Consider the following 144179-nt stretch of genomic DNA (forward strand, 5'->3'; position numbering starts at 1 on the left):
TTTTTCGCACCTTTTCTGGCTCCATTATGTTTGTTAATGTGTGTGGGTACTACACAGGAACCGCATACTCTATTACGGGCCGACTTAAGTTTTGTGTACCATCAGTTTAATTTCTTTGGTATACCTCCAAAATTCCCTCACACTTATTTATACGCAATAAATATAAGCAGGGATTTTTCTCGTTTTTTTTTTTTTTTGCGAGGCTGCTTAGCAATTCCAATTAGCGTACATATATAAAATTTAGTAAACATTTGAATTAAATATATATAGGCCACCAGATTAGCAGCATGCTTAACACCTTTGTAGGTGTGCAAGACTCAATAGGAGCATGGCATTGTTTTTTGTGTGTGTGCTCTGTATGTGTTCATTACACTTTAAATCAGGGGCAATTAAAGCAGCCAAATACTTGTAACAATTCGCGAAATGTAGTTAATTGTTTTTATACAATAAGTGATTCATAGGGATGATATTTTTGCGCGTAACTGAATTTTTTTTTTTTTTTTAAGATTGACGTTCATCAGTTATGTGCATCACCATGGTGCAGATTATTGTTAGGGCCGTTAACGATGCGGCACATGATGCAGTCATCTGAGAAAAAAGTTTTATCTTGAAGGATATGCCACCCACTATGACATTAAATGGATACAAAATAATGAAGAGTACCAATGACTGAACCTTGAGGTATACCGGATTAAACGAGTAAACAGAAAAAAAAAAAAGGGGGGGGGGGGGGGGGGGGGGGGGAAGTAGAGCTTGAACATTCTACTGGTATGCTTTGGTACCTGTCCGAAAGATAAGCCACGCGATTAAAAAATTGTTTTTCTTTGGGATCGCCTTTAATTTTAACTCGGGATGGGAGACACGATCGAATGGTTATTTCTTTTTTTTACGAGATCCAGAAATATACACCATTTTCACTGTAATCACTAAGAGCGCCGACTAGATCATGAACTGTCTTAAGTAGTTGTGGGATGGTTTAAAGTCTTTTCCGTAAACCGTGTTACCGTGGACCAATTAATTTGTTAGTTTCTAGGAACGTTGAGGTAAGTTCAATATTGGGTGCTCAAGTACATTTGCGCGCGTACACATCAACGGAATAGGCTTGTATGACTGTAACTCATTTCCAATTTTGGCTACATGAATTTTTTTTCCCCCGTATTTTCATTAGTTTGGTATTTCACCGCATGGTGCAGTGATGTAATGAATTTCGCTTGTATTTCGAGCACCGTTCCGCATGACGAAAAAGAAATGTGTTGGGAAAAATCTTCTTCAGAAATATGCGTTTCCTAGAGCCCCCCATCGCTTGTGAATATCGAGGTATAGTACAGGTTTAATGCTTGTGTTAATTCTTCACTGTCGCTTACATTTGTATTTTTTACTCAAAGGCTAAATGAAAGTCTGTCTTTTGGCGTGAAGTGACACAAAAACTTTCCAAGGGATGAATTAAGAAAATCTACAATGGCACACTTTGATAATGGTCTTCTCTTTCAGGGATTTTTATTTTTTTTTTAGCTGCACGCGCAGTATGTGCGTCTTGGTAGCATGTGTCACATGATATGTTTTTCGGTGCAAAGAGGGCCAGCAGAGCCCGATACCGGGGTGAAACCTCCGCAAACGTTAATGAAGGAGTGGAGGGATTTTTTGTTTTGGATGGCGCGAACTGTATCTTCCTCAGCAACATAGCTTGTCGATGTGGATTGTTGCGGTGAAAATGGAAGCCCAAACGACCTCAGTATCTATATATATATATATATATATATATATATATATATATATATATATATATATATCTTGAAAACTGACGAAGCCACAAACCGCGCTCTTAAGTGCATTGAAAGCTGATGGTGCTTTATCCTAGAATTGAAAGTGAAGGTAACGGCAATTGCCCCGTGCACTTTCAATTGCACTTGCACTTTCCACCCGCCTATTACTTATAAATATACACAAGTAATAAACGCGCCCGCTGATCACACCACTTAAAATGATCGCATGTTAATAATAACCCAGAAGAGACGGAATATATTTGCCGTTGGAAATGCTCATGAAAGGATGAAAAAGAAAAACAAAGCGATGCAAGCGATTACATACCCGTCAAATCGTAGCTCAAGAAAATGACTTTTTTTTTTTTGATAAAAGGCTAGAAATACCAAATATATATTTTATTTCCAGATTATGTCAAGGTGATGCGAAACAAATAGAAAATATCACACATATTTTTGCTCAGCACGGTACTTCGACTCTAACGTCAGGAGTGACGGTGAAAATAACGCATTAATCTTCGGCAACTATACACTCAGATGGTATCCGATATCTGGGCACCTCATGCCTGCTCAGCAATGTGTCGTAATTTGTTCCAGTTCCAGAACTGCTGTAGGAATTCACTCAAACACGTTTTGAATGACACCGCTCAGTTGTGTTTTCTTCAGTATCTTGTAAGCAGAAGCGGATAAAACTCCCTGCATTTTCAGTATTGTGTCTGCTTATCTGTTTTTACGTGTCTTATCTGCGCCGCTTGATATGCCCATCCTTTATCTTCACGTCTGGTAGCTATAATGCCGTTTTCTATACAACCAGATGGTATCGGCCAATTGATAAATTCTTAATCTACTTTGCGCGGGTGATTTTCCTTAGCGTCTTCCCTTTTTTCTCACGCGAAGCTGCTGTGGTCTTGCTTTGTTCTCCGAAGTCGATAAGCAGTGAGTTCAATGCCCGATCTGATTAAATCAGGCCGGACGAGGCGGGTACATTTGTTTGTCTGCAGATGAAAGAGGCAATCACAGGGAAAACAAAGTTCCAATTCAAACAAGAGATCTATACGGTCTTCGGGCGGATAGCACAATGACCACACTCCTAATCGTGTATACGATGATGAGGACAAAAACGTTTTAAATCGCAGATGCATTACAGCCGAATGCATAACAGATTGTGACTGATCTGTGAATAAGCTATCTAAATGAACTTTCTTTTATTATCCACACGTGCGTGTCTATCACTTCGCACGAATTTCGAGGCTGTTGTATAGGTTACGAAGCTGAAGGCCGGTCAATTTGTGCATCTCGAGGCCTTGGCAGTGTACTGACTTGCCGCAGCGCTAGATATAGGTCTTGCTACAGCGCCGAAGTTCTAATTATTTATTTTTCCTTTTTACTTCTTCGTTACCGCGCGAACAGGAGTCAGCTTTGCGGCACCCCTTCTTGTTTCTTTCTTTTTTTGTTTCGTCCTTCAGACAAAGGCTGTGACATAAATGGCGTTCTCGTTTCAAGTCAGCCTTGACGGACTCACTTGCGAATCAACTAGTTGGCGTTCCCATGGAGACAAGAGAGGTCGTCGATGACAAACGCGGTCGCCCTTCGCGGCCCGAGTGCAGGACAGGCTTCTTGGCGGCCGGACCGTCAAAGCCGTTCGAATCAAGCGAGACGCATATTGCGGCAGCAAGAGAACGACAACGATTGTCCTTCCTGCGTTTCACTCGTCCATCGAATCTTTCCACCTCACCATCCCAGGTCGCGGCCCCAAGGTTCCTGGGCCTCAGCATTCTTCCACTCTGTCGACCCGGTACATATGCGCACTCGTTTTCGAAGGATATAAGAAAAAGTAGGCTAAGTACAATGACGTCAGCCCAGGGACATCACCGCGGTCGCAATACGTGCATGCTTTCGGGCGAGAATTTCGAAAAGTAAGAGCAAGAATTCACAAACCTATCAATGTTAGATAGACCGATAAAACGCAGAAAGGACGGTGGGTCGAGGTGAAAAAGGAAGAGGAACGTGGAAAAGAAGAAGGAAGGAAAATGAACCAAATACGTTCACTTACCTCGGAAGGTGATCAGAGAGATTGTTATCGCGCAAACGGGAGTAATTCGTTACGAGAGCGCTCCCTGCGCGAAAATATAGCAACAGGGGTGCCCTTGGGGCATAACGTCGAGCAACAGGAGGCAGCCGTGGGAGATCAGAGCAGCGCAGAACGCAGAATGCGGAAGACAGACATTAATAGCTACCTGAGAAAAATTCAGAATAAGCGCCATCATTTGCTTGCCTTCTCAAAGTAGAACAGTCCAAACGAAGAAATTCGGAAGAAATAACGATCAAGAAATCGCGTTCTTGCCCGGAGCTGGTATTCTTATGAGTACATTAGCAAACCCCTGATTATATCTGCTCTATATGTCAGCTCTTTGGCGTCAACCGTTAGCACTGCACTGTATATACATATAGTATACCCGCCTGCCTCCTAACAGCCTTTCTCGCCTTCTTCGCACTTTTTTTTTTGCTTTGTATCTTCTTATTTTTGTTAGTAATTTCATCGAGAGAGATTGAATGTCGGTGACCTTTTCAGTGGTGACGTCGAAGGTCGCTGCCTCGAAGGACGAGACAGCTTTTCTTGAAGACGGATTGCCGGCATTGCTTTTCTTTTGAATTTGTAGAGGCTGACTGAAGTTACATATTGTGCGCTTTTGCCCTGGCATGTACAGGCAACACCTGTGGTTACTACGCTGTTCCGTAATTTCATTGACTTGAAAAACTCACACTGGTCGTCGCGCGTTAGTTTGACATTGATCGGCCCTCTAGCGTTGGAATGCTGGTGTACAGGTGTGGATACACCAACAGTCCAACGGAACTTAAGAGCCATGGTTTCAAAAATCAGAATCACTTGAAACGTGAATAGAACCGGGTGCGCAACGTTGGCGCAAGCCTAGAGTTACGGAGAATATTATTTTCTTTCCACCTTAACTCATTCATTATGTTTAATTACTCAACCATTTAAGTATTAGTCGCAAAACTCAAGTGTCATACGTCAAGTTGTACAGTGCCTTCAAAAACCTCTCAATGAATTGTATTCTGCACAATATATCTCGCGCTGTCATTTTTTCCGCGTTCCAAAGCGCGAAATATGAAAAAAAAAAAAAAAAAAAAGCCACGTGGCAATGCGCTTGGGCATCGTTATTTAGCAGGTGTCATATCGCTGTTGAAAGAATTGAAGAAATATTCGTCCTGGTCCTGCAGAACAAACTTTTCTTCGACTGATGTGGTTCCTTGAAACGTGTATATGTTTATCTGGACCTCAATTTGCGCTGAGGCGGATGCGAATCCGTAACATCTGGAAACATCTGGTTAGTGCAGGCGATGTTTTGTTATTATCACTGTTTACACTACCGCGACACAAATATGAGTCGAAGTGGATTCGGCACATAAAGCTTAATCGGCCGAAAAGTATTTCACATTTGACTCGTAGAGGGCACGACTGTACTAGGAACGCTATGGGCAACATAGCAGTGGAAGTTTAAAAAACAAACACTGTAACCGAAAGTAGACATGTCCACTTTTCTTGGACATCATTTTTAGTTGCAAGGCTATTGTGGAATACTGTATCGGATAACATATTAATGTGACTGGTTTAAACTTCCAATTCTTAGCAAAAGCTGGCTTTTGAAGTTTATCCAGTGCCGTACCGAGAAAATACTAACATTGAACACGAATAGGGTGCGCTTCTGAGAAGAACTGTGAGGCATATCTACGTAAGAGACTGCTACGAACACGTTGATGGGAACGTATAATGATCTAATTCTCTCTAGAGCTTCTTCATAAGCAGATGGGAGAGGGGGGGGGGGGGGTGCTAATGACAAACTTTAGCCCAGACAATCATATTACATCCTCGAGATGCCCACGATTGGGACTTCAAAACCGTCATAGCACAGAGTGATGTCTTCTAATGTCCTCGATTTAACCCCTTAATGTCTGCATGACGCCCTTTCCTCACAGAGGAGAGTAATTACGGTCCTTGAGGCAAATCTTAGTAAAGCAAACAACACCACACCTATACATACCTTTCAGGAACCGCCGAATGTCAGGAGCGCACCCGCGTCTACACAGCAGGAAACGGCCAATTGCACTCCGCTTATACTCCGCGAAGGCGGCATCAAAAAACAGCTGCGCCTTCGCCAAAAAGTACAGCTGTACAAGTTCAAGACATTTTCCAGATATTTCAATACAATGTCATACGTCAGATGCGGCAGGTGGAAACGCAGCTACGCGAGGCAAGCGATGGGCACATGTCGCCCATATGAAACACTGTACAGATCCTTAAGACGAGCTTAGAGTACGGAGATTCAAAGCCTAGACTAAACAATTTCAGGCGGGCGGTCCTCTTAGCACAATCATAGACCGTGAAAGAAACTCTCACCGGCAAGATTGCGCTCTCTCATCGGAGAAGTAGAATACAAGACAGCGTAGAGATCTGGCAATAGAATTGCCGCACGTACAGGTGCAGACATAAGTAAACGGAGCTTGTTTTCCCGTTCAAATTAAAATTACGCCTTCAGCACTACAGATAAGAAAACAATATTTGTCCATACAAAAGGGCACTGACGTCTACTATCGGTTCGTACATACCACGACTGCCAGTTTCAATTAATCAACGCCTGAAGACATTTAGAAACAAATAGCGTGCTCTGTTTACTTTTAATTGTCTGCAGGTGTACAGAAATATAAATGTTATCGCAAGTATTAGCCCGGACATTCCTAAACTCGGCCCTGACCCTCCTCAATTCAGGGATATTACCAACTGAGACACCCGGAGTATTCAAAGTTAGCTACGTTAATGACGCAAAAAGGCCCCGGTCAGGCATAACTTAAATGTACAAAAGGTGCACCATAATTTCATTGAGGTTCTGCCAGTCAAGAAAAAGAAACTCAGCTTGTTTACACTCAACGTACTATACTCCGTTTCATACATCAGGTGCAACGCAGCGAAAGCTACGCAAATAGTCCGCAAAAAAAAAAAAAAACAGGAGGCGTATCACTGCGCGCTCGTTCTGTAGGCGAGTGGTTCCTGCTGAAACGGGCTCTATTCCGAGCATACACGTTTGCAATAACATGCATCGCATGCTTAGACATCTTCACAGAGCGCATCTTATAGAAAAAATGCGCACCAAATAACCATTTTCTCAAAAAGAGATGCGCAGCGCGGAGGGCACAGCCAGCGCCATCTGGTGGCATAGCTGGCAAGGTTGCGGGGCAGCAAAACGCGGCACGAACAAAAACGACATAAGAAAACATACAAATTGTCCGAATCCGACCTTTTCTCCCTAGAAAAGGTGCTTTTTATGAAGTTGATGGTAAATGTAAAATGTATTAAGCTTGCAGACAAAGCAACTATTATTTTCTCTCGTCAAGAGCAGGAATTTTTTTTTTATCGCGGATGCGGAGAGAGCAAATAAGAGCTGTTGCACTTGAGGTATGGAACGGAGTATATGCACCTTTCCAATAGTTGGTCGCTGGGCGCAGACACATATGGGCTTGGCGCAAAACCGGTTTTTCAGCCGTTCATAGGGGAGGTGCTTCGGCGTCTCCCTCGCCCGATGTATAGACAGAACACGGAGTGTAAATTGAACGCCGCCATTTTGAGAGCGTTACTGCGATATGGAGGCGCGACGAAACGGCTATGGACTGCCAAAAGAAGAGGCCACGCTAGCGCTTGCACTTTTTAATTTCTTTTAGGTTTTTCCCACTGGCTACGCGTGAAATTGTGGAAAGGGAATTTAAATCTCACAATAAAGATGTTCAGCTCATTTCGCGATGACAAGTACAGCATTTACAAGGGGAGCGAATGGTTTGGTTTCGTTTGGTTTGGTTTGGGGGGTTACTCAAGATATATATGAGAGACGCCGTAGTGGAGGACTCCGGAAATTTCAACCACCTGTAGTTCTTTAACGTGCACTGACATCGCACAACGTACGAGCACCTTGCTTTTCGTCCCCATCGAAAAGCGGCCGCCACGGGATTCGATCGCGCATCCTTGGGCACAGAAATCGAGCGCCCTAACCACTGCAACACCGCGGCGGGTGGTGCGAATGGGTATACGTGCATGATAGTTTAGTATGCAAAAATACTGCGGATTCCACTTTCCGGATTTTATTTGCACTCCAAATAATACGGCACGCATTAGCAAAGCTCTTGCAGTCATCATCATCATCAGCCTGACTATACCCACTGCAGGGCGAAGGCCTCTCCCATATTTCTCCACTTAACCCGGTTCTGTGCTAGCTGCATCCACTTGACCCCTGCGAACTTCTTAACCTCATCCGCGCAACTAACTTTCTGCCGCCCCCTGCTACGCTTTCCTTCCCTCGGAATCCAGTTTGTTACCCTAAGCGACCATCGGTTATCCTCTCTTCGCACTACATGTCCTGCCCATGCCCATTTCTTCTTCTTAATTTCCACTAGTATGTCGGTAACCTGAGTTATTTCTCTGACCCACTCTGCACGCTTTCTATCTCTTAATGTTACCCCTTGTTACATTTGGGTCAGCGCCCCTCGGTAGCGTTGGCCTGGCGGCTCCGTGGACGGCGGACGGCATCAAATGTGCCAGCAAAGACGAGGCGTCTTTTAACGAAACAACCTTTACTGTAACATCAGGAAGAAACGGGCAGTGAAGCTGACCCGGAGAGATTACAGACACTCTCACACAGCTGGTGTCTAGCGTCGTGCCAACGGCGCGTCAAAGTAGTCTCTCTCTCAGCGGAGTCGGCCGCTGCTTTTTATAGTTTTTCCAGTTCACAGGGAAAGGGTAAACCCTCACAGGAAAGGGAGAGCCAAACATGTTGGTTCACGACGAATGACTCAATCGCAGGTGTTCCGACCTCATCTCCTCCACCTCCTGGAGACTGGAGAGGGCGACGCACTTTCCCTCGATCTCCAGGCTTGGCCAGCTTTTGCACACACACGCACGCACACACATTTGGCGCGTGGCAGGAACACGCTGAGACTTGTCGGCGGGAGGATGCGTTGCGCGGCCGATGAACGGCGTCGAAATGGCCGATCCGCTCGCGGTTCTGCCTGTTGCTGTGCGGTGGCCGCGTCAGCTGTCCCACTTCTCGGTGGAGAAACGTAACACCCTACCATTTTTCGTTCCATAGCCCTCTGGGTTGTCCTCAACTTAAGTAAAACTTTCTTGGTTAGCCTCCACGTTTCAGCTCCATAGGTGAGTACAGGTAAAATGCAACTGTTATATACTTTCCTCTTTAGCGATACCGGCAAGCTGCTAGCCATAACCTGTGAGTGCTTGCCAAATGCGCTCCATCCCAATCTTATTCTTCTTGTTATTTCCTTTTCATGGTCCGGATCTGTGGTCACTACATGTCCTAAGTAGACATATTCGCCTACTACTTCCAGTACTTCGCTACCTAATGTAAACTGCTGTTCCTTTCCGAGGCTGTTGAACATTACCTTAGTCTTCTGCAGATTGATTTTCAAGCCTACCTTTCTACTTTTCCTATCAAGGTCACCAATCATTATTTGCAGTTCATCCCCCGAGTTGCTTAGCAAGGCAATGTCATCAGCAAATCGCAGATTACTGATGTATTCTCCATCTACCCTTATCCCTAACTGCTCCCATTCCAAGTCTCTGAATACTTCCTCTAAGCAAGCTGTGAATAGTACTGGGGAGATCGTGTCTCCTTGTCTAACACCTTTCTTTATGGGAATTCTGTTACTTTCTTTATGCAGAACTATGGTTGCTGTGCAACCACTATATATATCTTCCAGCACTTTCACGTACGGCTCCTCTACCCCCTGATTTCGCAATGCCTGCATCACCGCCGAGGTTTCAACTGAGTCAAATGCTTTTTCGTAATCAATGAATGCTATGTAAGGGCTGGTTATATTCCGAGCATTTTTCTATCACCTGATTGATGGTATGGATATGATCGATAGTAAAGTACCGTTTTCGAAAACCTGCTTGATCCTTTGCTTGATTGCCGTCTAAGGTTGTCCTGATCCTATTAGCGATTACCTTAGTAAATACCTTATACGTAACAGACAGTAAGCTGATTGGTCTGTAATTTTTAATGTCCTTAGAGTCCCCTTTCTTATGAATGAGGATAATGTTTGCATTCTTCCATGGTTCCGGTACCGTCGATGACACCAGGCACTGCGTATACAGGGTGGCCAGCTTTTCTAACACGATATCCCCTCCGTACTTCAGCAAATCTGTAGTTATCTGATCCTCTTCAGCTGATTTCCCCCTTTTCATAGTTTCTTATGCTTTCTTGACCTCGTCCTTCGTAACTGGTGGAACTTGGATTGGAAGCTTTCATACTCTGACGTTTCTTAAAATCTCTCGTCTCCTTAGACAGCTTACCGGTATCCTCTCTAACTATCCTACCGCCTACTTCTAGCGCACATTCAGTGATGATATCTCTGAAATTATTGTTAATTGCTTCTAGGGTAATGTCGCCATTCTCGTATAGAGCTGAAAATCTATTCTGTAGCGAGATCCTGAACTCTTCTGCCCTCCCCCTGACCGCTAATTCGTTGATGGGCTTCTTTCTTACTAATTTGTTGCGTTCCTTCTTCAGATTTAGGCTAATTATGGACCTCACCATCCTGTGGTCACTGCATCGCACTTTCCCGATTACCTCTACATCTTGCATAATGGCGGGGGTTGAACACATTATGAAGTCAATTTCATTTTTAGTCTCCCCGTTAGGACTTTTCCATGTCCATTTCCGGTTCTTCGTTTGCTGAAGATGGTATTCATGATTATTAAGTTACTGCGCTCTGCAAACTCAACTAGTAACTCCCCCCTGCTATTCCTAGAACCAATGCCATAGTCACCTACTGCCTGGTCTCCTGCCTGCTTTTTCCCTACCTTAGCATTGAAGTCGCCCATTAGTACAGTACACTGCGTCTTTACTTTTCGCATTGCCGATTCTACATATTCGTAGAAGCTTTCAACTGCCTGGTCATCATAACTACATGTAGGTGCGTAGGCCTGTACAACCTTCAGTTTATGCCGCTTATTAAGCCTAATAACGATGCCTGCCACCCTCTCATTAATACTATAGAAATTATCTATATTACCCGCTATATACTTATTGACAAGGAAACCTACTCCTAGTTGTCGCCTCTCTGGTAAACCTCGATAACACAGTACATGCCCATCCTTCAGTACAGTATATGCCTCATTCGGCCTCCTTACCTCACTAAGCCCTATGATATCCCATTTCATACCCTCGAGTTCCTCTAACAGCCCTGCTAAACTAGCTTCACTAGCTAGGGTTCTAGCGTATGCAATACATTTTACCTTTGTCTGCAGAAATCTTTCGCAGTCCCCACCTCACGAACAGGCGCAAGGCCGCAAGTGCGAATAAACACGTCGCGTTTCAGCAGGGCAAAAGAAGGAAATAGTGTTAGATCAGCCGAACTGGAGCTACGAGGAAGCGTCGTCTCTTTAATAATCGTTGCCAGCGTGGCATTCTGGTTCTGTTATGATGAATAATACAAACCAGTAACGAAATTCCACGTGACAGGCAGCATGCAGCAAGCGGGGAGTAATGATGGAGTTGGCTGCTCCTGGTCTTACGGAGCTGAGATAGGTAGGTCACCGCCGCTTGCGGCGGGGGCTAGCCTTTCACCGGATTTGTATCTGTTGTAGGCTGTCATTGCACCCGCCACCGCTTCGGTGGTGGACGACGGCTGTTACGACGCGCGTCTTTCTCTCCCTCTTTTTCTTTCTTCTCTACTCTATCTGTTCTGTACGCACGATGTAGCGGAGGTGGCTCAGCTACAGAGCCAGTAGCAGGCCCGTGCATTTTCTTTCCATTCTTCCTACAGTCGCAACGACAACAATAACGTCGCAGTTGTGCTGATCCCCTAATGTCTTCGTTTTTGTTTCATCAGGACAGGAGCAATTAGCATTAGCTCAACCGAACTGGAACTACGAGGAAGGTTTCTTTTTTGACAGCCATCTCCGGCGTGGCATTCCATGCAGTTATCTGATGTTAAGCTACACCAATCAATCACGAATTTCCACGTAATTCTTGCAGGCACCGCGTGAAATTAAAATACATTGCTTACTGCAAGGGTTTTTCTAGGGTAAATCATATTATTGGACGTGTAATTCAAACTGGAAAAGTCACAGCAGTAGTGTTTTTGCATACAAAGGCATTATGCATTTAACCCAACCTTTCGCTCCTCTTGTGGATGCCGTACGTGCTTGCCCCGCCATCACGAGATGTGCACAACAGTCTTGCCGTGCGGCTGAAATTCACTTTCGACGATTGTACCATCAGCCGGTCGCTAAAACTTAAAAAGCGCAAGCGCTACGTTTATCCGTGGTCACTTATTTTGTCAATCCAGAGACGTCGTTTCGCCGCAGCGCCTATGGGCGCTACAGCGCTCTTAAAATGGCGACGCTCAATTTACTCTTCGTGTTCTGGTTTACAGAAAACCTCAAGCCATATAGCAATGGCGGAAACTTACCTGATAACAGTCCTGTAGAACTTTAACACAACGCAGTTGGAATGGGCTACGCAGCAAAAGCCGCAAAGAAAGACTCAATCACGAATTTTTCGACTCGCATGGGAAACCATGTTACAGGAGGCACGTGTCTTGAAGTTACATTCGTTAAAAATGTCTCGCATGTGACCTGTATACTATCCTGGAAGAGTATTTAGAAAGTGATCAAACATTATTACCGTCTTAATCTCCAAAGGGAATTGTCGCCGCTACCTTGGAACATCCCAGCTCACCAAATTAGGCAACTTCCGGAAGACTTTACCACCGCAGGGAGACATAATATGAATAGACCACGCCGCGGTGGCGCAGGGCGCTCGAGTGCTGTATCCAAGGAGGCGGGATCGCGTTCCGGCCGTAGCGGCTGCCTTTCGGTGGAGGCGAAAAGCAAGGCGCCCATGTGCTGTGCGATGCCAGCGTACGTTAAAGAACCCCGGGTGGTGGAAATTTCCGGAGCCCTCCACTACGGCGTCCCACACAGCCCGAGTTGCTTTGATTGGTTGGTTGGTTGGTTCATAGGAAGGGAAAGGCGCAGTATCTGTCACACTTGCTCTGTGGACACCTGAACCGCGCCGTAAGGGAAGGGATGAGGGTGGGAGTGAAAGTGGATAGAGAGAAAGGGGGGCCGTAGTGGAGGGCTACGGAGTAATTTCGACCACCTGGGGATCTTTCGTTACCCAGAAATCAAACTTAATACAGATAACTGACGGACCAAACAAGAAATGGAGGCCTACTCACAGAACAGCCAAACCAACCATCCAATAAACGGCAGAAACGCCGGCGGTAAATCGCCGTCTCCTCCTCATATGGGAGGCTCGAAGAAGCCTTACAAAAGGGTGGTAGCATCAGAAGCTCAATAGGCAATTAAAACTCAGCATCACAGCACGGACAAAGACAGGAATACGCCACACGGCTGTTATTCGCGGAAGAACTGGGAAGGTTTCTGTGACTTCATGAAGGGTGCACTCAGTACATCCAATACATGGAGAATAATAACCAGTATGCGTAATACTAAAGAAAATTAAGCCATCAATCAGAAACTGTTGAGAATCGTCCACAAGTTTGCCAGCGCAAACGAGGACTTAAAAGGTGCCCTCAAGAAGCAGTACATCAAAATATACGTGCCTCTCCACACCACACTTACAAATCAAGGGCGTCCAAACCTGGAGCTGGATGCAAGATTAAGCACGCAGAGCTCTATGCAGCGGCACACTCAGCCACGAGAAACACTGCACTATAAGCGGATCGTATCACCAAAGCAATCATTCGAAGAATGAACAACAAACTACTTTAAACCTTCACCTACATCAGTGACGAGCTATATTGGTCGAAGGCCAAGTCCCATCAGCAATCGACACTCTGACATAATAATTATACATTGGTTTCACGTGACGTCAGTTCCGTCTTGCAAATCGGGCGTCCTCGCCGCCCACCGACATTACGGCGCTTGATGTAATTCGTTTTATTTCTGTGGCATGGCGAAATAAAATTTGCGGGCACTTTTTCCAACATACTTTAAACAGCTCGTAGGACTGACTAAAGCACGTTATATAGCGCATGTAGAAATGTGTGATGGCATCGACCCTTACGAACTGTACATCTGCAAGGACGCTACGCCGAACGTCGAGCTGCTGCCCACCGTGACGCATGCTGACATCGTAAATTACTTAATCCCTTCAACAAATCAGATCACTTTTCAACAGATGAAGGCACAGAAATCCTTGGAACGCCATAATTATCTTACTAGTGCATAGGGTAAGAGCATAGCAGCAAATCAGCTTGCTTCGCAGCGCGTCATAGTTTTGAGCTAGGTCAGTTGACGACGCGTTTTGACATGTTACGGTCGATAGTTCAGCTTCACCTCTTACATTTTCTTTCCCTTAGTAGTGTTTTTCTGTTCCTGCGGACAATCTTTGATTTGTTCCTTTGTTGTTTACAACTGACGCACGCGTTCAACGGTAACTTGCGAAAAATGAGCGAGTGCTTATAGAAACGGCGCATGAATTATAAAAGCGTCGATTCTGTTACAATCGTTGAAAAAAACATCAAACCCAAGTGCTTCTTCTAGTGCGAAATTTTCCGTCTTGTAAATCGAAAGTGCAACAATCCATCATTTTGTAAACAAAGTACCATAAAACCACACAACAAACTATAGACTGCTGACGCTCAGCGGAGTAAGTGAACATTTGAAGGTCAGTGTGCGGTGAAATCACATGACTTTATTTGACAAACAGCTTTCCGCCGAAATAATTTTATTCGACATTTCGGGTCAACCATTCTCAGCGCCTACGGGCAACACCCCTTAAAATGTGGAATTTAGCCAGATCAGATGGCACTATCGAGATAGCACACTGCGCGTTCATTGCAGGTGTAGGAGAAGCATGCTCAGACGTTGCTGCTACACTTTTTCCATAGAAAGCGCTGCGCGGCTTGGGAATCAATTCCAGCTGCAACAAGTGCAAAGATTGAAGAACGCTTTTAGATTAAGGAGTGAGGCCAGCATTGTTTACACTACACGAAATATATATATATATATATATATATATATATATATATATATATATATATATATATATATATATATATATATATATATATATAGGAAAGAAGCCAACAGTCGGCGAGGCCAAGGAAGGCGTTGGGGATGGTACTTTATGTCTTTTTTTTTTGTTTTTTTAATGTTTACTTGGATAATCACAGAAATTAGTAATGTAATCTGTTTAGGGGAAAGATAATTAGACACAAAGTAGAAGAAAAAACAACGTGCCGATGGTGGGATCCGAACCCACGACCTCCGAATAACGCGTCCGGTGCTCTTCCAACTGAGCTACATCGGCCGCTGTCCCCCCTGCTACTTTCTTGGGTATTTATGTTGTCTGTATACGAACCTTGAGAGTGTTCACCAGCGCCACCCTCAGCCATAGCGGCGGACGTGGGACGTCCTTTGTTACCGCCTGCGTCACGTAGAACGTGATCAAGAGCGAGGGCGAAAGCTGTGCTAGAACCCTCTTACGCTACCTATGGCTTCAAGACTGCCAGAACCGAGACCCCCGTAAGCTACAAGCAGATCAATCAAGGGGAAATGGGGGTGCTCGTTATAATACATGAAGGAAAGAAGCCAACAGTCGGCGAGGCCAAGGAAAGCGTTGGGGATGGTACTTTATGTCTTTTTTTTAATGTTTACTTGGATAATCACAGAAATGAGTAATATAATCTGTTAAGGGGAAAGATAATTAGACACAAAGTAGAAAAAAAAAAGTTGGAAGAGCACCGGACGCGTTATTCGGAGGTCGTGGGTTCGGATCCCACCATCGGCACGTTGTTTTTTCTTCTACTTTGTGTCTAATTATCTTTCCCCTTAACAGATTACATTACTAATTTCTGTGATTATCCAAGTAAACATTAAAAAAAAGACATAAAGTACCATCCCCAACGCTTTCCTTGGCCTCGCCGACTGTTGGCTTCTTTCCTTCATGTATTATAACGAGCACCCCCATTTCCCCTTGATTGATCTGCTTGTAGCTTACGGGGGTCTCGGTTCTGGCAGTCTTGAAGCCATAGGTAGCGTAAGAGGGTTCTAGCACAGCTTTCGCCCTCGCTCTTGATCACGTTCTACGTGACGCAGGCGGTAACAAAGGACGTCCCACGTCCGCCGCTATGGCTGAGGGTGGCGCTGGTGAACACTCTCAAGGTTCGTATACAGACAACATAAATACCCAAGAAAGTAGCAGGGGGGACAGCGGCCGATGTAGCTCAGTTGGAAGAGCACCGGACGCGTTATTCGGAGGTCGTGGGTTCGGATCCCACCATCGGCACGTTGTTTTTTCTTCTACTTTGTGTCTAATTATCTTTCCCCTTAACAGATTACATTACTAATTTCTGTGATTATCCAAGTAAACATTAAAAAAAAGACATAAAGTACCATCCCCAACGCTTTCCTTGGCCTCGCCGACTGTTGGCTTCTTTCCTTCATGTATTATAACGAGCACCCTCCTTTCCCCTTGATTGATCTGCTTGTAGCTTACGGGGGTCTCGGTTCTGGCAGTCTTGAAGCCATAGGTAGCGTAAGAGGGTTCTAGCACAGCTTTCGTCCTCGCTCTTGATCACGTTCTACGTGACGCAGGCGGTAACAAAGGACGTCCCACGTCCGCCGCTATGGCTGAGGGTGGCGCTGGTTAACACTCTCAAGGTTCGTATACAGACAACATAAATACCCAAGAAAGTAGCAGGGGGGACAGCGGCCGATGTAGCTCAGTTGGAAGAGCACCGGACGCGTTATTCGGAGGTCGTGGGTTCGGATCCCACCATCGGCACGTTTTTTCTTCTACTTTGTGTCTAATTAGCTTTCCCCTAAACAGATTACATTACTAATTTCTGTGATTATCCAAGTAAACATTAAAAAAAAGACATAAAGTACCATCCCCAACGCTTTCCTTGGCCTCGCCGACTGTTGGCTTCTTTCCTTCATATATATATATATATATATATATATATATATATCAGTCTTTCATTCACCACGGACCAAAGAGCTTATGCTTCTTCAAAACCTCTTAAGTGGAGATTCAGCCTCTGAAGATCTGCCTGTTCAAGTGACCCGAGCGAAACAGTACTTGAAGCAAGTGGCAGTTGTAGAAGACATATGGCACGGGATATAAAAACTGTGAAAATAGAGCTGTCAATAACGCGTAAAATGGTTTGCATACAGGCCTGGCCAAGTAGCCGCCTCAGTTATGAAGATTGTGTGTGTAAGAAGGGCGTGGGCCACCCATCAATAATTTTGTTGAGAAGAACCTGCTATGCAGAGAAAAAAAAAAAACAAGTTTTCAACTGAAGCCCCAGCATTGGGACTTGCACATGAAAGTGCCGCCCTCTTCGCCTACCTAGAAAATGTAGCGCAATAAATACACTAATGCGACACTGAGAAGAGCGGTATCCCCACCTTGCATCATCCCCAGATGCTATCGCCAGTGGTCTGTGCTGCGGTAAAGGCATTATTAAATAAAATGCCTTATTCACTTGCAGTACATGGCTTGGAAGTGGAATATCGAACCTCGGTTAGCCAGTACCACATCACCTTGAGATAAGTGGTCAAGAATACCACATATTCTCGGTGATATGTTTGCCAGGGTCCTTCCCCCCCCCCCCCCCCCCAGCCACCGAAAATGAAAGTAATCACCCCCAGAATATATTCCTATAAGGCACTTGGTCATATTACAGGACTTGTATGTAGACAAAGTCTCGCATCTTGGTGAAAGGATGACGGCCGTTCAAGCTTACTCTCAAATCAGTCGAGAATGACAGCTACCTTTTCGCCAAATGAGTCGAAAAGACTTGAGGTATGGTCCTCCTCATTGCCTGCCTTGATGGCCATGATATCAGGGGCCCGAGCCTTCAAAATGCAAGATGTAACCTTTTGTCGAATATTAGACATATGAAAGCAGTATGCGAGGTCATACAACGGCATATTCAATTCAACTTCAGCTTCATCAGGAACATTAAGTATTCCTGGAGCTTCTCCAGCCAGTTTTGTAGTGTGGGCTTAACAATTGATTGTAGAAGGTTGAACACAACCAAAATAACTTTATCATTTGGTAGTCCAGTATAAAACGACTTGTCTAGGTCTTAGGTCTTCCTGAAATAAAACTTCCGAGAGCCCTATACCTCTTTTTTTTTTTTTTTTTTTTTCAAAGTGAGCAGCTCACTTTGAAATTGAAATAGTTCAAATTTTGCCATGTGAGGCCGGTTTGGACTTCAGCATCTAGGAAACTTACAGACCAACAGAATTGCCTGCAAATGTGACACTCGGGATATAATACAGGTTTGTTTTGACATACAATATTTACAAAAGGGGAACACATTTGAACCTTAACAAGCATGAAAACGTGATGCACGCGACCTGACCTTTTTTTCAGACCCCAGAACGGAGCCCACTAGAGTGAGGTCATTAGGCTCAGGCTTCGAGTCTGTGGCCCGCTAGGGTGATGTGTCAGGCACCGTGGATGGCTTGCTCACTGCGGCAGCATGCATCTTACTCTTCTGTCTCCGCTTACACTGCAGGAAACGCGCGAATGTGACAGCAGTGTAACAGTCGTGGCCCAGCCACAGACTCGCTGCCCCGTCGGGATTTTTTTTATCGTCCATAAAATTTGCTGGTTTTCCTTTGAGAACGCACATATGCATGTGCAATAATTTTGCTGTAAATCGCGCAGTTATCAATTACAAAGGTTTGGCTCGTCGAACGTCGGCTGAACGTGAAAAGCTCGGCTAAACGTCACCGCGTGTAAACAATCTCGCTAGCGTGAGAGGAGAGGCCAGGAGAAACCGAACGTTTTAAAGCTAAACTAAGATCCGAAAGTGCTATTAGCTGTGAGGAAGTGAAGTCCGCCAACACGGACGTACTTTTCATTCTTCAGGCCTTTCTGGTGATTCCTCCCAGCCAAGTGCTCCAGCGCTTCTCAGGCAACAACAGCTTTGTTCGCTCACACTGGTTCTTATAACTGTGGGAAAGCTAAACAGTTCGATCTTTGTGTTTATTATCTTTAACAGCAAAAAAATCGGTTCTTTTTCTGTAGCCCAAAATAGGGCAAATTGTCACCATGAAGCCGGAGACTACTGCTCTCCTACGACACACGACCATCTAGGACAACCTACGGTCACCGGCTGCGTTCCTCGGAGCAAACAGAGCAGATGTTTTTAAACATGCCGATTTCTGGATTCATTGCTTGCGGATGCTACGTCGGCGTAACCTATGTGCGCCAAAACCAGGCATACAAATCACCCGCAATCGACGGCTTGCGTCCAGTCTCGTTAACATCGTATCTGGGCGAGCTGTACGAGGGAGTCGTCCACACCCGATTGCAAATGTATGAAGAGGGCAACCACAACTTCCCCTGCTCAGTATTGGGATTTCGCAGTTAGTTGCCGGCACAAGATGAGTTTATTTCCATCCAGAAGGAACTCCTGCTAAAAGAGGAGGAAGAAGATAAGGAGGAAAGGCAGGGAGGTTAACCGGTAAAGGAACTGGTTTGCTACCCTGCACTGGGGGAGAGGGGTAGGTGGGTGGGTAAGTTGTGGGTGAGAGAGGGATGGGTGAAGATAGTACAGTCACATCACAGACATATCACATCACATCACGTCACAGCCATATCACGTAACATAAAAAACCATAGCCTTTTCCTGTGCTTTTTATAAAGCGGAGCAGTGCCTGGGAGGCCTTCACCGCAGACGTCCTGCTAAACATTCCCAAGTATTACAGCAACCTTTTGCTAGTGTTGGTCTTAGAAGCGGTGTTGAACAAAGCGTCGCATGAAACAGTCCTAGAAGAGCTGCAGGAACGGCTCTTCAACTAAGCGAATGCCTTTCTAACAAGCAGGACAGGTACAGTATAGGTGTTGCGGATATGCGCAACGATCCCATACAAACGCCCAACCCAAAAAAGGGCACGTCACAAGGAGCTATGATTTTCTCTTTTTTTCTTCTTTCACACCTTAATTAATTCTGCTCGCCAGCTGACTTTCAGAGTATCTAAGTTGCGTGGTGCTGTTGGACATCTACACGAATCTCGAAGTGTTTCGCGCAACGCAGCTACGCTCTCTGGATCGTGCATTAGAGTGGTGTCCACTCTCCGTTGTTCCCGGGACGGGATAGGCTGTTGAAAAAACAACTTCACTGACACCGGATCAGTGATCAGTGAGACGTGGTAAGTCAGGTGGCAACCTCAATACGTCCCAACTAACAACGCGAGTAGCCAGAACCCCGGGAAAACAAAACCGGTCGAGTCGGCTCATGTTCGAGCCGCGTTGCTACGTGGCAACGAACTCGTAACCATGCATTTCGATCGATGAACTTCTGAGCTTGAAGTTGCGTATAAGCTATTTCAGTGGTCTACCCAGTCTTCGCCCCCGACGTCTCCGTGCAGGTCCTCCACACAATTGATATCCCCAACCAAAAAGTGGGATAATTGTCGAACATAAAATAATAAAGAGAATAAAATAACCCACTGGTTAATATGAACGCTGAGACGGAGTGTAGATTAGATTACAAGTGCTCTTACACGTCGATTATGTACGTTGAACTGAACGGCTAGCGTACGCCATCGAAATCCAAGTGACGGTGGGCACCTCCACAAAACAACGGTTACACAAAATAATTTTGTTAATGTAAACAAACATCAACACAAAAACGTGAACAAAGACTGAAGAACATTAAGAGAGGTCAGCGCCTGCACATGACGTATCAGTAATATTGCCGAAAGGATCGACTCTTCGCACCATGGTGCCTGCATCTGAGGAACGAAAACGCACTTAGATGTAAAAGTCGTTACGCAAATACGATTAGTGGTAATAATTTCTTTAATGCTAAGACAACTCTAATGCAACATTCGCATTGTGCTTCTGCGTTTACGCGTGGTTGTTATCGCAATGGCTTATATATAAAGCGAAAAAGGATGTTGATCATTTGCGCTGGAAAGAGGTCTTGCTTTGGAGGTTGCACCGATGGGTCCCCAGTCCAGCGCTTTATCAACAGCGCCACGCCCCGGATTTTTTTTCCAAAACAGAACACATTTATTTACAAAATAAATACAATGCAGTGGGTGAATAGGCCGAATGTCATCTAGACAGTAATGCCCTAGACAGTAATGGTCAAGTTGATCTAATATTCCTAGATTTCAGCAAAGCATTTGACAAAGTCCTTCATGACAAATTAATTTTAAAACTTAAAGCAACTGGCCTTCCTGACATGTTGGTTACTTGGATTTCAGACTATTTAACAAATCGCAAACAGTATGTGTCGATTAACGGAGAGCAATCGGACGGTCTTGCAGTCACTTCTGGAGTGCCACAAGGGGGTGTACTCGGGCCTCTCTCATTTCTTATTTATATTAATGATATTGACTCTGTGCTGTACCGGGATATTAGATGTTCTAATCACCAAATTGATCTTGATATTTCTCTAACCATAACGTCCTTGCATGGTGCCAGAAATGGGGCATGGTTATATATAAAGAAACCAATTTCCTTCCCGTGACGCGTAAAAATGATATATTTCTTCAGAGGTATCAACTTGGGAAATCACCATTACTTGAAGTATCCAGTTTTAAATGCCTAGGTGTAACATTAACTAACAACCTGTCCTGGAATTCACATGTTACGAATATCTGCTCGTCCGCATTTCGCAAGCTGTGTTTTCTGCGAAACAAACTTTCGAAAGCTCCCGCTGAAGTTAAATTACTCGCCTATAATTCATTAATCAGGCCTAAGCTCGAGTATGCATGCGTGGTGTGGGATCCTTATACTAAAACCGATGTTAAAAAACTTGAAAGAATTCAAAGAAAAGCCGTAAGATTTATTTATTCCACGTTTTCGCCATTTTATTCCCCATCTGCGCTAATGCATATTAACAATATCTAACCCCTTGAGACAAGAAGAAAAAAAAATATCCGTAGAGAATCCCTTATCCGTAGGAAGGTAAAGGCGAAATCGGTGGAAATGTAGTGCAGGACTCAAAATATGCAGGAAGATCCGTTGGTGAGGATAAGCGAAGGGAAGGGTATAAATGGACTGAACTTAGTGTGGGAAATTACAAGAAATAAAAATAATGTCGCCCATACCGCACCGCGTAAAGCACAACAGGTTGGCATGAGTGGACTGTTGCCAAGCCAGGGCGGGCTCCTCTGTTAGTGGATCTTGAAGCGATGGGCTTGGCGCGTCTTCAACTCGATTCTTGCCTTTCGGCCGCGATCCAGTTCATCTTTGAGTACCGAGTCTGAGTCCGGAGCCTCGAGCGCGCTCACTGCCCATTCAACTTTGTCGACGAAATGCCGCCGCCAGGCCGGCTTAGGACTGTGCACGCATTCCTTCACATCCGTCCGCGCGCTCCAGAGAGAGTGCAGCCCAAGCACCAGGACGCAGTCCCTTTGTTCGGCGGACACCGAATGCACATCCAAGCGCCGGAGCCCAGCCCATGTGACGTCCCAGCTCTCACCGAAGAAGCAACGCAGTTAATCTCAGAATATTCTCGCTGTTTTGCATTCTAGATAAGCATCTTCCACTGTATCTCGCTGTTTCACGATCGGGGCGCATTTACCTCTCGTCTACCGTGAGAATGATAGCGAGATTCGGCAAGTGACAGATACTGCGCTTTTTTTTTTTTTTTTCCTGTACACAAATTGTAGAACACCGGTGAACTTTGGTGCGTTCAATGAAATACTGGTTGTGTTCGGCAATATGTATGTATGAAAACTTTATTGTTCCACCGAGAAGGAGCCTCCTATTGCTCCTATTCCCCGGCCGCGTATTGCTAAACCATATCCCGTAGGCACACTGGTGCAGACGGCGCTCTTAGCGAGCTAAACGGCGATTGTTGCTGAAAGGTCTCTTCGAACGCAACCTAAAGGTAACATGCACTCACTGAAGGCAGGAAATAATTACGGTGAATGTAATTGCTTAGTGTAACCATTGTCATACCGATTGTTACTGAAATGTGTCAGTGAATGCAACCTAAAGGTAACATACACTCACTGAAGGCAGGAAATAATTACGGTGAAGGCAACTGAAAAAAAAAAAAAGAGAAAAAATAACAACACAGGAGTCGAACATATGTTTCAGTTGCGTCAGTGCAGAGATGGGTGGTGTTAAACCATTGCGCAACCAAAACATCGGGAATAGCGGCCGTTAAATGCGTTAATATTCGTTTAGACAATATATCTACAATTTGTCGCCAGGTGGCGTTGCTCAGAGAAATTACGCGCCAGAGCGTCGTCTGCTCGAGTGCTCCTACGGGATATGGTTTGGTAATAAGCTCCCCCGGCCCCAACAAGCAGCCCGGAAGCGCGGGTCAGGAAATACCCCGTGGACTAAGGACTAGTGAAGTTACATTGTTTCTTCACGGCCTCAGCAAACCAGGGGCGCGAGATGTACGTCACGACAGGTCATGACGTCACCAGGCGATTCATGCATATACGACATGGTTGATTTCCAGGGACGCCAAAGTAATCTTGGGACTAGACTTAACGAAAGCCTTCGACAACGTCAGGCATGAGGAGATTATCAGCGGTCTCCAGGTGATCGGAGTGGGGTCCAGAACATATACTTCGTAAAGGGCCACTGCCCAGGGTATGACTTTTTAAGCAAAGGAGCCCAATGCTTCGATCAGGTACCGGAGATAGTCTGTGCAAAATGCTACAGCGATACGCGCACCGCAAAGCAGCAAAAATACAAATCAAAGCTCTCTCATTCTCCCCTTCAGGAGACCAGCTTCCCCGTTCTCTACGAGCCGCAAGGCTGACGTCGGAGTAGCGACGAGATCCATTGGTCCGTCTCACTGACTAACGGGTGAAGGATGGGCGTACACGACTAATTGTGTGCGCCGCTCTCTGCGCTCTTTTCCCTCGCCACGGCCATACTGAATGCAATAAATGCTGCGGCGCGCTGTCTCTCACCCGTTTCGTTTTCGCGCGTGCAGAGTGCCACGCCCCACCTCCCACCAAATGCGGAGGAGGAAGGGAACTTGTCTTGCGGAGGCTAGACGACCGGGCAGGAGAGCGAAAAACCTTTGCGAGGGAACGGGAGGAGAGAAACACGACTGAATAGGGTGATTGCGGTGGCTGTAACTGCGTTATTGGTTACTCTATTCAAAAACATTTTTCCGGCCTTGCGTTCTGGGGGCGAAGCTTCACATTCGTGGGGGAAGAAAATATTTTCGACCGGAGGGTGGACAGTCACCCTTTAACAGGCAGAAACGCCTGCATTAACTTCCAAGACATTGAGTCTCCCACATTAGTGCTAGGAAGCAGGAGCACACCGCAGGGACCGGTTCTTTCCTCCCCTCTTCAATGTGGAGATGAGGGGTCTCCCAAAAGCGCTAAGCAACATCGAGGCCGGGGCTCAAATTCAGCATGTACGCGGACGACATCAATCTCTGGATAAATCAGAGGAGTGATGCGAGCATATAGAGACGACTGTAGGCAGTGGCAGACACAGTAGTGGACTATACGGCTAGGCAGCGGCAGACACAGTAGTGGACTATACGGCTAGTAGGGGGCTCTCGTGCTCACCGCAGAAATAAGAACTACTCGTATACAACCCAAAATCGTTGAGGTGCAAGCAAATCCGAGAATTTGATATCAAAGTGGAAGGAATGTAAATATCAAAGGTTGACCAAATACGAATCCTAGGGCTATAGATTCAAGAGAACGGATACAGGTATGTGCATAGCAGAGTGGCCTCCCACTGCTCCTCCGGATGCTGTGTGCGCATGTCTGCGGGTTTGGAGCCCGTACACCTCCATGTGATGTGGTAGACAGTGGGCCGGTCGTTGCACCAGGGGCACTTATATTCGCAGTGTTCTCGGAAGATAATACTGCATTGACTGGGGAAAGTGTTGGCCTGAACCTGTCTCCATTCCCGCGCTTCCTGCGCATTTATTTTATTTCCACAATACTGCAGACCCTCATTTGGGTCCAGGCAGGGAGGGCAGAAAAATACATTCACTCGATACAAGAGCAGCTGCATTGTAAAACAAAGAGAACAAGAAAATTGTCTAAAGTAGCACATATACAATCTAAAATAGCTCACAAAATGCATTGCCAAAATCAACAGCCGATATCACTCGTACAGGCACGGCATTCTATACGTCAATCGTCCACTGAAAAGAAAAAAAAATTAATAGCGTTAGTATGCGCGAAGTATGGTGCTAAAGCATGATTATGATGACGAGGAGTTTACGCATTCCTGAAAACTTCACATAGGGGTGGAGGGATGCCTGGTTTTCCACGATTTACTTGAAGGAAAGATAGGCTGGCTATCTTGCGTCTGACGTGGAGAGGTTTAATGTTGTTTGCTGCCATCAGCGAGGATGGGGAATCAGTACTATTGTACCTATTAAATATATTGTGAGGCAGAAGAACGCACCAGCAAATTCACCTTTTTACTTCAGGTAGGCCGAAGCAGCAGCTACCGACTAGCCACAGCTTAGCAACACTTCGTCTTCTTCGCACGACCCGAAGACCGATGATGATTACGCTGAGATGAAGATGAAGGTCACTCACAGTGCTTACAACATTCCCCCTCCCGAACGAAAGCGACCATCCTGGTCGCAAATTAAATCTTAAAGGAGTATAGACACCATTTTTTGAAGCGTCGGAAGGAATACGATTGCTTTCCTGGTTATACAGAGATGCTCCCCAAGCAATCCCAACCTCGCACGTTTCCGCGAAGATATTTTAATTTGATTTTAAAAACAAGCCAGGCAAGTACTCCGTTTTTCAAAACCCATTGGCATCGACATCTCTGTGACGAAAACGTGTACATAGGTAAACAACATGACGTCATCAAACAACTGTGACGTGGAGTCGGCAAAGCAAAGAGCAGTGACGACACATGGCCAGACTCGAACAGCGCCGCCGCCGCTTCCGTGCCCCGAGAAAGAACTCCGCTTCTGCTCGCTTTACTCGATGGATTCTTCGTTGGTGCATGTTACTACCTCACCGGTGTACGTATGGAGACTGCCTGCTAAACTCAGGCCCCAACAGCATGCCTGCACAAGTGCAGGGCTTACGGCAACGGTGCCTGTCGATGGCGCGCCGGGAACATACTGCGCCGCTCTCCGCCTACCCTAGACGTCGCTAGCCCTAGCTGGTTTCACATCGAAGCGCCAGCGAAAGGCGCTTCGGAACGAGCTAACGCTGTAAAAAACGTCGGAGTTTAGCGCCGCTTTACTGGCAAGCCCATCTCGTAAAATAATTTCTTGCTTTGCGCGACGCCTTCAGCAGCGGAGCTAGCTGACATCAGGTGCGTCGCACCGGGCAGCAGCTGTCGGAAAAAAAAAAGTTCGCTTGTATCACTGTAAATATTTCTACCAGGACCTCCGTATTGGCCGAATAATCCTCGCAATTTAATCGTGACTGATAGTCCTTTGTACAAATAGCTATGTAAGCGAATGAACAGCGATCTGCGATAGCTAGATTACCGGTAGCGGATGCTCAGGCAGCTATGACTTGGGAGCCGATCGCGGCGGCCACGGCTTTACGCACCCAGATTGCCTTGACTGCGCCAGATGGCGCCACATGCTTGGACGGCGGCACGCAGGCCTGCCGCATCGGGACCAATCAGCGCGTGAACAGGCGTGAGCACGGGAGCCATCGGGAGAGCTTACGGGTTACGGTGGCTGATCGCATCATTACTAAAACATTTTTTTAGAACAGCTTGGCTCACAGCGTTGGCCAACCGGACTGATAAAGCAGCATTTTCACGGTTCCTTTGTTCAACATTCCTACCAGCTGACATTTCCTGCGCGTCAACCCACCAAGCTTTCGTGGCTGCTGCTGATTCCTGCTTCGTCGCATGAGTCGCAGGCGAGCGGGTCGGGATTTAAGTGCTCGGCAATGTTAGTAACATCCACGCTACTGGGGAAAACAACGTCGCAGTACTAATTATGCTACGCTGAAGCGCTGCTCGACGACGATATTATCGTGCACGTGCGACAGCAAGCAGACGAAAAACGCGACCCGAACGCGTCATCAGATTTTGTGTTTACGCGATCACCAACCTTGCCAGTAGGGAGCGCTCGTGTGGCGTTCTCGTATCTTTGACGTCATCGCGCGCTCGTGTCCTGAGAGATCGAAACCGAAACTGGCCCTGATAAATGCACTGATAACAAATTAATTGATCTGTGCTGGGGCTTTTTGGGTCGCAGTCCCTCTGTTTTGGACCACTGTGGATCGATTAAAGCAAAAATACCGGAACAGAAAATGTACGTGTCTATACTCCTTTAAGGTCGGCGGTTAAAGGGTTTCAAGCGCGACACGTGCACAATCTCGGTGCCGCGACACCGACGATCGCGAACAGGCGATGCAGGTGTGATGAGATAGTTTACAGGGGAAGTTTGTTCCAGAACCGTGTACGGGCCAATAAAACGGCTCAGAAACTTTTCACACAGGCCGGGGATGCGAGTAGGTGTCCAGAGTAGCACTTCGTCTCCAGGGCGGAAAGACACTGAGCGATGAGTCGCATCATACGTGCTTTTCCTGGAAGCTTGAGTGGCTTCAGTTTGAAGGCGGGCACGATCACGGCAGTGGGCGATACGAGACACGAACTGTTCGTGGGAAGGCGCGGCAGAAGGAGTAGAAGCTGTGAAGAAAGATGCTTCGAGGGAGAAGGTAGGATGGCGGGCATAAACAAGAAAAAACGGAGAGTAGGTGGTGGTTCGTTGAACGGCAGTGTTGTAGGCGAAGGTTACAAAGGGGAGTAAAGAGTCCCAGTTGTTGTGCTGAGGGTGAATGTAGGTGGATAGCATATCAGAAAGGGTGCGATGAAAGCGTTCCGTGAGGCCATTGGTCTGAGGGTGGTAAGGAGATGTAGTTTTATGCACCGTGCCTGAAGCATGAAGCACTGCGGCGAGGACGGTGGAGAGGAACGACTTGCCACGATCGCTAAGGAGGAGGCGAGGGGCGCCGTGGCGAAGAAGTATGGTGTGGAGGAAGAAGTTGGCGATTTCGGAAGCGGAGCCGGAAGGAAGTGCTGCGGTTTCAGCGTATCGGGTGAGGTGGTCAACGGCAGTAACGACCCAGCGGTTGCCAGCTGGAGTCAAGGGCAGGGGTCCATACAAGTCGATTCCGACGACTTCGAAAGGTGTGGAAGGACATGGGAGAGGTTGCAAGAGACCGGCAGGAGGCGACGTAGACCGCTTGCGTCGTTGACAAGGGATGCAAGACGCTACGTATTTTAATACTGAGGTTGAAAGGCCAGGCCAGAAGAAACGACGTTTGATGCGGTCGTAGGTTTTGTGGTACCCAAGGTGACCTGCGGTGGGGTCGTCGTGAAAGGCTTGTAGAACTTGAGGACGCAGGGAAGAAGGAATTACGGGAACCCATGTGTGGCCCAGTGGGCTGTAGTTGTGCCAAAATAATGTGCCATCCTGTAACTTGAAATTTTTGAGCCGACGACGGAGACGGGCATTTGGAGGTCTAATAACACCGCTGAGACTATCAATCAGCTTTTGACAGTAAGGGTCAGCACTCTGGTGGTGAGCAAGATTGCAGTGTATATCTGGCATGGGAGCAATAGAGGCGGCGCTCAAAGACTGCATAACTGTAGGGTTTAAATGGCTTGACTCCGTTGGGACAGGAGAGGAATGCGAGGACATGGGTTGCGACGGCAAAGCAATAGGGCAACGAGAGAGAGCGTCGGCGTCCTTGTGCTTCTTGCCCGATTTGTAAGTGACAGTAAAGTCGTACTCTTGAAGGCGGAGGATCCACCGCCCGAGACGACCGGACAGATTTTTCAAAGTGGATAACCAGCATAGGGCGTGGTGGTCAGTGACGACTGTGAAGTGACGGCCGTACAGGTAAGGACGAAACTTCTGAACAGCCCAGACGACGGCGAGACATTCTTGTTCGGTAATAGTGTAGTTTTGTTCCGCAGAAGTCAGAGTTCGGCTCGCATAGGCAACAACATTTTCTGTAGAGGTGTTTTGGCGTTGCAGAAGGACAGCGCCAATGCCGTGGCTACTGGCGTCGGTGTGCAAAATTGTCGGTGCTTTATCATCAAAATGGCAGAGGACGGGACCCGAAGTCAGAGCACGCTTCAGAGTTTCAAATGCTTCTTCGCAAGCAGGAGACCAGATGAAAGGCGTGTCGTTGTGAAGAAGCGCATGTAAAGGTGAGGCAATAGAGGCGAAATTGCGGATGAATCTGCGGAAGTATGATGCCAAGCCGAGGAAACTGCGGAGATCTTTGACCCGAGTTGGACGGGGAAAGTGCAGCGCAGCAGCGATTTTTTCAGGGTCAGGCTTAATTCCTTCGCTGCTTACGAGATGGCCAAGAACTTTAATGGATTTTGATGCAAAACGGCATTTCTTCGTGTTTAGCTGTAGGCCAGCGCTGGAAAGTGCTGTCAAAACTTCATCGAGACGAGTAAGGTGATCAGGAAATGACGAAGAAAAAATGACGATGTCATCTAAGTAACAGAGACATGTTTTCCATTTGAGGCCGCGGAGAACTGTGTCAATCATACGCTCGAATGTAGCAGGAGCGTTGCAGAGTCCAAAAGGCATTACATTGAATTCGTATAAACCGTCCGGTGTTGCAAAGGCGGTCTTCTCTTTATCATCTTCATTCATGGGGATCTGCCAGTAGCCTGATCTTAAGTCAAGGCTGGAGAAAAATTGGGCACCTTGCAAACAATCGAGGGCGTCGTCAATTCGAGGGAGGGGATACACATCCTTACGAGTTATTCTGTTTAGAGCACGGTAATCTACACAAAAACGAACCGAACCGTCTTTTTTTTGCACTAGCACAACAGGCGATGACCAGGAACTAGACGATGGGCGTATGATGTTGCGTGCAAGCATGTCAGCAACATTTTCCTGAATAACTTTGCGCTCGGTTGGAGAAACACGATAAGGCCGGCGTCTAACTATGCTTGATCCGTCGGTGAGTATGCGATGCGTTGCTGCAGCGGTTTGACCCAGTGTGCCGGAATTGACGTCGAACGAGTCTGCGTGCTTGTTCAATACAGCGAGCAATGCGTCTGTCTGGTCTGTTGTCAGGTCGGTGCTGATCGTGTGGCGAAGTGCTGCACTGAGCGAGGCAGGGGATGAATCAGAGCGATCGGAGGTGGAAATGGGAAGAAGTGTGACAGGCTGGGCGGAAGCAATTGATGCAACAGTAGAGTCGCGTCGCAGAAGAATGGGCTCTGATGTGGTGTTGAATGCGGCGAGAAGAGAAGAACCGCTGGAGAAGCGAAGAAGGGACACGATGATGATAATACCTCTTGACAGGAGACGAGGGCTGGGTGTAATCAGGACGTCGCCATCGGTGACGGCGTCAGAAGTCACAGATAGAATATCTTCGTTGCCCGGATAGAGGACGTGATCGGCAAGCATAACTACACGGGAAGAAAGTGGTTCTCTATCGGCAAGAATGTTGCATTCAGTGACTTCAATAGTGGGAGGGGAACACGTAATGACTGCTGAGGCGTTTTGGAGGAAATCCCAGCCGAAGATGAGTTGATGGACACAGGAGGATAGGACAGCAAACTCAATGAAGTGCAAGATGCCATCAATGGTGACTCGGGCTGTACACGCTCCACAAGGGTTAATATTCTGTCCATTTGCAGCACGTAAAGGAGGACCGGTATAAGGTGTGCGCACTTTTCGCAGTTTTAAACACAAGTCAAGTTTCATAATAGAAATAGCGGCGCCGGTATCAATTAAAGCTTCCAGTTCATGTCCCTCAAGGAATACAGTCAACATGTTTGATGGGAGCAGAGGAGGAATTGGAGCGACGACAGGCGGTGCAGTTTTACCTCCGGAAACTGCACAGGTTAGTTTTCCGTTTGGCGGGCAGAAGCTGAAGATGGAGGGCGAAGGGGCGACGAAGTCCGGCGAAAGGGTGACGGGGAGCGACGACGCGATGGCCGTGCTGTCCTAGACCGGTCAGGAGAAGTCGACGGGGAGGAAGAGGGACGGAGGTCATTATCGGTGTAGTACTGGCGAGGAGGAAGCTGGTAGGCGTCGTCACGTCGAACGTACCCATAGCTCGCACGCTCATCTCGCAGTCGTCGGCGACAAACGCGTGTTACATGGCCGCGGATTCCGCAGTAGAAACATACTGGACGAGGTGGGAGAGGCCGCCAATTACCATACACCGGTGGTCGCGGGGACAGGGCGGCGAGGCTGGGTGGGACAGGCGCGTGATGGACAGGAGGACAAGGAGGAGGAGCCGCAGTGACTTCAGCATACGTCGGAACGTTCGGAGCATACGTCGGAGCTGGTGGTTCTGTAGCCATGGGACGATTGAGTGAAGTAAGCTCCTCCTTGATAATGCCACGCAACCCAGTAGATTGAGCAGGTGGGCGTGAGAAGGCAGGAACCGACGAAATATCATTGTGGAGCTCTTCCCGTATTATAGATCGTATGATGGTGCGCAGATCAGTTTCGGGAATTTGGCTCGGATCCCAGGTGTTGTTGAGGCGGCGCGACTGTAGATAGTCAAGTCGCTGGCAAGTGGCACGAATGTCTGCCACCGTGACGGGATTTTGGGCAGCTAGAGCTGCGTAGGCAAAAGAGCCAATTCCTTTTAAAATATGTCCGACACGTTCAGCCTCGACCATGCCATTGTTAACTCGCCGGCAAAGGGCGAGTACGTCCTCAATGTAGGATGTGTATGTCTCTCCTGGAAGCTGCACACGGGTCTCTAGCTTCTTTTGAAAAGAGGCCGGACCAGCACCAACAGTTCCAAATATCTGGCGGATCTGTGTCGTGAATTGAGGCCAGTCAGGAATGGCGTCCTCATGGTTGAGGAACCACGTCTTAGCCACGTCACTCAGGTAGAATGAGACGTTGAGTAGCTTCATAGAAGCGTCCCAACCGTTAAAAGCGCTCACCCGATCGTACTGCTGTAGCCAGTCTTCGACGTCGTCACCGCGGAGACCGGCGAAAACCGGAGGGTCGCGCTGACGTGAGGTAACTGACCAAGTTGGGTGGGTCAAATGGTGCTGAGCAAGTGCACCTTGGGACGTCAGTGGTGCAGAGGTGGCATGGGCAGCCGTGGGATGCCCATCGGTAGCTACAGGCGCCGGAACGGTGAGAGCAGGGGGATGTGACTGCGCCATGGCGGTTGATGTGCCGCCAAGAACACGACCGGAACGGAGCTCCAGGGGGTGCCGCGTTGAGGACGCTGGGATCAGGAGTCACTTCCACCACTTGTGAGGCAGAAGAACGCACCAGCAAATTCACCTTTTTACTTCAGGTAGGCCGAAGCAGCAGCTACCGACTAGCCACAGCTTAGCAACACTTCGTCTTCTTCGCACGACCCGAAGACCGATGATGATTACGCTGAGATGAAGATGAAGGTCACTCACAGTGCTTACAATATTATAATGTAACGTTACACAGAAGGCGCTCTGGCACTCTGGCACCGAAGAACACCAACAGTCAGTCAGGGCAGCACAAAAGCGGAGCACCGTTTCGCTTCGTCGTCTTCTCCGAATCGCCCGTTCAAATCTTCGTCGTCTATGAATGGCATGTGTCATTGCCCCCCTTCTTGGCAGCATCGCCTCGATGCTGCAAATGCTGCTTGATGCGATGAGCTGACAGATACTATGCTAGGTTGGTGTGGGATACCACAACACAAAACGGGGCACCATCAGTCTTAAGAATAGTCAGCGGGGCGATCGTGGTAGGGTTTCATCCGGACGACGTGTACAACATCAGTGAACTTGCGTCGTCTGCGGCTTGAGGGATCTTGGGTCGCGGATTCAACTTCGTAAGTAACGTCGCTGAGGCGGCGGAGGACACGATATGGGCCGAAGTACCGGCGCAGCAATTTTTCAGAGAGCCCACGATGACGAAGGGGCGTCCAAATCCAAACATAGTCTCCAGGCTCGTAGGCAGCGAAGCGCCGTCCCTTGTGTAACGGTCAGCGTCTAGTTGCTGTTGTAGGTATATGCGCTGCCTTGCCAGCTGCCGCGCTTCTTCCGCACGCTGGGTAAAACTAGCGATGTCCAGGTCAAGCTCATATTCATCGTCGGTGTATACGGGCAGCATTATCCAGTGGAGTGGTCACTCGACGGCCGGAGACAAGCTCGAAGGGTGTGAGCCGCGTCGTCTCCTGAAGTGCCGTATTATATGCGAACGTGGCATATGGGAGGATTTGATCCCGGGTGTTATGCTCTATATCCACGTACATAGACAGCATGTCGGCCAGAGTTCTGTTTAGCCGTTCCACCAAGCCATTAGTTTGCGGGTGGTATGCCGTGGCCCGTCTATAGCTAGTGTGTGTAAGGTTCAGTACAGCCTTAGTCAGGCGGGCCGTAAAAGCTGCTCCGCGATCGGTAATGATAACAGCCGGAGCGCCATGACGCAATACGATGTCGTGGACAAAAAACTGCGACTTCGGTGGCAGTTCCATTTGTGAGCGACGCGGTCTCAGCATATCGGGTCAAGTAGTCTGTCGCGACAACAATCCAACGCTTTCCATTATTTGACTTCGGGAAAGGACCAAGAAGATCCATCCCCACTTGTTGGAAAGGAGTTTTCGGTGGAGCGATCGGCTAAGAAATCCAGCTGGTTTCACGGGTGGAGTCTTTCGGCGTTGACAATCACGGCAGGTTTTAACGTAAGATCGCACTGAAGGTAATAATTTCGGCCAATAGTATTTCTCCCGAATTCTTGCAAGCGTACGACTAACTCCCAAGTGGCCGGAGGACGGTTTGTCGTGACAAGCGCTTAAGACGTCAGGCCGTAGGTGAGTAGGCACTACGAGTAGAAATGTCTCTTTTGATCTTTCAAAATTGCGCTTGTAGAGAACTCGACTTCGTAAAGCGTATGACTGCAAGCCACGACGAAAAATAAGCGGTACTCTACCACCGCGTCCTTCCAGAAATCGATGAGCGGCGCCAGCTCCGGGTCCTTGCGTTGAAGGTCAGCCATATGGGATTGGTTAATGGCCCCAATAAAGGGAAAATCGTCGGCGTTTTCCACTGCAGTGGAGTCCAATGGCGCGCGTGACAAGCAATCCGCATCTTGGTGTTTATGTCCCGACTTATAGACAACAGTGACGTCATACTCTTGAAGACGGAGGCTTCAACGATCTAAGCGTCCAGACGGGTCTTTAAGGCTTGCCAGCCAGCACAAGGAATGATGGTCGCTGACAATACGGAAGGGTCGTCCATACAAATATGGTCGAAACTTGCTGATGGCCCAGATTACCGCAAGGCACTCCTTCTCCGTTGTCGAATAGTTCGCCTCCGATCGTGAGAGTGTTCGGCTCGCGTAGGCGATAACCCGTTCTACTCCGCCTTGCCACTGAATGAATACCGCGCCTAGGCCAACGTTGCTGGCATCAGTATGTACAGGGTCATCCACTTCTAGCTATAACAAGGTCACTCCTTTCAAAGCAACATTGCGTCCAATGCAGGCGCATATCGAAGCAAATCTATACAAGCACAGACGGACAAGGAGGTGGTATTTCGCATGGCCAGCCACTTAGCTTTACTGCCTTGACGTGTCGGATGCTATCACGCTTTAAAAGCAGTGACAGTGTTATAGCTAGAAGTGGACGGGGCTGTACGTCGGTTGCGGCGTCTTCATTGAAATGGGCGAGTATTGGGGGTCTGTGTAGGCGGCTTCTAAGCTCCTGGAAAGCTTGTTCTTGGTCGTCTCCCCACAGGAAGGGTATGTCTTCTCTGGTTAGGGCTGTCAGTGGTTCAGCTATCTTAGAAAAATCTTGGACGAAGCGTCGGTAGTATGAACAAAGACCTAGAAATCGTCGAAGTGCCTTTTTGTCGGTGGGGCGTGGAAAATTTGACACTGCGGTAGTCTTCTCGGGATCAGGGAGAACGCCCTGTGCACTGACAACATGGCCGAGAAAGCGTAGTTCCTTGAAAGCAAAGTAGTATTTCTCAGGCTTGATCGTTAGTTTCGCGCCTTTGAGTGCTTGAAGCACGATGCGCAACCGGTCCAAGTGTTGCTCGAAAGTAGGCGAGAAAATAACGACATCATCTAAGTACACCAAGCACGACTGCCACTTCAGACCTGATAAAACCGTGTCCATCATACGTTGGAACGTGGCCGGTGCAGAGCAAAGACCAAACGGAAGCACCTTAAACTCTTATAGGCCGTCGGGCGTCACAAGTGCAGTCTTCTCTCGGTCTCTCTGATCCACCTCGATTTGCTAGTATCCGCTTTTGAGGTCTAATGAGGAGAAGTATCTGGCGTCGCGTAGTCGGTCGAGGGCGTCATCAATCCTGGGCAGCGGATAGACGTCCTTTTTAGTCACGTTATTTAACTTTCGGTAATCGACACAGAATATCAAGGTGCCATCTTTCTTTTTGACAAGGACCACTGGCGACGCCCATGGGCTCGTTGAAGGCTGGATCACGTCGTCCGCAAGCATTTCATCCACTTGCGTTTTAATGGCGTCACGTTCCTTAGGAGAAACCCGGTACGGGCGCTGGCATTACCGGTAACGTGGTCTCATCGGTGATGATGCGGTGCTTGGCGACAGGAGTACGACCGACCTTAGAGCCTGTGGCGAAGCAGTTTGCGAAATCGCTCAGAAGAGCCGAGAGAAGATTCCTCTGATCGGGCCTCAAGTCGGGGTTAATTTTAACGGTTTGCAGAGCATGACAAGGTGCGGCCTCTTCTTTAGGGTTCGCTCCGGCGGTAAATGAGGCAAGGCAGTAACATCGTGAAGGACGGCAACAGCCGTGTCCTTGGCGAGATGCCGCATCTCCTTAGCAAAATTTGTCAGGAGGACAGTAGCACAACTGTTCTGGAGTTGTACGAGTCCTCGAGCAACAGCTAATTCCTTCTCAAGTAGTAGCGGAAGGTGCCCATCCGCGATGCCCTCGTAATCTTGGAATAAGTCATGCTTAACAAGAACCAACACACTAGAACGTGCCGGAACCCTCACGTCATCGTCGACTATACGCAAAACGTTCAGACCAAGATCTTCGTTTTCAATGCGCGCCACGGCTCGTTTCGTCGAAAAAGAAACACGCGCTTCTTTCAGGTCAATGACAGCGCCGTTGGTCTGCAGGAAGTCTAGACCAAGGATCAAGTCTTTCGAACACTCAGGAAGCACGATAAATTCTCCGACATACACAAAACCACGGATGCCGACCCGCGCTGTGCACTTGCCTGCAGGTTCGATCAAGTGACTTCCCGCCGTGCGAATTTTCGGGCCGGACCAATGTGTCAAAACTTTCTTCAATTCTCGGGCGAGACCACGGCTCATTGCTGAATAATCGGCACCAGTGTCGAGTAACGCGGTGACATCCACTCCATCAATCGTTACACATAGATCGGAGGTAGTATGCCGGATGCTGTCGCTACCTGACACAAGCGAAATCTCGTCGGGTCGGCCTGACGATGACGGAGGATCTTCATATTTCCCGACATCAGCGACCCTGCCTCCGAAGGCCTCTGGTATTAGTTTTCCCGGCTAGGGCTGGGAGAGGAGCGGCGTCGGGAAGAGTGGGGACTTGTCGAACGGTAGCTCGTCGGGGACGTAGACCGACGCTCTTGGTAACCGGACGTGACGGGATACTGTCGCGCTGCAAGGTCGCTTGCAATCTCAGTAGGCCGTTCGTCATTCCGAGGGTAGAGTTACTCCGAGGCGAAACCCCGCATGTTGACGCGGCGGTACGGGCACGCCCGGTAAAGGTGACTGGCTTCCCCGCAATGATAGCACAGGGGCCGACGGTCCCGGGGCCGCCATACTTGACTTTTACGGGGTCGCTGGTAGATTGGCGGAGGGGAGTAGTGAGGCTCCATGCGGCTGCATGCGAGTCCCTCCATGCGAGGACCCTGCGGCTCCATTGCTGGAGCTGCGGCGTTGATACTGTGGTCCGGCGGGGGAGCCTTACGTAGGACGGACGCGTAGGTGGGCCTCGCTTCGAACGTCTGGTGGGGAACGCGCTGCTGGGGAACGTCAGCAACTTGCTGAGCTGCCATACGCACCTCGTCCCGTACGACTTCAGCCAGTGAAGGAAATGCTGTTGTGTTGCAAGGCATCCGGAGCGCTTACAGCTCCTCCCGCACGACAGAACGGATGAGATTTCGTAGTGCGTCCATGTCGCTGCCGACATGCACAGGGGGTGCGTCGGACCCAACGATGTTCACGTCACGGTTGTACTGACGGGCTCGGTGTTGCAGCGTTGTCTCCATGGTCGCTGCCTCGCTGAAAAACTCCGCCACAGTGCGCGGTGGACTGCGCACCAGTCCCGCGAAAAGTTCTTGTTTAACGCCCCGCATCAGGTGACGCAGTTTCTTATCTTCAGGCATTTGTGGGTCTTCACGCTTGAAAAGGCGTGTCATGTCCTCAAAGAACATACGCACGCTCTCGTTCTGGCGCTGAATGCGCGAGTGTAGCGCAGCTTCTGCTCGCTCCCGGCGGTCGGCGCTAGGAAAGGTGGCTTTCAAATCACGACAGAAGGCTGCCCAGGATGGAAAGGAAGCTTCATGGTTTTCAAACCATATCCGTGCAGACTCTTCAAGAGCGAAGTACACGTTGTGGAGCTTGCGCTCATCCGTCCACCCGTTGTAACGAGCAACTCGCTCGTAGTTTTCAAGCCAGTCCTCGGCGTCCTCGAACACGTCGCCATGAAAAGAGGGGGGTGTTCGCGGCTGATGACACAGGATGTGGGTGGGAAGCCTGCTCTCAGATGTCATTGCAGCAGGTTCTACGGCCGTCTGTGCGTCGTCCTGGTGGCGGCCGGAAGGGGTCCGAATTCAGGGGGCTCTCCACGTAGGCGGCGGCCGAGGCGTTGATGTACGAGGGTAAGCTCCGTATTGACAGGTTGATTATGCAGGACTGGATCGATGCCTGGCAATTCCTCCACCAGATTTGTAACTTAACGTTACACAGAAGGCGCTCTGGCATTCTGGCACCGAAGAACACCAACAGTCAGTCAGGGCAGCACAAAAGCGGAGCACCGTTTCGCTTCGTCGTCTTCTCCGAATCGCCCGTTCAAATCTTCGTCGTCTATGAATGGCATGTGTCAATATAACGTACTGCGCGTCTCTGTATTTTTTATATTTCCCTTATGCTTTTTTTTTTTTTTTTTTTTTGCATGGGTATCCCAAACAATGGCGGCATATTCGAGTTTTGGTCTTATGAGCGTATTGCAGGCTAATAGCTTGCAGATGTCAGGTGCGCCCCTAAGTTTATGGCGAAGAAAACCAAGTTTACGTAACACTGAGGATTTAACGTGTGGTCATTCCATTTTAGTTGCGAGTTTACGCAATACCAAGATACATATACCGTGCCACTTCTTTACCTGAAACGCCATTAATGCAATAGTTGAAAGAAAACGGATTTTTCTTCCTTGATAGCCGCAAGAGCACAATCTTTCGAGTATTTATTTTCATGCCCCATTTTTCACTTCAGGAAACGACACTAATCAGAGCATTATCAGGTGTTCTTGGCAATAAACTGAAGATGCCAGGGTATAAAGGATGCAGTCATCGGCAAAAAAAAAAAAAGAACAGTCTTGACAGCTGGATTATTATCGGAAACTAAATCATTTACATAAATAAAGCCCCTTGTGTGGAGGGTGGTAAAGCCGACGTTGTGCGTAAGTGCCGAAGCGCACGCCGTAAGCCGCGGGAACGTGAAGGTTGGTCGTGAGATCGGGGATGGTGGTTTGTGTGTCCATGAGCTAGCCTGTCCGTGACCTCATTACCTTCCAGCCCGGAGTGCCCCGGGACCCAAGTAATCTGGTGCCTGAGCAATGAATTTGTAGCCAATGAATGAGTCCTGAATCGAGCTAATTTTCTAGGTATTCTGCCTGCGAGAAGGAGCCGACACGCCGCTTGAGAGGCAGTGATTATGTGAAGCTCACGGTTGGTCACATCTCCGTAGGTAACGGCCAGCACGATCGCCGCAGTTTCCGCTTATGCGACAGTACAATGCGGGATAAAGATGCTGGAGACTTCTGTGGAGGAAGAGTACACCACCACGGCTGCTACTGCGGTTGATGTTGCAGCCGCGGTTGCAGCAAGGAGTCCATCATGCGTTCAAATGTGACTGGGGCGTTACATAAGCCGAAGGGCATAACCTTAAACTGATATAGTCCATCCGTAGTGACAAACGCAGCCTTCTCATGGTCCTGGTCACCCACTGCAATTTACCGATGGGCAGGTCATCCACTGCAATTTGCCAATGGGCGATCGTTGGTTTCGCTCCGTAGAGGCAATCCAGAGCATCATCGATCCGATGAAGCGGATAGACATCTTTTATTGCGAAAGCAATACTACTCTAGGTTTCGAGCCTTCAGCGCAGCGCGGCGGTAGCCACGTCTTACCCACGTGATGCTGTGACGTCACATCCCACGTGACACTATGGTGAGAGCTGTGCTATGAACTCAAGCGGTCGGCATAGCGCGGCGGTAGCCACGTGACGCTGTGACGTCACACCCCATGTGACACGGGCTGGCAGGAGCTGCCAACTTGGGTCTCTCGTTTCACATGGGAAGGTTATGTCAGAATCAGCCTGCTAGGACCCTGGCATTCACGTTACCCCTATAGGTCCCTATGGCACGTTCATACGGCTTGGTTAAAGCGGCCGGGGCTCTATATGAGGGCTGATGAAGAAGAAAAAGAGAAGAAGAAGAACGCTCGGTCACCCGTAGCTAATGCTTTCGCTCAATATTTGGTTCAACAGCATTAAACCGTTGTAATTTTTAGTGATCTTATTCAGGTGACGGTAATCCACACAGAAGCGCCACGTGCAATCTTTCTTCACCAGAACGACGGGCGAAGCCCAGGGACTGTGAGATGGCTCAATAATGTTCGTCTCCAGCATTTTTGCCACTTCTGCCCATATTACCTGTCGTTCTGCATTGGAGACCCGGTATGGTCGGCGGCGGATAGGACGACTGCCGCCGGTGTCGATACGGTGCGTGACAGTTAGAGCTTGGACAAGGTCGCTGTTGTGGAGATTGAAGATGTCGGAATAGGTCTCGAGAAGCGCATGCAGCTGACAAGATTGGGCACGGAGCAAATCGGAGGGCACCATTGTCGTGATCGTGTCAGTCAGAGTAGAATCGTCAACAGAGTCAGCAGAAGATGGGCACGCTCAGTGTCCAATGGGGCAACTTGACAGGAGCCAAGAGCTGAGAACGTCGCAACGCATTTGCCAGGTGAAAGCACTTGGGTCGAATAGCTGAAGTTGATCAACGGCAGTGACACTGTGTTCCCCTTGACTGTAGCGACGGTATGTGCAAGTGCAACATTGCGGTGCAGCAAGAGATCAGAAATAGGCGCATAAGTATAGTCACCATCGGGGACAGATGAGGTAGGACGCAAGGTAACGAATGAGGCGGTTCAGGATCGATTACTGGAAGACCTAGGTGTAGGATGCCTTGCGAGCAGTCGATCAGATCAGAGTGTTCTGATAGGAAGTCAAGGCCGAGGATGAGGTCATGGGCACAAGGGTTCAAAACAGGGAATTGCATCGGGAGGTCATGGCCAGCAACATTAACGCGAGCTGTGCAAAGTCCGTCGACACCAACCGTTCCGCCGTCCGCGACAAGCACCCGAGACCGAGCCGGCGTGAGAACTTTACGTAAACGACGACGAAAGTTTGCACTCATGACAGAGATATGTGCTGCAGTGTCTACAAGAACACGCACGGGAACGCCTCAACACAAATGTCTAGTTGGTCCAAACGGAAGGTCTGTAGAGTATATTTGGGCCTGGTCGTGGATGCAGCATCACCTCCGGGAGCCGCATCATCTAGTTTTCCAATTCAGATCGGCCGTATGATGCAGCAGCCGAGGATTAAGTGAGCTGCGCGGATCGAAAACGAGGGGCTCGTGGAAACTTGGAAGCGGGCATATCGAGTGGTCGGGAGCTGGCGAAATCGGTGGCCAAATCTGACGGGTCAAGCTGTGTTCGGGGCGGAAAACGGCGGGGCATTTCTGGACGATAGTGATAGGAAAACTCGGTGCAAGGAGTCTGAGACCAGATATTGCGGAATGTCGTGGAATGTGGCGACACAGGAACAGTTGAAGCATATTGGGCGATCATCAGGCATAAGCCACTCTGCCGGATTTCGGCAGCGACGAAAAGACGTTGCCCGGGGACGGAAAATATTCGTACGTGACGGCCGGACGCTGGGGTGTGCGATGGAACAGACAGCAAGCGAGAAGTCTAAGTTCGCAAGTTCTTCGCGCACAGCGGCCTGAATAAGAGAGACATCGGACAAGGGGTGTCTGGGGACGGTATGTTGAGGTGGCGCAGGTGCACTGGCCTGCTGCGCAACAACGAAGATGTTGCAGCCGTACGGGGAAGTCGTTGAAACTGATGAAATATGCGTTGGCTCTTCCCTTGCTCGAAGAGACGGCACTTTTTGATGAGAACATCCATGGTATCAGAGCCCTTGCAGAGGAGGAAATGGAAAGCGTCGTCCGCAGTGCCTTTTAAGATGTGGCCCACCTTTGCAGATTCCGCAATGGCGGTGTCCAACCGGTGACATAAGGCTAGCACGTCTTGAGCGTTCTGTAATTCGTTTACAGAAAATTAAATGCGGAAAAAAAGAAAAATTATACTGCCTGATCCGAGGGATCTTCGGATCAGGCAGCATAATTTCTCTTTTTCTCCGCATTTAATTTCCTGTAAACGAATGATAGAACGCAGGTGAACTTTGATGCGTTCAATAGAATACTGGTCACGACTGGTCATGACGTCACCAGGCAATTCATGCATAGACGAGCCTTTGATAGAATGAGGAAGCAAAGGCTCGTCTATGCATGAATCGCCTGGTGACGTCATGACCAGTCGTGAAGGTACATCCAGTCGTGAAGGTACGGAAGCCAAGTTCATAATTAGCGACAGCAAAACTGCCATTAAAAAATTTGGAAAGGGGAGGATATCGCCGGAGGCAGCCAAAATCCTCACCCAAAGAACGCTGAATAGGAAAATTCAGTTAGTTTGGACACCCGCTCACGCTGCCGTCTCTGGTAACGAAGCGGCTCACAAGCTAGCCCGAGCTCTCTACTTCCCCTTGTCGAACACAATCAGTATTCTATTGAACGCATCAAAGTTCACCGGCGTTCTATAATTCGTTTACAGGAAATTAAATGCGCAGTATATCTTTCACTTGCGGAATCCCGCTACCCTCACGGTAGACAAGGGTAATTATGATAAACGCTACGACTGCCGATGGGTACCTCGAGCGAACGACTGCTTGAACTAGGATGCATAACAAGTGGGAAGAATTGGCGGAGGCAGTGCGAGTCTCCCACTTGGAGAGACTAAGCACGACCGAGACGGGCAGGGTGAACCTTGCAAAAATAGGCCTCAACTCAGACAGAGGAGTTCAAAAAAAGTCACAATTAGTAGGGAAAGCAGGAAAGCCATGGTAGTCCTCCCCCCCCCCCCTCCCCTTCCCTAGAAACATGTATCCAGAATTTAATGTCGAAAAAAGGGCCAAACGAGCCGAAGCTCTAGAGTGACGGTTCAAGAACATGGGAGCGAAGGAGGTAGTTCATGGTTGATGCAGCAAGTGGAAGAACAGGTGCAGCGGTAGCCTCGGTAGTCGATGGCCGAGGGGCGCCGGTATGCGCGGCAGCCATCAGTCAGAGGCCGCAGCATAGAGACTGCGGAGGAAGCTGCGATAGCGCTAGCTTGCGTAGGAACGGAAGCCAAGTTCATAATTAGCGACAGCAAAACTGCCATTAAAAAATTTGGAAAGTAGAGGATATCGCCGGAAGCAGCCAAAATCCTCACCCAAAGAACGCTGAATAGGAAAATTCAGTTAATTTGGACACCCGCTCACGCTGCCGTCCCTGGTAACGAAGCGGCTCACAAGCTAGCCCGAGCTCTTTACTTCCGGGTAGCCGTCGAGCCCCCCGAACACTGAGCATACGACGAGCGTCTGCAAAATTACGGGGAAATCATCGGCCATTATAAATTGGGACGTAGACTGGCACCACCGCCGGATGTTAGACTAAATAATAGAGAAGCTGTCGCGTGGAGGCGGCTACAAACTAATTCTTTCATGAACCTGGTCTGGGCGTTTCACGCGCTACCACACCTTAGGAACAATTAATGATCTGTGCAAGCACTGTTGGGCGAGAGGGACCCTCGACCACATAATTTGGGAGTGCCTACAATCCCCAGGGACAGGACTAAATATATCATGTAAAGAACCATGGGATACCCTGCTGCGAAGCGCGGACCCTGCGATCCAGCACCTCACCGTCCATCTGGCGGAAGAGGCCGCAACAAGCCAAAGGCTACCTGCCAGCCTCTAATCCGCGGGCGCATGACTTCCCGTCTTCCCCGGCACGCGTGCCGGGGGCGGGGAAGAGGTAGCCCATTTCCGATAGAAATAAAAGTTGTGCAACCAACTAATGCATAGACGAAGCTGACCCCGCTGGGCGTCCGATCCAGGCGTCCGTGCGGTGCCTTTCGTTTGGCGCTTCCTCGAACGTCCCACCACACAGCTAACAGAAGCAGATCCAGATAGGATGCGTTGGTACAGCTAGCAGGCATCAGCGGCATTTCAAATTGATTTAGAGGATAGAAAAGGCGCAGTATCTATCACAATTCTCCGCGTACACATGTACCACGCCGTAAAGGGAGGAAAGTGGGAGTGAAAGAAGAGATAGAGGTGCCGTAGTGGAGGGCAACGATCCATCGCGCTATAATGGCTTTCGCCTCATCGCACTTTAAGGGTCCAAAGAGACCTCTAGAATTTTTTTTCGTGTAATCCTAGCTCATTTTCAATAAAACTACAAGAAAAAAGCAATATTAAGCGATAGGTTACACAACTCGTAGTAGTAGTACTACTACTACTGTTAGTTGTCGGGACCGCTTGTTTGAAATAATCGGGGTTTGTGTAAAAAAAGAAAACCGTATTCTGGTAATTTGTGGTTCAAGGGATTAATTGGTGATAGGCGATGAGGAATTTTCGAAATCATCGTATTTATTTGTTGAAGTAAATAAATGAAAAAAGGGGGTTCAAGGTGTCAAAATGCTCACAATGAAAAGCCAATGCTTGATGATGCCAAATAAAAAATTTCGCGTGTAATTGATGAATTGAAGAAATGAATAGAAAGAGGGGCTTCAAAGGTGGTCACATTGATGGGAATGAAAAGCCAACGCTTGCTGATGCTAATTAAAAATGTAGAGTGTAACTGATAAATTAGAAATAAAAAAATTTGAAAGGGGGCTCGAATGTATCAAATGCTGGAATGAAAAGCCAATGCTTGATGATGCTAAGAAAATTTACAATGTGTAATTGGTTGGTCCGTTTGTGGGGTTTAACGTCCCAAATCGATTGAGGCTGTAGCGACGCCGTAGTGGAGGACGCCGGAAATTTTGACCACCTGGGGTTCTCATCGCACAGCACACGGGCGCCTTGCTTTTCGCCTCCATCGAAAATCGGCCGACGCAGCCGGGATTCGATACCACATCCTTGGGCGCAGAAGTCGAGCGCTCTAACCACTGTACCACCGCGATTGTGCTTGTGTAATTGATCAATTTAAATATTGAAAAACGAAACATTGAAAAAAGGAAGTAGTCAAAAAGCTCAGAATGAAAAGTAAATGCTTGACTGTGCTAAATAATATAATTCATAGTATGTAATTGATCAATTGAAATAATTTGAAAACGAAAAAAAACTAAGGAGGTTGAATATATCAAACTGCTCAGAATAGAAAGCTAATGTTTGCTGATGCTAAGTATCGGTGTATAAAAATTTTGAAAATTAAAAAAAATTGCAAAATTTTAAAACTGAAAACCATCATCCGTGTGCGTGATATGCTATTGCATCATACCCTTAACGGCATTTTCAACATTTATCTGATGTTTTTGGGGGAAAAGGGCGCATGACTGGTCTTTTCCCTGTTTTTGTTTCGCTATAGTTGCATTCACTAGCTTTTAATTTGACTGGTTTTTGAAAAGGCGCATGACTGGTCTTTTCCCTGTTTTTGTTTCGCTATAGTTGCATTCACTAGCTTTTAATTTGACTGGTTTTTGAAAATAATCCGCCCTTTCACCAAATTTTTTTCTCAATTATTTAAATTATTTGATCATTTGCACTCTAAGCTTTCTTAATAAACATCAAGGATAGGCTCTTCAATACTAGTGTTTTGACACTTGAATCCCCTCTTCAGTTTTTCAATTATTTCTATAAGTTGATCAATTATGCTCTAAGTTTTCTTAATTAGCATCATCTGCATTGCCTTATCCTTCTGAGCATTTTGACACCTGTGAACCCCATTCCCTATTTTGTTTCCATTTCCTTAATTCATCAAATAAGTAAAACAATGACTTCATTAACTATTTATCACTTATCCCACACCTATCAATCACCAATTACTAGAAATGCAAATTACCATGATACAATTTTTTTACACAGCCTCCGATTATTTCCGACATGTGGTGCAGACCTCTGCTACTCACCGAACTACTCCAAGCCAAAGACCAAGTATGCAAATGAGCATGGGCGCACCAAAACGGGCATATGAAATGCCAGAATGGGCCTGCTGCTCCAGACCTCTGTTTGCAATGCCAGCCAACTTTTGCCGATTAATTCAATACGGTGCTAAACTTAGCTCTACTCTTTTCGCTCCACCTCTGCCTCAATGTATAAGTTCATTGTGAAACTGCACAGGCAGGTGCACCCATGTGAACAAAAAGCAATAGAGCCAAGCCAGGCTAGACTGGATGCATATGAGCATTTTTGTCACTTACCGGCACTCTACTGAACAGAGTTCTCTGTTACGGTGCATTACAACTGGGGTGCCTACCAAGGAGCTGCACGTTTTTGCTTTTAAAAGAAGTCACAAAGATCAAACGGTATTATGCACCAGATTACTTTGCGAGATTAGCATTGTAGAGCATGCTTTGACCGAGTGCTTCAGAACACCTGTGCTCTCCAGCTGCACATTAGTGCAATGTTAACTGAGAGCACAATTGACGCAATATTTGAATACTTCAAGAGTAGCAAATTTAGCAAATCCGAGGTGACAGGCTTCCTCACTGCTCTCTTTGCCTGAGTTATATGGAGAGAAAGAAGTAACTTTTATTCATACCCGTCAAGAATTATGGGGGAGAAGGCATTAGCCTCAACCCATATTCATTCCGCTGTCGGCCGGAATTCCTTGGAGACTCGGCACTCGGGGAGAGACTGACGACTTTACATTGCTTTTCTGCTTCGTGTTCGAGTAATAAAGTCTCCCAAGATTCTACGTTTCTATTTGGATGGTTATATGAAGGGCAGGTTCAGACCATGTGGACTAGATCTGCAATGCTATTGCAGTGCGTACATTTAAGATTAAATATATTTGGATGCCATTTATTAACCGCTGAGGGTTTGGAAACACCCGGTTTGCAATTTCTCTTTTCTGCTGAGCTGCCTACCTGAGCTTGTAATGAGAAATGATTTTGTGGAATGTTCCCCAAGGTCGGTGCAATTCATGAAAAACAGAGAATTAAGTTGTTTAGTGCACCTTGCAGATTGGGTATCGCATAACTCTTCGGCTCCCCGAGCACACAAACCCATGCACGTCTCCACCCCACCTTTCCTTCCTGCTTTCTTTTGGGACGGACACTACTGTAATTGCTTAAAACAGATATTTTAGCTTTATATCCATTCATTACCACTTGAATTTTGCTCTTTTTAATAGGCTGTGCATCTGCACGTTTCTGCTTTTTACGTGTGTTGACTACGAAAATGACTGAAGGTAATTTCATGGGGCTCTTCAATGCTTTGAAAGCAGTCAAAATTTATAAAGTTGCAGACCCTGTTACATAGAGACAATACTGTATACAGCTCTTAACATTTCATTATCACCTGAATTCGGTCCTTTTTATTGTAATACGCTGTGCATCTGCATGTTTGTATTTTTCATGTGTTCGGTGATGGAGGCCAATTTTGGGGGGATTTTCAACAGCCTTTGAAAGCAATCACAAGTTATAAGGTTGTGAACCCTAGTCATATAATTATTATTGCCCCTGTCATCCCAGAACATAAAACATCCCAGAGCATGAGCAAGTAATGGTTATGAAATGAAACACTTAGTCATCAATCTACAAGGAAAATATTGCTTTCCATGATCTATTCTCATCCCAACTATGCACATGCTTTATTGCCAAGTTCATTTACAACAATGCTGTTATACTTCATCCACTTAATAAATAAATTTCAAATGAGTAATGGCATGATGGCTGTGTGTGAAAGAAAACAATTATGATGAAAGATGAAGTGCTAAGGAATCCATCAGTTGGCACACACATCAAAAACTCAAAACATCAATTTACTATACAAGTATTCAGTGCAAACATTACCTCAACCAGACTGCACCTATACCGGCTTAAAGTTACACAGACATTACCACTTATATAACATACTATACATACCATATAGCATAACAGGATACAAACCAGGGCTCAATAACAGGGTGATGTAGCTATCTCTAGCACTCCAGTTTCCGTACATGAGGCAGTCACATTCACTACAGATGACGTGTCAATCTTATCTAGGGTTGTGTGACTCTTCAGTGGTTCCAAGGTGTCTGCAAGAGATGCAGTACACAAAAAAAGGTTTTCACTGTCTGTGTTTGAAACCTCATTGCACTGTCTTGTCAACATGCTCGGCTCGGGGACAACTCCACTCACAACATCAGTCCATGAATATTGCAATGTAGAACTGTCGCTGCTCCATGCCCCCGCTGCATTTTTGGCAAAAGAACTGTTACCACCAAGGGGGAGGTTTCCAGCACTCTTGACTGGTGTAAGTACCGAAGGGTACTTCAACATGCTCAAACCAGCCAGGAGGCCACCCTCCATTTCAGGAGGGTCAGATGAGAAGCTAGGAGGGACGCAGTCTTCTTTGCCATTGCCCACATCACTGTAACATATTTGCACTTTGGTGTCTTTCTTGATAACAGCCTGGGTCTCAAAATCTGAAAATGTTGCTGGCCTCTTCCTTAGACCTGCAACACCGCGTGGTAATGCGCAGTTGGGCTGTGTCGCAGCAGGAACAGCTTCTTTGCGCACAACTTTTAGATGCCTGATAGCAGATAGTGTCCCAGAAAACACAGATTTCATCGCTAAGTCAGGACGCTCCTTTTCGACAGATGTGACTCGAGGAGGAGAGTTTGGATGACAGGGTTTGGCTGGAGTGTGTGCACTCTCCTCGTCACTGGAACTCTCGGAAGTAGAGGCACTCGACGTTGACCAGTCCACATTGTTAATTTCTGAAAGAGGATGACCTAGACGACCGGGCAGAGCACGAGGTAGTGATGAAATGAGGTTGGTGACGACAGTGAAGTTGTTGGGGTTACTCGTAAACTTTTGGTGACTGTCAGTTTTCAAGTGCTGCAATGGAAGTACAACATTGTAAGGTTTTACTCTAGAGATAGATAATACTATGAGAAGCTTACCTCGTCCAGGCAAGTGTAGGTATAACCGCAGATTTCACAATTGAATCTTTTCTGCTCTGTGATCTTGACTCGAGGTGTTGCTTTTGCAGTGTCCAATCTATAGGTTGCAAATAGGCCGCACAAGCAGTAATTAGACCATAGCACGATCATACTTCCAAGACAGAATGAAGTTGCAAGCAGCACCGGGAGCTGTTCTGCACCAGTCCAAAAAATATTTTATAAGTCCTGGCAATTGCTTGCAAAATACAACTACCATGTGCTTACTAGCATACAGACACTTTTCAACTGTCACTGGAATTCAGCAACATTATTGAAACACATTTTTGCCACCCTTCCCAGCAGTAGCATGCTGCTATGAGCTAAACCTTTCCAGCCCTGCATGCCTGTGCAATGCCTGAAAGGTAAGGGCAGTTTGTGCACGGTGCTAGCACGCAGTGCTCGTATCAGCCGGTAATAAAGGTAAAGACATACACTGCTGACCAAGCCAGAAAATGAACCATTCACCCCTAAATTCCCAGGGAACCCTTTTCCAAGCAAGCCACCTGCCTGCCTATGCAAGGGTAGTTACTGCTACTGAATAGTGGCTTCCTGCTACACAGTCCATGAAATAACTGTAGCACAGAAGACCAGGAAAGGCAAAGGAACTGACATGAACAGCACGAGCGTAAAATTATGACAGATTATATGACAGACACGTTCCAGAACTATGCAGGTTTATCAGCAAGAAGTATTTTGGAGCTTTTTAACTAGGGGTGCGCAGATACACGAAATTTCAAATAGTTTCTGAACAGTTTTTGCTATTCAATTCAACTTGCACCATACTTTCACTATTCAAGCTATTCACAAATAGCTTGAATAGTGAAATTGGAGCTCACGAATTTCATCTCATTGCAGATCATCATATGCAGGTGCGCGGAAGCAACTTGGCTTCGGACCACGGTGAAAGGATGTGAAGTTACAGCCCGGGTGTGCTGTTGTGGTTGTTTTGTTAAGAAATCTAAAAAGTATGCATCTATTCCATTCCCATCTTTGTTCCGAGCCCTCCTGTTCCAGTTGTCCTGCTCTATACGCTAATCTAGAACACTGCCTCTTCCGTTCTGTCGCCCAGTCCACTCCCTACATCCCCTTTCCTTCACCCCTCCCCCTTAATTCTGGAGTGCCTAGCTGTTGTTGGCACAGTTGGGAGATCAGCTTGCTACAGTCAATCAGGCACAGGATATGTTGAACGCTTGTTAATCGGCGTTGTTAAGCAGAATATATCTCTCTTCTTTGGCCACAGTAGATATGAAGAAAAAAAAAGTAGGACAAAGGCGTCAGGATCAGTCAGCCCGTGCAACCACACAATGTAACAGTCAAGTGTGCGCGCTGGGGCACCTTACAGAATGGTTCCGTTTTCACGGTTCACGACAGCATTTCCGTGGCTGAGCTCCATCACAGGGCTCGCACTTCAGTGAACTGTGAACATGATAGGCGAGGGTTTGTTGCAGGTGCCACTCAACGTTGACTCCCTGTCTTCAGACGTCACGAGGAAGCGGGGAAGGAACGTTCCCGCAAGCATTGCTGCTCAGGTTGCTGTTGTGCAGTCCTTTTCGTGAGCTGTCTTGTTGCATTTTGGCAGTGACAAGCCTCACTCTTAATAGACTGCTGATATCACTTATCCAGCAAGGAGGTATTTACCTAACGTTTCATGGCAGCAGTCAGGAAGCTCCCTTTTTTATATGAGCAATAAGTCAGACTGTGGTATATGGCTTTTTTCACAGACAAAATCATTATCAAATCATTATAAACAAGGTATTACTGCATGACTCCTTTTTTAATTAAGCCTGGTAGGCCTTACACGTATAACAAAATTCTGCTAAGAATGGGTGAAAACATATATTTTGTTTTGCAATACCTGTGTTTATTTTCACAGCTGAGTTTTGTGGAAAAACTATTCACTTAATCTTCCACTATCTGTACAAATTTTCGACATTATTAAAAAAATTTAATCTCTGACAATATTCATTATTTGTAGTAGTCACTTTGCATCTGAAAAATTCCTCGTTACACAGACAGACAATCATCACAAAACAAATTGAACAGTCGATCCCAGATATACAAATTCCTGTCTATATTGGACATATATTATGGTGAGACTGCTAAAAAGTAATAGAAAATAATATGCCTCTGCCCGTCTATATTGGACATATATATTATGCTGAGGCATGTAAAAGGAAAGAAAAATAAAGAGCCTCTGCCCGTGTCTATATTGGACAGTCAATACATTCCCATTAAAATTTCACACAGAAGCAGGGCACCACTTTACATGTATGCGGAACTACCGTGCAGGTGGGATGCCACGCCATCGTCCTATGCTACACTGAAGGTAATAGTTGTCCTTATTGAGTATGTCATGGTGGATCATGATCAACATTTTCTGTAATTACGCCTGCCACACTTCTTAGGTTAGTGGCATTTGCAAAAATGTTTACGCCACTCACTTGCCATTCATCAACAACACACTGACAGAAAAAAATAAAATTAATGAGCACTGCAGAATCTGCATTGGAGTAATGCAAAAGCACGGATGCTGCTGTTGGAAGCTTGTGGTTGCTTCTAGTTGCTTAATTCACTACTTGTTTACCCATTTCAGTCTTTGGTACTTTCAAATTGCGCGCCAATCCCTTCCTATGCCCCTTTTCGGCTCTACTTCCGGTTGCGTGACGTCACATCCTTGATGTCACCCGAATTGACTGACTTAATTAACTATTTTAGTCTTTGGCACTTTCAATTTGGGCACCAATCCCTTCCTATGCCCTTTTTTGGCTCGACTCCAGGTTGCGTGACATTAGCTTAATTGACTGAGTTAATTAACTATTTAGTATTTGATACATCTCGACATCACCCTAATTAACGTATTTGATACATTCAAATGTGGCGCCAAGCCAATGGCTAATGAGACCATTGTCGCCCTTACTTATAAACTTTTTGCCTGTAATTAATTACCTATTTATTTTTTCGAACACAACATTATGTCACCCTTTATCCATTGCCTCATTTTGCATCTTCTCTCAAAAATTTGAACACTCTAAGCAGTATATCATTTGTCCATTGCAAAAGGCACGCTTTTCTTTGCCACGACACTCGCGTTAGCTTGCAAACAAACCGAATCCTTGTAAGTTATCTCAACGCTGATCTCGCGGTGGCCCTTAATTACCCGACACTGAAAATTTTAAGCCACACGAATGAGAACAAGGAATCTAATATTCTCTGGGGATCCTTCAATGGTTTAATGCATGCTGTCTTTTGCCGCAAGCCAAGCTGTTGCTTTTCATCTCGCTGCTCTGTGCTGTACTGCTCTCTACCTGTTTGCTCAACTTTCCTCACCTCCCCATCCCTTTTTTGCTTACAATGCCTTGCAGCTCTTTCACTACCTCCTCTTTCTCCTGTTTGCAGCAACCCTTTATCGTCAGTGCATGCTGCAAGCTTAGTTCAGATTCCAAGGTCGTTGAGAAGTTGGCTTTTCCTCACAGCTCATCCAGTCTGGTGGATGATGTTGCTGTGGTTATCTAAAAAAAATCTCAAAACAAACAAAAGCAAAAAAAGAAAGTGTGCTAAATTTAATTCATTGCAAATCTGATGCCAACACTTTTTGAAGGAGGTGGTTCAAAGAAACAGAAGCTTCGCGCAAAGAGCTTTTAACAAGGGCCAGCGTTATAGGGCTCCAAATCAGGTTCGACTCCTTGGTATTCCTTAATGTGCAGTAGCGTGGCACATGCATGTTCTTACATCTCAACTGGAATGCCACCACTATAGTCAGGAATCTATGTTGTGTTCAGCAGCCAAATGCTACACCAAAGCTGCAGAGTTTCCCAAGCTGGTCTCTCTGGCAACGTCTATGCAAAAGCTCCTTAACTGCATAGAAATTTGAATGTGGAGTATCTTCTCCACAAAAGTTCATTTTACTTGTGAATATGATAATCACACTGGAAACAATGACCCCGCACTGCTTCATTTTTTCTTGCTCAGGTTTCATTTTCACCCTTGTGCATTAAACGTGCGCTAGCAGTCATGAAACAGAAGTTATTTGAACGTTTTTGCAGTTAACGTTTTTGCAGTTAATTTTTTTCTTCTTATTTGCAACAAAAAAACTTGACATCATGTCAGTTTAATTCAGAAAATGACCTGCAGTAGCAACATGAGTATGTCGAGTTTCATTTCTTCCCCTAGTTCATAAGAGTCTTCGTAAAGTGGTGAATTGTTGACCTAGGCCAAATTTAATGAGTCATCTGTGTGCCTTTAAGGTCCTTTCAGCATCAGTACCGAAATAATAAAGGTCAAGAGTTGGAAGCATACAAATAAATGTGCTGCTTCTTCCAAAACGACATACGAAGTCTTAGAATGAAGAGAATTTTTTTTTTATTCATACTGCAATAAAAAGAAATTTACCTTAGTGGGACTCCTTTCAGGTGACTATCAACAGGAGGTTCCTTTGGCACAGGTGGAGCAGGTGGCGGCACTTTTTCTTCACACTCTTCTAGTTTGACCTCTGGCCATTGTTTGAGTGTTCGATACAGTGGTCTGAACATGCTGTAAAGGAGTGAATACAGTTTGCATGCAGATATGAAAACAATGCTCAAATCTTTTAACAGTGTAACTTCTTTCAAAAAAGAAAATACTGGACACACTCTCCACAAAAGGAGACTATGTTAAAAACATATTTTGCACCACAAACATATTAGACAAGTGAGCCATGCAAGTTGATAAGGCCACCAACGGTTTTCACTGGCACCAGGAATGGTGCCAGAGGTGGTAGAGACTGAGTGAAATTTGTGGCCAGCAAGATGCTTTCGTGACATCGCTCTTTGTAAAACTGTACTGGCACAACAAGCCAGCTCAACATGGAGCTCACATATGTTACTTCTGCTTCTTGCCTAAATAGCATTTGTATGATTAATCAGGGTACCTCAATAAAAGGGCCTTATTAAGCATTTATAGGAATCAATCATTGTGAACAATTTGATTAAGTAGCCCTTTCATATCCTATGTACACTGTTGCTATGCAGCAGGTGTAGAAGCAGGCTCGAGCATTCTCTTTTAATGTTTACCAACATCACAGAGTACATGGGCATTTTAACATTCTGCCACCAACATGAGGCCATGGCCAATATTGGTTCCATGACTTCAATATCGACACCCTAACACCACAGCCAGTAAGCCAATAAGGATGAGCCTATGCACGCAATTGTGATTGTAGCTTAAGGAGGTATGTTTAGGGAAAACGTTATTGTTGGTTTTACCTTTATATCTCAAAAGCAATTGCATGTTTCAATAAGAAATTTCTTGTGTTCATAAGTAATGCTTGTGGTCTTAAAACATGCAATTCATTTACAACACTGTTTCCCTTTTGGTGTCTGAGTTCTGCAATTATAGATTGTTACGAAATTTAACGCAACTTTAACAAAAAGTAGTATGGACATCAGCCTTCACATGCAGATTTCACATGTTACTGGACTTCTAATTGAACCTAAAAGATGGATCTCTGTTTGCACCATCAGCTGTCATCAATCGCAAGAGAAAGCTTAAGGCATCAAAGTTTTCTTCACACTTAAAACACATTTACATTCTTAAAGGCTTTGATTCAAGCTATTGGAAACACAAATAAAATGTGGGAAAGTTTCAACACAGAAGAATGAGAATTTTTTATGAAAAGCTGTTGAAAAAAACTTCAGAAATGTCATTTCGAGAAAATTGCAGTTTGTTTGTACATTTTCAGCGATTGTTTAAAGGGTGTCAGGAGACTAAAAAAATTTCTTGCTTTCCTTGCCCCTTCGTTTCTCTTCTTTCTCTATGGTTCCTCACTGTCTGAGGAGCATACAACACTGCCTACTCAGCATGCTCATTAAAGTGGCTGAGAGAAACTTTGCAAGCTACAACTGATCTGACGTACCCAAACAGGTTTGAAAACAGCATTTAATGCTTTATTCTATCACAGTAAGTTGTAGCACAAGAGGCAGTTTACACAGTTCAGGCCTTAAAAAATGCTTTAAGGCAGAGGCAACAGTTCAATGGTTTCATTGGTGCTATGTATCCTGTCAGGAAACGCACAAAATACTGGGTAACCATGCACATTGAAATGCTTGTTTCACTACATTTAGGATGGAAATGTCATGATGGAGCTCCGCTTGGAGCAGTTCGATCCCCAATATGGCTTGCTCGCATAGCTTTACCTTCCTCATCCACTCTATAACCGTTCTTGCCAAGATTAGGCAGAACAACATGGAAGAATAAATTTAAATATCAACACCATGCAGCGAAAATGGTACAGATAACAAAGCAACTACTTTGGTTTCAGTGCTTCACAGAACAGTTCGAAACCGAAAAATTTAGTTTCTACCAGTATCCCCACCATGGTGGTGCAGTGGTTAGGGCGCTCGACTACTGTTCCCAAGGATGCGGCCGCAGCGGCCGCTTTTCGGTGAAGGCGAAAAGCAAGATGTCCTAGTGCTGTGCGATGTCAGTGAACGTTAAAGGACCCCAATTAGTCGCAACTTCATGAGCCCTCCACTACGGCGTCTTTCATAACCTGAGTCGCTTTGGGACTCTAAACCCCACAAACCAAACTAACCAACCAACCAGTTCTACTAGTAAATATGTCAGGAACCAATAAATTTAGCAAGCTGAGGCAATTTTCTAGAGAAAAAAAAAAATGACACGCAAAAATCACAAAGGAAACAGCATGTGAACAAAAATGTGTGCTCGTCATTTTTAAATACCAGGACATACATTTGGTACCAATTTTAAATGGCTTAGAGCCCTGTCTCTGCATGAACTGTTTCCTCATTTAATGCATTGTTTTCTTGGGGGGGAATGAAATAAAGAAAAATTAAAATTTTGGTTGATTTACCCTCTCACACCCCACTATGACTGTAGAATACACTAAACATACAAATAATTTCTTAGCATCAAGAGGATACAACACTTTCCATATCACACCTGAGGTAACTTTTTACATTAGGTAGAGAACAATATTTCTCAAACTATCAGCATGGCAACAAATGTTTTGCAACAGCCAGGCAAAACATGATTCTTTGTTTCATCGAACTTGCAATTTTACACGCAGTTCAAAAAAGAAGTTGCACGATCCTTTAAAGAGTCTGTGTTCCTAACATTGTAATAATATTACAGCTTCAAGATTTGTATGCTATCACAATGGTGTACAAAGCTTCCCACCAAACAGAGACACGACATTTGCACAGAAACATAAAGAATGATCACTGCACATTTCAAATTGCAAAAAATGGTAGGGTTTTAACATTGTCAAACCTAGTAGGATGTACAAAAGCTTTTGCGCATAGATAGAGGAGACAACGTGCAACGCCCAGCGAGAGAGTGTACTGCAGTCTGCACGCAGGGTGAATGGCTGCGGCGATAGCTGTGGCATTCCGTACTCTCTTCCCACAAGGATTTCCTAGGTTCGAATACATTTTCTCATACATTTTCTCTTTCCTTCTGCACTCAGCATATGCAAGCCACAACATTCTAGAGTTGGGTTAGACCATGTGAAGTGATGATCTTGCATTAAAATCAATTACTTGGAGTTTAATCAGGTTGGACCAATTAAATTGCATGAAAGCACTGTTTGAATTGCCTGCGCTACGACACACAAACTGTGATGCCACAACCTGGCCAGCCAATCAATAGTCGGGAACAAGCAAGATCACTGCTTGCTGAGCATATAAATGCTTTTGCATTAAAACAATTCGCATCTTTAGTTTGGGGGTTAGGTAACATAGTTAAGGAAGCATTTAAATGGTTTTCATTAGGTCAACTTTGAGTGCGTAAGCAAAAAAAAAAAAGAATAAAAAGAGGTTCTTTTAATTGCGATAAGAAACTGCATCTGAAAACATCAGACCAGGATGCCAAGGCTATTTTTACAAATCAAAGCAATAACAGTACCAACCACTTTTCATCTTCTATCTTGATAAAAGGTGGCATAAGTTTTTGGGGAAGGTCGGGCTTTTGTTTTGCCTGTAGGTTCTCCTTTCCAGTCTTCTCAACTCCTAGGCGGGCTTTTTCTCTCAGTTTGAGTTCTTGTACCCACCGAAGGACACCTTTAATGCCTCGCACCTCAATTTTCCACTGCTTACACAACTCCAAAACATCCGCTGGGCCCGGCTGCAATGTGTAATAAAAGTGTAAAATACAAGTCAAGATATTATAGTGGTTAGTAATCAAAATGCATATGAGAAAAAAATACTTGCCACATTTCGTATTGCTTTTTGAACGAGAGCTTGTCCTCTTGCCTAAATGATAGAACAAACAAAGTGTCTCCTTTATTACCCAGTTATCACTAGCACAGGATAGCTCACTAATTCAGACGGTGCGGAATCAGGAATATCAAGCTGCAACTTCATTCTTACTATGTGAACTCCACTCTTTGAGTCAACTGACCGGCTTGCTGACGCCCACGAGGCAACTGGTGAACATCTGAAGAGGTGCATTGAGGGGATTGAGGTGCAAAAGAGAGGCAGGCATGGATAGTGTTAATGAATACTGAAAGATTAAGAAATGGTACAGAGACATATAGAGCCCACTGGGGCCCGAAACCGGCGTCGCATATACCTGTTTGCCACGTATCCGGAGCACGATGGACTTGTTGAAGGACCACTGGAATCCACGGAGTTGAACTTTTGCGGCGTCGAGGTACGCTTGAAATTAAAATCCCTTACATCCGTGACTACGCACGAAATGTCTTTTCCAAAGAAAGGCTCCACTCTCTGAAAGATAAGCGTTCGTGACACGCAATATCAGAAACGGCGCCATTTCCCGATGCGTTAATACAGTCCCAACAAATGCTGTGATGAGCATAGACAACTCACAGCTCCAAGGACTGCGAGATCTTGGATGAGCTGGGTTTGAGGGCGACGACTCTTGAGGTGAAGGTAGAATTTCATGTTTTCCAGTGGTTTGCGCTGACGATGACCATCATTATTTTTCTTGCTCATCGCACTACCAAAGACAACAAAAACTCCTGCGAATTACCTCACTGTGTATTAAAAAGTTCCCAGGCAACCACTACACTGCGCCAAGAATATGTGATATAGAAAAAGGAGACTCACGGGCTTTGTCAGCTTCCACTTCACCACTGTACAAGCTTGTAAAAGGCTTGCAGAAGTTTCTTACAGCGATTCTCACATATGAGTCACTATCTCTTGGAGTCAAGGATAATCTATTTTATAGCGAACACACAAGCCTCCTCACTTTATATCGTCTGATATGGCAATATCGCGCCAACAAGTTCTAGAATATGGAAGCGTAATGCTGGACCTCAGTAGCCTAAGCCGAAAAAGGTTGTAGACTTGTCAGTGAAAGTGCTATTTAGCTCTACCCTGAGCGCGAAGGAAAAGAAAAGAACAGTAACGATCACACGACACTATCTACACTTGCTTCGCCCATGCCTGCGAACAAGCGAGCCAGCCTGCAGCAACGCCCGTGTAGCCCGCGCGCGCTCGAAAGACGTGGCTTGGCATTTGGCTTGGCGTGGCCTGAGTATCCGCTCGCTGCCGGCCATCCGTGGCCGTGTATGTATAGTGTATGTTCGTTTCGTTCATTTGTACTTACTCTGCTTACTCTGCTTACTCGCTCTCTCACCTTTCAAAAGCTCATCTAAAAATTAATTCGCTTAAAGCTAGACATTGAAACTCTGATAATATAGCAATATCCGCTTCTCTTTTTGGTTCAAATATCTTGAATGAAGGGCAGTTTCTCGTATTCAGACCATTCTGACCAACGATTCTGACGGCATCACCGAGGCAACCGAGGCGACCGAGGTTGCTCAAGACAACACTGGAAAACGCACGCTTGTCGCCGGTTGTGTGTGGATTTGTGGTGCGCGCTCACCGTACTTGTGATTGTCATCCGACAAGTTGCTTAACGTTTGTGGCGTGAGTTCTTACTGCATAAGCTCTCCACAAGTTTCTGCTAGAACCTATATGATTGCCGAATTACTCGATCTACGAGTTTGGCACTCTCACTTCGCGACGCCTACTTGCTGAGCAGATATACCGCTGGTTTGCATGATGCGATCTGATCTTGACATAAATGTAGTAAAAAAAGGATTTATCGCGGCTTTGCGAGGGCAAACTGACGTCAAGGAAGCCATACTAAACCGCATCCTCTCGTCAGAAACCTACAGACAGGGCATGGGGCCTGCTGTCGTGTCTTCGTTCTGAATTGTCGTTCTTTTCCCGGTTTTCTTAAAGAGGAAAGACAATCTTATGATTCAGTTTGTAGGGTGCTTTTATTTATGTCCTTATCACGCAGTCCCTTATTTGTGTGTTCTGTTTTGCATAGGAGGCATGGATGCCGACTTGTATGATGAGTTCGGCAACTACATAGGACCCGAGCTTGAAAGTGACTCAGACGATGAAGACGCAGATAGGTACGACCGACAAGATGCTGACGCTCAAGAGATGCAAGAGGTAACAAGGAATAGTTAGCCTGAAAGCTGCAAGCTTTTGTTGATATACGAAATTTCTTCTTGCGACAGGATGACGACATGGATGGCGGCAGGGACGACGACGACATGGGAGACATGCAGGTTGTGCTGCACGAAGACAAAAAGTACTACCCTTCAGCAGTTGAGGTGTACGGACCAGACGTCGAGACAATTGTTCAGGAAGAAGATGCTCAACCCTTGACTGGTGATTTCATTAATTGCTTTTCTGTTGTATTGTGGACGTTTGAGAGCGCAGTACTAGCCTCTTCAGCTTTTAATAATGTCGTATTGAGCACTGCCTTTATGTCTGTCATGGCGGCAGACCGACAGTTAACTTGGAAATTACACGAGCAACTTTAGAGATTACCATTTTAAAATAAGACTGCTGGGAAGTTTTACACAAGGGATTTTACCATGCGAGTGATCATGTTGTATGCACTGGGATTAGCCTGGCAGGATGAGTGTGAGTGATGAGTAAAGAGGATGAGTATGAAGGATCAAAAGTTCTGTAAGTAGTATGCACCAGTCGGCTTTTCGCCGTTTGCATATCTCTTAGGGGTGTGTAGTGACTTGCACTTTGATTCTAGGCTAAACTGGCCTCTTCAAAAAGTGCACTTTATAAGCCAGGGCGATGCGTCAAAAATGTCCACAATGCTTTTCATTGCAGCCTCTTCCAGCACTGCAGCCAGAGCTCGAGTTTCAACAATGCCGGTATCAACAAACGCTGTAGATGGTCTCTCTCCTTCTATAGCATTTGTTGATGCCGAACAAAACGCAAGAAGAGTGCAGAAAAGGAGAGCGCACCTGAAAGGAAATCCCTTTCGTGCCTCCTCTCGTTTTCCGCACTCCTCTTGCGTTTCGTTCACTTTGAAAAATTAAAGTCGGCTTTCAACCTCCGTGGTTTTAACCCTGCAAAAGTGTGTCTAGCCAAACCAAAGCTTTCTCACAGCCGTTATTATTATTATTTTTTTGTGTGGGCTTGGGTTTCACAGACTGTATTTGAGAAACGCTGGTCTTACTACACAGCTAAAGTTGCGAAGCACAATGGACAATCGTGATGCAAAAGGCTTAGAAAAAAGGTGTGCTGTGTTAAAGACAAGTAACCGGAGTCTTAAACTCTGCTTGCAAATGGCAGAAAGATTTTCTCTTTGCAAGTCTCGGGCTGCAGTGAATATATCTTGCCAAAATAATGTTGGAATACAGGGCTTCGTAAGGTTACTTATAACTTGTTTACTAACTTGAAAACTGACCGTCAGTTCTGAGATTGGTCTTGTCAAGTCTGAATCCTGACCATTGCCTTCTGGCTGAGTGGCATCCTGTCTCAGAGTCTTGCCATATACATGCAAAATTCTAGAGCAGTAAAATCTAGTGGAACTGAAGTGCAGAAAAAGGCGCAATTGCTAACTATAGACTTGAAATGGTTGTGTAGTTGTTATTTTGCACTCTTATAGTGTTTTAAGGCGAAAGCCTTTAATGCCTCATCATTGTTGACAGATGGTTGTCAGCAGAGGTGTCACGCTTTCGAGAGCTAGTTAAAAATAAATTAATAAACCTTGTCTCCACCGGGAATCGAACGTCCGTCCCTTGGATCCCCAGCCCAGTGCTTTACCAACTGCGCCAAGCCCCGGATCGTGAAACGCTCTTTATAATTCCCTTTGTCTACCGTGAGGATGATAATGGGATTTCGCGAGTGACAGATACTGCGCCGTTCCTTCCCTGTAATTGAATTATAGAGTGCCGGTGAACTTTGATGCGTTCAATGAAATGCTGATTGTGTTCGACAAGGGGTGCGTGATGTACCGTCACGACAGGTCATGACATCACCAGGCGACTCATGCATATGCAAAGCTGACCTCGCAGGGCGTCCGATCCAGGCGTCTTGTGTGGCGCTTTTCATTTGGCGCCTTCTCGAACGTCGCACCACACAGCAAACAGAAGCAGACCCAGATGTCTAGGAGGCGTTAGTACAGCAGGCATCAGCGGTGTTTGAAATTGATTTACAGGATAGAAAAGGCGCAGTATCTGTCACAATTCTCCGCGGACACATGTACCACACCATAAAAAAAGGGAGGAAGGTGGGAGTGAAAGAAGAGAGGGAGATAGAGGTGCTGTAGTGGAGGACTAGGATTCACCGCGCTATAATGGCTTTCGCCTTATTGCACTTTAGTGGTCCAAAGTGCCCTCTAGAATTATTGTTGTAAATTGTGCACTAGTTCAATGGCAAGTGTCATGTAAAGCAGTAAGCTTCATATTGTGTTGCATAGCACAGCCCAGTGCCTTATTTACGATAATTCATCTGAAATCTTGTTTCTCCACGGCCACTGGATTATTTAGCATTATATACTTGAGGTTCACTACGGCAAGTTCTCTTTTGTCTAAAGAAGCAGAGAAGGGTGAGCTTGAATATTCGGTTAGAATGCCCTCAGCTCATTCTTGCCTATGTGTCATGTAGAAAGAGAATTTGGTTTGTCTTATTTAGACATTAAACCTTACCACGGTTTCAGTTTGTCTTAAATGAAGGAAAAGCTGCTAGTTCGTACACACATAAACATGGGAAAGTCTGGCCAGTCCCGCAAATGATGCTAAGTTGCCATCCTGTGGGAAGAAATACTATGAGGAAGCTGCCACCATTCATGGCATTTCCTCAATTTGTTTTGTTTGCTTTTTGCATATATAGTGGCCATTGTTCAGTCCTACATAGCTAAGTTGGATACTGCAGTGGTTTTTCATTAAAATTTTTGGATGAATCGGGCATGTGCTGATGGTAAATGTGCTTTAAAGTAGATATTTTATATTGTACTCTTTTAATGTCCAGAAGGGACACATGGGCTTTGAGGGACAGTGTAGGGCAGGGCTCCAGATTAGCTTGCAGTCCCGTAACATGGGCTAACATTGCACAGCGCTTGGGATTTTTGTATTTTACCTCCATACTGAGCAGTCCATGCAAGAGCACTGCACGGGCCCAGGCCCGCCAGAAAAGCCCGGTCTAGGCCGGGACATGTGCTGCTTTGCCTGGCCTAGGCCGGGTCTGAAGTTGTGGGCCCAAGTTAGGCTTCCTCCTGCACACAGAGGATTGATTCTGGCGTCTGATTCAGTGTTGCAGATTGTAGTACACTTTTGGCCTATAGCAGCGAGACAGTGAAATAAAGCTGTACTGCACACTGTAAAAAAATGGTTAAGGTTTGTTGTCTTATTTCTTCAATTATTGCATTGTCCTGATAATGAAATGGTAAAGTGCGCAACTACTATGCTGCGGTATCCGTGTTTGATCCTGGCCGCAGCGGGCCCCATTTCGATTGATGCAGAGAGCACTACACCCGTGTATTGTGCGATGTCAGTGTTTGTATTTTAATGAACCCCAGGGGCTCTAAGTGGTTCGCAACCGTCCACTACAGCGTCCTTCATAGCCTGAGTCATCTTGGGATGTACGTAAGCCCTGTTGTTTATCTGCATAGAAAGGCGACCCAGTTCGGCCTTGAATTCAACCCGTGAAATTGTGTTCATTAAAAGAATGTTAGTCCACTAGCTGCAAGGGCGCTTTACCGTTTAAACAGCGCGAACTGTAAAATATGACTGACGAAACCTTGGCGGAATGCAGAGTAGTTCATTAGGTGTGCCTGCAATCCTTTTCATGTGCTTCTTTTCATGTCTACATGATCACTTTTAAAAAAGCTCACCAAAAAAATGCACCTTATCACTTCCTTTTGTGCTAAAAAAGATGGCAAATTCTTCAGGCGTTACTGCAATTTCAGCTTCTTTGCCGGCCAGTTCTTTTTTTGTGTAGTAGGCATCTTTTTGCTCACAGCGAGGTGTTTACTTCATGCGTTACATGAGAATGGGCTTGGGCCGGGCACAGGCTTTGAGTGTTGGGCCTGGGACAGTCTGAGGCCTTACATTCACACCCGTGCAGTGCTCTAGTACTTGCTATAGCTTCATTTGTCTATCTGTTAGTTTATTTAAATATACTGCCGGCCCGAATGGGCATTACGCCAAGCATGCAGCATCTGTTCCAAATGAGTAGGTTTTCTTAGATGCGAGATAAAAAGGCCATGTTTAAAAGTTTTTTTCTTGATGCATTGATCAGGCAGTATGTGTACCACTTTCTGTACTGCAATGACTGAGTGCTATTGGCCAAAGAAGTAAACCGCCAGGCGTTGAATTTTTTATACTTGAAGGAGAACACTGCTTGTTTTTCTTGTTTTCCTTTTCTTTCTGCAGAGCCTATCATTGCACCTATAAAGCACCGGAAATTTTCCTTTGTGGAACAGGACTTGCCTCTGACAACATACGATCTTGAGTAAGAGCTGCTTTTGACAAATGACGGGCTCACTCAGTTGTAACGATTATATTGTTTTACGTACAGGTTCCTGACTGATCTGATGGACAACTCTGAGTTGATACGGAATGTGGCTCTTGTAGGTCACTTGCATCATGGGAAGGTATGACCAAGGATCGTGTTGTCTTAAACCTCATGCATTTACTTGTGGATACATAGCACCGAGTATGGGCACTAGAGTGATACTATTACAGCATCAAAGTGCGTGGCGAACTAATTCGTGATGGAGGGATCCTTTTCATCATTTAAGGATGATGCCTCACTTGCTTTGCTTGGTTTTAGTGGTTTCAGTCGCCTGATTTCCCTCCAGTATCTGGTGTGTGCCCACACAGATTAATCCCCATCCATGCTTACACTCGGACTAGCACAAGATGTGTTTTCGCTTATGAGCCTCGTTTGGCAGATGTGCACATGGCACTTGTTGTTGTTGTGGGTGGTGCAGAAAACATTTTTTGATGCCATTCATACAGATGCCGAAAAGTTGAGGTTGTACTTTTTCAACTAGTGTTTTGTAATTGCATTAAAAAAAAAGTTCCTTCCAAGGGTAGAAGCATAGTTTGCGTCGCTGGGGTGCATTATATTCTCTCATCCACTAGATAGTTATGTCGTTTATCTACATCTGCTGTTCCCAGCAAATTAAGCAAAATAATCCTGCACTCGGGTGCTCTAGGATATTCCTTAGGCCACATAACGCATAAAATGAGAAAAGTTACCTTTCTTTCTCGAACTGGTCATCCTTGTCATATAGGCTTAACGTTGTTCATACTTATTCTAAAATAATGAAATTTAGTAGGGGTGTGTGAATATTTGAAGAATTGTTATTCAGATTTTACTGAATAACCAAATTTCACTACACTGTATGCTTCACCGTAATGCTTGAACATGTCGACATTGCAGTGGAGCATCCTCAAAACACGGCAAGGCCGTTTTGTGAAGAGGCACCTTTCTTTTTGCGAAGAGGGTCGCGTACGCAAATCACAGCATTAGACGAAACAGGAAAAAAAAACGTCATTCGCAATTCAGTTTTGCCTCAGATGCAGACAACTATGATGCAGGTATTCATCAGATAAAATTACCACGATGCAAATGTTTTTTGACTGTTTCTTCAGGTCTGTTTGATAAGTCGAGGCTCAGGTTAAGTCGGACATTTTTTTTACATACTGTATTCAGCAGCGATATAACAGCTCTACCCAGTTTCATGCAAGTCCTTTCTGTACAAAAATTTCTATACGGAATCATGTATAAAATTTATTCTGGATATCTCGGTAGGGTATGCACTTCTCTGCCATTCTAGTATAATTTTTTTTGCAAATAACTCGTGAATTTCGAAATAAACAAAACTAAAAATGTTTGCTATTTTAATGTTCTTTTCTTTTTTCACTGACCAGATATTTGACATTCGATTCGATATTCGGAAGCACCTTTTCTTATATTTGTATTCAATTCGTATTCAAAAATTTCAATATTTGCACGCCTGTAAAATTAGCTGTAGAAGCGAAAGCTTCTTTTGCCTGCTACATTATTCTCCTATCACGCCTTATCAATGTAGGGCGCTACACTATTGGGGACACTTAAGCTCAGCCTTTAAGGGTATGACGCGAGAGCGTATATGCTACCAGCCCACATATAAAGTCCCGCTTTAACGAAGCCATATGGACGTGCCTGCAGGTCCTAGGGGTAACGTGAATGCAAACAGTTCTGGCAGGCTGATTCTGATATCACCCTCGCATATAAAAGAAGAGACCCAAGTTGACAGCCTCTGCCAGTGGCATAGGGGTAACATGAATTTAAATGCCATGGCAAGCTGATTCTGATTTCACCCTCACACTAGTTATTCACTAGTTAGTCACTAGTTAGTCTACTAGTTAGTTATTAGCCATAACTATTACTAGTACTAGTTAAGGTGTGACACCACTGATTACATCATTAACTAAAGTGTTACGGACGAACGGATGGACGGGATCGTGGCCGCTAGCATGAGCCATTAAAGGCTTTTGCCTTAAAATTTAGCATAGATGGCTGAGCTCATGGCTGAACCAAAGAAGAAGCCTTGACTCCCGAGTCGAGAGAAGTCCCTTGGTCACATCGTGCGAAAGGCTACACACCTCTTCCTTTCAGGAAAGGTCCGCAAGGCTGCAGTATTGTCTTCTACAACCTACGTATGGGGGCTGCCTTATTTCTTCACTTCCGTGTTTCTGCTTCAGAGAGAGCATGCCAGCCAAGTGCTTGTGTTGCATTAGGCAGTCGTTTTTGCAAAACTAGTACGAAATGTAGCAGGTGTCCACTGCACAGGTAGAATGAATGCGGAAGTGCTGGACTCCTTGAACAGATGCGCAAAAAAAAGCCAAATCGAAGAAGCCTTATAGGGATAGTTTCTGTAGTGTTACAGATTGTTGTGGGCACTTTAAGCACTTTTTCCCTAGTTGAATTTGGAGGAGAGCGACTGAATTCTGAGCATCGGCTGCTGCCAAGTGCCCTTACTGTCGCCGCCGCAGCTAATTTTTCATTGCGGCCACAAATTTGGCCACAGGGAGAGTTGTGCCGCCTTGGCTACTGTATTTTCTGCGACATTGTTCATGCATTTTGCACGGAGGGAGAGCTCTCAGCTGCACTGCGGTTTTTGTCCAGAAGAGCACGTATTGAAGGCAGCCAACAAGCAACTGCTCTTTCTTTATTATTATTTTTATTTTTTTTTTTTTTCAGACTTCTTTTGTTGACTGTCTGGTCGAGCAGACTCATCCACACCTGCGTGCGAAGGAGTGCAAAAATGTAAGTGTGATTCATCTGCTGTGCATAGCGGCTTTGTTTAGGAATGTGATTCTTTCCTTCTTCAGTTTATTAATGTATTTACTGTTACTTTGCAGCTAAGGTACACTGACACACTCTACACTGAGCAGGAGGCAAGTTTTTATTTTTTACTTGTTCCTCTGTTGGACCTCTTTGCACGTTTCATAACGTCTCACTTCTTTTTCTGCAAAAAAGCTTTAGCATGGCTAATTGCCTCATTCATTGTTCTTTTTTTTTTTTTTCTTTCAATGCAGAGAGGAGTGAGCATCAAGGCTAGCCCTGTGACTCTTCTACTTCAAGACCTGAAACAGAAATCCTTCATTTTGAACGTCTTTGACACACCAGGTGCGGCCTTTACTTGTTGATGCCATAGTTGAGGCCTCTGCTGCTTCAAGCATGGGATGCTTTTGGTTGGAATGAACAAACTATTACTGACTTTCCTGCACATACTTGCCAACAGGCACATTTGTCATTAGAGTACAGCAAGCTTAACTTGGCCAATATTTGCATTGTGAGGCCTATGTATGGTCCTAGCAAGACCATATTTATTTAATGCGAAAGAGTTAAAGACCCTGTTTTGCAGAAGGTACGGTGTTGTTAGCAAAAAATTGTGGCCATGGCTTTGGCAGATGCCAGTTAATGGTTCGTCATCGGGCTGGGCCGACGTCACGAAGCCACATGACAGGGCAGGCGCTGCCTGCTCGGGCATTTCCTTTGAAATGAAACGGTGAGGTGGGAATCAAACTTTTCTGGACCCTTGGGCGATGATTAAGCCTAGGCTTTAACTAAGCTGTACAGCTTGCTTAAGGCGGGGCTTTATTAGTAGCTGTGTCAGCGATCTGTCGCATAATTGGGAGGCTTATGACTGTGTACATGCTAATGATTATGCATGAGATAATAGAGGCACAAATTGTCATTAGTGATTAAGCAAGTAGCAAAGTGCATTATGCCAACGAGGATCCTTAAGACAACCTACAGACTGAAGCCATTAGCTTTATCATTTTATAGGACCTTTCAGAGGCAGAGCTCAAGTGTTCCCCCTTCCTGATTTTTTATCATTTGCTTTTGTGGTGTCCCTATTTTTCTGTTGTGTGAATAAACATCGCTTTTGTCAGAAGTTTGTATGTTTAAGAGCTTGTTGAGCAAATCCTGTCATCTGAGTTGGTCATTACGGGAAGTTTTATTTTGGATAAGAGGCTTTCTTTAGAAATCACGTGTCTGCCACGTTCTTAACTATAACTGTTGAGATATGCGATTGTATTTTTTGTGCATAGCAAGAAAGGTTAGGTTTTATTAAGTTTAAAAAAAAATCAAAGGAACACCTAAGCTTCGCCTTAGTAGACGCGAAGTGCCTTTAACACCGCCTTTTCATTGTACAAATTAAAAAAAAAAAAATTTTTGTTTAAATCAATTTAATTTTAAAATTATTATTACTGCAACGTCAATAAACATCCCAAACACACTTTAGTAAGTCATGCGCACCATAATGCGTTCAATAGGTGACCCTCTAGAACGCTTGGTACCAACGACCCTTCGTGGTGTATGTGTTGCACACTTGTCTGGCATGCGGAACCTGGGTCGTTGTTGCCCTGATGGCGACAAATTTATTTGTTTGAATGTATTTCATAACTTTATCAACTGTATTTTGAATGTGGGATGTTGGAATTCCTGCACGAGGTCATGTGGTTAGAACGTCATAGCCCTGTCAGCCAGTCACTTTCTTTCTGTATGAATATTTCTGGCACGCTGATGCTGACTACTACTACTACTACGACACTGATGGTTTTTCGACTGAACAAGTTGTATACGCGTACTAATGCACTTCTGGGCCAGATGTTTTCTGTGTATTCCACATTAAGGCTGACTCCAAATGTGTCACCTGCCACCACCTACAGTTATTGCTGGCCAAAAGTTTGATCTGTAAACAAAGGTCCTGCCCCCGCTTTCTGAAGCCTCTGGCCATGTCAGAAATTAAGAATGTTTTGCTTCAGTGTTTTTTTTATGTACATATAGTTTTTGCAATTTCATTATTGCACACTTTTTCTTTGCAGACTTCCCACATAGTGAATGAACTTTTCACAGAGAATTTAGTAAACATACTTTTTGCAATGTGCCATCACAGCATGCTCATGGTTTGAGGCGTGATAAAGTAGACAAGCAACAACAAATGCACAGGACGAATATTTGGAGGTGAATTTTTTTCAAAAGTGATAAAGTAGCTTCCTCTTAATGCCTTCTCGGCTGATTTGCTCAGAAAGCGGCCATGTAGTAAGCAGCAAGCCAAGCTTATGAACACCAGTTTGTACCATTGTTCTTGAAACTAAATTGCTTGCAAATTTTTGTTTTTGTTCATGGTTTCAAGCGATAATTTTTTTGTAAGAAGAGAAATGGGGTCAAACTTGTATGCGGCAAGTTGCCTTTTTGGGCGCGATTAGGCTTTCAATAATGCTCGATTCAACACTGTGTTTCAGGGCACGTGAACTTTTCTGATGAGGTGACTGCTGCCATCAGGCTTTGTGATGGAATCGTACTCTTCGTTGATGCTGCTGAAGGAGTGAGTGCAATCTCACTGTTGTAATGAAAAGAGAATTTTTTTTGTTTTGTTTTAGATGTCTACATCAGTCTCTCAGTATAAGTTGTATCCTTGCATTTGACATTCCGAATTCTTTTGGAGTCAAGTATAATGCATTGCCAAAGCCACAAAGGGTTTTTTTCAACCACAGTATATCATGTTTACACAATTGTAAGTCTTTGATGATATGCTATGAGGAAAGTGGTAGAGCAAACATAAAAGTGCACTGTCTAGTTTGTCTTGCCTTTATTGGCTGTGCAGGGCTTGTTTTGATTGCAATTAAACCCCCCCTTTTCGACTTTGAAATTAAAAAAAAAATACGGTACAATTGCGATAGTGTAAATACAGTAAAATGTACAGTACTACTTACCCCCTGCCCCTTGTAGCTTTGACAAATGAGTAATAGGCCTTGCATTTGTGTTCTTTCCACCAGGTCTGCCTGAACACAGAGCAGCTGCTTAAGCATGCTGTTCAAGAGAAGCTGGCCATCTGCATTTGCATCAACAAAATTGATAGGCTAATGCTGGAGCTGAAGTTGCCGCCTCAAGATGCCTATTATAAGCTGAGGAACATCATTGATGAGATCAATTCTTTGATCACGTAAGTTATTTGCTACACTGATTTATTTGCTTCTTCCTCCTAAACATGTGTGGATACCACAGTTCATTTCGGTAAGAGGGTTAGCTGCATGAAGAGGGCAACAGCGCTGTCACTGAAGCACTTGTTCTAATAGATTTAACATGCAATTATTTGAGGCAAGTTGAAAGGGGGGTTTTTCCTCAGCAAGACAATCGTGCTAGCTGCTAAGCCGTAGTTTAGGAAACGCAGTGGTCACCTTCGAATTAACGGATGGTATTAGTTCATCATCATTCATGTGGACATGCAACTAACTACCTTAACTACCCCAAAAAACAAGATGACTAGAAGGATGGGTCAATTCATTGTATCTAGTTAGCCTGCCTAGTTCATTCTAAGGAAACAGTGCAGAGTTGTGGTGCAGGAAGAGAGTGACACAGCATAGGCACTGACTCAGCCTCTCTCTTTACCCTACGTGTTTTTTTATTGCGAAAGTAACACTCCGACAGCCAAAGCGAGACATCCGGTAGCTGCAGCTACGCCGTGAAGAGGCATAGTTATGGTCTCCTCATAAAAATATGACATTTTATTTCACGTTACCCCTATGCCACGTGCAGGAGCTGCCAACTTGGGTCACTCCTTTCCTACTGGAGGGTGATACATCAGAATAAGCCTGTCAGAACCGTTTGCATTCTCGTTACCCCTACGACACGCAGGCACGTCCATACGGCTTGGTTGAAGCGTGACTTTATATGTGGGCTGGTAGTTTACGCTCTCGCGTCATACATGCCTTAAAAGGATGGGCTTAAGTGTCCCCAATAATTTAGCACGTTACACTGATATGGCATGATAGGGGAATAATCTAGCAGGTAAAAGAAGCTTCCACCGTTGCTTTTGCAATTCAACTAGGGCTAGCCAGAGCTAAACCACAACTAATTTTTTTACTAAGTCTTTAACCATCTAATCATTCTCCATTCGGTATTACATTTCACAATGTGTTTAGTGAAAGTATTCACTACACACAGATGGCATGGACTTTGGTGCAGCTTTGCTCAGTAAATTTAAGGAGGGAATGAAAGGCAGAAAGAAAGGGGCTCTGTATAATTGCAATTGTGGTTGTCTTCTTACAGGCTGTACTCTGAGGACCCGGAGCAGCAGCAGGTGTCGCCATTGTTAGGCAATGTGTGCTTTGCCAGCTCCCTCTACAGCCTATGCTTCACCCTGCGTTCCTTTGCATCCATGTACTCGCAAACCTTTGGCGGGGTCAACATCAATGAATTCTCAAGGCGCCTCTGGGGAGACATTTACTTCAGCAACAAGACGTAAGACGAAACTTTAACTTGATGTGGATAGCGATAAGGGGTTTTTATTAAAAGAATACAGAAAGGAAGAAAAAGACATTTGCCAGCCGCAGCATCTCTAATCAGACACAGAAAAACCTTGGCTATGGTGGCGGAAATGAAGGGATAGTGAATGGACAGTAAGAGGAAATAAGGCAGGGGAGTGGTATGGAGAAATGACAGGGTGGGGTATAATAAAATAGTAATACTAATGTACAGTCTTTGTCAAAAGTTTAGAGCCTGGGGGGTCTGCTTCTGAGTTGTGTAGTGGTAGCCACTGGAGAAGATAAGACTGAAAATCTTTTTACGCTCAGGAGATTGGGAACACTGGAAGTGCATTATAAGTCATGTGTTGTGGCTCAGAAGCAAACCCTCTGGGCTCTAAATAAACTTTTGACGAAGATTGTACACTCTGCAGTATGGTGATGTCTTGAGCACTGTATTGTTAACGTAGCTTGTCTGATAGTGCCATTTTTCTTTCGTTCTTACATTGTTTATTTCCAAGCAATACATGCTTGAGGAACAAATGGGAGTAAAAAACTTTAAGTTCCCAGCACCTAAAATCTTTCGGCTTTTGACTTGTGTATTTGTGCAATAATTCTATTTTTATATTTTTCATACTACTCTCCTTCAGACGGAAGTTCACCAAGAAGCCTCCGCACAGTTCAGCCCAGAGAAGCTTTGTGGAGTTCATTCTTGAGCCACTGTACAAACTTTTTGCACAGGTAAAAGAAAAAAAAAATGTTCTTCTGTGTAAGTTGAATGATACTGCAATTAGCGGTTGTTGAACTTCATTCTCTCGTAAATGTTCGCTGCCCATAGGTGGTTGGTGACGTGGACGAATGTCTGCCGAAGCTGCTGGACGAATTGGGAGTCAAGCTGTCCAAGACGGAGACGAAGCTGAATGTTAGGCCTCTGCTGCGTCTCATCTGCTCACGCTTTGTAGGAGAATTTACTGGTGGGTCAGTTTTCTGGCATTCTGAGCGCCTTTTCTTTTTCTTTCGAGCTTGTTGCCCTATTCAGCATAGCAGTGATATTTCTCATTTTTGTCTAAAAGGCCCCCTAAAATAGTGCTTGCGTTAATACTCTAATGCAAGGAATCTATAGAGGTGGTCTTTGTAGGTATGCAAGTCAAATTTAAAAGCTTTGCATGGAGCCTACAATTTACAAAACGATTCTTAATAAGTGCTCCTGCCAACTGTTTGCAACCGATTAGGGCAACATCCCTCTGCGCGCTCCTTTCATGATGACTTCATCAGGGCTTGCCTGAGTGCGCCCGCTCATCAGACGCTCGCAAGTAACGTGGACGAGACAAGGCGTGCTTCATTTTTTTTGTGTGTGTGCCGGCGCACGCCGAGTTGAGAGGGCCGAGCAGGAGCATCATTTTTGGTTACTGATATGTTCGAGGATAATGAAGCTAGCTTATTATTTTCACCGAGGAGGGAATTTATGGGGTACCTATTGTTTGTGCGAGTTTTCTGGCTTTAGTAAATAGTAGGGGCGCGCAATATTCGAAATTTAAAATACGAATCGAATATGTTTGTTATTGGATTCATATTAGAAAGACTAATATTCGAAGTTTCCGAATTCACCGCAGCTTCCCCATACTGAGCGCTTCACCGTAGTGCTTCAACTCAAGCACCCTCAAAACGTGACGGGGCCGTTTAACGAAGACTGAAGAGAGACCTTCCCTTATGTGAAGAGGGGCCTTCCCGACAGTGCGCATAAAGTGAAAAACTTGAGCCCGGGAATGAATGAATGAATTATTGGATGAATGAATGAAGCCTTTATTTGAATGAAGGGATGGCTCTCGGCCGCTGTTTGGGTAATTAGGGAGTTAGGGATGGGAATGTAGCTTTGTCTTCAGGTTTCTTCAAGCTGTCGCTCGCTGCTTGCCATGCTGCTGATCTGCGTACTGTAAGTTGACCTCTCTCACACTACTCGAAGCAGGCCACTCTCACTGCTGTATGCAGCAATGGAACGTTGTATTGCGGTGCTTGATAGAATCTGACCTGCTAGGGTGGGCATGTCGTCGGGTGGAATATGCGTAATTTTGTTTCTTTCTCGTGAAAACGGTGCGCATTGCCATATAAGATGTTTTAGATCTGCTGTACACTGTTCCTGACAGTGGGTGCATATGTTGTGTTTGAGTGTTCTATGTCTGCCGAGAAACCACTTGTCAAGTATGTGTGGTGTGTAGGCGGCGTCTGTTATTACTTGGTTGAGAAATATCTCTTGTCGAGTGAGCCCTTTCGTGCTGTCAAATACCGGCGTTGGTGTTGCTTCATACAACCTAAGCCTGCGGTCGTGTTTCATTTTCCCGAGTCGTTCTTACTTCGGTTTCATCTCAAATGCCGACATCTATCATGCAGGTATTCATAAGATAAAATTACTGCGATACAAATGGTTTTTGGCAGTTCTTCAGGCCCATTCGATGATTTATGCTTTCAATTAATTTGGACATTTCTTCTAGTGCCTTAAAGGCCAAATTAACGAGAGTTTCCTGCATTTGGCATTGATATGACAACTCCACTCCGTTTTCATGCAGGTCCTTCCTGTTCAAAAAACTAGTATACGGATTTCTCTATAAAATTTATATACGATTTTTCAGTAGGGTATATACATTCCTATGCAATTCTAGTTTAATTTTATTTGCAAATACTACACGAATTCTGAAATGAACAAGACTAACAGTGGTTGCTTTTTTATTTTAATCTTTTTTCACTGATTGAGTATCTGATGTTCGATTTGATATTCGAACGCATATTTTTTCTCATATTTGTACTAAAAAATTTCAATATTCGCACACCCTTAGTAAATAGCTTTTCATAATCCCTTTAATAAAAAAGCAGATAATTGCACACCTGCTAGTGGACTTTGCCTTCGATTAGCGCATTGGTTAGCAGATTCCTGAAGCTTCATAACATGTGGTATAAATCAGGCGTGTATTGCAAACTTTGTTACAGGCTTTGTTGACATGTGTGTCAACCATGTGCCATCACCGGCTCATGTGACCCGGGAAAAAATTGAGTGCATCTATACGGGCCCACTGGACTCGGAGCTTGGTGAAGCTATGCTGAAATGTGACCCCGAGGTGAGTGGGGAAGGGTTTTTATTGTACACTGTAGTTAACGAATATTTTGTTTAATTACCCACTTGCTTCCATACAGTAAAGGTAAGAGTAAGCAGACCTGCGTGAATGCATTTTCGATGTTTCTGTATACTATGTTTTTTTTTTTATTTCATTTTGATGATACAGTCGAGCCCACTTTTAACGGCCCCACTTAAGACGAACTTTCGCTTATAACGAACGAGACCGGAGCGACCGCCAAAATATACATTACTTCAATGGCACAAGATCGCACGTATAACGAACGTCCATGAGCGCTGCCGATCGGTTACAGCGAACGGACGGCGTAAACCCGGCGCCCCGATACGAGATAACAATGGGCTCCCATCCCTTTTGGTCTGTTTTCCCAATCCTCCTCGCAAGCGAGCTACCCTTTGCTCGCCGACGCGCGCTACCTACGAGTGTCGGCGCGTGGTGTGGCCTCCAAGGCCACGCTGCCGCCCCTCCTCGCAACTTCGCTCCCCTCTCCTCTCGCCATTCCCTCGTCTTCGCCTGTCTCCACGGCGCCGGCCACCGGCATAGTCTTTGAAGTTTTGTCGTTTCGTTTCCTGGCTGTTCCATTGAGCGGCCGTGCCAGGGGCGCGGGCCGCCAGGAGGCAGGCCTCTTCATACGCTAGCGGTTGTACTGTTTGCACGGGCGGACTGAATGCGCATTCAGTACGGCGGTGACGGTTCGTGGCCTCCGAGATTTGCGGAGGTAATCTCGGAGGCCATGGGCGGTTGAAAGCAACTACGGTAGGAGCCAACAGGTGGCAGCACTGACGCTCAGGGATGCCTCTCATTGGTCTCCCCGCTGCATACCATGCCCCGCTGTGTGTCCGTTCCGTTCCGTTCCATTCCTTAGGCACTTCCTCGCTTGCCTCGCGTGATTGTCGCACGTGCGCACGTGCTCCGTCAGTTGCGGCGCTTTGTTGTCATTTTCGTGTGTGTGGTGTGAGCGCGTCGTCTGTCGGGCCTGAGTCGTATAATTCGGGATGGCGGACGGGAATTGCCTGCCTCCAGCGGTCACGAAACGAAAAGCGCTGGACATGGCAACGAAGCGAGCAATTGTGACGGAACTGTCTCAAGGTGCTAAAAATTGCGAGCTGGTGAAGAAGTACAACGTGTCGAAATCAACCATCTCGACAATTCTGAAGAATAAGGAAAAGATCGCCAGCTCCGACGCCAACACAGCGGACAGAAAGCGCCTGCGGAAGGCCACCTATGCGGACGTAGAGGATGCGCTGCTGAAGTGGTTCGTCGACGCACGGGCTCGCAACATTCCGATAAGTGGACCAATGATGCTGGGCAAAGCCTAAGACTTCGCATTCCTACTAGATTTTCCCGACTTCTGCCCAGGCAATGGCTGGCTACATCGGTTCAAAGTGCGGCATGGGATTGTTTTTAAATCGATTGTCGGTGAGGCGCGTTCGGTAAGTGACCAGGACGTTGCCAATTGGCTTGCAACAAACCGAGCCATTATTGCAAGCTACGCGGAGCAGGATGTGTATAATGCAGATGAAACTGCATTATTTTATCAGATGCTTCCAGACAAGACGCACTCCATGAAAGGGGAGTCATGCGCTGGCGGTAAACACAGTAAAGTGCGCGTTACAGTTCTTCTGTGCACTAATATGAATGGCAGCGACCGGCGCATGCCGTTTGTAATTGGAAAATCCAAGAAGCCACGTTGCTTTCGGAACCATGTACCCGTGCACTACAGGCACAATACTAAGTCCTGGATGACACGGGATTTATTCGCAGAGTGGCTGCATGCAGAGGCAAAGCAGGCGCGTGCTGCTGTTGCTCGACAATTGCTCAGCGCACCACGTGCAAACGTCTCTGACGGCAGTGACTGTACTTTTCCTGCCGCCCAATACCACTTCTAAAGTGCAGCATCTTGATTTGGGCATAATACGCTCCTTTAAGGTATCGTATAGGCGCCGCATTGTGCAGCGCTTGCTCATCGCCGTTGACCGTCCGGCCGCTAACTTGCCGCTCCGAGTTTCATTGTATTCAGCCCTTGAGATGGTGAAGGCGGCCTGGGCGAAGGTGACGACCGCTTGCGTGCGAAACTTTCCGCAAGGCCGGCTTCGTCGACACAGTACCGGACGTCGGGCCTGACGCCTCCGATGATGATGATTCCGGCGGCGATTTGTGGCAGCGCATCGTCAACTCCGACATGGGAGGCCCTGGCATTGGTTGGCAGGATTTTATTTCTGCGGATGAAGACGCGGATATTGCGGAACCGTGCACGGACGAAGGCATCGTTTCTGAAGTGCGGGCCGAGAGCGACGCGGAAGAATCAGATGAAGATGAAACGTCTGAGCCAGCACCCGTAAGCACATCTGTAGCAATGGGCTATATAGAGGGCCTCAGACAACTTGTCTATGCCAAGGGACTCGGCGAAGAGCACGCTAGTGCTTTAAATAATCTGGAGACCGCCCTCATCGCATCTGCACTGCAGAAACAGACGAGCATCACAGACTTTTTTGCTAAGAAATAAATTTCGTGTTTTGACCGCCAACTTTTTTTTTTCTTTTTTAGTTTTTGGTCCAGTTACTACGAACTTCGGGATATAACGAACGGACGCCGCGTGACGCTCAGGTTCGTTATAAGCGGGCTCGAGTTTCGGATGGTAGTACACATTTTTTCGTGACCCCACAAGATTTGTGTCACTGAGATTTTACTGTAGATTGAATAACAACAACTCAGGGGCTTGTATGTTCAAGGCACTTGGAAGTTTAGCGTGCGGTGTAGTCACAGTAAATACATGTACAGACTAGTGTATTTACTCACACATTAGTTGGTACATCCTATAGGTTGACCGTGTAAATCCATAACCAATTTGAAAAGGAAACAAAAACAAGTGTCATATATGTCTGCTTGCTCCAGCCACCAACATGTGCGTAAGGCACAGCATGTCGTGTATTAGAGCAGCAGGAGCATAGAGAGGAACTTGGCACTGGTAACAAAGCACCTGTTCACTGAGCGTGAATGCATCCGAGTTTTGAGGAGCATTTGAGCAGAGTAGGTCTACGTGGAGCCAATATTCAGCCAATATTAATTGCATTTGCTTAGCTGATGGCACAGCCTCGGGCAGCACACTCAAGCCAACATGATGAAATTAGCAACCTTACTGCATCGTGGGAGGTAGCTCATATCAAGTGCCACTAGAGTACTTCACTGTGGCTTCTTAATTTGTTGTTCTTAAATGAGTTAATACTTTAGAGGGCAGCTGAGCTGAGTGATCTTACATCAACTTGTCCAGTTTTGTGAAGATATACAGTCAAACCTCGATATAACGAACACGCATATAACGAATTATTGAATATATTATCACCTCGGCGCGGAGTCTCATCCATCTCCGTAACGGCCGATCTGAGCTCCTGGTGACTAACTTCACGAACGAGCCCCGCCATCTTTTCCGCGCTACCGCTATCGCATTCGCCGACGCCTTAGCGGACGTTTCTGAATGTTTTACGTTCGGAGAAGTTGAAAATGTGCACCCATCCCTTGATCGTCCGGATATTAGTACAGATCTCTCGGAAACACAGCAGCACGACCTACGTTCTCTTCTTTTAAAATACAGTGCTTGTTTCACGACATCATCGAAAATTCGGCAGACGCCTCTTGTGAAGCACCGTATAATTACTCCCGACGATGCCCGCCCTATACGCCAGCAGCCGTACCGCATCTCAACGACGGAACGTGAAGCGATTCACACACAGGTTCAGGAGATGCTTCGTGATGGTGTCATCCAACCCTCCAACAGTCCGTGGTCGTCCCCTGTCGTGCTTGTGAAAAAAAAGGATGGCACCCTTCGCTTCTGTGTTGACTATCGAAAGTTGAACGACATCACTAAAAAAGACGTCTACCCGCTGCCCCGTATCGACGATTCGCTCGACAAGCTTCGTCGCGCCCAGTACTTCTCCTCCATCGACTTGAAGAGCGGGTACTGGCAGATTGAGGTTGATGAGCGGGACCGCGAAAAAACAGCTTTTGTTACCCCAGATGGACTGTATGAGTTTAAAGTGCTGCCATTCGGCCTATGTTCAGCGCCGGCTACTTTTCAGCGCATGATGGACACCGTTCTCGCTGGCCTCAAATGGCAAATCTGTTTAGTTTATCTCGACGACGTTGTCGTGTTCTCTGAAACCTTTGGAGAACACCTTGAACGCCTTCGAGCAGTATTAGATGCCCTCCGGTCAGCTGACTTGACGCTCAAGCCCGAAAAGTGCCACTTTGGCTACAAAGAGTTGAAGTTTCTTGGTCATCTCGTGAGTGCCGCAGGCGTTAGGCCAGACCCCGACAAAACAGCCGCTGTCGCAAAATTTCCCGTTCCTACCACGAAGAGGAGTTTAAAACGTTTCCTGGGTTTGTGTGCGTACTACCGCCGCTTCATCGCCGACTTTTCCAAGGTAGCCGCACCCCTGAACCGCCTCACGCGGGATGATACACAGTTCGTGTGGGCCGCCGAGCAACAGGAGGCTTTTGCGGAGCTACGCAGACGACTGCAAACTACTCCTGTTCTTGCGCACTTTGATGAAGACGCTACCACCGAAATCCACACCGACGCCAGCAACATCGACCTTGGCGCTGTACTCATTCAACACCAAGCTGGCGTGGAAAGGGTCATTGTGTATGCCAGCCGCACGCTCTCCCGCGCTGAAACAAATTATTCCACTACGGAAAAGGAATGCCTCGCAGTTGTGTGGGCAGCTATGAAATTTAGGCCTTACCTCTATGGACGTGCGTTTAAAGTCGTTACTGACCACCATTCTCTGTGCTGGCTGGCCAATCTCCGTGATCCATCAGGGCGCCTAGCACGATGGAGCCTTCGCCTTCAAGAATTTGATCACTCCATTGTGTACAAGTCTGGCCAGAAGCACGAAGATGCTGATGCGCTCTCGCGGGCACCCCTCGGATTTGTCGATAACGCCACGGATGACACAAGTTTTCTTGGACTACTGAATGCCTCAGATATAATGACCCGACAGCGAGCTGACCCAGACCTTCGACCTGTCATTGACCACCTGGAGGGTCGCGCTGCTGACGTCCCCCGCCAGTTTGGAAGGCACCGTTCTGCATTCTGTCTTCGGAATGGCGTTTTATTCAAGAAAAACTCCAGCACTGCTGATCGAGCGCACCTCCTTGTCGTGCTGGCCGACCTGCGCGACGACATCCTTTTTGCTTGCCACGATGAGCCCACCTCCGGCCACTTAGGCTTTGCACGCACACTCGCTCGAGTTCGTCAAGCCTATTATTGGCCTAAACTTTCTGACGCCGTCCATCGCTACGTCAGAGGCTGCCGCGAGTGTCAACGTCGGAAGGTACCTCCTCTCAAACCCGCGGGTTTGCTCCAACCTATTATTCCACCTCGGACGCCGTTTGACCAAGTCGGCATCGACCTACTGGGCCCATTTCCGCTGTCATCGACGGGTAACAAATGGATTATAGTCGCGACCGACTATCTCACACGTTATGCGGAAACCAAGGCAGTGCAGCGGGGCACATCAATTGAGATCGCTCAATTCTTCATGCAGCAAATCGTGTTGCGTCATGGCGCACCGTCCCTAGTCGTAACTGATCGAGGCACCGCCTTTACGGCACAGCTCATGCACGACGTGCTCGAGCTTAGTCATACCAGCCACCGAAAAACTACTGCATATCACCCGCAGACGAATGGCCTCACGGAGAGACTCAACAAAACCATCGCCGACATGATCGCAATGTACATAGACTCGCAGCACAAAAACTGGGATGAAATTCTTCCCTACATCACATATGCCTACAACACGGCCACCCAAGAGACGACGCGTTTTACACCATTTCGCCTAGTCTACGGACGTGACGTTCAGACGATGTTGGATGCTATGCTTCCGAGCTGCACAGATGATCATCCACTCATGCCAGACGCCGAACAGTTTGCTCAGCGCGCTGAGGAAGCACGTCAACTTGCCCGAATTCACATTCAGCAACAGCAGGGCACGGATGCACGCCGCTACAACCTCCGTCATCGACACGTTGCCTACCATCCCGGAGAGAAAGTTTGGGTATGGACCCCGGTGCGTCGGCCCGGCTTGTGTGATAAACTGATTTCCCGCTACTTCGGACCTTACGAAGTTCTGCGCCGAGTCACGGAAGTAACATACGAAGTTCTTCCAGTGGGTACTGTGCAGCCCTCGCGTCGGCAACCACGCTCCGAGGTCGTGCACGTCGTCCGCATGAAGCCCTATTTCACGCGGTAGTGCGCTATGCGCTTGTTCCGTTGTTGCGTAGGACACCTTACCTCGCGCTCCGTCCCTTATTTCTCTTTTTTTTTAAGAGGGGGAGTAATGCCACCTGGTGTCTCCATCTTCTTGCTGCGCCTGGAAGAAGAGGACACTGAAGTTGACTCGCGTGCTGAGCGCCGAACATTTTGCCTGCTGGTACAGCTTCGTCTTGTCGTCTGTTATGTCTAGCCCTGTTGTCCGTGACAATATCGAACTCTTCCGAAATATTTTTGTCAAACACGTATCTTTAACTTCCCATAGCGAATGCGGTTCGGCATAAAACGGATATTACGAACTTCGCGACGCCAAGCACTACCTCACTTTAATAGCAGGAGGCAGGCTTCGTTGCACTACTTGTGTGTTGTGCTGTGCAGCAAACGTTCAGGACTAACTCGCAGGCGCTGACAGCGCCACAGATGCCACAACGGCAATGGGAATTGACAGCCAAAGAAATCCATGGCCTCCGAGATCACCCCCGCGCGCCTGTTTGTGAGCGCGGAGGTGATCTCGGAGGCCATGAGAAATGGTTCGCATCTCACAATCGCTGACAGTGCCACTTCAGCATTGGCGGCAGCGGCGCGATCAAATGTTTCTTTTGCCTTTTTGGTTTTTGCATCTTTCACGTTTTTTGGTTTTAGTGTTAGCAGTGGCGTTGCGGCGTGGCCGTCGTAGCGTTCAGTGGAGGCTGCGTCACTGCGTCGGTCGTCGTGTCGAATGTGGTGCACGGGTGTTGTGATGGCGGTGCTGTGATGGCGGTGAACGTGAAAAAAAGAGCAGAAAATAAGACCAAGCTCAAGATGAAATCAGGGCCTTCAAGGCAGTTTACAAGAGGAGACTGATTGGCACTCATCTCGTGAAGTTTCTTATGAAGCAGGACTTGAAGATCGACTTGATGGGAGCATTAAAGTGGCATGAGACAGCGTGAAAGGCGAAACGATTGCCAACTGCTTTCGGCACGCAGGTTTTGTTCCAGCAGAGGCCCGTGCATCAAGTGACAATGGGAACGATCCCGACGAAGCAGAAACAGAGCGCCGCGAGCTTGATGAGCCTGGAACGATTTTTCGCTTTTTGTTGGTGACATGCTCGCAACAATGACTGTAGAGGACTTTGTAGGCGGCGACAACATCACGGTGACCACGGCTGTACTGACGGACGCCGAAATCACTGTGGAAGTTTCTGAACATCCCGCAGACGAAGCTCAGGCTGACCCTGCAGACGATGAGAACATTCCGACTTCACAAGAAGCGCTTGCTGCATTGGATTTACTGCGCCGCCACTGCAGTGCTATTGAGAGCAGTGGGTTTGCCCTTGTTGAGTGTTTACAAACAGTTGAACAGGGCGTGATATGGAACGCGATCAACACAAAAAAGCAGGCCGCGATAACGCAGTTCTTTGCGCGTAAATAAATGGACGTGACCCAAGTAGGCCCCCTCTGAGTTGCTGTGCCTTCTCTGATTGAATTTTGCTGCTCTTGCATGTATTTTCTACGAAATTTTGTATGAATTATGAATAAAGCAAACTATTTTCCGATTTTTTAATTGTTCGTTATAACGAGGTTTCACTGTACCTAGCAGTTGTCAGATTCGTTTAAGCATTCCCTCTGGTGAGCCCGTCTGGTAGTGAATTTGACTGTGCATGTTTGCGTTGCAACGCGACCATGCACGTAATGACAGCGTATCATTTTTTTGTCATCAGGGCCCTCTGATCGTACACACAACCAAGCAGTATTCAACCCAGGATGCGACTAGCTTCCATGTGTTTGGACGTGTGATGAGTGGCACGCTCCATGCCAACCAAGACGTGCGCATTCTTGGTGAGAACTATACGTCCACCGATGAAGAGGACTCCCGCGTGTTAGCAGTTGGCCGGCTCTGGGTGCACGAGTCAAGGTATGAACCGGCGTTGTTCAATGAATTTAACGTTTGTCATCTTGTCCTTGCTGTACTTTTTAGCTGGCTTCGTAGAGAAGCAGTGTGGCCGTGGCTTTGAGTTTAGCATGTGTTTTTCACTTTATTCAAGGCAATTATTGCCTGTACAGTTCCTCCGCTAAAATTTACAGTAACATGCCAGCGAGAAGGTGAGTTAATAAGCCAGTATAGGGCTTCAAGTTAAAAGTTGTAGAAAAAATAACTCTTAGTGATGTCTTATGTTCTACAACATCAGTTGGAAGAGTTTTCAGGCACCAGAAAAATGAAATCTTAGCTGCTAAAAGATAACAACTATTTTCGAATGGTGTTTTTTGTAGCACTGCAATATGCTTATTGCTCAGTCCACCTGATTCTACAAGATTGTAACAGATTGGTTGCTTATTGCTTAAGCAGCATGAAGGTGTATTTGAGTGCATTATTACAGATAGCTTTCCACTATTATTCAATAGCAAAGAGGCAGTCCCTTCTTCATTATTGCTTGAGTGTAAATCATTAAGATGTATCAACACTTTCGAGACAAAATTCGTAACTTTTGTCTAAAACATAGTTTTTGCTTGGCTTATAACACTTAGGTAAATAGAACATTCTGCACAAAAAAAAAAATGTTGAAGAAGTAAAATATATTTTTGTTATTAAATACTTGTTGAAATGTTGGCACTAACAGTAATAATTTTGAACAACTGTTTTCAAGGTGTGAAGATGTGTGTCAGATTTTTCATATCTAGCGAAATTTTCTTACCTCGTCCTGATGTTTGTTCCTTATATTTTTGCTTCCCATCATTCACAATGTTTGCTAGCAAGTATGAGCAGATGACTCGTCAAACTAAACACTAAGTTAAAATGGCATCAGATATTGCTGCAATACAGTAGAATCCCGCTATAGTAAACTCGGATATAGTAAAGTAAAACTGAAGACCTAGTTCATCTTCCTTAGACTGTAAATTTTTGCCTCTTTATAGTAAACACATCTTTGGTAAATATTGGTTATAGTAAAGTGCGTCTGGTCGTGGTGATGACTTCCTCCGAAATGACATCGCGGCATGCGCGGTACCCATGATCGCGAGGCAAATTATTTATTTATTTACTTTAAAAAAAAAAAAGAAAAAATTGCCACTGTGCTTTTTTTTTTTTTTTTTTTAATGGCTTTACCACACGGATTGGCAACGCTCAGGAGACGACAACTTCATGTAAGCCTTGGAGCCGGGAGGGAAAGCATGCAGTGCGTAGGTAAAAAAAAGTAAAGTTGTTCATTCAGGAAGTAAAAGGTGGTAAAAGTACAGCGAAAATAAGAAAAGGAAGAAACGGCCGAGTATTTGCAGCACTGCGCAGTACGCAGTGATGGAAAGAAGTGGAGGTGTGGTGTGTGCGGTTGTGCACTGCTCGACAGCCACGCACATTTCTCATCTGTTGCCTTTTAAAAGACAGAATCAGCAGAAGATGATGCTGGCTTCATGCAAGACTTTAGTTTTCACATGAAATCAAACACTATTGTATCTGTAGCCACGTTGCCCTCAGGCACTACCACAAGATGTAAACAAAAAAATCTTACAACTGGAAAAAATGAAATAGCACGAAGAGATGATAAGAGAAAGATGAAAGGTATTTTAGTGTTTTTTTTTTTTTTTTTTTTCATTAAGCAACAAGAGGTGTTTAGTAAGCTGTAGTTTAGTAACCAGTAGACTTGGTCATATCCTAGGGCAGCATTCGTGGATGCAAGAATGCAAGCTGTTGTGAATTAATGTGTAGCAACCCTTAGAACACAGATCTGACTAGTATATGTGGCCTAGTTCTTGCAGTCAGCCTACTGAGTGGCATTGTATTTCTATAGAACTGCTTTGTTTTTTCATGTGATGCTGCCAGCGCATTGCTTTGCCTCCAACTGAAAGAAATCAGTTTTTCCCTGAAGTGAAACTTTGTGCTTGACCTTACCTCAACCTTCGTGTTCGTCACATGATAGCCTCAGTTACTTATGTGCCACAAAATGCAACAACACGCAACACAGGCTAAACCTGCACACTGATGGTGTGGACATCTTCTCTGTTTCATGTTCTATTCTGCATCTGTTTAGGTACAAAATTGAAGTGAACAGAGTCCCAGCAGGCAATTGGGTGCTTATGGAAGGCATTGACCAGCCGGTAGTGAAGACATCAACCATAGTGGACATTGGCGTCCAGGAAGAGCTCTTCATTTTTCACCCCTTGCGCTTCTGCACGCACTCTGTCATCAAGATTGCCGTGGAGCCTGTGAACCCTTCTGAGCTGCCCAAAATGCTGGATGGTCTGCGGAAAGTCAACAAGTCCTACCCTCTGGTGAACACTAAGGCAAGTGAGTTTTGCCGAAAAACGGTATTCAAGACCATCCATCTTCTATGTTTGCATTTTTTATGTTAGAGCAGGGCTTCATAGTTTATATCTATGTTGGATGGTCTTATATATGGTATATAGCTGACAACTGTATGGTAATTAATATGTATAAGGTAATACTAGCAAATGCATGTATGCAAATGAGGGTAGCTGACCAACTGAAGCCAGTAACTCTGCTCTGTCATAGCTTTAAATGCAGGGCTTAAGTGCCCCCTCCCCCCAGTTTATTTTTTCTAAGCCTGATGTTCATTTTTCAGGTGGAAGAATCGGGAGAGCATGTGATCTTTGGAACAGGAGAGCTCTACCTGGACTGTGTGATGCACGATCTGAGAAAGATGTACTCAGAAATTGGTATGCAACCATGCTTTTAACGCAGATTTCACTTACTCAGAATCGAGGGTTTTCTTTGCCAGGTGTGCAGCATTCTGCAATATTAATTTCAATATACCTTATCAAAATGTCATGTAAACATTATGCAAATGTCATTAATGTTATGACATTTGCATAATTGCATTTGCATTTGGTGACAGGTCACCCTTTATACTGTAATTAATCTCTCTGATAAATGCTGCAGGGCTACATTGTTAGTGTGCCTTAATTTTCTTCTACTGTGGTAACTCTGCTGCTCCTTGCTTCTCCTTTTAGACATCAAGGTTGCTGACCCAGTTGTCTGCTTCTGTGAGACAGTTGTGGAAACTTCATCGCTCAAATGTTTTGCTGAAACACCAAACAAGAAGTAAGTTGTACTTTTTCTTCAGCACTATTTATTGTGCCCTAAAGGTCCAAGTTGCATTAGCAAACAGGAAATGGGAAGCACCACAATATAAAAGACAAATCAGCAAGATTGACGTTACAAGCACTTGAAAAGGTTAGGGGTAATGGAAGGAAGTTGTTCAGGATTGTTGTTATGGCAACTTTTAACTCAATGAGCCCATGATTCAGTGGGCACTAGTACAGCCGCCGACAGAAAATTCGGACCCCTGAATTTTTGGACATTTTTTGTTATTCGGGCTTTTTGTGTCTCCGCGACATGCTCCATAGAACCCGAAATTTTTGACGTATCGCGACTGATTGTTAAATTTTTCAGACCTCATTCGCATTTGCCGTGGCACTGCCGCCAATATCCAAGGCTTGTATAAAATGTATAGTTGAACGTCATTAATTCCAGCCGGAAATGTAATAAAATAAAACAAAATTCAAGTTAGCATATTAGAAGTGGCGCCCTTTTTGCAGTGCAGCGTGGTACCAATGGGGACTCTTCACAGACAGCCCCACCGCGTTTTGAGGGTGCTTCACCGCACGGACTGGAGAGCTATGCTGTGAAGCATCCTCAAAGCGTGACAGTGCAGCGAACCTGCAGTGGCAGGTACGCTCTCGTGTCTGTACTTATTAAGCCCGCGCGTTCGCCCGTCACATGCCATCGACCGCAGGTTGTCTGTGCTGTTATCATCTGTGTTGGCTTGGCTTGGCTTGGCTGGCAGCTGAGACTGCGATAGTGGCGCAAGTGTATCTGTGGCGCAAGTGTGGCGCAAGTGTATAAAAGCGGAGTGCGAGAATAAACGGGGTTCATTTTCGTCGTCTGGGAGCGCGGTGTCTAGACTGCTTTCTCGGGCAGCGTTCCGGCGCGGGTGCAGCGGCGCCCCCCCCTGCCTGGGCTAACACGACATGGTGTCAGAAGTGGCCGTCTACGACATGATGTCAGATGGTCAAGAATCTTCCCACTGAGCCAGGCACCTTACATCCACGATGTCGAAGACGCCTTCAATGCGGCTGCATGGACTGCAGCAACCGCCACCGCTGGACTTTGACCGCACGTCAGAGTGGCCGGCGTGGATCGAACATTTCGACGACTTCCGATATGCAACGGGACTCAACGAATGCTCCGGGGAGGCTCAGGTACGAACGCTGTTGTACACAATGGGGAGGCAAGCTCGTGACATATTCAAGACGTTTTCACTATCTGACGAAGACGCCAAGAACTATGAAACCGTAAAGAAAAAGTTCGACGGGCACTTTGTAAAAGAGAGGAACATCGTGTACAAAAGCGCCTGTTTTCACAGACGCGTACAAATGCCAGGAGAGTCGGTAGACCAGTTCGTCACTGCGCTACACGGCTTGGCGGAACGTTGCGACTACGGTGAACTAAAAGAACGAATGATCCGAGACAGACTGGTTGTCGGGCTCCGCGACGCAAAGCTCTTGGAAGCTTTACAGAATCCAGCTCACGCTGGCTTCGGCGCTGTCGAAGGCTCGCTTAAAGGAAAGCGTCCAACAGCAGCAAAGTACTCTACGAGGACAACACAGCCATCAGTCATCGGAAATTCGTGACCAGGACCCCAATGTGGACGCGGTGGTTCAACAGAGGCACAAGGGACGTCTGCATGGGCAACGAACGCCGGAGGTGCGGCAGCATGGGCAACGAACGCCGGAGGTGCGGTGTCCTTTCTGCAGTGGCGACGCCCACCTCAGGACAATGTGCCCAGCCAGAGCTGCCAAGTGTCTCCACTGTGGCAAGAAGGGACATTTCGCAAAGGCCTGCTTGAAGAAAGCAACGGCTTCCGCTCAACGAAAGGTACGCGTCTCAGCGGTCAACCAGGAAACTGGAGAGCTACGCGTCTCAGCGGTCAACCAGGAAACTGGAGAGACTTTCGTGGGATCAATAGATGCATGCAGAAAAGCGCGATTTGTTCAGGTGCGCATTAATTCTGTGCCCATTTTTGCAAAGGTTGACTCAGGTGCTGAAGTGTCAGTATTACCGTCAACGTTTCCGGGATTACCGTCCCGACTGGTAAAAACCGATGAAATCTTGCAAGGTGCAGGAGGCAGTAAGCTTAACGTACTAGGCAAATTCGTAGCAGAGATCGCATGGAAAGAGAAAACTGTGTATCAAACATGCTACGTTGTCAGTCCGTTACGCGATGTCCTTCTAGGATTACCTGCACTTGAGGTCTTAGGTATCGTGAAATTTGCAGACGCGGTCGACTCGGGAAACCTGCAGTACGAGACGCGTTTTCCAGAAATGTTCCGCGGTCTAGGTACGATGCCAGGGCAGTACACCATCACGCTACAAGCTGGCGCTATCCCGCATGCCATAAGCGCTCCACGCAGGGCACCAATTCCCCTGAGGGAGTCCCTGAAGCGCGAAATAGATAAAATGGAGCGGTTAGGCATAATCAGGAAAGTGGATGGGCCCACCGAATGGTGCGCCGGAATAGTTCCGGTAGTGAAACCCTCAGGCGACCTGAGAGTTTGCGTAGACCTCACTAAATTGAACAAATGCGTAGTTCGAGAGCGATTTACGTTACCAACTGTGGATCAAGCTCTAGGGTCACTGTCGGGAGCGAAATGGTTTTCAAAGCTCGATGCCAACTCAGGCTTCCACCAGGTGCGACTTAGTAAAGACTCGGAAGAGCTAACCACGTTCTTAACACCCTTCGGTAGATACTGTTTCACGCGACTACCCTTTGGAATTACCTCTGCTCCGGAGTACTTCCAAAAGAGAATGTCTGAGATACTAGGTGGCCTGCCGGGGGTCGTTAATCTCATGGACGATGTCCTAGTGTTTGGCGAAAGCAAAGCTCAACACGATGAGCGTTTAAGTAAAGTGATCACACGCCTAGCAAGGGCAAATGTGACATTAAACAAAGAGAAATGCTTATTCGGGGTTAGGCAAGTGCGTTTTTTGGGTCACATTCTGAATGAGGAAGGTATTCATCCTGATCCAGCGAAGGTCAGTGCTATAAAAGATTTGAGAGCACCCAGAAACGTTACTGAGCTTAGAAGCATTTTGGGCATGGCGAATCATTTGGGCCGCTTCCTGCCCCATTTAGCCCAAGTGTCTGCTCCCATGCGTGTTCTTTTGCACAAGGATAGGGACTGGGTCTGGGACAGCAATCAGGAAAAAGCGTTCCAAGAACTCAAAGAGCTCATTTGTTCAGCGCAATGCATGGCTTTGTACGACGCTTCGCTACAAACCACTCTTTCAGCTGACGCATCGTCTTTCGGTCTGGAGCAGTTTTGTTTCAAAAGCAAAAAGACGGGCAACGTAGACCAGTTGCATTCGCTTCTCGTTCGCTTACCAAAACCGAGCAACGGTACTCCCAGATGGAAAAGGAGGCACTGGCGTTGACGTGGGCAGCGGAAAGGTTTGATGAGTATATACGTGGTCTGGAAGTTGTTTTTGAAACTGACCACAAGCCCTTGGTGTCGCTGTTGGGTCACATGGCAATCGATGCTATGCCGCCAAGAATTCAACGTTTTCGTCTGTGCCTGATGTGATACAGTTTTTCTGTATTATATGTACCAGGCAAATCGCTAACCACTGCTGATACTCTTTCACGTTCGCCGTTAGCTCGTACGAAAGTGGAAAGCTGTTTACCTGTCTCAGAGGTAACCGCTTACTCGAAAGCTTGTTTACTGGGTTTAGAAACAGGCGACGATTTCTTGAAAAGAGTAAAAGAAGGTCAAGCAAAAGACGAAGTGTGTCGAAGCTTGCGCACAGTGTGCAAAAAAGGGTGGCCCAGGAAACAAAATGTTCCCTGTTATCTTCTGCCATACTGGCAGGAACGTGCATGCATTACTTTGGTGAACGGGTTTCTGCTCAAAGGTATGAGGTTTATCATTCCTCAGACCCTTCGCAAGGAAGCGCTAAGCAAACTGCATGACGGTCACCAAGGCATCTCGCGATGCCGCAGTGTGGCTAAAGGTTCTGTCTGGTGGCCGGGACTTAGCACTGAGATAGCGTCATTCGTGAAACAGTGCAGCGTTTGCGCGATGCATGCGCCAGAACAGATCGAACCGATGATTGCATCGCCAACGCTCTCTTTTCCTTGGGAGAGAGTAGGGGTCGATCTGTTTCAAATTCAGGGACGGCAATATCTTGTCGTAGTAGACTATCTTTCGCGGTACCCAGAGATTGCCATTCTTCCGTCAACAAAGTCTGCTACCGTGATAAGCCGAATGAAAAGCATTTTTGCGAGACATGGCATTCCCGAGTGTGTGGTGACCGACAAAGGTCCCCAATTTGTCAGTGCCGAGTTCGAGAAATTTGCAAAACTGTATGGCTTCCGTCATGTCACCTCGAGTCCAAGGCACCCCCAGGGAAACGGGGAAGTCGAACGTATGGTAAAGACGGTTAAGAATCTCATTCTAAAATCGGACGACCCTTACTTAGCCTTGCTGGCTTATAGGGCCACGCCTGGTGTTTTGAACGTCAGCCCAGCGGAGATACTGATGGGTAGAAGGCTTAGGACGAGAGTCCCAATGCTGCCTTCGCACCGCAATCCGGGACAATGCTGTCTGCAAGAAGCGGCAGCCAAGGACCGTAAAGTCAGAAAGGAGCAAAGCCGCCACTTCGACCGACGTCACCGGTCTAAAAATCTTCCAAAGCTGGAAGCAGGTGATGTGGTGTGGGTGACTGATCTCCGTACCAAAGGTACAGTGCTCGGAGCAGCACCACAGCCGCGTTCATACCGGAAAACGGGGTTGAAGTCCGTCGAAACAGGAGAATGCTTAACCGTCTCCCAAAAGACCGGGTAGATAGCGGGAACTACGAATTTCCGGATAGTCAGGAACAGCCCAGCAGGGCCGGATTGGTAACTGGAGTAGACAACCAATTTGACGAAGCTCCGGAAGCTTTGGTGCCTCTAACTCAGACGGAGACTGACGGTGGCAATTCTCAAGCTAGAATTGTAACTACGACCAGATTTGGAAGAGTTGTTCGCAAACCCATAAGGCTGGGCGTGGACGACTGATGCTTGGAGTGACTGTGTTCTGTCGTGTTTTCTTGGGTGTGTTCCAATGTTATATTGAAGTGTATGCATGTAAAGTTAATAGTGCTTGTAAAGGGGGATGTGCTGTTATCATCTGTGTTGGCTTGGCTTGGCTTGGCTGGCAGCTGCGACTGCGATAGTGGCGCAAGTGTATCTGTGGCGCAAGTGTGGCGCAAGTGTATAAAAGCGGAGTGCGAGAATAAACGGGGGTCATTTTCGTCGTCTGGGAGCGCGGTGTCTAGACTGCTTTCTCGGGCAGCGTTCCGGCGCGGGTGCAGCGGCGCCCCCCCCTGCCTGGGCTAACACGACATTGTCAGCCGCTGTCTGTGTGAACATTGCGCGGTGAGATAGTCGAACGTCAGAATGAGCACAGATCCTCTGAGCTCTTCCTCCATCATAGTGGCAGTCTGTAGTTTATGCACTGCAATCTTTCCCGTAAAATTTGACCTTTCGGACGTTTTTGTGGTTCCTTGCAAGTCCGAAAGATCGGTCGTTGACCGTAGTTTAATAAAATTGAACGGTTCATGTTTGCTTCCAGAATATGGCGGCAGTTGTATGTAGTTGGCGTTGTTCATTATGTTCCGTGCGTATTTGCATCCGTTTTCTTGGAGAGAAGCACGTTGATTGTGGCAGTTCACATTCTTGATGCTTTGCTGCCTCATGGCATTTTCTGTGACATATGGAAACCTTGTTGGATGAAATTGTGTGATGGTTTACACTAGAGGTCAGATGTGTAGTATGCAGATATTTCGAATTATATTGTATATATGTATGTTGAACACCACTAATTATCCCTTTAAAAATTTTGTATAAGAAGTTTGGCAGATTTAAGCATGGCTAAACCAAACGTGCAAAACCGTTATGAGACAGCCCAATTTAGTAGTGCATTAAGAATGGTTTTATTTCAATTACGTTCAGCCTCCAACCTCACAGTCCATTTTTCTGGTGTTTCAGCAGCTCGTACCATCTGCTGCCTGTCATGTTTTTGTCAGTTCTTGTCGCCTGGCCACATCTTCAGGATCCGCAGACTCTGCTAGATGGTTTTGCTTGGCAGTTTAAAACTGCATTGAGAGACTGGAACAGAGTTTGGCAAAGTGTTAAGCATCTTTATTTCACGGCGTATAATTGGAGGTATGTGCGTCGTTGCGTCACAATTTTGATACGAAACAGAGGAAATCTGACACCACGTGACGGCCCGTAAGGGCTATATCATACGAGCAAATGGGGCGCAAGAAGCAGTAGGGGAGAGGGACCTGGCAGTATATCCAAGGTCAATGTACAACTGGTCGCGCAACTCGGAAGAAAACGCGTGCAGCTGCCTACTGCCAGCGACATCAACTCGATGATGAGGGCGCCTGCGAACTGTGAGGCAAATTACTAACGCACAGAAAATAAGATCTGCCAGAACTGCAAAGAACTAGAAAGTAAACATAATATTCGCGCCCAGGAATGAATGCAGTTTTTGTTTCTTGCGTAAGAAAAAAACGTGTCACGTTTTTAATGATATTTTAACTTGTTTCTAACGGCCTCTCTCGGCCACTTATTATCCGCTGCTCAGATATGGTTCAGACTGTTCAGACCAAAGCTTTTTTCATCCGCGGAATGGGTGCTTCGTCGGCCCCGGTTCAACGTTCATCGTTGCGTGCTGCGTACAGAGTGGGTTATCTGTAACAAACAGTCAGTATTTCATTCTGCTGGTTTTGGTAGAGCTTTACTGCAAGGCGAAGACTGTCTGTGCTCAATGAAGCTGATTGCCGCTGCATGTGCGCATTTCCGGACGATGGGACAATGCTACGTCACAGCTCGGCGGCTCGGCTCGGCCTCCCAGGCACGTCGCAAAAGTGGTGGCTTGTTTTACGGATACACGTCTGCATGAGCGGCGTATCGCTGCATGTTTTAATTGAGCAGTGAAGGTGAGATTTTATTGCCCCCAAGAAGCGTGTCGCATTGCTCAAAGCCTTCCGTTCCGCTCCCTTTGCTGCGTGTTTTGCTTACTGCGTCGTATTACCGCACCAACGTTCGCTGAACGTGCTTTAGCTGTTATTACAGTGATGTTCCTATTGTCAATGGGATCTTTCTCATGAACATGTTAAATGCTTAAGTTGTAAATTTGTAACCTCACATTGACTCCTTTCAGTGGCAAATGAAGCGCGAGTAAAATATGGGAATCATGAACAGGGCAAGATTTATTGGAGCGAAGCTATATCGTAGATATTTTCACTTCTCAGACGCATTAACTTCTAAATACTAGCAATCCCAATTTGAATTGCTTACCTAAGCTCTTACAGGTTGGCGTTCTAGCGCTAGCGTTAGTTATTCCGTTCGTTTGTTTTTGTTGTTCTTTGACGCTGATATGTACTTTGTTAGCAAGATCTTTTACCCTTTTATAATCTCACCGCGTCTCGTTTGGAGACCTACGCTCAGGTCATTTTGTTATCACGAGGATTTCATGAAGACCGTGACGAATGAGCGGTGGTCGCTCTCCTACACTTAGATTTCATTGTCGTGAAGGGTCTATGTAAGTAATCGTGAATTAATAAAGCCTGGCTTTCTGTGCAGCGCAGCTTCACTCATTTATGCCCTTAGTGAAATGCCTCAAGCCATGTGGTTCTATCCATGTGCTTGCTGAATTCACTTGAAGGTCCTTCACAAACGTGCCCGAAGAAATAAGCCCCAGAATGCGTTTACATGACGCGCGACGAAAGACTAGGCTAACGACGACGGAGGCAGAACGATGCTATGATGAGGTGGTTAAAGATGCCGTAACATTTCAGTTAACGTAAAACTTGACAGTAGAAATCCATGTCAAGTAAAGTTGGCTGAACAGTTACGGTGTCCATTTTTCTGCCTTATCCGAGCATCGTTCTGCCTCCGTCGTTGTTGGTCTTGTTTTTCGTTCATAAGCAAAAAGACAAATTCCCCGCCAAAAGTACGTCACAAGCAACGTCACGTGTTTGTTGTGCCTCACAGTTCGCAGGGGGCGCTGGGAAACTAAAGCCTCGCTCAGAGTCGACACGCAGGCTTCTATGGGAGTTACGCTACCATTTGTTCTTCTACCATGGTATATCTGTTATGCATGCCGTCATCTCGCTCTCACTCCCGGCTTCAGTGGCTCAACGGTTGCTGTTATAGTTGCTATGGCAGCCAGGCATGGAGGCACCACACAAACAAGCTTGAGGAGAGGGATGGCTGGATAAGTACTTTTGCAATGCCTCTAGTGGCAATTATAGTGGTGACTGTACTTGATTTTAACGTAGGAGGGTGTGCTTGAGGCTGACCTTTGGCCTTTTGTTCTTGTTTTTAACACATTACTGTCACATGGTGAAGCCAGCCTAATTAACTAAGGCTGTAGCTGAAGGTACTGCATAGGCATTCTATTTCCAAAGCATAGTGCACTGTCAGCATGCTGATGGCGGTACATTGCTACAAGCAGCACTGCATTAGTCTGGGTACAATACGTATATTGTTTTTTGTCGGTTACAGACAAGCTAGTCAGTGCAATTTTTTGTGTGTTCAGTTATCGATATAATATTGAACTGTGTTACAGTCGCCTTCGAGTTTGGTACGCCCAGGTTCAACTGTATTTATTTAGAAACTGTTCACTTAACTTGGTTTCACTTGGTTATGTTTGCTTAGATGATTGCATAGGCTGCTTGCTGGTTTAGACTACATGTTCATACCAGCATGACAAAATGGCATATGATCTGTTAATAAGTCAGGCAGCTATATTACCCAGACTTTCTATATTTCAGCACTTTGTGAACAAGCGGATGCTTGAGATGGTCTAGATAAGGTCTTATCAATCTGCAGCATCTAGTTTATGGTTCATGCAGGTGAACAAATTACTGTAAGAACCCACATATAACATGGACCCAGATATAATATGAGTTGTAATTTCAGGATAGTGAAAATAGCAAAACATTTTGATCCACCTGTGACGTGAGCGAAGAAAGACAAGCAAAAGTATATATTTGCACTGCATTTCGCGGTTCCTCCACAAGGTGTACGCGCTCCAAGCTTTCGCATCCAACGCCACCCAGCGGCATGTGTCGAATAGTGCCACCGCACTTCTGTGCCGGTGCTGGTTCGCTTCCCTTCTCGCGCCGACACGCTTGATCAGAGAATTTCATGCACTACGAGCAGGAGTGTAGCTCGCATTCACCTTGACAATCACGAAAACCACGTGGTCCTCCAGTTGTAAACCAGTAGGCTACTTCCAGCTCGCACGCGGAACAGCAGTGCACGAGCTGCCGGTTAGCGTGTGCCGCACTCGCGCCTGTTTGCGTCTACCACCGCACGTAGGCACGCGGTGTGTGTGCCTCGGAAGTGTTTTCAGGTTCGGTGTTTTCGCGATCGTTGTCGTCCTGTGTATGTCTGTCGAGAGTTCCTTATTAGAGAAACATTTCTGTAGAAACTCTTCTTTGGCACATCTAAACACGTTTGTTATTTCGCATTTCTCGAAAGTGCGACCTCGGGAATGCTGGTCAAGCGTCTGCAATTCGGCTGTAGGGTGTGTCCAGCATGGATTGAGATGCCCATGAGAGAGCTGTACAAAATGCCAAGTGTTTCTTTCGCCATTCCTACATCGCACGAGGTACGATCTATCGGCTTCCGGTCGCGTGTGCATCGCAAGCACCGTGGTCATGCCATGGTCACAAATAATGCGGGGTCGGCATGGGAAAGCTGAAACTATTGCAGCAGTCAACCAACGTAATCCTTGCTGGAAGCCTGATGCTGATAGTGCTGAATAATAATGAGACCGAAACTACGAATTTAGGCTGAAATTTGTTTGGATCCGCATATAATACAAAGCGGAAATCTACCATCATAAAATTTGGGGAAATAAACCTCGTATTGTACGCAAGTTTTTACGGTATTTCTAACAGCAAATACTTGGTCTTACTCGTTGAAAAACAGTGGATGCCTGAAGCCATGTGTCTCAGGAGTAAGGAACGTTCTGCAGTCACATTTGCATCACAGTCATTGTGACATTGTACTTTTTCACATTGGCGTGTTTTCTTCCTTTCCTCTTTGGCCAGGAACAAGATCACCATGATTGCTGAGCCACTGGAGAAAGGTCTGGCTGAGGACATTGAGAACGAGGTGGTGCAGATCACGTGGAATCGGAAACGCCTGGGAGAGTTCTTCCAGACCAAGTACGACTGGGATCTGCTGGCAGCTCGATCCATCTGGGCATTCGGACCTGACGCAACAGGCCCCAACATTCTTGTGGATGATACCTTGCCCTCGGAGGTAAATTTCATATATATATATTTTTTTTCTGGCATCCTGATCGGGTGTCATTGGCGGCAAACAAAATCCATATGCATAAGTGTGGCGAATGCATTTACTCAGACCTGCTTTTGGCTCACTGGTTTTATTTACGAGCGCAGCCGCTGGTAGCTCACAGTCCATGCAGCAGGACTGGTGATGCTGGTGTGGCGATGCGGGGTGCAACTTTGTGCAGTCATAGCTCACACATTAACATTGTCCGCAATGGTATGGGGGTGTCATCACGACGTCTGAATTTCTGCCTATTGAGCACTATGCACCCTAACAAGGTAGTTTTTTTTTTCAATTCGTATCAACCGGAATTGTATCATCCAGATTCTGCTTTAATCTATTGCATAGGAAAATGGAGAGGGTGCTTTGGGCCCACTATCTTTATCTGCAATGCCGGAGTAAAATGGGAGTCTACCTTTTTTTTTTTTTCTTTTTTGTTCTTTTTGTTTTTTTTTTTAACTTACTGCCTGTACAAAAAAAAAAAAAAAAAACGAATGATGGCTTGGGTATTGGAGGCAGTGCTTGGGTAAATGTGAGCGGCATTTGAAAAATTAGGCAATGATCTTCAGTGCATCTGAACCTTCAGTTTATAAGTTTTAAAGACAAGCATGCCAGTAATTGGGAAAAAACAAACAATTTGGCCAATGTGTGTTAGTATCAAACCATACTGCACTTTTTTAGCATCTCTCGTAGCCGAAGTCGCTTTGGGACATTAAATCCCATAAACCAAACCAACCAACTGTACCACACTTCACTTAGCCAGAATTTATTTACCTGTATTATAGAGATCTCCTTTGTCCTGCAGGAAGCCTTACACAAATTTACATTCCAAGTGAATATGAAATTAATGTAAAGCTTAACTGTAGACTTCATCAGAGCCTTTTTTTTGCTAGCACTCTTCTGGTAGCAATGCGTCCGAAATTGTTTTCTAGCCTGGTTTGCAATTAGGCCTATGCGCAGAGGTACAGCACTGTTACCGTAATACCTATAAGGAGCGCAAAATGTAGTGTCCCCGTGTCTTGTCACGGTTTTCTTTTGCAGTATTCCGCATGTGCAGCTCCAGTCTAAGTTGCTCTATAAAAGTGATGCAAAGCAGCAATCAACAAGGTCGCATGGAACGCTTTTTTTTCATGTGGCTCCTAGGAGAGAGGGCAGGCAGTTAATGTGATGATCTTGTGCATGTAGTGGTCGATCTAATGTGGCATTTTCCCCAAACTGCGCTAGACGGCAAATGCTGCTACATACTGCTATAAAAGGAGCGTTTGCTCACGTTTGCATCACACCTGCCCCAAACGGACATTGAAAAACCTGGGCAGGAGCGAAATCTAAACTGAAGTGGTTGGCTCTGTATTTGTTGCTGCAGTCCTTGCTAGCTTTTGGTTGGGGCTGATCAATAAACGTAGCTGTGTTCAAAAGCATTTCTTTTGGAATAAGCTATAACCAGTAATCTGTAGATTTCGTGCTCTCTTTTGGTTTGTCATGTGAGGCACCACATCAATCTGTTTCGTGGCAGCGCTTGTGGTTTCAGTGTCATTGTTATTTATTGGCTTTTAATAGATTTGATATATCATCCATCATTCCTCAGCTGGTATGCTTTTCTGCCTTTTCAGTAGTCACGGAACTTTGACTGAAATAGTTGGGCAGAACAAGAAAAAAGTCAGGCAATTTGAAAAGAGCAGCTCGCTATACATCCTGCCAGCAGTTCCGCTACAGTGCGTGTAGTTGCATCAATGTCGGCTAAAATTTTTTCTCCCCGTCATTGTTGTTGCTTTAGGATATCCTTAATTCGGAGTTGTGGTTTATTCAAACAGATGCTTTAGTCCTATCAGCATCAGGGATATGAAAAGGTTTTGCCCTAGTTCAGCTCCTCATTTTGCAAACAAATTTTCCGTCTCCTTTAAGTTCAAATCATCATGGGTGAACTGTGTAGTACATTGAATGTGCTCTAACCTTAGACATGGCCTGCCTTCCCCAGGTTGACAAAGGACTGCTCAGTATGGTGAAGGACAGCATTGTCCAAGGATTCCAGTGGGCTACCCGTGAAGGACCCCTCTGCGAAGAACGTTAGTTTTGTACATTTTGTGTCTAAATGCCCTTCCACATTTGTCTTGTGCCCTAATACCCGCTCACACTTGCTGGTTAGTCATAGTGCGTGCAACTCCGTGAATGGCACTGATTATTTCTCAACGAGAAGTGCACTGCAAGTGGCTTTGTATATTGTCTGTCATGGATATATCAAACCCTTATATTTCAAATGATTGAGTATAGTGAGCAGTGAAAGAAATTTATTGGAAAATTTCATGCAGAATAAATCTAACTTAACCTTAATAAAAAGTTGTTATGCAAATAGCGCAGCGGTAACATCACTAAGGTTTTTATCCTAGGCAGTAGCTGATTAAAAAGCACCGTGAGTGGCACGTTGTTAGTATGATGTTAGGCGGCACATCACTGCAGAAAGCACTTCCCTCGCATTGGTGCTTCATACTTTAACTCCTGGGCCACTGGTAACCATATTCATTGATGTGTTTTTTGTACTGAATTTTTGATGTGTTGTACTACTTTGGGGTCCATTACAAGTTTGGGTTTGATATATCCGAGGTTGTATTTGCTGGAAACAAGATTCCTTGAATTATTCCTTATACTGTGTTTTTAGGACAGGAAAACACGCTCTAGCCTGGTTAATTAATAAAAAATTGCATAAGAGTTCAGCATAGCCAAATTTCATAGTACACTAGGCTGTTGAAGTACACTGTTACACTAGTACACTAGTACACTGTTGAAGAATTCTAGGATACGATAACATGAGGTCATTTACTTGGTTCCATGTAGGATTCAGTGTAAAGTATTCCCGCTATCGACAAAACTGTTTTCCGAGCGCTTTGGTGACAAAGCTGCTGCTCTTTTCACAGCTATCCGTAACTGCAAGTTCAAGATCCTGGATGCTGTGATAGCAAATGAGCCTATCCATCGTGGTGGAGGTCAGATCATCCCCACAGCTCGTCGTGTGGCCTACTCTGCATTCTTGATGGCCACGCCTCGTCTCATGGAGCCGTATTACTTTGTGGAAGTGCAAGCCCCGGCAGACTGTGTGTCGGCTGTCTACACAGTCCTTGCTCGTAGAAGGCGAGTGTCTGCCTTAATTTTCGTGCACAGCATGGAGACATTGCATCTGAATGGGCCTCATACGATGTTAGGGTTTTTAGCTAATCTTTGTCCTTAACGTGCTGTTGTGCCTACGTAACTTGCAGCATCTGAAGTTGCCGTGACGATGAAGCTCACTATGCCTGTTCATATGCATTATTAGTTGACTGCTGAACTCAAGGATGCGGGCTAAATCATGGCTGGGGCTGCCGTTTTTCGATAGTGGTGAAAAGCAAGGCACCCACGTACTGTACATTGCAGATGCACTTTAAAGAACGCCAGGTTGTTTAAATTTCCAGAGCCCTCCACTCTGGCATCCCTCATAGTCTGAGACGCTTCGTTACATTAAACCCTAATAAACCAAGCCAAGCCATATGCAGTCAGTTGGGAGAGCACATTGCATAGTCGTGGACATGTGGTATCACCGGTTCAACTTAGTCTTAAAAAAAAAAAAAAAAAAAAGGCTGCCACGCTGCCCTTCGTGCAAATATTGTTCCATTGTTCATTACAACCTATTTTTTGTGCATCAAGGTACCTCTTTTATATTTTGGATTTGGCCATGTTCGGTTCAGCACGCCAAAAAAGTCGGGCCATGTCTTCAACGAACATCATGACGCTTTCATTTGGTCTCTGGATTTGGCACAGGAGAGCTTGTTCAGCCCTTTCTTTCTGTTCAGGGCTTCCAAAGTCGTGCAGAAGCTGACTACGAAACTTCTGCTAAGTCGTGAGGGTCGACTCATGATTCTCGAACCACGTCTTGGCGGAGTGCTTAAAAGCAAAGTAGACGTTCCGCAACTTACGATAGTCGTTCCAGTCGTCGAAGGCGGCGACGCAGTCGTAGGGGTCGAGCCGGTCTTGAACATCTTCAAATGGGTCACCATGGAAGGATATTGGAACGGGTGGCGAATAGATGATGAACGAGGAGCCTGTAGCATACGGTAGGCCAGTAGTTTGAGTAGATGTTGTGACGGGCATTCTGTGAGCTGGGGGACTCAGGTGAACAGCCGATGTGGAAGGCCTTTCATGCAGTGGCTTGTTCGAAGGTCGGTGGGCGCGGTGATGTTACTACGCTGGTCACTTCCCTTGGGGACAAAGGGCACTGATCTACCCAGCACCTCCATCAAATGTTACTTGTGAAAATAGAAGAATAACAGTTCGTTCGGCAGCCTCCGATCACTAGCGCACTTCTTTCTCTTTGTCTTTCCATGAGGGGCCACACTAGTTCCACAATACATGTGGCATTATCTTTCTCTGTGCTTCACAAAGCCTGCATTTGAGACAGTTTTGAGGCTTAATCTCTGCACTTTATCTCAATGCTTACATTTCTTTTCTTTCTTACTATGGCTAAAAAAGACAGAGGCTTCATCTTGAGGATTAGTCTCAAGGTCTATGCTCTATATTTCACGTGAACACTTTCTTTTTAGCAGTTTCTCTGCTTCCTGCTCTCTATACATTGCAGTTAGCATAAAGGCTGAGCTACATGTACGCAAAAACTAACGCAAACACGATGGCAGCACTCGTCGCGCGAACAGAAATGCATGTGTCACTTGGCTCGTCGCTCGGATCTGCCGAAATAAAAAGCTTTGCTTGTTCGCCCGGATGTGCATGCGTAGTCAAGTGTGCGTCACTGCCGCTCATTTCGCACATTTTCATTCTTTTGCAGTGTTGCATTGTGATTGCGCATTATCGTGTAAATTTTTAGCTTTGTACGAACAATAGCGAACGACCAAGTATTCAAAGAACGTCTGATTGCAGCCAAAAAAACTATGAGATCACGTGACTACTCGTATAGTGCAAGTGAACACGTGTTAGACGCTTCAAATCCATTTTATTTTGCATGTTGTTGCAAAAGACTTCAATTTTTGCAGTTGTTATGACTGTTGTTGCATTTGCCAATAGGTTTACGGTGTACATATGTACTATGCCAGCAACACAGAGCGACGTTGCCATTTCGCGTTGCCATTGGTTTGCGCTGTTGCGTGCGTGTATCTTGCCCAGTAGGCGACGGACCGAACCATGATCGCTTTCGTCGCGCCGCTCCTCTCGTCACTCACATGTCGCTCAGTCCATTGCGTTGGCATATTTCTTATCCCTCCCTTTGAGTTCCACATCCAGAAGCATTACTAATATAGGAGTTTTGACTTGCTACATGCTTTAGTGGCATTCTGTATGCCCTTTTTCTCGCAGCATAGTGATGCACCTTGTTAAGTGTTCCAGTTCCCGTTGCAGCATGCACGCACTTATCTCACTGAACCACTCACCTTTGCCCTGCAAATCAATCCTTGCTGCATGGTTGCTTCCTCTACCTGCCTATCAGCGCTTACCACTTACGCCTCTAATGTTCCCCCTGTGTGTTGCACATTGCCTGGTCACTACATTAGCTGTTAGTATTGTATGTATTACTGCTTGCCACTAGTTGTGTAAACAGTTAATAGGGTGCACTGAGTGGGCGCTACCAAGTGATGAGGGCAGGACAATGCGCAGTAAGGAGCCATTGTGACTTTTTTTCTTAATTTTCTTTCCTTGCAGGCGTGTGCTGAGTTTAAGGGGGAGAGTAAGAGTGCCATTTTCTATCGCCGATACCTTCAGTGTTACAGAAGCTAACTTAAACACCCCTGCGTTGTGAAGAAGACCGAATACCTATTAACACGAGAGTGTCAAGGGCCCCGTGTCACAGAAAAGCTGGTGTCAGCGTTGTTGTATTTCTGTGTTATGGTAACTTTAAAATCGGCACCGGCATGCTGCACCACAGGAAAACCTGTGATATTACTGTGCTGCTGCGGTGCAGGTGACGCGCAAGCAGTGTATGCCTTGCCATGTGACTAAGCTAATGAACAGCTGTGTCATTAGAAAAGAAATTCGTGGAATGAATGAGCAGAGTGAAGGGCACCATTGCGTCTACTTTTAAGGCTAAGCTTGAGAACTGTCCTAATTTTTTTGCTCATGCATGTTTTCTAGTTCTAGTTAATAGTATTTCATGGGCCCTTTAAGTAATGATATCACTTTAATTGAGTGGCTTACTGGTATCGCTCAAGAGGAAAGTATACAACAGTTGCATCTTACCTGTACTCATCTATGGTGCTGAAATGTGGAGGCTTGCGAGAAGGGTTCTGCAATGCAGAGGGCAATGCAGAGAGCTATGGAACGGAAAATGGTAGGTGTAGTGTTAAGAGATAGGAAGCGTGCAGAGTGGGTCAGAGAAATCACTTGAGTTACTGACATTCTAGTGGAAATCAAGAAAAAATTGGCTTGGGCAGGACATTTAGTTAAAACAGAGGAATAACAAATGGTTGTTTAGGGTAACATATTGGACTCCAAGGGAAGGTGAGCATAGCAGGGGGTGGCAAAAAAATAGGCGGGTGAATGAGGTTAAGGAGTTCGCAGGGGCCAAGGGCATGCAGCTAGCACAGGACTGGGTTAATTGTAGAAGAATGGCAGGGGCCTTCGCCCTGCAGTTGGTATAGTCCAGCTGACGATGGTGATCAGTTGAGAAGCATTACACTAGTTTATCTCTCTTGTGAAATGAGCTTTTAGGTACACCTTTTTGTTGAAATGACTATGAAATCACATCATTTATATTTCCATTGAAATAGCATCTGATGAGTTTAGAGGAAAGTCTACCTTTACGGAGTGCTTGTATTAATTAGCAATAAGCATTCCGTCACAAGAACTGGTTCATGTGCTTTTGCTTGTGAGAAATTGAATTCCAGTTTTCGGGTGGCGGTAATGGCCATGTACTAATTCACCTTACATTGCAGAGAGCACATTGCAGGAAACCCCTTCCATGTCTTTCTTTGTTGTGTGTGTGATTTGCAGAGGTCACGTGACACAGGATGCACCGGTTCCTGGGTCCCCCCTGTACACCATTAAGGCGTTCATTCCGGCCATTGACTCATTTGGGTTTGAGACCGATCTCCGGACACACACCCAGGGCCAGGCATTCTGCCTTTCCATGTTCCACCACTGGCAGGTGAGACGGCTCTCCACCTTTGGTTTCGAAGTTTACAAGAGATGGAATCTGTCTTAGGTTGGCAGTCATTTTAGTGCAAAAGCACTAAAGCGCTAAAAGCACAATGTGTGGAAAACCCAACATGTTAGTTGTATTACCTTCAATTAAGGGGGGACGCGGCTTTCTTTTGTTAATTTATTGGTGGTTATTGTTAATTGGACTGAAATGGATATCCAATTATAATGGACCACTCTCAGTTTGATGGTTGCTACCAAAGTTGGCCCAGGCTACCCACAAACGTTTGCTCGGGTCACCCGAAAATTCACTTTGGCAAAATAGAACCAAAACTAATATCTAAGTATTATAGACAGTGCCCAGTTCGATGGTTACACCAAAATTTGTCTCAGGTTACCCGAAAATTGACCAGCATGAATGCATCAAGCAGACCTTGCTTTTGCATGAGTTACCGATGTAATCACATTGAACTGCTCTTTTGTATGGCCTGCACTTTTGCACCAAATATTTTGTTACATTTAGATGTAAATGGACATATATGCATAGAAAACGTTCACAATGGGCTCTTACAGTTGTTATCACGGTGCTTCTGTTCACAGCAAGCACCCTCTTGACTCCTGCAGGGTCCTGAATATTTTCAGAGTCCATGCCATGCAACCTCCCTAACAAAAAAAAAAAAAATAATAATAATAATTTTTTTTTTTTTTTAACTCGTGTAATTCAAACACTGCCAGCAGTTCTAAAGTAGCTGAAATACCACATTTAGTTGCATAATGACCCCGATTCCCGCTCCCAACGTCTTTAATTGAGAAAATTGACCTCAATGTAAAAAACACACACCCAGCATTCAGGGACGGTGTTCAATGTGTTCGCTTTATGTCTACCCAAGCCAGTGCATTCAGTTGACTCCGTTTAAATGCATGATTGCACCTTCCATGTTGTCAAAGAACCATTTGGTTGTGGCAGCTGTGCTCACTTGCATCTGGGATAGGCCAGAAAAAAAAAAAAAAAAAAGCACTTTCGTTTAATTACAATTTTCACAGTATAAATCACATTTGTTTTAGTACGAAAAAATAGACTTCACAGAAGCCAGAACGTCGGTTCTTAAGATGCGCACATTGCCTTGAGATATGTGGCGGTTCCTTAATAAAATTGAAAATGTTGGGCAAGTACAAATTACTAATAGAATCTGAAAAATCGGTTGCCACAGAAAGTAAGGTTGTGATTGCGATTTTTTTATTATCTACATAGTGACATGAATTTGAACTGTTACAGAAAGCTTTTCCGCATATTGAACAGTCCCTTCAAATTGGTGTCAACTTTTTTTTTTTTTTTTTGTAAAGGGGATTATTGCATGCACAGATGTGGGAGTTAGCTGCAGTGATAGCGCAGATATTTTCGCCTCCCATAAAATGAGAACTTCTAGTCTCCACAGCCCTTATGCACAAGTGCTTCCTCATTATGAATACCTTGGTGGCATATATAACATTCTGCTAAGCGCTTGCGAAGCTGCCTTTACAAACCCGCAGACGTGACTAGACGGCACGATTACAGGCTACTCCACAGCCCCAAAACCTTGCTTCCTTGTTGCCAGTCATCGTTGCTGCAGTTATTTCCTATTTTCCTCCCAGATTGTTCCTGGTGACCCTCTGGACAAAAGCATAGTGATTCGACCACTTGAGCCCCAGCCAGCACCTCACCTTGCCAGGGAGTTCATGATCAAGACACGGAGAAGGAAGGTGAGCCTAGGCTTGGCCTACTTCTTTTAGAAGAGATTTTTTCTTTTTTGGTCAAGATGAGCTATATATGAGCAATGAGATATCCTGAAATTCTAACTTGTGTAGCATGGTATTAAAAATGGATGTAACGGTACTTAATTTGTGCATAATTGGAAGCAACTGGGCCTTGAAATAAATTCTAATCTTCCAGCTGGCAAGGTCTTTTGTTTTTGTTTAGGTGCAATAGTACTATGGATGTAAGCTCAGTGGTACAAGTGCTGCTATTTTACTTACTATAAGCATGTGCGTGTCATGGCTGCATGAAGCGTTAGGTTTTCCATATTTATTGTCCTTGGCTTGTTCCTACCGTCTTTTTCCTCACTTGCACAAACTGTTTTTCTTGCTCTGTTTGCTGTCATATTAATGCCCCTTGTTCTACAACAGGGCCTGAGTGAAGATGTCAGCATTAACAAGTTCTTCGACGACCCCATGTTGCTGGAACTTGCACGGCAAGACGTCATGCTGTCGTATCCACTGTAGTCCACCAGACGCCTACTTGTACAGTTCTCTTTGTCATCGATTTCATGGGACGAATACATCATTTTCCTGTGGTGTACTTGGTGTGCTTGACTGAAAGGGGAATGTTTCAAAGGCTTCACTTTATCACAGTTGACAGATGTGGAATTTCATGGCCCCTATTAGCTGTACAGAGTTGATCACACTTGTCTAGAGCGGTCGAGCACTGCTGTACGGAAGAAGTAAAGTGAAATTTTAAATTAGGTACTGGCTTTAACTGATAATACTTGCGATCAAGGGCAGCCGCGAAGTCATGCGAACCGCACAGCCACAAGCGCATCGCCTCTAACAAAGTGGCATTACGATTGCACTAAATTCTTTCCGCATCACACTGCTGGAGTGCTCTAGACACGTGTGATCGACTCTGTACACCAAAGGCAGAGCAACAAGCATGACCTCACACTCTTCTGTGTACAAAGAATGCACCCAAGTACAGTGCTATGGGGCATCAATGTACAAAAGGTGAGTGACTCCTTAATTCAGCCGCTGCAGTGTGCTTTCTCTGCTAGCGTGAAAAGAGAAAGGGCTATCGAGACTTTGCTCCGTTTTCCCCCCAGCGTGGTTCTGCCACTATCCATTGAGAGGAAGTGCATGTTGACATTCGGTTTCTCTGCCTGTATACATGAAGTGAAAAGGAAAGAGGGTGAAGGCATCGCTGTGTTTCTCTTTGCCAAATGGAAAGGCCTGTGTTGCATTATTAAACAACCAGCAAAAAGATTGGTAGTCATGATGTGTAGTTGCTCCTACAGCCTCCCAACAGAAAGTCTGCAGTGGCTCACAAATGCCTCCCTCAGCTACTGCTGCTTTCACAGGATCAAATCACAGATCACCAGCTGCTCTTCTATGCGTGCCTAGCATATAGCATTGTGCACAGAGCATGCATGGCAAAATTACGTTTTTAAGAGGAATTGCTTTACTAATTTTCAAAAAGTGCACAAATGTTATTCACTTAATGACATCGCATTGCAGTTTTGGCAAGTAATGCAATCACTACTATTACGATGAAATTTATTGCACTGGAGCATCAGCTGAGCTGTTCAGCGGTCGTGGAAAATTTTGCCTCAGTTTGAAGAAATGGCGTTTTTGTCGCTGCTCTTCAGATGCAGATGGGAACAGCCCAGTGTTCTGCCTTAAAACATTTTTCATTCTTTGGTACCACTCAAAAATCCTAAAGTTATCATCTGATGGGGAATTAAACATTCTGTATAATGTGAAAACCTGCCCTGCTGATTTGGCAAACTCCTAGCATCCATCTCCTGGGTGTGCGTGCTGCTGCAATTTTTTTAGTGGCACCCCTGGATACAGCACAATCGCTACTGTGGCCTCGTGCCAACTATATATTAAGTAAAGCAAAGTCTAAAATTTTTGGTTAACTTAGCTGTGCACCATACATTCTTTGAATTTACGTTATTATTGCATCAAACTCCGTCAGGGTGTGCCAGCAGAGTGCTCTTGTTCCCGTTCTGTTTTTCCCTAGATGCTGCCCTCGCAGTCTATTTCATGGAGTGCTCGCCCAGTGAGCTCTTCACCGTCGCGGCTCCCAAACGGAACTTCTACCTTGGAAAGCCGCGGACGTTACGCAGGCTTCCCTCAATTTACTAATTGGCTGGACCTGCTGGATTGGCTGCATGTGGATCGTCAGGGGGCGTCTGTCCTTTGCTGCTAGCTGCACCCGTCTCGCGCCAGCCTGCTTAGCGCCCTCTCACCAGCTCGAACTGCTCGAACACGCGACCTCGTTGATGCGTTGCCGCGTCATACGATTATCTGTTTCATACGTTCAAAATCGCGGGCAGTAAAACATCTCCCATAGAGTTACATAATTTTTCTCCCGGTTAATACATTCTCGGATAACACGATTTTCCGGCTACTACGTTCGAAATTTCGATAAACTATGGTTGTATACGTTTTGCGATCATATGCTAACGAGCGCTCGCGACGTGAACTCATCAGCGGCGGTCACTCACCATAGCTGCTTTCCTGCAGTGCCTAGGTGCAACGGGACGAAGTATCAAAGAAGGCCAACATACGAGGCGCCCGTTCCCGCGGAAACATGATTTCGTGAGATGCGCAGTGGCTTGTTTTGCGGTGCCTTAACCGCTTGATCAGTACAACCAGAATGCTCGTTAGCTCGAAATGGCCCCATGACCAGCGCGGCGGCCGGCGGCGCCGGAGGATAGGGGTTGGCGGCGGCGGCTGCCTGCTCTTGCGTGCAACCCCCGGAGCGTACAACTAAATACTCGTTAATTCGACCCTCGTTAATTCGGAAATACGGATAACTTTCTGCCGGCACGGTTCCAGCCAACGTCCATGAAAGGCTATGACGTCGGAAGAGAGCTACGGCGCGGGTTTTAGATGAAAACCAAATAATTACGCGGAAAAAGCCCCCCCCCCCCCCCCCCTTTTTTTTTTTTTGCGACAGTCGTCTATCCTTCCACCCGGTCATCAACGAAAGCACGCGATCAGTCGCAATGCCAGCTTTAAGCACCGTTAGCTTCAAAAGGCGTTTGGACTATTACATATTTCAATGATTGTGTGGCAGCGGACGGCGCCCGCTCTAAACGGGACACGATAAAGGGAAAACGAGACTGCAAAACCGGATGAACGCTGGCACCTACGTTACTAGCTAGCACTTTTACAAGTTACCTCCCCCTCCTTTTCTTTAATAAGGCGAAAGCCTTTAATGGCTCATGCTGTCGTGGACAAAATGTGTTCCGCTTTTGCGGCGTTCTGATTGGCCGAGGCAGGATGACGCTTAAATGTCTCGATCAATCAGCACCACCACAGTGTGCGCGAATGCGTACCTTAATGGCCAATGTCAATCAATGATCAATCACATATTAATGAATTACCGATTGATGCCTAATCAAGTAAGCATTAACTTTTAATGAATAATTACCTAACTAATTAATTATTTACTAATTGGTGAATTAAGTAATTACGTCCTTCGTTATTTCTTTTTTACTGATAGAGCTAGCATGAAAAGGTAAATACACCGTGATGTTATCGCTGCGCAGCATCTTGGCGCAGTGCCAATAAATGGCCGGTGGAATGGGACGGTGACTGTGCGAAACGGAGGGACGCGCTAACGAAAGCTTTTCTTTTTTTTTTAGAATTCTCAGTGGCAAAAGTGGGGGTGGGTTCATTATTCGAGTGGGCCGTTTAAATACGGTAAATTTACCGTCAAGCAAATCGTTCGTGTCAGTTTTTTCGAGGCTATTCGATAATTCGAGTTTTTCCCGGTCCTGCGAAGTTCAAATTAACCAACTTTTACTCTATTCGCTTGCATACAAGCGGCCCGGGTCTGGGGGAAGCAGCATGAGCAAAAGCGCGGCGACTGTAAGCCATCGCGATGGCTTCTCCAAATGTCACTGGTCTAAGGGGTGAAGCATCCTGAAACAATTACGGAAGCGATCCCGGCTCGTCATTCCTTCTTCGAACCAGATCTGTTGCTAAATCTCTTCACTTAGGACAACGCAAATACGGAATGAATTCTGCGAGAGTTAAAAAAAGGAGATGTGCATACTTCATATTTATAAACGCTAATCTACACTTTTATGCAGTGAAAGTCTCAATTCTATATGCGTTTGTACCTCATTCAGCAGTTAACGTTTTTTTTAAATATTAGCCAGTTCGGATCATACGTTTTCACGGATGATACGTTTTTCTAGACATTAAAACAAATGTATCAATTAGGCTTTACTGTAGTCTGCTGCGCGCACAAACATCCACACGTGCGCGATGCTCCTTCCAGAAATCCATTTTTTTTTTTTCGAAAAGTTTGCCACAAGGCATAAGTTGGGAAAGAGGGAATGGGATGCAGGAGATAGAAAGTTAAAAGAAGGACTGAAGTCTAGTTGCGCTTAGGTATTCGCAGAGGTTGGCGGTGTAGCGATTGTCCATTGTCCACTTCTCGTAATCACAATCGCGGTTCCACCGCAGGCCCACCTTCATGAGTAGCCGTTGTCTAATTGGAGTCGTTGCTGGACACGTCCTCAACAAGTGACACACATCACAGATCTCAGGTGCAGTGTCACAGTGAGGGCACCTGTCAGTCACTGGCAGATCTTTATCACGCCAACGATGTCGTACAGATGGGGTCAGAGCCGCCCCTGCCCGAACCCGGCGCACTGATACCTCCTCCTGCCGAGTAAGATTACGGGGGACAGGGTGCGAACACGGAGGAATGAGAGCGCGTGTTCGCTGGCGCAGAACTTGAGAATCGGAAACGTGGGACAGGAACGGATCTGAGGGAAGATGGGAAGGTGGTGGATCGCCTGATGTGTTTATGTACGTCATAGCATCCGCTTGAATATTCTGTGGATCGCGAGCATGGCCGCGAATCCAGCGTATGCGCACAGGACATGGGTACCTTGAACAGAGCAAATTAATGGACTGTGTTATTTGGAATGTACGTCGAACGGCCTTAAGCTGTTTGGCAGTGAGAGAGTCTGTGTAAAGATGAACTGCATTGAATGTAGGAACGGGCGGAAGGGAATAAATATGGCATTGTAAATAGCTTGAAGTTCCAGTGCCAGAGGGGTGCACGTATCCGCGGTATATGTCATGTGAGTGTTCAGATGCGGATGAGAGGGACTATACACAGAAGTAACTCCTCGCTCTGCAGTATGTGATGCATTGGTATATAATATGCACCCTTCAGGCAGATGTGCGGATGATACCGACGGGGAAGCAGTGGGGCGATTGTCCGTGAGCTAGCAGTACGACCATGGAGGTAGTGCCTTTAAACGATGGAGTTGTAAAGACTGTTTGCGAGCTCTGTTTGCCATCCATTGATCAATGAGTTCACAGAGCGTATTTAGCTGGGCGTATTCCTGAAGTACTGGTATGAGTGTTAGACGGGAGAGACATGTTATTGCACGCATAGCCTCACGATTGATGGCCTCAAGGGAGTCCCACTGTCTGCGGGTGAGACGTTGAAACTGTGCCTGGTAGATTATACGCGGCTGGAGGACAGAGCGAACAAGCTGGCGGGCCGTGTGACCACGCGCGCCGCCAGAGCGCATAGCTATGCGACGAATCAGACCTAGAGTAGCGTGAGCGGACTTACGGATGGCTGTCAGCCACGGGGTGCCAGTCCCAGAGGAATGAAGAAGAAGACCAAGAATGCGAACGGTTTGTGCCTGAGGAATCGGGGTATTATCTATCATAAAATTTATAGCGGGAGCTTTCCGTAAGCCAGCTTTATTTCCAATGCGAATGAAACAGGATTTTGTGGAATCGTTCTCAGCCACGCAGTACAGCCATTGCACCAACCTCGTCCAGCACGCACTGCGCACACCATGCAAGGAGCACGTGCGCAAGCCCTGGGGCAAGAAGGTGAGACCAGCGACAGCCATCACAAACAAAATTCGAACAGTACCCTAGATATTGAAAGTAGCAGCCAACTGACCGCCTACTGTGCGCCAACTGAAGAGCAAGGCTCTACAAAAAAGAACAATTCTGAGCCTATCCCGCGCAAGCTTGAGTGACGCCGTTTTGCACATCATGCCTAAAAGGGAGGCGAAATGTCAATACATCCAGCGCATCCTGGAGGGCCGCTTGATGGACAGACGTATCTGGGTGACAGCACCATAAGGTTATATCATCAGCATACGCAAGCACGCGTATAGAAGGGATGGTCTCTAGGGCTCGAACAAGTGGAATGAAGGCCACATTAAATAATGTAGGGGCGAGAACGGAGCCCTGGGGCACTCTTCTGTTTGAGGGGAAGTGACCAAAGGGCTTTCCATGGACACGAACACTGAACGTTCTATTTGTTAGAAAGGCGTGAATGGAGAGGATAAACTTGTGAGGGAGACCAAGAGTTTGTAGGGAGGCAAGAATGGCTGAGTGAAGGATGTTATCATATGCCTTTGTTGTATCTGTAGCGATCACGGTTCTAACAAGATGACTGTGCGGAGAAAGGTGAAGCACGTCAGCAGCCAAATTAGCAAGGCCGTTCTCCGTTCCTATTTGTGGGTGGAAGTCGATTTGGGATTCTGAATAGCAATCATTGGATTCCAACCATCACGATAAGCGAGTGGCGAGAGCATTTTCTTCAAGCTTGCAGATTGTTGGCGTCAGGGAAATTGGACGAAGGGCAGATAGAGATACTGGGGGATGACCTGACTTCGGTATTAGAACAACAATAGAATGCTTCCACTCGTCCGGCATGACACCAGAATGCCACACGTCAGTGAATGCATCAAGCAGGGCCTGCAAAACAGTCCCTTCCATGTTGCGGAATAAGGAGTTAGGTATGCCGTCGTGCCCGGGAGCAGAGTTAGATTTGAGGCATTCAATGGAGGCCAGCAGCTCTGCCATGGTTAGGTCAGAAGTAATCTCATCGGGGGGTTCGGTAACCGGTAAGTAAGGTGAAGGAGTCGAGGTGGAATCATAGTGTGGAAAAAACTGTCTGGTCGCCTGTTTTGCAAATGTGTCTTCATCCACATTCATCGCAAGGCGAATGCTCTATGTGTAATCAGAAAGTTGAGAAGAGTGCTCCATGGCGTGAAACACTCGCCAAAGTTGTCGATTACCCTGCTTGGAGGACAGGCGCTCACGCCATGCAGCCCAACGTTGCCTTCCTAGATGCTTTTCATACCGCCTCGCACGTGCGGTAGCCCGGTGAAGAGCGGGGAGGGATAGCCGATGGGTCATCGGGGGAACGAGCAGCATAATGATCCGCCTGGCGACGCAGTGCCCAAAGGTTCAGGTGGTGGATGTCCGGGTTTGGCTCGTCTTCATTTACAGTGGTGGTAATCATGTGGGACGCAAGAACACCAGTGAGAGCAGGCAATGCTGATGATAGGGTGAATTCAGATAAGCGATTGTCTGCGCGCGTACAGAGTCCCATGATGACATTCATACGCTACGGGGTATTTTACGTGTGCGTGAAGGAGTGAGAGAGATAAAGATAGGACTGTGATCACTACCCCATGTATCTGGTTCAACAGCCCAACGAGGGCTACCAGGGCCTAACCACCAAGTTAAATCAGGTGAATAAGGCCCACCTCGTGGACAGGTAGATGTATGCGGGTGGTTTAAAAGATGAAACGAATTATATGAAAAGCTGCCCTGGATGTGTGCACCCCTGGGAGAATCCGATGGGTAACCCCACGAGGTGTGTGCGCCGTTGAAGTCTCCACCGACTAGAATAGGGATACCCGAGTAGGTTGAACGCAGAAAACGAACCCATTCATGATTAGGATATGCGGAACCAGGACTGCCATAAAAGGAAACTAGAATAAGTGGCGTGCGTACAGGCTATGCAATTCAAACCCGCATAGTAATGCACTTTCCAGTCCCCCCATAATTCGGTCCATTAAAAAGGTAGCAAAGGCAAAGGAGGGCAAAGAACATGGGAGCAAAATGGCCTCTGTGCAGTGCTGGTGGAGTAGTCTGTACAGTTTGAAACCTATCAGCGCTGTGAAAATATGCCTCAAGTCTGATGGAAGAAACTTAGGTGTTCATGTGGGAGCACGAAGTCCGAAATCCAACCCAATTATCTTGCCGCTTGTGATATGTGTACTTGCGGCGTGTGCACTTCTACGAGGGGGTACCCAAAAGAAACCGAACTAATTTTTTGGTGAGCAGCGCTTTCGTAGTACCGTGTTTTGCCGCTAGGAGCGCATAGAGTGAACATTCCAGAGTGAGTCATCCGAGTGGTGTCGCTGAAGGTCCGACGTACTAGTTTTTGCAATGGCTATTTTCGTGAACAGTGTGTGGAGGTGAAATGTGCTTTTTGCTCAGAAAAAATGAAACAGAAACTCTTGAAATGTTAACAACGGCGTACAAGGGGGCAAAACTCAAGTGTTTGAGTTGTTCTCTTGTTTCAAAATGGGTGAAATATCAATTGATGACCAACTTCGTTCTGGTCGTCCTTCTATGGCCCGAACAGATGAAAATGTTGAAAAAATTCGTGCAATCATCAATATTTAACCAAAAATGGTATGACCCCTGTTCCTCACCCCCCATACTCACCGGACCTGGCCCGGTGTGACTTTTTTTTTTGTTTCCCAGAATGAAAAAAATATATGAAAGCAAAGCGTGTTGCTGATGTTGCAGAGACAAAGAAAAAAACGACGCAGGCACTGTCAAGCATCACAAAAGATGAATTTAAACAATGTCTTGAAAAGTGGAATGAAAGTTTAAACATTGTATTAATGAAAGCGGAGAGTACTTTATAGGAGATTGAAGGTTTGGGGTTCAAATGTGAATAAATAGGTTCAAAAGGAAATCAGTTCGGTTTCTTTTGGGCACAACCTCGTACCATTACACCCCGCGTGAATTCTGCTTTTGAGGCGCAGTACCCGGCATAGCAGCTTTGCCGATGAGCTGTAAGGTTTTTCTTAAAGTAACTTTGGAAATAATTACTTTCACTCCCAAATTACTGCTCTAAACTGATTAATTTATTATTGATTTATTAGACCAGGAAACTAATGCGTCACATGGCAAATTCCACTAAACTAATTAAATCAAGAAATGCAATTACAGTATTTTGGTTACTGCCATATCAAATACAGAGCCATGGGAAGAGATAGACTCGCGAGAATGAGAGAAACATTTTATAGGACCATAAAAGGTTGGGAGGATTGAGAAGTAGGGGTGAGTCATCATTCCGGGACTTCCCAAGACACATTAGGGTTGACTGCATCGATACATTACCGCGGTCTTGTGACAAAGGTGTTACTTGCATTAAATTGAGTTATGAGCTAGAAAAGTCTAAAAAGATTATAAGAACGATGACGGTACTCCTAATGCGATGTTTGATTAAGAGCTTTTGCGATATATTTAGGCAATATTTTTGTATGTATGTATGTATGTATGTATGTATGTATGTATGTATGTATGTATGTATGTATGTATGTATGTATGTATGTATGTATGTATGTATGTATGTATGTATGTATGTATGTATGTATGTATGTATGTATGTATGTATGTATGTATGTATGTATGTATGTATGTATGTATGTATGTATGTATGTATGTATGTATGTATGTATGTATGTATGTATGTATGTATGTATGTATGTATGTATGTATGTATGCACGCACGCACGCACGCACGCACGCACGCACGCACGCACGTACGTACGTACGTACGTACGTACGTACGTACGTACGTACGTACGTATGTATGTATGTATGTATGTATGTATGTATGTATGTATGTATGTATGTATGTATGTATGTATGTATGTATGTATGTATGTATGTATGTATGTATGTATGTATGTATGTATGTATGTATGTACAGTCTTTGTCAAAAGTTTAGAGCCTAAGGAGTCTGCTTCTGAGCCATATCATGTGGTTCATAATGTATTCCCATGTTTCCAAACTTGCTGAAGGCAAGATTTTTCGTCCTACCCTCTCCAATGGCTAGGACTTCCACGATTGTCGCTGTCATCGCCAATATGCTGCACTTGTTACTCTGGGCATCAATAAAGCGTACAACAGCGCTGAACATAGGCTCCTGCTGTGCAAACTGCAAGTTCTAGGCTTGCCAGGTTACTTTGTTGCTTGTGTGTCAGCATCCGACTGACAGGAAATTTTACTGCTGTCAACTTGGGATATCGTCACCCAAATTCCGATAAATTCGAGGGGTGCCTCAAGGTGAGGTTCTCTCTACCACACATTTCAGTCTTATACTCGATCAGTTCTATTCCGACCACTCCTGATGTGTCTACACACAGCTTTCTTTGCAACAGCGATGACATACATATTCAATTTACAGGGTTTTGCAGTCATACTTGGATGGCTTTGACCAATGGTTAACGGATATCCACTTATGCTTTAAACCACATTTAGGCATAAGTGGATATACACCTTACTGTCACCTTACTTCTAAAAAGCCTCTTTTCAACAAGAAGTCACAGTTCTCATCACTATTCCCACCAGTTTCTTGCACAACATCTGATGACTGTATTCTTTAAACAGATGCAGTCATAACCCCAAAAGGTGGTTCAATTGCTTTTATAAGCACACTCTCACTGAACACCAGTCGAACCTATATTACCGTTACCAAATCACATCTCGCCTTCGAACTGCAAGCTATCTTAAACACCATAGAAGCGTTACCTGCCGACCCCACGTACAAAAAGGTTCACATAATCACTATCTCGAAAGGAGCCCTGAAGCATTTAAAGAAAGTCCGCGGTACCCTTGGTCGCACAGGCTATATATACTTGCTGCTTGTCACCGTTACCCAGGGACTATACTCATTCACTGGGTTGCCCCGCCGTGGTGATGCAATGGTTAGGGCGCTTGACTAGCTGTTCTTAAGGATGCGGGATCGAATCCCGGCCTCGGTGCCCGCTTTTCGGCGGAGGCAAAAAGCAAGGCGTCCGTGTGCTGTGTGATCTCAATGCACGTTAAAGAATCCCAGGTGATCGAAATTTCTGGATTCATCCGCTACGACGTCTCTTATAGCCTTAGTAGGTTTGGAACGTTAAACTCCAAAATCAAACCAAACCAAACCATTCACTGGGTTCAAGACAACACAGATCTGATTACTATCGCAGCAGATGTGCTTCCTCATGCAACCGATGTGCCACAACCTCTTCATGCTTCCTTGCCACCAGATCCACTTCTGACCCATTTGACATCTTCAGCATCCCTCAGGCAGCGTACACGTGTTCTCATTCCCCCGGGTACGTACTCCCTTCCCTCCACTCTACCAAGGGTGGAGGAGGTCTCTCTGAGACGGCTGCGAGTCGGAGTGACCCTTACACCGGCAGTTTGACACCAGTGGCACAATGCTAGAATACCAGTTCCGGACAAATTCCCGCACTGCAAAGCACCCGCTTCTAATGCATGTCCAGGGCATGTACCGTCTTTGCCAAAAGTAACCGAGCAGCCCAGCCGGCCGGCGGAGCAGGCACGGGGCCGTGCTACAATCGCCGTCGCTGGCAGCTGCTCTCCGGCAGCGAGTGTAAGCTGACTGACGTAACCATGCTCCCTCGCTCTCCTTCTTGGGATGATAAAAAGTAAGCGAGCATCATGTGCGATGTCTGATTTGGCGCCTTCAGAACGCTGCGTTACTGAGGAAGGGCGCTCCGCATACAATCACTGGCGCAATGCTCCCTTTTCTGGCGCTGTGAAGCTGCGCTCTTCATTAGAATGCCTTCGCGTTTAATATCGGTACAGTTCTCTCGTAGTTGCAACGAATGGAGGAATACATTTTTTTCTACTCGTTTGGATTGTCCGGAAACTTTGGCGAGGAATTGATTTCGAAAACTCAATGCGCTTTCCCTGCAGTTCCTGCAGTCTTCTATTGTGACGGCTACTGGCTTTGCTGGGGCGCTTAGTTAAGCTCAAGGAGAGAAAAATGAAAGACTTCCAGCTTTTTCATGTGCCCCTCTTGCTGAATACCCTTTTCCCGCTATTTCTAACGTACAAAAAGCGCGTTGTGTTTTCCGCGTTGGTAATATCATCGTTTAATGAGTGAACTGCATAAAAATGTCATTCTCACACCTAAAACATATGTCGCCCATTTGCTCAATAAATGCGGCCGTTTCGGTTTTGTTTGTTTATTTTACGAGGGAACACCATGCGACCAACCTAACAGCAACATGTTCTGGAAGTGAAAAGAAATCCGGAAGTGCAGCATTTGATTTGCACTGCAAATTACTTTTGCGCTCCTACCTATTACCTAGTGACTTGATTGGTAGTTTAGCGCCCGCTGGCAGAGTGATGCATCGGTGACTCGATAAATGCGTTACTAGAATAGAACCTTCAATTGCAACATAAGATCAGGCTTGCAAACCTGAGACATCCCGTCTCTACTGAACTCCCTGGCCGCAAAAAGGTGAAGCTTAATTCGGAGGGAATTTCAAAGCAAGTGAAAAAAAAAAACGTCTTCATCTTCATAGGCATCCTTCGCAATAGCAAGGCTTTCTTGGGGCATCATATGCTAGGGAACATTTACATCACTCATTCGGTATTGCCAAATATTTTTTGAAGCTGTTATCATATCTGCTCAGATTTTCGGCATTCAGTTTGGCGTTGCAATTGCAAGAACCATTAAGCACCTCTGTGTATTAACAAGCAGCAGCAAATGCGAAAACAACGGATTCGCTTCATTACATGGACACGAATAGCCGCACTAGAAACAGCGAAAAATATCGCCTTGTTTTTATTTCTCTCTCCCCATCGCAGACTAGGAATCGCGGGAAACACCAAACCCAGGTTTCTATCGTATCCTATCTCCCTGTGCTAACATTCCAAACGAGAGGAAAAAACCACTTTTCGAATCACTTCCTCTACGGGAGCTGTGTTTTGGGATTTAACATACAAGGCTTTCAACGAAGAGCACAGATTCATGATGCCAGCCCAATATCGCCGTTGAGTGTGTTTTGCTGTGCACAGCGCCCTCCATGAGTAGCACAGCGTTCTAAAAGAACAAAATCAGAAGTCGCACGTAGTACCCGCTTACATTTCATCATCCCAAAAAAGATAGCGAGGGAGTAGCCTTACGTCAGCACGATTATAATCGCAGCCGGCGAGCAGCGGCCACCGACGGCGACCGCCACGCCGCAGCTCGGCCCTGCGCTTGCTCCGCCGACTGGCTGGGCTGCTTGGTTACTTTTGGCAAAGACGGTACATCATCTAATATGGACATGCCCAGGAATTTCGCATGTGCGCAACACCATTCTCCAAAAGGCAGGACTTTCACTAACTAATGACTCTCATTTCCAGTTATGGAGTTAAGTTTGAGTTAATTTTTTTATACCTTGAAACACGGCTGCCATCTCTAACTGCGAGGTTTCGGCTTGTGACCGTCCAAGGATTCTTAAAATTATGCGATTCGGAGCGACATGTAACCAAGTAGATTTTCCGTACTCATACCGGGGAACTGTTTAGTGTAAGGTGGTCTTGCTTTCAGTCTCTTCAAATTTGTTTCGTTAAATCCTTCCTTGGACCACTAAATATGCGGATGTCTGAATTTTTTTTTTCTGTGGGATCAATGATATCCTTTGTGAATTTAACCGTCGATGACATTTATCCATGTAATGCCAAACTACTACCTTTCCCCTTGATGAACGACATACTACAAGACTGCTTAATGACCTTTCGCTCACATGTTACAATTGCGAGTGATGCCTCGGTATGTGAAAAAAAGGCAGGCGAGGGCATTTTCTCTCAGTCCCTTGACTGGTATTTTTCTCTCCTTCTTCCTGATTTCACCCCTATTTATTTGACGGAATTAGTAATTCGTGCCCCGCGCAAGCTCCCAAATTCTTTTTCAACGGCTTCAATATTTACACTCATTATCTTTGTGCACTTCCCTATCTGCGTGTAACGATTCGTTCTTCGCACATTTAAATTTCTCATCCCTGTTCATGTCCAATCGATTAGGATTGCTTGGGTTTCGGGTCACAGGGGCCTCCATATCAATGAGTCTACTGATGCTTTAGCGAAAGCAGCCCTGAATGGTCCGATCTTTGACCTCCTTCCAACCTGTGCGATCACCACGGCAGCCCGCTTTCGTGCCGACATTTAATGCGAAAATTTGGCATCTCTTCGCATACATCCCTGGATGCTTTTCATCACCTTATATCCCCTTAGAGAAGTAAAGCCTGGTGGCCTCGCAAGCTTGCAATTTCCTTTACGCGATTTCGTTGTCGTGTTCATAAGCTAAATTTTTACCTTTACAGGCCTGGTCTTGCAACCTTTCCTAAGAGCCAATATTGTGATTAGCCAGAAGCAATGGAACATTTTTGCTCTTTTTTGGCCGATATACATCGCTAATGAGGCGGTTGTCAGAAATTCCATTACAGAAACGTAGCTTGCACTTGTCAGCGGTTGTTCTGTCTCTTGGCGCTTCTATGTTGCAACGAGTGCCGATGGAAATGTATGCTTCGTCGTACAAAATTGTCCTCAAGAATCAAAAAGTTTGTCGTCATAACTGGTTGTTATAATTCTTTGTTCTTTACTTTTGATATTCTTTTTTTGTTATCCTTAATTATGTTTTCCTTAATTATTATTATTATTATTATTATTATTATTATTATTATTATTATTATTATTATTATTATTATTATTATTATTATTATTATTATTATTATTATTATTATTATTATTAATCTCACAAATCTAAAGTTCGGCAAGCCCATGCACCACCCTCACCCATCACTGCCAGTGATGGGTGAGGGTGCTCAAATATCTAATATCAGTTTCGCACAATGGAATCTTAGAAACTTATATCACCGCCTGTACCACCTAGTTTTGATCAATCCCCCTTGCGGGTATGCGCCATTTTTATGAATACAACAACTCTTCTGAGAAATTCTCTTTGACTCTTGATACTCTCGTGGCTCGTGATTCGATTTCGTTCGGTTACACCGGCAACGACACACACAACGACACGGCTCAACCGCCGAATGGGAGGATAAGAGCTGCTTTTTCACTAATTATACAGCATGAACATTTACCGAGACCTCACCCCGAGTGCCATGAGAGAATAAAAATTCGAGGGACACTTGAAATTGTATGATATCTACGACAACTTTAATGGCTCCCGTCTGCGGCTGCCCTTACAGATCCTCGTTCGCGAAAAAAAAAATTGCCTTAACAGATTCGGTTTGATTGCATCTTAATGTATTCATTCACATTTAGAAAGCCTGATCGTCATAAGCGGTTGCCAACACCTGAAAAATGGAGGGGGTAGCTGCTCATGGTCCTATGAGGCTGGGAATGGTAGGCCCCTACAGTTTTTGGTGGGGGCTTGCCCACCACTGGCGGTTGTACTGTTTTAAGCCGTCATTGCACCCGCCACCGCTTTGGTGGCGGGTGCAATGACGGCCGGGGATTTTCCGGCCGACCAAGGCCGGCCGGAAAATCCTGGACAACCTGGGAATTGGATATCAAGGCAGAGAGCAGACGCAGCTCTCCGTCCCCGATGAGATCAGGCGCAACATCAGAGTGGGCTCGGTACCGAAGAACATGCACCCGGAGTATAACAAAGGGAGGAGAGCAGCGAGAGCCAAGGCGCTGATAGACCAGCACGCGGCCGACACACACGCACGCTACGTTGACGCGGCTGAGTATGCCAAGAGTATGCCAGCACGAGATGCACCAAGGCAGAGCAAGCGGAGGAGGTGGCCATCGCCCTGGCCATCGCCAACCGCGACTGCCACACAGTGCTATGCGACTCGAGGCAGGCGGTGAGAAATTACGCCAAAGGCAGGATAGCGAAAGAAGCTGTGCGCATACTGCAGGCAACCAAAAACGACAATGGCAGCAGACAAGTGAGAATCAAGTGGTTCCCAGCGCACGCGGGCGAGGCGTCAGACCGCAACGCCAACTACAACGAGATGGCACACGCCGAGGCGCGCGCGCTAACGGACCGCGCCTCGGTCGACTGGCCGCTGTGGTTCAGCACCAAAGACCGCGTGACGGACTACAACGAAATAACCAAGGTGTTCCGCCTAGCTCGCAGAACTCTTCCACCCCCTTGCTCGGGGCTCAGTCGAGAGCAAGCCGTTTTATTCAGACAGCTATAGACGGGCTCACTCCCCAGTCCGTTGCTGATTCATAGAATGTATCCCGAGACGCACCCGACAGACAAATGCAGAGTCTGCCGAACGGAGACTGTCGGCTTCGCACACATGCTGTGGAATTGTACCCAGTACCAGGAAGAAGCTAAGTCTGGGAGGATCCCGCCGCGACTGGAAGCAGCCGCAGGGAGCGACAATCAAGAGGAGCAACTCTGGGCCGTCCAGCAGGTCATCAAGGCGCTGGCCCGGCAGGGAACCAGCGAGCCAGCCACGGCGAGCGGGGACCCAGGCCGCGCGGCCGGTGCCCAGAGGACGACGTAGGCCCTGTCCGGAGCGCGCGCGCGCGGGCGCGAGTTCTACTGCAGGCCCCGAATAAACATTTTACCAATCCAATCCAATTGGTGGCAGACGACGACTGTAGCGACGCGCTCCTTTCTATCTCCGTCTTCCTCTTCTTTCCTCTCTATTTTCTCCTCTGCCCGCACGAGAAAGCGGAAGTGGCTCAGCTGTAGAGCCAGTAGCAGGCCTGTGCATTTTCTTTTCCTTCTTCCTACAGTCGCAACAACAAAACTTGAAGTTTTACATTTCTTATGTACCTGAACAACAAAACGGAAATGCCGGTTTAGAGCTCCCTCTCAAAGTCTGGTAACATTTACGCATGTTAATCGTTAAACTAACCTGTGTCGTGACCGTCCGCAAGTTGTCTAGGTCTTTCAAACTTTAGTTTAGTTACTCCATGTGGTTATCACTCCATCGTTGGGTGCCAGTGAGAGCTTTACCATATTCATCACGCTCACGAATAAGGCAAGGTAAGCTTTGCCGCAGTAAGGATCATTATGCAAAGAAGTACGCTTTTCAGGAGCAAAAACGCGTTCAGTGAAAGTGAGATCTTGTGTTAATTATGCAACGGGTTGGCTCTTGAATATGAATAAAAGGCAGAGCATTTTACTCAACAATAATCAAATGTCATGATATTGGTTTCACGTTGCAGGTATGAAAAAATGAACAGAAAAGTGCGAAAGAAATAAATTCAAGACGAAGTTGGAACCGGAAGTACTCTGACACCTACACCTTGCAGTAACTCCAACGTGACGTTCTTCCCACCCCGCCGCGGTGGTGCAGTGGTAAGACGCCCGACTACTGTCCGGAGTACTTGGTCGAGCCCGACCTTGGCGGCTGCGTTTCGATGGAGGCGAAACGAAGAGGCGTCCGTGTGCTGTGCGATGTCAGCGCACGTTAAAGATCCCCAGGTGGTCGAAATTGCACCGTAGACCTCCTCTACGGCTCCTCTTTCTCTCTATCTACTTTCATTCCCAAATTCCTCCCTTCCCCTACGGCGCGGTTCAGGTGTCCGCAGAAATGAGTGTGACAGATTCTGGGCCTTTCTCTTCCTGTGAACCAATTATTTATTATTCTTCCCAAGCCCCGCCGGGATGGTGCTGCGGTAAGACGCCCGACTACTGTGCCGGAGTTCCCGAGTTCGAACCCGTCCGCGCCGGCTGCATTTCGATAGAGGCGAAACGAAGGGGCGTCCGCGTGCCGTGCGATGTCAGCGCACGTTAAAGATCCTCAGGTGATCGAAATTACTCCGTAGCTCTTCACTACGGCTCCTCTTTTTCTCTTTCCACTTTCATTCCCGCCTTCCTCCCTTCCCTTACGGCGTGGTTCAAGTGTCCACAGAGAAAGTGTGACAGTTACTGCGCCTTTCCCTTCCTGTGAGCCAATTATTATTATTATTATTATTATTATTATTATTATTATTATTATTATTATTCCCAATAAAACACAGACACGCAGTCACGCACAACATGCCCGCTACGTGAGGACGCTTGTGTGGGGACACCCAATCTCTGAGAAAAAGCATCCGGTGAGCTCCTACATTTCACAGAGTTATCGCCCGTTCCTAAGAAATAGCAGTAACAGCAAAGCCCGTGCATTATTTATCATCTTAAAGAGGGTGATAGCGGTGGTATTCGCCCACATACCGTCGTCCCATATGTCCCCTGTGGCACAATCCTCCTTGGCCAACGTATCTAGGGTATGTTTAGCCGCTCGCCTAAGCACTAAGAGTTTTGTTGTCATTTCTGCCTCATTGCAACTGTTGGCAAGAGCTGGCAGTTGCCAGTACATTTCTCATTTTGAGTAGGCAATCCTTCCAAACACTGCCATTGCTGAAGAAAGCTGCGCTTTTCTGGCCGTTGAGGAATCAAGTGCTGTGAATGCCAACGTATTTTTTCTGACCAGTGCGAATAAAGCAGGGCAGAATATCTAAGGTCACGAGTGCACAGGTGATTAAAATTCAACACGATTTTACGAGGAACATTTCTTAATTCTCAGCCTGCCTCTAAAAAAGCGCAGTTGGGCATATGGACAAATATGCAGATCTCCGAAGGAAGCGAGAAATGGCAAGATCCACTATTCCCTGGGGCCAGGTGACAATTCGGAGAGTTCAAACACGTACGCTATACACTCGGTAAAGAACTGGCATAGCAGACGCATTATGCGAAGTAGCAGACGCCGAATAAAGCTCTACAGGTAGGTGTGCTGTCCTAGTGTGAACTGCGCGTCATGGTAGAGAAATGTCATTTTCTACTCGTAGGCTGACATTCCGCTTTTGTTGACAACGCCAACAATCGCAACAACAGCGCCAGAGGAATTTTCGTGTAATGGAGCTGCGATCAGGGCACTGGCGACAACGTCTAGCCGCGTTCCACAACAATCCAGTTCGTAGACGTGTCCGCTGTTCTTGTCTGATGTTCGTGGTGTATAGGAATGAAAACGCGCTTTGAGAAATGTGAAAATTGACTTTATTTATGCGACCATTCGCGAAGAGTGTTTCGATGACTGAGCGATGCATGGTTATGTTACTCTATCTGCACAGTATAGTGATGACATGCTGGTAACAAGCCAGATATATATGTGGCCGCAGTTGCGCGTAGCCTTAGACTGGAATGGGTACTGACAAATCGGTGGAAGTGGTTCGCTGTCCGCCACACGTGGTGCAACCGCATTCGACCGGACTCTGGTAGTCCTTCTGGACTCGGCGCCCATTCTCGCAGCTTAGAGACACCTTGGCCGGGATCGCCTTCGTGATGGTGCAGCAACGGCAGTTGGAAGTGAAGTTGTTCGTCTCTGCACGAAAAGCGAAGCGGTATAAAGCACTGCGAATATGAGCGTGTGGTCCAGGTACCGCGTAAATGGCTTTGTACGTGGTACAGAACTCTTTTTGACTAACTTTGGGAAGAGTTACTGTATTTTGATTAGTATAGATAGCTAGTCCCACGCAGGGATAGCCTTCAGGAGCAGATGGCGCACGCAGTACACGGCTCCCATTCGGGGTTGTGCTTAGACACCTTTTCGGCTAGTTGCACGGAAGGTTAACTAAGCTTTTGGGGCTATCCCGGACAATTCAAAGACAAGCTCAATAAGTTAACACAAGTTTATAATGTATAGCTTCATTAAGACTAAATCATCCTAATACGGGTATCCTGTTGTGATAATTTACGTTAACTTTACAACGTGGTAACCTTAGTGATTGTGCGTTATAAAGCACAGCACAATACTTTTACAAACAACCAAATCTTCAAATCTTCAAGACTCATGCATTTGTAAAGGTTGAGTTGGAGCCTCCGTTACCCAACTTATCTACAAGAAGACGTGTCCGCCTGGGCCCAGTCGAAGACAAATGCTTTAGTGGAAACATCCCATTCAACCCTTGTTCACCATGTGTTGTTAAGTGTGCAATCTTCCTGCCTCCTCTATACCGCGTAGCTGAAACGAAAGCGTGAAGGTGAGTAAAAAAAAAAGGAAGTAAACAAATTAATAAAAAATGAGTAAAAATAGAAGCTCATGGTTTGTTCCTTTTGAGGCAGCTCGATGGAAAACACTAGTTATAGTGACGACTGCATATATATTATACTGTCAATGCTATGCTTTGTTTCCAATTTGCAGATCACTTGCTCGACTTTAGCTCTTCCTTTTGTTTTTGTTTTTAGTGGCGCCCATTAATAGCTTGCTAGTAGCTGATAGCTGAGAGCCGTAGTAAACCCAAGTAAAGCGCTATCGATAATGTACATATTGATGCGGATAAACGACCGAAAGACTCTGGCAGACATGATAATTGCGGACACGCGTTGTGTAGTTAGCTGTTTTTAGTACATAATTTGCGCATTTGCATCGGTACAGATGAAGCAGCTAGAACAATCTAATTTCCTCTGAGCCGCCGTTGCCTACACCTTCTCAGACTGGAACAAAAAACAACAACAAAAGACTGTCGGAACTTATCAGTGCACAACTAAAATTTTGTTCCTGTTGGCTTCCTGTCCACACGACGTTTGAGTTCCGACGGAAGTTCGACTGCTATCCCACATTTGTATTTCGGACGTCCATGTTTACCCAATGTACAACCGCTGGACCATCCGCTTTAAGACCACGAAACAGGCTTAGTGCATACAATGGACGTCCGAGAATATAATTTATATGGACATTTCCTGGCGCAAATGGAACAATCATGGCGGTTCCAATTGCATTTGGCTATAGTTTCAACTAGTAGTTTTTCAACGGATAGTGATTGGTTCACAGGGCGCGCATGATGTCTCTTGCCTGGATTGAAGACTGTCCTCGAGAAGCACTGTCCCCTGCATTCCGCCAGGTTGGCTATGGGTTCGGTGTTATAGCACAGGCCGTTTTCAGGATCGTACAGGGTGAAATACTGCATCGTCCGAGAGGGCTCGAGGGTGTGGGGTGCGCAGGAACCTGAATCAGAAAAATGGCGCCCATAAGTTCCGACCACGTATAAAGGTGAGCATCTACAGAAGCATGTCGCAACTCATTAAGCGGGCGTGAATTGGAAACTTTGTACGTGCTTCTTTATTCTTTTTTTATCTCCCCTTTTGAAGCAGAACTAGAGTCTATAGAAATAACCGGGACAAAGTGTTTAACGTCTTTAGTTGACAGTGTTGGTTTGGTTTTGGGGTTTAGGAAGGCTCAGTATATCTGCCTTACTTCTCGGACAGAACATACACTTACAATTAACGGCATGCAATTGGAGGCGCACATGTCGTCAGTTTGAATTCCTGTTACAAGCTAGCCTCCAACTTAACTAGAGTTTAGCTACTAAATGGAAACGAAATAGTATGACGCCATTCTGAACGCTGCACAAAGAAAGGTTGCGCGCCAAATACATACATACATACATACATACATACATACATACATACATACATACATACATACATACATACATACATACATACATACATACATACATACATACATACATACATACATACATACATACATACATACATACATACATACATACATATATACATACATACATACATACATACATACATACATACATACATACATACATACATACATACGTACGTACGTACGTACGTGCGTGCGTGCGTGCGTGCGTGCGTGCATACATACATACATACATACATACGTACGTACGTACATACATACATACATACATACATACATACATACATACATACATACATACATACATACATACATACATACATACATACATACATACATACATACATACATACATACATACATACATACATACATACATACATACATACATACATACATACATACATACATACATACATACATACATACATACATACATACATACATACATACATACATACATACATACATACATACATACATGCATGCATACATACATACATACATGCATACATACATACATATATACATACATACATACATACAAGATTCCATTAAATACTTTACCTCAATATATGTCGAACGCTAGAATAGCTGAGCTCAAATTTTGCATTAGGGTTTATTGAATCGCCCTTAGAATTTTCTTTTTATTCCCGTGAGGCGCACAGAAAACCTGCAGTATTGGCATTAAACTGAATGGTCATCCGTGCATGCCAATGCCCTAGCGTTCCATTGTGTATGAAATTGGTCATACATGCGTCAGTTGCTTGTCTTTATTTCACAACACCGCATACATTAGGAAAAGGAATGTAGAGAAGAATTTGTGTAGGAAGCATGAAATATCACGCGCATTATCTAATGCTGTAGAACCAACAAATCGAATAATGCGTCAAACCAGAGCTGATGAATTACGAGGTAACTTTTTGGCACTTTTCTTGGGATGCACAACGTTTTGAAAACTTCTGGTTATGAGAAATATTTTTGATGTGTTCCAAAAATCTGAGTACCTATGAAGAGATTAAAAACGCCCCAACGAGTTATTTTTGAGATATTCTGAAGAGATTTTGTGTTTATTAAGAAGAAACAATTTATCATTTTTATGCAATAACAAAAACCAGCACTCAAGCCCCTATTCCAAGACACAATTCGAGCGCCACTTGTACAACGCCCTGCTAAGCGTTTCCGATACAGTAGAATTGATGCCCTTCTGTCAGCAGTCAGTTCCTGTCTATCTTCCTCTGTGGCTCCGACAAGGTATCCATCCTGGCCGCAGCGACCACATTTCGATGGAGGCTAAACGGTACGCTCGTGTGTTGTGCGATATCAGTGCACTTCGTTGGTAGAAATCACCGAAACCCTCCACTGCGGCGTCCTAATTTTTCAGACAATATTTAACGATGAAATATTTTTAGTGTACATGAACTTTATAATAAATATAAATATTAGGCTAACTGTTAATGGAAGAAAAATGCACTGTGCCGCTGCTATTCAGCTGTAAAAGAAAAAAAAAACCTGAGCCTGAACGAACCTTTATTGTCCTCTAAATGTTGTACAGAGCAGATGCGCACCTTGATCATAAACAACGAATTTCAAAACAAGAAACAAGTTCAAAGGCACTTGCGTAGTTTTAAATAAACAGGACTTTGTTATAGTTACTTAAAGTAGATACTACGGGACTCTAGATTGCTGTAGGTGAAAGGTGTAAGTAGATAATAGGATTATGTGCACAGCGGGTGATGATTATTACAGGGCGGTAAGGACTCGCCAGCTTGTGTTTAACGCAGCACTGGATAAACTGCGATTCTTAGCCCCTCAGACACATGAAGAGTGCTTACAAAGTCAGAAGGAGCTCTTACCTGGCGCGACTTGGCACTTTTGGCAGCACCCTGTCTCGTCGCGTACGATATTGTTCTGGAAACAGAGAGGCTAGCACGTGAGCAACGTATCACTGCAAAGAATTCGTCTTTATGCTATGGGTACGTGCAGCTTCACCTTGGGGCAGTTGGGCGGTAGCTTGGGACACGCCTTGAGCGTATATTTGGTCTCCACTACACCGGCGTCGTTGCGGACGCATTGAACCTGGAAGCAGGGCCTGACGGTCGACACCCACCTCTCTCCGACCTGAACGATACGGAAGGAACAAAGTGCGGCTGTTGCTATTGTCAGTTACGACACGTGACTCCACGGCAACAACAGTATAATAAAGCCTTCTTCCGGAGGTGCATATTCCACTTATTAGGGACTATTATCACCATATAGTCATATACCGTGAGCAAGCTATAATAGTCTCTGCAGGCAAACACTCCTGTCATCGGTTTAAACTTGAAAGACACAGGAAGCGAGCGTTATGTTGGCAAGGATATTCGGAGGAGGGGGGGGGGGGGGGGTGCAATGTATCTGATGCATCCCACGTACCTTTACCCACTACCACTACACAGAAAACAAAAAAAAATAGGTTTATGATCCGTGCAAACCGCATAGATTCGATCTACGAATCGAAGGCCTCTCTTCGAGCACTCACTAGGTAGAGACTTCCATTCTCCTCGCAGAACACCCGGACACAGCGGCCACAGCAGTCCCCAGAGCCTGGTGCAGGTTCCACATATCTTTCACTCTAAAAAAGACAGAGAAAAATAGCATGCAATTGGTTTGGTTTGGGGGGTTTAACGTCCCAAAGCGACTCAGGCTACGAGAGATGCCGCAGTGGAGGACTCCGGAAATTTCGACCACCTGGGGTTCTTTAAAGGCCCACTGTCCACCCTCCGGTCGAAAATATTTTCTTCCCCCGTGACTGTGAGACTTCGCCCCTAGAACGCAAGGCCGCAAAATGTTTTTGAAAAGAGTAACTAATAACGCAGTTACAGCCACCGCAATCACCCGATTCTGTCATGCCTCTCTCCTTCCGTTCCCTCGCAAAGGTTTTCACTCTCCTGCCCGAGGTCGTCTAGCCTCCGCAATACAAATTCCCCTTCCTCCTCCGCGTTTGGCGGGTGGTGGGGCGTGGCTCTCCGCGAGCGCTAAAAAAAAAAAAAAAAAACGGTCGAGGGAGAGCGCTGCTGGATTCAGTCTGGCCGTGGCGAGGGAAAAGCGCGCTGCGAGCGGTAGACACCCATCCTTCTCCCGTCAGTCAGCGAGACGGACCAATGGACATCGTTCGCGGTACGTACGTCATTGCTGTGGCCCGTCGGGCCAGCGCAGGAAACGGGGAAGCTGGCTTCCCGGAGGAGAGCATGAGAGAGCTTTGAATTGTATTTTCGATGCTTTGCGGCGCGCGTGTCACTGCAGCATTTTGCACAGACTATCTCCGGTACCTGATCGAAACACTGGGCTCCTTTGCTTAAAAGGGCCTTCCCTGGACAGTGGCCCTTTAACGTGCACTGACATCGCACAACACACGGGCACCTTACTTTACGCCTCCATGGAAAAGCGGCCGCCGAGGCTGGGATTCGATCCCGCGTTCTTGGGAGCAGTAGTCGAGCGCCGTAACTTTTTTTTTTATTGCCTGCTTGGACATACATCGCTACACAACAAAAGTGAAAGAACACATGTACAGGGTCGTCCACTTCTAGCTAGAACACGGTCACTGCTTTTAAAGCAACATTGTATCTTACGCAGGCAGATATCGGTGCAAAACGATGCAAGCACACAGAGACACGGATGTGCTGCTTCACATGGCCAGCCACTTTAGATTACTGCGTGGCCGGGTCGGATGCAATGACACCTTGAAAGCAGTGACCGTGTTATAGCTAGAAGTGGACGAGGCTGTACATAGCGTCGGTATGGGCTAAAACTTCCAGCCAAACCTTGACTGATGTAATGGGGCTAAAAACTCTTCATGTGCATAAGGGGCTCAATTCTCGACACCCATTCGGGCACCGGGCACACATTCTTGTGGGTTGCCACGAACGCCGCAACGGATTCGCAGAAGTACTGGCGTGCCGGCCTTGCATCAATGTCGGCGTGTCGCGTGCCATGCAGGCTTTCCATATACAGTGCAATCCCATCAGCATTACTGCGTCGAAAGGGACGCCTTCATCATTTTCCACAGCTAGGAAACGAATTCCTCAGGGGTCTAGTGGCAGGTCGTTTTTCAGTGTTCTTTGCAGTATGTCCCAAAAGAACACGCCACCCAAACACTCCAAGAAGACGTGCTCGACGGTTTCGGGCTTTCTGAATAAAAAACAATGCACACCCCAGGGAACGTACAGTCCCTTTGCCTCCATCCAGGTTTTTACCTCTAAGGTTCCGGTGTGCAGCCTAAAGAAAAAGGACTTTGCGCCTGGAGCCACATGCATTCTCTTTACGCGCTTTAAAACGTCGCTACCGGGATTGGCACTGTACGTGGTGCGATACAGTGGTACAGGAAAAACTACGTCTGCAAGGTCCTTGTACAACTTTTTGCGCTTTACTACAGCTAAATAATCGCGTGAGAATCGCGCACTTAAGAAATTACAGGCCGCCACGACCTCCTTGAGAAAACCAACAACACGTGCTGTTACGTATTCGGTAGAAACAACAAAATCGGGTAGGAGTTTGCTTAATCTGATCTGTAACACAGTGCGTAAAAAAGGGTCCTTCACGTCTCGAAGGAAGCAGGAAGGATTAACTACCTGCCGCAGGTATAAATGCGACAAGCCAAGGCCTTCATTACCAACACTACGGAAGAGGTTTGTACGGCTTGTCCTCTCCCATACCGACCCCCACACAAAGACAGCGAATATGCGGTGAAACTTTTGCACATTAGTGCGCGAGCAGTGCAGAACACTTAGCACATACCACAATTTACTAACAAAAAACACATTGCACACAGTGCTGCGTGCAAACATGGACAAGTCCCAACCTTTCACCCTCTCCGTCCTATCACGCATTTCCCCAACTTGATTCCGCCAGTAGGGCTCACTGTCGCGGTAAAACTCTAACGGAGCGCCTAGGTACTTCGCGGGTGTACTAAGCCATTGCATGTTGGCCAGAGGTCTCTGGCCAAGTACCATGCCAAAATCCAAGGCACTTAGCCCAATTGACAGCACTTCCGCTTGCAGCACAGAAACGCTTCACAATATCCAGTTTTCAAAATGCTCTCATAGTCAAAGCAGAAAACCGCAACGTCGTCGGCATATGCAAGGAGTTTGATCTCGGCTTGCTGTAGTTTGAAGCCTTTGATATATTAAGTCCCGACCATACTAAGGCAAAGGGGTTCTATGTACATATCAAAGAGTAGAGGCGAGAGGGGGCAACCCTGGCGCACAGATTGTTGCACCTCGATGCGCGCTCCCACCGACTTGTTGATTATTAATCGCGTCGTGCAACCACTGTACGCCATTTTGACACACTGTTCCAACGTTTACATGTTGCAAAATGGTAACCACTGCGCCACCCCGGCGGGGCCTGAGCCGATAATTGTTTGTTCAGTCACAAAGCCGTTTAAATTAAAACTGCACTTGTTTTTATTGCTTGTATTGTTTTCTTTACGCGAACCTTAGACAAACGATCACAATGCAGAAGAGATGGAGGCGCATGTAAGATACATGAAGCGGTAATTCGTTGTTTTTGTATAATTTTGTTCCGTCCATGTTATTTATTTTTTATTCAAACGTGAGCCAGCCTACGTGCTATGGCATTAAAGAATGTTCGCTATCGTGAGTGTAAATATTTGTAGTCTGACGATAGGTAAAATTGAATATTGTTAGCTGGGTGATGGTTTCCGTGGTTCTTGTTTGTTTTCGAAGTGCAAATTCGGGATGGAGTTTCTCGACGCTCTGCAACATTCATTGCTTTTGATACTGACTCAAATGAAGCATTTCAGCATTTAAACTTACAGCGTCCTTCATAACTCTGCTATTCGCTTTTGGGGACCAATGTGTCACTTAAAATAACAACTGTGTTAATGACGTCACCGGATGCAGTGGAATTGGGCGCGAGGACCTGCGTGGCCCAACATCTCGGCAGCGCCCGCGTGACGCACAATGTGTAACGCGCGCTGAACTGCTCCTCTTTGATATTCTACAGGGCTATTTAGCTACAAGTTAATATTTACTTAATATTTATATATTTACTTAATATGCACTTCTAACAGGGCTCGTTAAGCTTAATCTCGGGTAATCCTTGAAGCAAGAAAACTCTTCAAGGATTCAGGGAGCTGCAGTCGAGGTGTATCCCAGCAAGTTCTTACTGCGATGATGACCCGCACCGCAAGCTTTATTGTTGCTGTGAAAAGAACTGACGCTGCTACACAGCGGCCGATGAATCAAGGTATAATGTAAGATTTATCTGTCGGGTGTCTGTTAGATGCGAAGCCCCTTCGGACAGTGCCGGCGGAAGTGGCGCCATTCAGCTGCTTCCCTGAAAGTAGTAGGCAAGTTGGAGAGCGAGCACAAAGCAGAGAAATCATTTAATGCACATGTACAGAGTTGTGCTCCGCGCTGCAGATTCTTACGCACTGACTGCAATCATGGCCACTCGGGCTTGGTGCAGGATGTTTGTTTTTAACCTTGCGGAGTGGTTATATATTTTTTCCCTTCACCTCAGCAGATCACGACCTGTAATGATCTTTCTCACTCTTATTTACTTTCTCGTAACTTGAGGCCACTAATTCAGCACTAATGAATCTGCTTAAGACAAAACATTATGCAGACCACCGAACGTGGCGACACAGGCAGATTTCTTTTTGTTTGTTTAAGTGAAATATTCGTTGTCAGGCATCAATGCCGTCATTGACAAAAAAATTGAGACCTCTTGGATTTAGGACAAACCTTTGTTGCGCTGGGAAGGTACTGCTTAGTGAAGAAGCATAGCATACTTGTCGCCATGCCAGCAATCAGTCTTCGTTACCTTTACAAGTGATAAGCGCAAGGATGTAAGCGCTCGCGCAAGTCCTTCAGCCGCTGCTCACCGAGCTGTTAGTGCTAGTTTCGTACACAAAATTTTGCTCGCTTCCTTTCCTCTTCACATTTTCGCTACCCAAGCTTCCCTCCGCTTATTTTTCAGGTAGAAAAGGGAGCTGACACCAGGAATTCCGTCGCGTACGTCCGGTATTAAGGTGCAGAGCTTCAACGGACCACGACAACAGCTTAAATAAAGTGCAGAAACACCAGCGACGGCGCAATATTGAAATTGTGTAATGCTGGCACTCGCCAAAAAACAAAGCTGCAAAGAAAAGAGACGACCTTCTGTTTCTAAAACGCACAAACTCAATCGAGCGTCTGCTCCAGATGCAGTAAGAGGAATCACGTGATATCACTTGCTCATCCAGGCGCCAATGGTGGAGCTCGCGTCCATACCCGTGCGCATTTCCCCGGCGGAGAGGACAGGGCGTAACCTATAGCTTTTGTTCAAACGAATGCTAAGAAACCATGACGCGACTAGTCTTCCTTCTTAAAAAAAAAAAAAAAAAAGGGGGGGGGGGGGGGGAGGAGAGTGCGAATTGTTTTGCAACATAATGACGAAAGCGTTGAATCCGACTGCTAAGACCAAATTTCAAACTTGGTCGTTCACGTGCCCCTATTCAGCAGAATAATTGGGAGGGGGATTAGCAAAATGGCTGATGTCGTAAAAAGGAAGTCTAAAAATGAAGGTCAGACAGGGACGCACCGGGTGGCAAGTCTTGTTGCAGATCTGCGTGAGCACGACCTTGATGACCTTGCCCGTAGATGGCGACTCCTCGCAGCGATACGATCGGCACTTGCCGTCCTCTGGCTGCCGCCATTCAGAGCCCACGTAGTACGTCTGGCCGTTGTTCCTGCAAGCCGTACGCCGCTGTTCCGGGCAGCAAACGCCGTAGTTGCTCGGAGACACCGCGTACACGTAGTCCTACGAGAACCGTTGAGGCACGTTCAACTCGTAAGTGTATTTGCAACGGGCAAATAAGCAATGCGGTCGATCAGGCCAAAGGTTAACCATATAAAAGCAAATTGATGTTTTGCTTTCTTAGGAGTGAACAAATTGTGCACAGAAATTGAGGGAGGAGCGTAGCTGTTTTTTTTACACCTCTCAGTTCTTTATTTAATGCGCTTACACTAGTAGCACAAATCGCGAATAAAAGCCGCCATCCGGCTTAGTGTCACTTCGCCACCTGCAACTGCGATAGGTGGCAGGGAAACCCTTGCTCTCCACATGTTGGGGAGAGGAGGGAGAAATCGAAAGGTGTCTGCTACGGGAAGAAGACAAGGGTCAAAATGACTGAGAAAGATTGTACAAAAAGAAAAATACTAAAATGACCCACAAAGAAATGAAAATGTTAGGATTAGCTCCGCAAAATTTAAAAAGCAGTCAATCGCAAGGAGAGGCCCTATAGTGCCAAAGTATTGTGGTCACATATTGATAACTAGGCGGCACCGTAAATTTTGAGGCAGTGCAATGTTGGACTTCGAAATGATTTGTAAAAGGAAGACTAATATATTTCATGGAAAATTTTCATTGTTTTCTAGGAACATAAGCCAAGCTGTCTTTATCCAGGATTTCACAGACTGGTATAACCAATGGCAGTGACCTCATGAACTAAGATAGTAGCCGTACTGTCCCCTATACACGGGAGAGAAAAATACACCACACAAGAAGCAAGGAAGGTTCGCTAACCTCATTGTCCTTCTGCTGGCCGGAACACACCTCCACATTACAGCTGTACTGGTACTGGTTGAAATTCTTGGAGCACGTGCAGTTGGTGCACAGACCGTCCATCCAGCTGGAGCCCACCTGAGGATTAGTAATGAAATAGGTGCTACTGAACACGCAGTATAATCGGTTAAAGATATGAGACCGTCGTGTAGGCGCATGTTTCGAATGTGATAATAGGGTAAAAGTTGTGCTGTCTAACCATCAAATCACCAGCTGTAGTAAAAACGAAGTAGCTCAATAATCTGCACATAATAAATTTGTGAAACATGCTATGCTCACTAAGTATTGCGTTTAAACAAAATGACACAATTAAGACTAGCCCTTATTTCTGCGTTAAAACACTACGCCCACGCTAAAGCATTCTGCCTTCTTAATAAAATGTCATTTGCACGCGACGGTATACTGTATTTTTCTAAAGAGCGGAGCAAATTTCGAATAGACTGCAAAATATTCTCACCGGATACATCTTCTTGTAGCGTTTTCCATATTGCAGTAGAACTTGCAAGCCGTTCACTACGTTGTACCGGTGGGTGTAGACGCACTTGTCCATGGGTACTGCAGCAGTGAAGTGGTGAAATGGACAAAAAGCTTAATGAAACTCTACGCACAACGTTACAGCTGACACCTAATTGACACAATTCGCGCCACCGCTGCAACCTGCACTCCGCAGCCGTGGCTTTTCAATGCGACAGCATTGAGTTGCATTACCAGAGTGTGTAAAGAGAGTGCATGGGCATGATTGTGCGTGCGCAGTGTGGGCATAGTGTGGACAGCATATGTGGATAGAGCTTCCAGGAAAGCGTGTCCGCGCAAATAAACTGGTAGTTTGACCAAATTTGGTATGCAGTACAATCCGATTATGGCCAACACGATGGCAATCTTCAAATTTGTATGGGTCAACCCCAAAATCGGCCCCTTGGACCCTCAATTTTTCACCTCGTCAGAATTGGACAAAATTGATATCTGCCCTAAATCGAGTACGGACAGTTCAGTGGTGACCTCTGAATTGGGATGCGCCGCCATGAAAATTTGGCCGCTTGACCCCCAAAATTTCACCTCGTCAGAACTGAACCAAATTTGATGTCTTACCTACATCGTGTACGACCCATTCAATGGTGACCTCCAAATTGGGATGGCCACTTCGAATTTGGCCCCTGAACCCCTCAATGTGAGCTCGTAGGAGTCTGACCAAAATTGATATCTAACCTAACCCGAATATGGCCAATTCAGTGGTGGCCTTCAAACTGGGAAGGGCCACCTCCAACATTTGGCCACCTTGGATCTCAAAAATTTCACTTCGTATGAATTTGACCAAAATCGACTTCTAACCTACATCAACTATAACCAATTCAGTGGTGGCCTCCAAATTTGGATGATCCACCTCTAAAATTTGACCCCCTGAACTCCCGAACTTGAGCTCATAAGAGCCTGACCAAAAGTGATGTCCAACTTATTTCGAGTATCAATAAAACTTTTTGTTCGGCGAGTTGGTTCATACTTCTCATTGGAGATATTTATAGCGTGACAAAGAAAGGGACACGCAGAGCGGGAGAAGCGCTTTACCACAAAACCTCCCTCTTTGTAACATTGCAGTAACCGAAGGGAGTTGTCCTTGAAGTAGGCCACAACATCACGCATTGAGTCCTTACAGCGTACACCGTTCTTTGACACAGTCCTTGAGAGGCTGTCCATCCCATCGAGAAGGCACCTTTTCTTGATCTTCGGTTTGTGCTGTGGTTGCCAAGCACCTGTTCAACGGGAGGAGCTGTGGAGCGCTGGTTCTTGATTCCCTACTGTACTTGGATCCTTTTTCGATAACATGCGTAACTTCCGACTGGAACTTGTGCTCCGCCAAGGATCTTCAGTCCTACCTTCTCCACGGGATCCTTGGGTAATATCGGTAGCTGGAGCAAAATTTAACGCTACTAGAATTCCGTCATCTGGCTGGCACACTTCCTAGAAGCACAAAGCCTGACCTCAGCAATCATTTCTGGGTATTTAGAGAAGAAGGCGACTCGGAGCGAGTCATAGTACAGCCTCACCTATCGCCATGCGCGATGTGCAGCGACTATGCAGGATCCTGCGCTCCATAAGTTTTACAAGAAAGAAACTTGCATCAGATTTATTTTAGCCCTGGGGCTTCATAAAGGTCCACTGGGGGCACCAGCCAAGAGGAAGAATCACTTAGCTAGTTCGTTAACTAAATGCGGCAAATAAGTTTTCTGATATTAGTTTCTGCGGACATGCTGTATTTTCAGAACTAGAACTCGTCCTACAACTGGTATAGCCGAGAAGAACACTTCGTAGAAAGTTTTGCAGCGCGCGTTACTTACCGCACAAATGCGACATCGACAGGCGGCTTCATAGCGTAATTCAGAGGCAATGATCGCGTTTACCGTAGACAGCTTTGCCCAGCGCTTTACATCAATCTTCTGGCGTCACTTGAGGACCAGTCAGGCACGCGGCGGCATTGTAGTCAATTCCACTTCGTCCACCGCCTCTCCGAGTTCCTCCGTGTCAGTATACCCAGTGCGCGACGCCAATGATCTTGCAATCCAGCCTCAAATCTACGAGTTCATGTTAAAGGTCGCAAAAAAAAAAAAAAAAAAAAAAAAACTCATTTCAAAGCTCTGTACCTTCGATTATGATAATTTACAAGTAGCTTTTGTCGTTTTGGGGGTCGAACACGAAAAAAGGAAATTTGAACGTGCTACAGCTTTCCGGTTAATGGTGGCGCTATATGAATAGCCATAAATTAAAAAAGAAGTGTGGTAAATGTAGTTCATTGTGCATACTACACGTGACATAATCCTGAGTTAAATCTTGAGCTCCATTAGCTCCTTACCGCATCCCAAGGACAGCATCCAATCGGATTCAATCTGGCTTCGCACGGCAGTCTTGCATTTGGACACGAATCCTTCGATGGCGTTGCACAGGCACATCTCGTCGTCGCCGCCGGATGAAGTCAGGCAGTCGCACACCACGTCCGCGCATCTTTCGACCGACGTCTCCAGCTGGCCCTTGTCTTCGAGGCAGAGTGACAACGGAGGCGACCTGTGGAAAAAGCAGGCAGGCGTACAGGATACGTGCACACAAAGCGGTGCCATCGGAAAGCAATCTACTATGAAAGACGCAAGGGAAAGGACAATGAAAGAAGGATTGCATGGATGGTCTGAGCGAACTTACTGTGGGAAAATAAAGCCTAATGAAAATAGGCAATTGGTTATTTATTACAGAAGTAATATGCGTGACACAGTCGCCATCATATGCTCGCTGGCCAGAGTACGGAGTTGTTATGCAAGTTTAAGATACCCCTTTTGCCTGTCGTCCACCGGTAAGGCGTGAAGATTTGCATAACGCTTCCTGCTATTAGTTGATTGTTATCCCTGGCTGTTGAATTAGCGTGTATCTCTGTCACAGGTGGAAGAGCACGTCTCCTTTTAAGGAACCCTGGAAATGCTCTTAAAATACGTCCGTGATATTGAACCGCCAAAGTGATGGTTAAGACCGTCCGGTGACAGCGCAGTGCTGCCGTAGTCGAAGCGGCATGGTTGGCTGGTCGATTAAATAAGCTCAAACGGATTACGTTAACACAGATGTTGGGGGAAGGCTTACTCACAATGTCATAAATGGTTGCCATTGAAAGAGGGCGCGATCCCGCGAGCGTCACATGGTTCCAAAAACCGCGAGATATTGTATTGAAAATACAGGCTCTAAAGATACAAGCTCTCTTATAATTTATCTTTTTGAAGCTGCTGATACCGTTCTAGGTGTGTTTTATTACGGAGTAGGAGACGACGAATTGGGCGATGGCTCGAGCAGGATAGCTCGCGTATCGTTCCCGTCTTTCACCATGGCTACGTTTTTCGGCGCGCCACCAAGTAATATTTAGTGGAGGTGCTGGGTGGACCTTCATTATTACAGTCATAAAAATAGTGAGCCTGTCGTCCGTCGTGGTCTTCGGTGGGCTGCTCATGGTTCGCACCTGCCGGCGCAGCATCAGACTGTCAGCCGTGATTCGACCTCACCTCTCTCCTCCCGTTCATACTTCAGCCCCAACCAGAAAACACGACGGCAAGAAAACGACTATGACCATACCGATCCGAAACCGCCGCCATATGACTAGAGACCCCCCTTACCGCACGCACTCACGGGAAAGAACGCCGCGCGAGCCTTGCAGTTGGTTGAGAACATGGGCCGGCGACGTTGGCTTCTGATGCCTGGTGGCGCTAAAATCTTCGTGCGCCGGGATTCAACTGCTCATCGGCCAATCAAAGAGCCCTCGCGCCAGACCGTCATTCATCAAATCTTATCCTCGACATGTATCATAATGTCTAGATCTTCGGCTTACCGTCAGTTAACGGTATTACTATACACTTTTGTGCGACGTAAGTAGTTTTATTGCTACATATTACTTTGTGTTTTAGAAACTGCATTCTCATAATACCATCATTACCTGCTTGCAAGCGAGCAGTTATTGAAGAGTGGAAATTATGTTCAATGTCACTCGCGAAAGCACTTACCTCTCGTCTAAGGTTCGTTAAAATGATGGAAGAGTAAGTACTTCATGCGTGCAATAAAAAATATCTCTCGAATGATTTAGGAATGCCGTTGCTATCTCCACTTGTCATAAAATGAGTATGCATTGCTGTGAGCACGAAAATAAAATCTGTTTCAGCGATAGGACCACGTCGACAAGCACGCTAACATCTGTTGAATGGAAAGTATAAAAGCCAAAGCCTCAAAAGGAAGGTCAGGGGCGTAGGTGCGTAGGTGCGAATGCTTGCAGACGGGACAGCTCATAGCGGATGCGTCACAAATCACAGTTCAAGAGCCATAAAAGGCACCTCAGCCTATGCGACAAGTGCGAGGTGGCAGTAAAAGGCTGTTTTTCTCAGGGCTATGCATCTACAATTGCGACTGTTTTGTCACTATACTTTCCTTCGCGAGTCCTTCGAAGATGATTGCTAACCAACTAAGGGGTTAAGCGCCCATACGGAACTATGTGGTACCTAAGCAACAATGTTTGATGTTATAGCATCGCTTGCTTGCATGATAAGACGATGAGTGCCGTGAATCATGTGCTTAGAAGAAACAGCCGAAAACCATCGTAAATCACGTTTACTGACAATAATCCGCAGGTGCCTGAAAACCACTCATAAATTGCGCGTGTCTGTTTTTGTTTTTTCGTTTTGCACCCGCATCATGTCATGACCATTCCGGAGCAGTCCAGGACGCCGTAACGTTGAGCTGCAACTAACTGCCTGCTTCATTCTGTGCAGCCTGTCATCGGGAAAAAAATCCTCAAGCCATCGCCTGAAATCCTGCTTATTGCCTACACCGAGCGTCCACGTGCTGCGTCCGCCAGATACCTGTTTGTGCCTGCGCTTTGCTGTTGGACTGTTGGAGGGCCGTCGGCGACACTTTATCATCCGGCAGTCAGCTGCGCTTGCGCAGCTCGAAGGGCCATCGACGTCACAGGAAGGCTATAAAATCCGCTGTCTAGCCCATCCTCAGCACCATTCCGGAGCAGTCCAGGACGCCGTAACGTTGAGCTGCAACTAACTGCCTGCTTCATTCTGTGCAGGTACGTGTGTGAGCCTTCTTTTACTTAAGGTGCTTGTTGCTATATAGCGGCTCTTGGACTGCTCCGTCCGTCTGTACATGATATTATGGGAGACAAGGCACCTTCGACTATAAAGGAAGTCGTGAAAGCACTTGCTGACATGTCAGCACACTTTGAGACAAATCAGCTAGAGCTGAAAGAGGCCCTCAAAAAGGTAATTGAAGATGAGCTTGAGCCAGTGCGGAAATCCATGGAGTTCATTAACACAATTTTTGAGGAGCTTAAGGCAGAAATAGCTGAAATGAAAAAGGAACTGAAATATGTGAAAGCTGAAAGCGTAGAAATAAAAAAAGACAACGATCGCCTCTCAAAAGAACTAGAAGACGTGAAGAAAGAGGTGATTGACTTGCAGCAGTACAGCAGGAGAAGTAATCTGGAAATCAAGGGGCTTCCTGTAGTCCAGGGTGAAAACCTTGTCGCTACTTTGACAGATATATCACGCCATTTGCAAATTGAAATCAGTGAGAGCGACATTGATGTCGTTCACCGAGTGCCATCGATGAACAAAAAAGAGTCAAATGTGGTGGTCAAATTTCATTCCCGTGCCGCTAGAGACAAAATGCTGAAAGCTGCCAAAAAACAAAGACTAAACACATTTCACCTGGGTTTCAACAGCTCAGAAGAAAAGAGTTCACCAGTCTATGTAAACGAGCATTTGTGCCCGGCAAAAAAAGTGCTGCTGGGCCACGCTTTGAAGGCAAAAAAAGAGAAGGGTTGGAAGTATGCCTGGGTCATAGAAGGTAAAATCTTGATGCGCAAGACAGACAACTCGCACGTACTGCAGGTGACGCGAATGGCTGACCTCGCCCAGGTACAGTAATAAATAGGCTACCCTGTAATCGCTGTATCTCCGAATGACTTACACTTCTGCTCAAATCGAAAACAAATGGCTTGGGCGCGGTCAGGTATCTGTGTTACACTGCAACATTCGGAGTGCTAGGAAAAACCTCGATCATTTGGTTGCTTATCTGTCACATTACTCGTATCGTTTTGATGTTATTGCGCTGACAGAAACATGGCTCAAGCAAGGTGAAACTGTTGAAATTCCTGGGTACAATTTCCTCTCGCGACCGCGGGATAGTGTATCACGTGGTGGTGGCCTCGCACTTTTTGTTCGAAAAGGGATCGACTACTGCTGTAAATGCAATGCTAGTTATGAAGCAGGTGTAGTTGAAACACTGGTCATTGAAATGAAGTGTGGCATCATTATAGGTGTTGTTTACCGCCCACCTAGCGCTTGTCTAAACAAATTCTATTCCGTAATGGAAACTACGCTATTATCACTTGCGACGGGTAAATCGTCTTTGATTGTATGTGGTGATTTCAACATTGATTTGTTGAAAGATGATTGCCGTGATTACCTCTTGCTGATACAGTCCTTTAACTTGACAAATGTTATAGATGAGCCAACTCGAGTCACTAACCAATCCGCCTCTCTGATTGACCATGTGCTTTGCAACAAGGACATAAATGTGTTTGCTGGTGTGTGCGACATTGCCATCTCAGACCACAATCCCATCTTTATTCTTTATCCCTGTGACCCTTTGCTTTATCCTCCCAAGCAGTTTAAAAAACGTACCACCCGAATCGATTACGCTCAAGTGCGATCGCTGCTTCAGTGCACAGATTTCGAAGGCGTGCATGATGATGACATAGATATTGAATATCAATACCTGATAAGGAAAATCACAGACGTCATTGACCGATCCACTTACACATACACTAGGCGTAACTACGACCATGGTATATGCCCTTGGATAACAAAAGCTATACTTGAAGTCTTGAAAAAGAAAGATTCATACTATCATAAGTGGAAAAACAATCGAACTAATAGGTATTACCGGGAACAGTTTCGATGCTACAGAAACAAATCGGTCGCCATGATGAGGAACTCAAAGAAACAATACTACACTAATCTAATTATGAGACAGGAAGGAAATTCCAAAAAGATATGGGGAATTGTGAGCGATGTTGTTGGATTAAAGAAAAAAGAACATATCCTTCCAGACTTAATCTCAGAGGAGATGGCTGATACCTTCAATAATAATTTCGTCGATCGAGGAAAAAAACTGGTTAATGGCTTTCCTTCAACAACGCCTCACCTAGGAAGACCTATTGCAACAAATAATACCTTTGCTTTCCGGGAGATAACTGAAGAAGAAATGAGGTCAGTAGTTAAAAATCTGCGAGAAAACAAAGCTTGTGGTTATGACGGAATACCATCGAAGGTGCTAAAAGACAATATCGACATTCTTTGCACCCCCTTATGCAACATAATTAACCATGCGATGGTTAGCTCTCAGTATCCAATAAGCTTGAAGATTGCGAAAGTTGTGCCAGTCTACAAGACAGGAGATCCCAATGACCCCAGTAGTTACAGACCCATATCTGTGCTTAGTATAATCAATACTGTTTTTGAAAAATTAATATCCTTACAATTGAACAAGTTTCTGCTTGATAATAATGTAATCTGTGCTGAGCAGCATGGCTTTATCTCAGCCAAATCAACAACCACTGCTGTCACATCACTTTCTCACCATATTAACACTGCTCTTCACAAAAATCAAATTGCAATAGTAATATTCCTCGACATAAAAAAGGCATTTGAGTGCGTCTGTCACTCAGAGTTATTGGAAAAATTAAAATCGTGTGGTATTACTAATGCCTCTCTCCAGTTTTTTGATAGCTACCTTTCCGCTAGAAAACAAAAAGTAGTGCTGAGTGACAGACACTCCACACTACTACCTGTGACTTGCGGGGTCCCGCAAGGATCTGTATTGGGTCCTGTTTTGTTTTCCATTTTCGTGAACGACCTACCGCAGGCCGTTCAATTTTCAAAAGTCTTTATGTATGCAGATGACACTGCTCTTTTGTTCACATCTAAGTCACTCTTGGGCCTAGAAAATACGATAACGTCCGAACTGTTTAATGTTTCAGAATGGTTTCGTGCTAATAAACTAACAATAAACGTAGACAAAACTAAATATGTAGTATTCCACTCCAAGAGAAGAAACATTGACCCTAGTACGATTCACATATCTCTAAACAACGATTGTATTCAGCAAGTTTGTTCTTTCAAATACCTTGGTATCATCTTTGACCAACACTTGCACTGGCAAGAGCAGATAGATAAGCTATCTAAAAAGCTAGCTTTCAGTTGCTACGCGCTTACCAAGGCGAAAAGGTATTTCCCGTACACCATACTACGTTCCCTGTATTTTTCGTTATTTCACTGCCACATCAGCTACTGCTGTGAGTCTTGGGGACAAACGTACAAAACTTATCTACTTCCCTTACAGAGACTGCAGAAGAGAGCATTGCGTATAATATACCGCGTATCTTTCGACTGCAGCAACAATAATTTATTTCTAGAAAATCGAGTACTTTCTTTAGAATCAATGCTTAAATACAAAATCTGTGTATTGGTAAATAACATCATTAATACTAGTATTCCTCTGCCACTTGATATTTTCTTGTTGCCATCTCGCAATACAAGACACGCATTAAATGGCAATTTCAACCTCCCTGCCTGCCACAATGTGTACGGAGAACGTTTAGTACAATTTTCTGGAGCAAAACATTGGAACACGTTGCCTATTAATGTAAAACTTGCAGGTAACTTTAAAATGAGTTGTAAAATGTTCTTTATTAACAGCCAAGGAGAGTTATGATCCCCTCCCCCCCCCCATTTTTTTTTTTGTGTGTGTGCGCTTGCGTTTTGTATTAATTGCCTATGAATTGCTTGCTGAAAAGTATTTTTCTCCGTGCCTGTTGATTCTTTTTGCTTGTCTGTTTGAGTCGTTTTTTTTTTTATGTTTGTGTGTGTGTGTGTTTGTATGCGCTCATTACGGCTGCCTGACCAAGTTTATTCTGTACTGGACCGTCTACTAGCCCCCCGGCTATCGGTCCAAATATTCTTTATGTATTTCGTTTCCTACAAATAAAGATCACTTTGATTGATTGATTGATTGATTGAAATGAATGTACTCACATAATTTCCTCAGAGATGGGTACCTTCAGCATGAATACAATGCAACCATGAATTAGCGGGCTTCTTGAAACAGAGCTGACTCATGTCACATGCCGTAATGTGATTTCTGTCAAAGCTCTCTTTTGTTTCATGCGTAGAGTAACGCTACTAGATATAATGTTGCCAAAGTAAAAGGTCGATGGTGTAGCCAGCGTGTCTGTCCGCTATAGGATGCTGTGTATTTGTTGCTGCCAGGCACGACGGCTGCTTTTATATGCCCTCCGCTTCTTCCACGCTTGTAGCCGTGCCTTTGCACAATACCTACCGCCAGTTCTCCGCATGTACGCAGTGATATACGCAATGTGAAATGCAGTGGTAACACATGGCAAGCGGCAGCACGCAATAATGGACCGTCACTCTGTATGCTGCCTATAATGTATGCCTATATAACTCACCGGCTTGCACATTGCGTAACATGCTGTTGCAGAAGCCACCTGGGCAGTTAGGTATACTGAAAGCACGTGCGTTTCAAAAGCAAGGCAACAGGCAGCGACGTAACTTACGCGATCTTCTGGCACCATCGCTCGGCCTTTTCTCGGGTCTCCTTCGGGCAGGTCGGCATATCGCAGTTGGAGCTCGTTGTGCCGGGGGTGGTCCAGCTGTTGGCGAAGGCCCAGGCGTCGCTCACAAGGCGGTCGTCGGGAGTGCGGAAGTCGTTCTTAGCGTCCCAGTCGTAGAGACCGCACAGGCCGTTCGTCTTAGACGACAGGCAGTCGGATACCTAATGACCGTGAAAAAGATTGAGACAGGACATAGTCACAGTCTCACCGATTTGTCTAGCCTA

At 46.0% G+C, this 144179-nt stretch overlaps 4 protein-coding genes across 8 annotated transcripts in view; 1 reads left to right on the plus strand and 3 right to left on the minus strand.

The window, feature by feature from the left end:
• LOC146199172 (uncharacterized) overlaps positions 1-5916 on the minus strand; it is a 210027-nt gene extending 204111 nt beyond the window's left edge. For 2 of the 5 annotated variants that reach the window (XM_084594635.1, XM_084594630.1), the window contains exon 1: positions 5822-5916. The gene's annotated coding sequence lies outside the window, so the exon portion shown is untranslated. The remainder of the gene's footprint in view (positions 1-5821) is intronic. The other 3 variants (XM_084594627.1, XM_084594626.1, XM_084594636.1) reach the window with 2 other exon arrangements.
• A 41128-nt stretch (positions 5917-47044) lies between these two features.
• Positions 47045-57727, minus strand: LOC146199175 (protein DBF4 homolog B-like). The gene is made up of 9 exons (XM_084594637.1): positions 57295-57727; positions 57055-57184; positions 56798-56952; positions 56596-56662; positions 56437-56478; positions 56136-56350; positions 52622-52762; positions 48194-48290; positions 47045-48128 (listed from the first exon to the last, which is right to left on the minus strand). The coding sequence occupies exons 2-9, from the start codon at positions 57178-57180 to the stop codon at positions 47199-47201; spliced, it is 1773 nt and encodes a 590-aa protein (XP_084450763.1). The 5' UTR covers positions 57181-57184; positions 57295-57727; the 3' UTR covers positions 47045-47198.
• A 44-nt stretch (positions 57728-57771) lies between these two features.
• LOC146199176 (116 kDa U5 small nuclear ribonucleoprotein component) lies at positions 57772-104452 on the plus strand. The gene is made up of 24 exons (XM_084594638.1): positions 57772-58119; positions 58529-58656; positions 58725-58878; positions 62892-62970; positions 63037-63112; positions 65713-65778; positions 65874-65909; positions 66051-66141; positions 68268-68350; positions 68802-68968; positions 70075-70266; positions 70919-71009; positions 71107-71242; positions 73251-73378; positions 81364-81557; positions 83665-83917; positions 84217-84310; positions 84605-84695; positions 94770-94983; positions 96989-97076; positions 97923-98136; positions 101971-102124; positions 103750-103857; positions 104281-104452. Exons 2-24 carry the CDS (start codon positions 58534-58536, stop codon positions 104374-104376), a joined length of 2928 nt encoding a protein of 975 aa, XP_084450764.1. The 5' UTR covers positions 57772-58119; positions 58529-58533; the 3' UTR covers positions 104377-104452.
• An 18263-nt stretch (positions 104453-122715) lies between these two features.
• LOC146199177 (mucin-6-like) overlaps positions 122716-144179 on the minus strand; it is a 26986-nt gene continuing 5522 nt past the window's right edge. Inside the window, exons 6-15 of the mRNA XM_084592730.1 lie at positions 143899-144116; positions 136585-136793; positions 134197-134294; positions 133701-133817; positions 132717-132935; positions 127651-127743; positions 127122-127250; positions 126986-127040; positions 124518-124670; positions 122716-123047 (exon numbers count right to left, since the gene is read on the minus strand). Coding sequence (XP_084448856.1) covers positions 122857-123047; positions 124518-124670; positions 126986-127040; positions 127122-127250; positions 127651-127743; positions 132717-132935; positions 133701-133817; positions 134197-134294; positions 136585-136793; positions 143899-144116 — 1482 coding nt within the window. The 3' untranslated portion in view covers positions 122716-122856. The remainder of the gene's footprint in view (positions 123048-124517; positions 124671-126985; positions 127041-127121; positions 127251-127650; positions 127744-132716; positions 132936-133700; positions 133818-134196; positions 134295-136584; positions 136794-143898; positions 144117-144179) is intronic.

The sequence above is a fragment of the Amblyomma maculatum genome, chromosome 2 (genome assembly GCF_055883805.1).
Source record: "Amblyomma maculatum isolate TAMU_Amacu chromosome 2, ASM5588380v1, whole genome shotgun sequence".
In the NCBI taxonomy this organism is placed as follows: domain Eukaryota; kingdom Metazoa; phylum Arthropoda; class Arachnida; order Ixodida; family Ixodidae; genus Amblyomma; species Amblyomma maculatum.

Excerpts from the sequence above, each read along its gene's own strand:
- LOC146199175 (XM_084594637.1), bottom strand. The coding sequence starts at position 57,180 with ATGAGCAAGAAAAATAATGATGGTCATCGTCAGCGCAAACCACTGGAA. Across the intron at positions 56,351-56,436 it reads AAAAAGCAATACGAAATGTG|CCGGGCCCAGCGGATGTTTT; the intron begins GCAAGTATTTTT and ends TACACATTGCAG. Across the intron at positions 48,129-48,193 it reads CCTACACTTGCCTGGACGAG|CACTTGAAAACTGACAGTCA; the intron begins GTAAGCTTCTCA and ends CTTCCATTGCAG.
- LOC146199176 (XM_084594638.1), top strand. The coding sequence starts at position 58,534 with ATGGATGCCGACTTGTATGATGAGTTCGGCAACTACATAGGACCCGAG. Across the intron at positions 66,142-68,267 it reads GAACGTCTTTGACACACCAG|GGCACGTGAACTTTTCTGAT; the intron begins GTGCGGCCTTTA and ends ACTGTGTTTCAG. Across the intron at positions 71,010-71,106 it reads TGTACAAACTTTTTGCACAG|GTGGTTGGTGACGTGGACGA; the intron begins GTAAAAGAAAAA and ends CGCTGCCCATAG.